Source organism: Eriocheir sinensis, chromosome 13 (assembly GCF_024679095.1).
Source record: "Eriocheir sinensis breed Jianghai 21 chromosome 13, ASM2467909v1, whole genome shotgun sequence".
Lineage (NCBI taxonomy): Eukaryota > Metazoa > Arthropoda > Malacostraca > Decapoda > Varunidae > Eriocheir > Eriocheir sinensis.
Window position 1 is genome coordinate 1,456,757 of NC_066521.1, and position 144,179 is coordinate 1,600,935.

Genomic DNA, 144,179 nt, shown 5'->3' on the forward strand with positions numbered 1-144,179 from the left:
TTGCATTTCTGGTTTTCACATTAACTCTTAATGGATGGACACAGGAGATTTTCCTATTAAATTCATGTTGTCGTGCATGCTTAAATCTTCATGGAACACCACTTCCTGCAGCTGTATTTTGCAAAACTTATTTTCTTGAAACATCAGAAAATTAATCTGAAGCAGCTGAGAGAGGAGGCTCATGGAAGTATCATGGGGTCGTGCCGCTGATCAGTCAGGGAGTATTTTGACGTCCTACCACTCAGGATGCTTGTAACCATGTAGGTCCACATGGACTTTGGCCGGGGTTTGCTTATCCCATCACTCTTTTGACCCCTCGTTATGTCTCCTTTTGTTGGAGCGGTGCCCAGCGGGCCTTTTGGTTCCTGGTTTTGATTCTTGCCCTTGAGCTGCCTCCCTTGTGGTGAAAAACTAAATAAATAAAGACTAGACATCATAAAAGCTGTCCTATAACATTTTGCATTATTGTTCAGGCAGTGCAGAAAATGTTTGAGAAAATGAACTAACTGAGGACCTTCCACTGTAGTGATGTTATGGTCTTGACCTTCAGTTTCATTACGTCTAATAACACAGATAATAAAGGTCTGTGTTTTGGTGCGATGTTCTTCAAGTGAAACAAACTGAATGAGATGGGTGGAAAGGATGGTGATTTCCTACCAACAGCTCACATAGTATTGTTTTGAGAGGAAGGGAATAATGATGCAAACCACTTATTGTAAAAAAAAAAATAAAAAAAAAAAGGATTGATACTTAACCCTTTCACGCACCACAATGGGACTCGCGTCAAACAACGGCATAAGAGAGTTAACGATTAGTTTATTTTGCAGGTCTAGCTTGGATCTTTGACGTAAAAAATTTTGACGCGATTCTGAAAGACACTTTATTTTGGGCAAATTTTTAAAGTTTTTTCATGCGATTCGAGTTAAAAGCTCAGATATAGATGATTCCATTTTGACGGTAATTGTCGCGTTGTGGTGCATGAAAGGGTTTAATACATGTTTCTGTTGCCTAATTATTCTCTCTATCAGAACCTTATCCCTTTCTTCCTTAACCCGGTAACGGTGGGGATCATGTTTCTTAATGGTTCCTCTAAGCAAGAAAAATGAGAAAAAATCACCCCTCACACAAACCATTTCATAATATATATCAAAGCATTTATGATCAGATTATGTATCATCTTTTTTGGGGGGTTTATAGCATGGCACAAATTTGGCCTGTTGCTGCTACACGGTAAAGCCACAAATTTGGCCCGTCGCTGCTACTGGGTTAACATCACAGCTTCAATCAACCATCCCTGTTACTTTTGTCATGCCCTTCACTCCTCCCTTGTGATGGTCCTCAGAACACCTGGGCATTCCTGGAGCGGCGGCTGTCAGACGTCCACAGCGTGAAACAGAGTGTGTGAGGGAGGTAGCCGGCCTTCTCCAGGGAGCAGGCAGTCTGGCCAAGGCAGGAATACTGACGGTGAGACAATTAAATGTGCTTCACCCATCATCCTCCTCATCCTCCTAACTCGCCTCTTCCTCCTTCGCCTCCTCCTCCTCCTCTATTGCCCCTTTCTACTTCAATGTTCCCCCCTTCCCTCCATTTCCATTAACATAGCCTACTGTCTCTCATCCTCCGCCACCTCTAAATCAGCATTGACAGTATCTAAATGTAGTTGGTCTTATTATCACTCTTCCTAATGGCAATTTATTACCCATACATAATAAAGGGACATCTTAGGATCAACAGTAGCAAGATAAAAGAAAAGAGAAGGCCTTAGGCCAATCTTTACGTCATGACTATGTAGCATCACTGCACACTGACTGTCAGGACTCTCTTTTAGAGAGAGAATCTAGAGTCCGGCTTGATAGGTGGTCTTCAGGACATGTCTTCGGTCACTCGGTAGTGACTGAAAAATCCCAGCTGTGGTGGCAGGCAGGACTCAAACCTGTGGCCAGGAGGATGCAGCCCCGGCATGCTAACCACTCAGCCACCGCCTCCCTTTACTTACTTACTTAGTGTTATTAAAAATGTCATTGAGATTTATCTTTAATAGTTTGAGATACACATTATGTACAGTAGAAATATCATTTTATTATTTTTGGTAGAAATACAAAGTCAATTTGCTGCATGTTAGAACAATTTAAGAATAGGCCAATGAGTGCAAGAGATCATCACCCAGACAATGATGCCAAGTCCGCAAGTCACTCCTTAAAACATTATACTCACCAGGTTACGTGATGCCGACTCTATAAACTCTGCTTCCTCTGTCCCGCAGACACCATTGCCCCTCCTCAAGGCTCCTTGAATCCAGCTTAAATGAATGGGCCATAGACTGCACTCATAAACTTTTTTCATCAATATTTTGAAGTTTCTTTAATTTTTTGAAAGCCAATTGTTACAGCACTGTATTCAGAGATATAGAATACAACACAGTGTCAATATTAACTTCATGTGAGATGACTGTGTTAATTTCACATCAGCTCACACTGGCCCTGTGTGTCAGGGCAACGTAAGCTCTTACCAGGCTCAAGGGCCAGCACCACGGGGATGAGCACTGAGGCCACACGCAGCTATAGCGCAGGCCCCAACTAATCCTTTACCTTTACTCTGCCCCCAGAGCCAGATGAATTTCTTGTCTTGAAGAAATACCTCCTACCCCACCACCACCTACCCATTATTGTTACAAGCATTAGAGATCTAGAATGATCTAAACAGCATGTTAGTCTAGGCTACAATGACTGAAACTTGTCAAACAGTGGCGGTCAGACATGAACTAGGTTGATTTCTGCCACCAAATTGCATATCTACAACCAAGAGTGCCAGGCTATTACCAGTGAAGGAGCGATACACACAGCATGAAGACCAAACAAACTTTACGCTACGTAAACAAGTAAATGCGCTTAAAACATGTGATGTAAATCTTTCTCGGTGTTCATTCTTAACTCATTCACCCTTGAAACTGTGGTGGCTACCTACATTGAATCCCAGGACAGATCCAGTTGTGAACATCCAGGACCACAGCTTGCAAGTTTACCTCTCCCACTCCACCACCTCTATCGACCCTCCCAAAAGGAAGATGAACAGCCAGTGAGCTGCATGCCGACTGCCCAGGGGGGGAATCAAACCTGACCTGCAGATTCGTAGGTAGTGGCACGCTAGCCACTGGCACCACGAATCGAGGCACTAGAGCTTCTCTCTCTCTCTTCCATATAGTGCGGTGTGAAGCATGACAGTGCAGTAGTTGTTATATAGTTAAATCGAGCTGGGCAGCCCGCCACTGAACAGAATATGCTAACACTCGTTGGTATTTCAACGAGGGATCGCACCCCATTGATTCCTATGAAGTTAAACTATTTAAAGTCATTGCACGCGTTCGATTTAAACATTCTTGGATCACCTACGGTGTTAATACCCAGTACCAACGTAGTTACTTCTGCTGCGGTTCGATGTTTCTGGTGACAGATGTTAGTAGAACTGCACGATTTTAATTGCGCCTCTTTGGCACACTGGGTGATCCGGCGCTTTAGATAATTCCCAGCCCCGTCGGATAATCGCGGGTTCGATCGACCCCGGCGCGCCGTATATATATATATATACATATATATATATATTTCGTGTCAGACACGCAGATAGTAGTGTGAAGATATATACTGTTAAACGGCGGATAGAAGGCGTGTTCTGTGAAACGAAATCAGCTTCATAGGTAGAAAATCGCCACCATCTGAGTTAAACCGTCACATGGTTCCCGCGGGCGGCGGCATTGGCACCTTGGCACCACTAGCTACCAGGGGTCGGGCACACTGCCAGAGTGGCACCACGGCATACTTGCACCACGGCACACTCCAAGGCCCTGGCACCTACTTGGCAACACAGCATCAGCTGGCAATCTCTCCTTGGCACCAGCTTGTGCACCCCGGCAGGCTCACTGGCACCACGACACACTGCTGTACCCTGGCACCACGTGCGAGTGGCACGCACTGGTAGCTTTCACGACAGCTCCTGGCACCATGTGTTTACCCCTGGCACCACTGGACTGGCCTGCCGCGGTCACGCTGACCCGACTCTTGCAACAATTACGAAGATACTCATGTCTGGAGCTTATGTGACAATTAAAGTTCATATAACCAATTCTGTTAAAAGTTAGTCACTTATTGGTAATTTTATTAATTTTCCTGAACCATATAACTGGAAAGCTATCTAGGCTACTGCACAGATGACAACCTAAGCACTTCATTTACAATGGGGAAGATTGTCAGCTATTCATCTGAGCTACAAAGGTTAAATAAATTGGTCAGTCATTAGGTCCATAATGTCCTGACCCTTCCTGAAGCACGCACATTCAGCCAGCCCGCCCCACTGTTCTGGGGAGCACTACCTGCCAGCCCCAGCGGCCTGTCGCCTGCAGAATCTTGAAACCAGCAGAGGTATACTGGCTGGCAGGGGAGGCCGTAATATATTGAATTTCACCTGACTGGTGACCCTGCTTTTGGCGGGCCTCTGTGCCCCTCCTCGCCTGCAGACCAAAGTCACCGATGTTGCCTAAAGTAATGCACGTGTGGCTGCATCGAGGAGAGCGGCGGTGGATAACGTTTAAAGCTACCTGGCTATCCCAGGCGGCGCCGGGACGAGGTGCTGGTGGTGACGAGGACAGGATGCAGGTGGTGATGAAATTTTCAGCTCTCTGGTGATGGTGTATTTTCAAAAGACGAGTGGACAAGATGGCAGGTGGTGATGAAGTAGTGGTGTGGTGGTGACAAATGAGTGACTAAGCAATAGACAGTGGGATGAAGGGTGGTGGGTAGGTGGACGTAGTGTTTAACCAGGAAAAACACTTTTGCAGGTAGGGGATGAACATGGTGGTGGTGGTGGGTCTGGTGATGAGTGACAAGATGCAGGTGGTTGGCATGAATGGTGGTGGTGGTGGTGGGAGGACGAGTGACAAGCCTATGCAGGTGGTATGAAATGGTGGCATCTGGTGGTATTATTACTCGAGGGGTGGTGGTGATTGAGGACAAGATGGTGGTGGTGATGAATTTCATGGTGGGTGGTGGTGGTGGTGGTGACAGAGACAAGATGCAGGTGGAGATGAATGGTGGTGGTGGTGGTGGTGGTGGTGACGAGGACCTCAAGATGCAGGTGGTGACCTGAAATGGTGGGTGGTGTAATGGTGGCCAGTGACAGTGATGTGTAGATGAAACTGGTGGTGGTGGTGGTGGTCTGATCTCTAGTGACAAGATGCTTCCTGGTTCATAAGATGAAATAGGTGGGTGGTGTGGCAGTGGTGGTGGCCTGGTGACGAGGACAACAGCTCCTTTGAAATGGTGGTGCAGGGTGGTGGTGATCTAAGATAGCTGTGGTGATGAAGCGGTGGTGGTGGTGGTGGTGACGATGTGACAAGATTGCAGTGGTATGAAGTGGTGGGTGGTGGTGGTGATTAGTGACAAGATGCAGGTGGTGGTGAAGTGGTGGTGGTGGTGGTGGTGAATCGGAAAAGTGATCAAGATGGTGGTGGCCAAGTTGCTGGTGTCTACCGGGTGGTGGTGACGAGCAAAACGGTGATGATGGTGGTGGTAGGTTCATCGCAGGTAAGATGAAGTGGTGGTGGTGGTGACAAGATGGTGGTGATGAAGTGGTGGTGGTGGTGGTGGTGACGAGGACAAGATGCAGGTAGATGAAGTGGTGGTGGTGGTGGTGATGAGTGACAAGATGAGGTGGTGGATGAAGTGGTGGTGGTGGTGGTGATGAGTGGACAAATATGCAGGTGGTGATGAAGGTGGTGGTAGGTGGTGGTGGTGACGAGTGGAGTGACAAGGACGAAGGGTGGTGATGAAGTGGTGGAGTGTGTAGACGAGGACAAGATGTGTGGTGATGATGGGTAGGTGATGAGTGACAGGACGGTGGTGATGGGCGGTGGTGGTGGTGGTGACGAGTGGACAAGATGCAGGTGGTGATGAAGTGGTGGTGGTGGTGGTGAAGGAGGATGAGTGGAGGATGGGGTGGTGGGTAAGGATGTAGTGATGAAGGAATGGAGTGACAAGATGCAGGTGGTGATGAAGTGGTGGTGGTGGTGGTGGTGATGAGTGACAAGTGATGAAGTGGTGGTGGTGGTGGTGATGGTGGTGACGATGACAAGATGGCAGATGAAGTGGTGGTGGTGGTGGTGGTGGGATTGAAAGTGACAAGATGCAGGTAGATGAAGTGGTGGTGGTGTGGTAGTGATGAGTGACAGGATGCAGGTGGTGATGAAGTGGTGGTGGTGGTGATGAGTGACAGTGCAGGTGGTGACAAAGTGTGGTGGTGGTGGATGAGCAGGATGACGCAGGTGGTGATGAAGGGTGGTGGGTGGATGATGAGGACAGGATGCAGGTGGTGATGAAGGTGGTGGTGATGGTAGAGTGACAGATGCAGGTGGTGATGAAGTGGTGGTGGTGGTGGTGGTGGAGGACAGGATGCAGGTGATGAAGTGGTGGTGGTGGTGGTGACGAGTGACAGGATGCAGGGGGTGGTGATGGTGGTGGGTGGTGATGATGCAGGTGGTGAATGAAGTTGGTGGTGGTGATGGTGGTGACAGTGACAAGATGGTGGTGATGAAGTGGTGGTGGTGGTAGGGTGACTACAGGATGCAGGTGAAGATGAAGTGGTGGTGGTGATGGTACGAGTGACAAGATGCAGGTGGTGATAAGTGGTAGGTGGGTGGTGGTGACGAGAAGACTTATGACAAGATGCAGGTGATGAAGTGGTGGGTGTGGTGGGTGACGAGTGACAAGATGCAGGTGGTGATGAAGTGGTGGTGGTGGTGGTGGTGGTGAGTGACAAGATGCAGGTGGTGATGAAGTGGTGGTGGTGGTGGTGATGAGTGACAAGATGCAGGTGGTGATGGTGGTGATGAAGTGGTGTTGGTGGTAGTGGTGATGAAGTGGTGTTGGTGGTAGTGGTGATGAAGTGGTGTTGGTGGTAGTGGTGATGAGGTGGTGTTGGTGGTAGTGGTGGTGGGAAGTGGTGATGAAGTGGTGGTGGTGGTGGTGGTGGTGAAAAGTGGTGATTAGCAGGATGATTGTAGTGATGATGTGATTCGGTGTTGCATAGCCTGTGTGTGTGTATTTATTTACCTTGTTGTAGTTTTACAGGGCCTGGGCTTACGCTCGTGTGGTCCCGTCTCCGTATCTGTATTTGTCCAGCTTTTCCTTAAAGTTTTGCACACTTCGCCGATACTACATCCTCACTTAGTCTGTTCCAAACCTCTATATTTCTTTGCGTGAAGCTATATTTCTTTATGTCTCAAGCATCTTCCCTTTCTTAATTTTTTACTGTGTCCTCTTGTGTTCCTGGTGTTTATTCCTTCTCTTAGTAGCAACTCCTCGTTATCTACTTCTTCCATGATGAACACCATAAACAGAGTAGGGGAAGGCATATAAAGATTTTTCCTTCGTGTTCCCTATGGTTCACATTGGTCTTTGTATAGCACTTGTGTAAAATACAGGTTGATTACCTTAGATTTGGCTTATGTTATGTGTGAAGGACAGTTTTATGTGGCAACATGTTGACAGAGCCATAGGATATTAAGGTGGTCATGAAGCTTCAGTATTGGACTTGTTTTTCACTGTGGAGGAGCAACTAGTGAAGTGTGGAACACATACCTCCTTTGTAACATAATGATCATGTCATGATGTTTGTAAACTTTAAGTGTGCACTGCATACTAAAGCAAATAAGAAACATTACAAGTATGATCAAGGGAATTATAAAACCTTCAACAATGATATTTTAGTTTGATTACATTAAACAGTTTCAAAAGAAAAGAGTCAATGAAATGTGAGGCTTTTCAAGCAATACTGCATGAAATGAAAATGTACTTATGATGAGATAACACACCAATCAATGAGAGATAGAAGACATGAATTATCACATGCCATACTGCTGATGAGGTTTCAGGCTCAGTCCGCGCTGTAGCAGCGCCTCCACAGGGGCAGTTAACATTATAACAGTAATATTAGCACCTAAAGTTGTCCTCAATCCTCATATTTGTTAAGTCAGGATTTAGTGAATAAGTGAGTCTTTAGTGCTTTCTGAAGATTGCCAGACTGTCACTGTTCTTAACATCCCTGGGTAATCCCATTATAGAGCCATGGGGCACTCTTCTCAAATGCTCTGAAACCCAGTTCCAGGTTGACCCTGGGCCATAGAGTCTATACTGCTCTGTACTGTGTCTCACTGACATGGTGGTGTCCAAATAAAATCCTGCAGTATATTTCTCAAATATCCAGGTTTACCAAGTCGTTGTTTGATAAGTTTACATATTTTGTAGACTTGGCTCTTTAATGGGTAGCCAATGCAAGTCTATAAGTGCAGGTGTTATTCTCTCATCGGGGCAGACCCTTTATTAGCCTTGCAGCTCTGTTCATACCAAGTTGTAGTTTCTTCAGCAGATATTTAGGAAGGCCATAATAAAGTGAATTACAATAATCCAGCGTACTAGTTACATGATTATATATAAGCATCTTCATAGTCTTATCATCCAGGTATTTCTTGACAAATGCAATATTTCTCAGATGGTAGCCTGCTGTTCTCACCACCTGATTGATCTGTTCTTTGAAAGATAGAGTGCAGTCATATCACAATTCCAAATCTTGACTGACTTTTTACAGTCATAGTGTCATCTTTTATCCGAAGAGTGGAAATATCTAGCCTCCTGAGATCCTTGTTCTTCCTCACAATCAAGCATTCAGTTTTATCCTCATTCATCTTCAGTTGCTTAGAATTCATCCATTTCCCAACATCATCCATAATTCTGCTCAGCTTATCTTCAGTGTTTTCCACATCACTCAGTGACAAATAGAACTGTGTATCATCAGCATACATTCATGGCTTCTTAGCAAATGTGAAAGACCAATAGTATAAACACAGAATAAAATTGGACCCAGTACACTTCCCTGGGGGACTCCTCTTTGCAAAAGTTTATGAGTAGAGAGCAATTTACCTATTTGCACACAGTAAGTTCTGTTCTCAAGGTAACTCCTCAGATAATCCAGCTACCACCTCAATTCCAATAATCTTACAATCTGGAAGCTAATAGACTGTGCTCCACCGTGTCAAACGCAGGCACTCAAGTCTAACAAAATCAGAACACCCGCTACCCTTCATCCATGAGTACAAGCAAATTGTTTACCACCGAACAGAGAGTAGTTTCAGTTGAGTAAACCCTCTTGTAGGCAGATTGATTATCCCGGTAAAGTTTGGCACCATTAGCAAATGCTCCATTAGTTGATTTAAGATCGATTTTCAAGCATCTTTAGATAGAAACGTCAAGTTGATACTGGTCTAAAGGAACTTAAACACTGTGGGTCCAGTCTACCTTTAATGATAGGTTTCACGATCGCCGCTTTCTCACTCTCAGGAAAAGTCTTGTTTTCGATACTAGTGTTAACCATCACAGTCATACTATTTAAGAAATCACTAAAGTTTTCACTCTTAATGATGTCACTTATTGGCAAGGATCGCTTTCAGCACGCCAGTTTCACCTTGTATACGATAGTTTTCACCACAGCCACATCCACTTGTTGAAAGCTTGTTAACTTATTTCAGGGACTGGAGTTTCCACAGCGGATCCATGGTAACCGTCAGCCTAAAGTTCATGAAATCTTCCTTTCAATTTTCTCTTGTCAAAAAGTCTAAAACTTATTTGCCAGCACTTCATCCGAGAAACCATCCGGAAGCTTGTTAGCCTTTCTGTTTCCAGTCAACCGTCAAGCACCTTATATAATTTATTGATGTTAGGCCCCGCCTCCACAACCTTATTCCGATAGTATTCTTCCGCTTTATCACGTTTCCATTTTCTCTGTTTCTGCCTCCTGGTATGCTCTCTTTCTTGACTCATCTGTTTTTTCCCACGCCACAGTCTTTCTTGTTTCTTCTTCTTTACCCACAGTATTTCCGGGATTAAACCAAGGTGCATGATCTCTCAACACTCTGCTTTTCAATCAGAGGACAGAGGCTGTTATACTCATCTCTAGCTAAACCATTATATAGCTTAACCAGGCAGGTAGCACAATTTCCACGTAACACCGAGCCATGTTCACAGATTTCACGACATTTAATAGTACTTTCCTGTATTACAGAGTTAATCAATATTTCTGCTTGAAAATTTTCCGCAATCTGAACGTTATTTTTTTCCCTGCACTGCTTCCTCAATGATGAAATTTCAAAGGTTACCAATTTATGCACCGATATACAAATATATTTCATCAACACACACCCGCCATGTCGACACAGCACTTTCGCAGCAAGGCGCAGCACATCCGATCAGAAGCGACTCACTACCACTGTTCATTGAGAAGCAATGGTCCTTTGAGAAAACAACGAGCTTGAAAGAGTCTAGAAGTAACAAATTAAAAGATAACAATGAAGAGAAATATCCTTGCACAACCAACAAGATATGATATCTAAGAAAAGACTTTAAAGGATATTTAAAAAAATCTGTAAACAAATTCTAAAGCTCTGGTAGATATGCATCAAACAAAGGCAAGTAAAAATAGGAGGATGACCTATACACTCTTCAGAGGGTGAGCTTTGTGGACTAATGATGAAAAACCCAATATGTTGAAAGACTTGTTTTGTCATGTGTTCACTCTTGGGATAGTAAATGCTGCTGAGATGCCCTAGCAACCCAATAATGTTAATAACAACCCAGCCTCAGCGCCCCTATCTGGCGAGGGAATGTCCCCAGGTCGGACTCCACTTTGATGACAGATTAGAAAGGCATGGCGGCCCTTCCAACTTTCTTCATCAACTTCAACATTTTACAGTCTTCACTCTAATATCCATTCTGTGAAACATCTCCTCTAAACCTCTCCTTTTCTCTTAATCAAAAACCCAGGTTTCTGAGGCAACTGACAGTAATCTCTACCCTCTACTCCGCTTCCTCTACTCTTCCATCCAAACTTTCAATCCAAAGCTGGCTGCATCAATGTACACAGTGACATCATTTGCTCCCATGACCTTAACCTTGATTCTTCTTAATTTTCCACCATCTGGCTAATACTTAATTGTCATTCTATTTTGAAATGCATCTGTGCTGTTTGTCTCTCTCCTAACTTTACTAACTATGTAAAATTCTTTGACTATTTGAACTCAAAAGTGGATCACATCTTGACCCACTCTCCCTTCACTGAAATCTCCTTCTTAGGAGATTTCATTGTTCACCACCAGCTTTGGCTTTCATCCTCTTTCACTGACCAGCCTGGTGAAATAAGCTCACAACTTTACTGTCCTCAATGATCTAGAGCTATTGGTTCAGCACCCTACACATATTTCTGATTGCCCTGGACACATGCCCAACAGTTTAGACCTCTTCCTAACCTCTAGTACTTCATCGTATTATGTTGAACTGTCTTAGAAATCTGTGACAGCTGTTCTGCCATCAGGACTAAGGAGAGGTGGGAAGGATGGAGAAGTAAGATTGTTAGAGATGTTTGTTACTTGGTACTAGAAAAAAATAGTAGAAATATCTGGAATAATTAGGAAAAGCAAGGTTTTTGCATTTACAGTTAATGAGGAGTTTGATGAGTTGAAAACGATTTGGCACAAACCTGGCCAGAAATGAAAAAGATGGTGATGTTACCTGCATAGTCCATCAATGCCAACTCTGGCTGTCCTGGTGTTTGGCTTGACACCTTGTAGTCGCAATTCGGTCATTGGGTTGTTTCTGTTTTCTAATTGGAGGAGGCCAAAGGACACACAGAGCTTGTGGATGGAGTAGGTTGATAGGTCCTGCCATAGGGTGCTTAGGAGAATGGGGCTTGCCTGGAAAACCCCTTGGGGTTGGCGTCATAGGGTGGGTGTGGCGATGTACCCCTGGTGTATGCCTCCACTGATTGGTTGATTGATTTCATCTAGCATGCATTTTCAAACAGAAATAAGATATTGGACACTGATATGTTAAACAAGCGCTGTACATCCTAGAAAAGTTCCAGGAGTGGCAGCTACTGGCTTGTGATTAATGCACTAGCAGCCATTCACAAAGATCAACAGCTGGCAAAAAGTTGAGGTCAAGATGATGAAACAGGTGACCCCAAAATGGAGAGTTGCATGTGAAGAGAGAGCAGCAGTAATAGTGATGCAACCCTCTGGTGGTGTGGTGTGGTCATGGACAGGCAAGCTATGCTTCTCACTGTCCCCACGGGCCACAGCTCACTCCCGCCAGCTGCTTGCAGCACTGCTATCATCAAATTTCATGACCCAGTTTTACTTTGGGAAATTTGAATCCATGAGCTGCATGCTTCCTGCCGTCTAGTATCAACCCGGTAGCAGCATGGATCGTGTGTCTTAATGGTCCCTCTAAGTGAGAAAAATTAAAAAAAATCATCACTCACAAACCATTTCATAATATATATTAAAGCATTTGTGATCAGATTATGTATCATCTATTTTTGGGGGGTTTATATCATGGCACAAATTTGGCCCGTCGCTGCTACACAGTAAAGCCACAAATTTGGCCCGTCGCTGCTACCGCGTTAATTATCTGTTTTTGCAGAAGTTATGGCCCCAACAGGTAGTTTATCGCCACCCAATAGTGAAGTACAACACATTCTTTGAGGAACCCGACTCGTGCAGATTCCTTGTTCCAGACTCACAGCCCCACATGAGTTCCAGTTTTGTTGGTCAACTTGTGTTTTGCTTAGTTTGTCAGGACATTACTGAATAGTAACTTCCATGATTGTGCTGAAGTTGAAAGCAGCAAATTTCATACAGGTGATATAGCCAGGCACAGTGATGGTCATGATTTTAGTGAAGGTACTACCGTATTTCCTGCCATATAAGATGCACCTATAATTTAACAAGATATATTTAGAATAAAATAAAAAAAAAATTTACATTTTCCCTGAACTTAATGTATTTGCAGTATTACATTTGGAACCTTACTTACAGTTATGACTATGGTACCGTGTGTTGATTTGTGCCCTTCTCTGTGTTCCAAGTGTTCTGCTCTTATCCCGAGCAGCTGTGACTTTGAAATGACAAACAAAAGGGTTGGTTGGTAGATTCACTCACTGCGCAGTGTGCAGGCGGTAACTTTCACCGAGCTGCTGGGGGAATTAATCAAACGGGGATTTTTTTTTATTTTATTTTATTTTTTTTTTTTACGTCGGTGCCTGTTGCGCCGGTAGGCATCTTCCTGGTGGGGCCTGATGGTCGGCCCAAGGCTTCTTCCAGGTGGGGCCTGATGGTCTGCCCAGCCCGTTCTGGCGCAGGCGCCATCTTGCATTGGCTCATGCTGCCCCCCGGAATTCGTTCTTGATTCGCTTGGACGGCTTCCTCTAGAGTCCGGGTTGATGGGTGGTCTTCAGGACAGCATGTGGGTAGTTTTAAGCCACTCGGCGGTGACTGAAAAATCTGAGTGGTAGCGTAGATTCGAATCGCCCGTCCATCACGGGATGCTACGCTTGATGGATAATCTTGGTCTTGATCTTGACTTTCAGGGACTGTATAGCTACTAAGTAGAAATTGATGTTGATTAATTTCTTTCAATCATATTATATTTTAATATAGTTACTTTTACAATGAGAAGCAAAATGCATTTACACTAAACACTTTAGTCATCCACGGATGTCTGTTCTTTCAACATGCATCACAGAAAACATCAGTTGACCGGAACGCTGCACAGCAGAAATACCTTCAGACTAATCTGCCCAAGTTTGCCCCACGATTGCCGAACAGTGACGTCAGGCAGCACCCTGCTCCACCAATACTGTTCCCACGTAATAGCCACTTTAACCATCAGCGCCAAGATACCCGACACACTGGTGACTGGTGTGCTGCGTCGGTGTTGTGGGTTGTGTCGTGGTCACGCCGCACCGCGGTTCCCATGTGTGGCACGTCTGCTTGTGCCCTGTCTGGTCATGTCCTCCTCCTCTCTCTTCAGCTTATTCACACTCTCCTTTTCTGTTGCATCACACTATTCATTATTTAAATCAATCAAAATTTGTACCTTCGGCATATACCACGCAAGGGTAACTTTCTGGCATTTTCTGAGTGAAAAAGTGTGCTATATGCCTCAAAAGGTGATTTATTTTGTTCTGGGGACATCTGAAACTATTATGTCAAACGGAGGTGATTTGGTGTTGGTTTTGTACCAGTAACAATAACCCCTAGGCCTACCAAAACCTAACTATTACTTATAAGACGCAGGGTGATTTTTTAAAATCTTTTTTGAAAAAATGTGCATCTTATATGGTGGGAAATATGGTACATATGTGTTTCTTGATGTGTGCTCACAGATATTTTATGATCATGATGGAAATTTATTATGCACATAATAATTCCATTCATTTTTTCAGGTTCATGGAACACAGTTTGAAAAACACAACATCCATCCGATAATTGTTCAAGCTAACACAGAATGAGTGAAAAGTGAAAAGAACGCTTGACTTCTTGAAAAGAGTGCAATGACAGTGTATGTTATGTGATAATAGAGGCAGAGTTCAGTGTGTCTCAAGGGCCCGTGTTACTCCATCAGCAGTACGCACAAAGAGAACCGTGTGAAGCGACCATGAATCCCATGCCCGGCTTGCCGCCACTGCCCAAGAGTCTCAGTGGCCTCTTAACCTTCGCCAGCCGACGGGAGAGTGGTGGTGGTGGCAGCGTTGAGCGGCATAGTCCTCCGGTGAAGGCTAACACAGAGCGCTACAGTCCACCAGTCAGGGCAGACTTCGCACAGAATCTCGATGGACTCCACCCAGAGTCGGCACGGTCACACTACTCCGGTGTTGGTTACGGAGCGAGTGCCTTCGAACCATATTACGCCAACGGCTCAATGCAGGGGTTCTCACCGCGCTCATCACCCCGCAGTCACTCCTCTTCCCCTCGTAATCAGAGTGGTGGTGGCGGAGGGGGCACCTCAGGAGGCAGCAAGAGCCACAGTCCACGAGGCAGCCCGCCGGTGCCTGGCTCCATCACGGGAAACAACCCTCGGTTGAGCCCAGCCCACGCGCCTCTCAGGCAGAGGCGCACTGCCTACTTTGGACTCTCAGCTGGCCGTACTCAGGAAGGAGATGGTAAGTGCATTACACATTCTTCCAGTTGTTAATTTTTTTATGTGACTTTAACTCCCTCTTAATTTAGTGCAAGGACTTTTCTCACAAATATAGGTACTTTAATGCATGAAGGGCTGCCACATTGTGACAAATTTCCATTGTCCTTGCCATTTTTGTAAGCCTGGGGTAGTTTTTAGTGGATTTTTCAACAGTAAGACATTTGTGTGGACTGAAGCTAAACTTATTCAATGGAAATCAATCCATTTTGATGCGAAAATAAATACACCTGTCCCCCTTATTTGTGTGGGTTAGTGGACACTTAGGAGTGTAGAGGAGGAGGAGGGGCAGTGGTCCCTGTGAGATGGAGGAAGCAGACTAGCTGTGCAGGGCGCACCGAGGTGGCAGCACCGCGTCTGAAGCGTGAGGAGGTTAAACTTGTTAAAAAGTTTAACTTCCCTATATACCATATGCTGCACATTAAATCAAATGCTATTTATAGTGAGAAGGATCCAAATGATTTTCATTTATGATAAAAGTCAATTATACCTATTAACAATAGTTTAACATGTTAAGGAAGATAGACAGGAAGAAGATTGGTAGATAATTCTGAGATGACAACTCCTCCTCCGTGTGGCTCACCAGCTGCTGCTGTCGCCGCCGCCGACAGTTCATTCATCAGAGCCACCTCAGCCAATTAGGGTCCAGGAGGAACTCAGTCAAAGAGACTCGTGCAGCCTGTCAGAGGCTATTGTACTCTCACCCTCAGTCAGTCAAGGCTGCGGTGCTCCTGCCTTCAGTCAGTCAAGGCTGCGGTGCTCCTGCCCTCAGTCAGTCAAGGCTGCGGTGCTCCTGCCCTCAGTCAGTCAAGGCTGTGGTGCTCCTGCCTTCAGTCAGTCAAGGCTGCGGTGCTCCTGCCTTCAGTCAGTCAAGGCTGTGGTGCTCCTGCCCTCAGTCAGTCAAGGCTGTGGTGCTCCTGCCCTCAGTCAGTCAAGGCTGCGGTGCTCCTGCCCTCAGTCAGTCAAGGCTGTGGTGCTCCTGCCCTCAGTCAGTCAAGGCTGTGGTGCTCCTGCCCTCAGTCAGTCAAGGCTGTGGTGCTCCTGCCTTCAGTCAGTCAAGGCTGTGGTGCTCCTGCCCTCAGTCAGTCAAGGCTGTGGTGCTCCTGCCTTCAGTCAGTCAAGGCTGTGGTGCTCCTGCCCTCAGTCAGTCAAGGCTGTGATGCTCCTGCCTTCAGTCAGTCAAGGCTGTGGTGCTCCTGCCTTCAGTCAGTCAAGGCTGTGGTGCTCCTGCCCTCAGTCAGTCAAGGCTGTGATGCTCCTGCCTTCAGTCAGTCAAGGCTGTGGTGCTCCTGCCTTCAGTCAGTCAAGGCTGTGGTGCTCCTGCCTTCAGTCAGTCAAGGCTGTGGTGCTCCTGCCCTCAGTCAGTCAAGGCTGTGATGCTCCTGCCTTCAGTCAGTCAAGGCTGTGATGCTCCTGCCTTCAGTCAGTCAAGGCTGTGGTGCTCCTGCCCTCAGTCAGTCAAGGCTGTGATGCTCCTGCCTTCAGTCAGTCAAGGCTGTGGTGCTCCTGCCTTCAGTCAGTCAAGGCTGTGGTGCTCCTGCCCTCAGTCAGTCAAGGCTGTGGTGCTCCTGCCCTCAGTCAGTCAAGGCTGCGGTGCTCCTGCCCTCAGTCAGTCATGGGCATGGACAAACTCAGTCCTCTGCCTGCCACACTTATGTTTTTTACAGAAGAGGGAGGCGGCTCAAGGGTGCAAAAAGATGGCAGAAAACAAAAAAGCCTGCAAGGGTGCTGCTCCTGCAAACAGTGTCAAGTTGAAGATGGCAAAAGAGAGGCCAGAGTCATTTGGGGAGGTGTGTTGCTGCTCTCCTCCTGAAAGAGTTCAAGTCGTAGGCAGGAAGCAAGACAGACGAAGGAAGGTTGCTCCAGAGTTTACCAGTCAAAGGGATGAAGGAATGGAGATGCTGGTTAACTTGTTAGGGCACTCATGTTATTATGATGATTTTTCTTCTTTCAGTGCCTGACTCCCTGAGGAAGTGGCTCATCATTATGTGGCAAATTGATTCGTTCTATATAAAAAAGGTTTTAGTAGATTTGATAACATGTCTCAAAATTAGGTTCTCGTGCAAAATAAGTACTTAAATAAAATTTGTGTTTAATCACCATTGTACTGTGTTAGTTTACCCCTTGCTTGTGCTGCAGGTTGGTCTCCGGCAGCTGGATATGTCACTATTGTGTCAGTTGTGGTCACTCAACGAATCAATCCAAGAGTTCAAGCAGCTGGTCAATGAGCGGGCAGCCACTGGAATAGACTGGGAGGGGAGACACTTCAGCTGAAGATACAGATGATTATTATGGCATCCCCAGCGGCGTAATTCCAACCCTTACCTCCACCCTGTGCCTGGAGCAGTACCCACAGTTGTCTCCTCCTTCTGAGTCCAGTTTAGAATATGGAAACATATAGGGCCATGCAACTGCCCTCTCACGACGGAACAGAGGGTCAAGCAGTCAGCTGCGTTCACTGCCTCATCACAAGCGATGATGCCTCTTTTCAGAAGTTACTGCTAGGGCACCGACATCATCATGAAAATTAATTGGTGTTGTTGATATTAGTCATCAGTAATGTTTTTTTTTTTTTTTTTTCAGCTGTGCATCATTTTTATACTCAGAAGAGAAGTTATGATCTTGATGAAGCTACATGCTGGAGTCAAGGGGTGAACAGAGCTTGCTGCCGTATGAGGTGACTCAAAACAAGTCTTGTCACTTGGTCGTAGAAAGTATTTCAGTGGATCTTTTTGCACAAAATGCCAAAAGCTAAAGATTAAATTTACAAAAAAGAAGATACTATCGGTGCTCTGATACTATTTGGAAAGTAAAAGCAGTTGTTTTGATCGTTGTGTAGCCTGTATTGCAGACAGTTATGTTGAGCCAAGTGCTCTCAATACTTTCATGGATTGGCTACATATTTTTTCAGTTTGCCTTTTTAAGACCTGAGAAAAACAAATGCTAGTGTTTGACATTTCCTGAAATTTATTGAATTTTCATAAAAAAACAAAGGTCAGTGAATTTGAACCATCCATATAGCCACCACTCATACTGCAGTGTTTGCAAGGATATCACAACCTAACTGTGTGAAATCATAATCCAGAGAGCTTTTTTATTTTTTTTTATTTATTTATTTTTTTTTTTACTGAAAACTTGCAGCAAAACTTTTATAGATGAAAAATACTGTAATAGAACTGTCTCTATGTGTGTATCCTTGCTGCACCCAAGAAGCTGACCCTTAAATGAAGTAGTGTTGGACAATCAGACTGAAGTCTTCAGTCTCTTGAGTCATCTCATAATGATGCAAAACACTCCAGCATGTTGGTTTCACTTTTTTATATATATATATATATATATATATATATATATATATATATATATATATATATATATATATATATATATATATATATATATATATATATATATATATATATATATATATATATAGATATATATATAAAAAATCATGGTGGTATATGCTAAGGTGCACGTGACCTTGGTGCTCATCTCTGTCACATAGCTCTTTGGAGCCTGTGGTGGTAAGAACTCCTCACCTTGAGTTACAGGGCCAGTGTGACGCCTGGGCCATCACAGTAAACCTTCCCAGGTGTTCCCAGGTAACCATTTATCATCCAGCCTGAATGGGAGGATGACAGCTGGGTGGGCTGCCTGCCAGCTGCCCAGGCTGGGGTAGAACCCGGGCCCAGAGATTCATAGCTAGGCGTGCTAAGTACTGAACCACAGAGGCGCTTCAGTTGGTTGAGTGTGTTTATATATATATATATATATATATATATATATATATATATATATATATATATATATATATATATATATATATATATATATATATATATATATATATATGCAGTGTTCTCTTTCTATTCATAGATTTTTTTTATTGTGAATTTTATCATTTGTAGGTTACTCTTGAAAATAGGTAAATCTGAAATATTCTTAAATGTGTGGCATAAACTAGAAATTCCCACCACGGGTGCGGCAACAGTGTGAACAAGTGCCCCAGGGGCCCACGCCGCCTCCGCCGCCTCACTCCTCAGTTGTGCGTCGTCCTAAACAGTCATCAGTGTTGTTATTTTCACTGCCCTCATCACATGCTGCTCACATGATTCCTGGATGTTGTTCAGCCATGTCAAAGATATACAAATAGAAAAGATTACAAAGTGTCGAAGAAAAGCAGAAAACTAATGATACTGTTATAAAATATAGTGATATTGGTCAAGCTTAGAAGTGGTGTTATAGTTGGTTGGCCCATGTCTGGGGTGTGCATTATCATACTCTGGCGGACTTGTCACACGGCGGGTCCAATCGCGTGGATGATGTAAGACGGCCTTCGCATTGGAAACAGTCGTCAGTGTCAGAATATGTGCAGACAACAGTGACAAAAACTGTCAGTTATAATCAATTTTGAGTCAGAAATTATTGGTACTTTTGCAAACGACTGTTTTGTTGATATAAAGCCTGCTAATTTTCTCGGTGGTGGACAGCGCCAAGTCTGTTTAATAATTATAATCAACGATTATACAAATTAACTAAACAGCTGTTTGCAACAGTACTTTTTAACTCAACATCAACTATAGTTGACAGTATTTGTTATTGTTGCCTGAAGATTATTGATTCTGACGACTTTTCCATGCGTAGGCTGTCATACATTATCCATGAAATCGGACACGCCGTGAGACAGCAAGTTTCCAGGGCACAATAATAAACTCCTCAAATTTGGGCAAATGGACAACAGTATTTGCAGTAATGTGAAGCACATAACCCCTGAAAAGAGTAAGGGAACACTGTACATAGTAGTCTCCATGTAACACGATGGCTACCAAAGTAACTCGACAGCCTCTGAAGGAACTTGTGCTAAATGGAGTGCTATTTCAGTGTGATTTATTGATTTAGGACTCAAGATAAACACTCATTACTAGTTATACATTTATTGACATGTAAAAATGATGAAAAATTGAGCAAAGACCAAAATAGCCATTGTGGGAATGTTGAAGCAGGGATTCTCCGAGGATGAGACGCTGCTACCTGTAGTCAGTTTCATTTCATCTGTCCATCAACAAAGCGGGTATTTTGATGGCTGTGGCACATGCACATTTCTAGTTTGTGAATGTGTGAAAATCAACTGTTGTGATTGATATTCAAGCTAAGGTTTATGTATACAAAAGAACCCTCAGTCCTTATAAATCCCAAAACATACAAATACCTAAAAGATTGTATATAGTCAGATCATACTCGAATGATCTTTGGCCTTGCAAATGCCTATATATAATTCATCTCATTTCAGGTACATTAAAAGACATCTGGCTCTGCAAGTACAAATAAAGGGTATTGTAACAGTTTACTGCATGTAAATAACGATTAATATTCGAAATAACATGAAATAGTAAATTATAACTGTTGAGTGTGATGCTTGGCTATTTCAAATATTACCCATGTTATTTACATGTAACAGATTATCAACATTCCTTACATATAGGCACTTAGAGCTAGATGTCATTTTGTGGGCCTGCAATGAGATGAATTATAGGTATTTGAAACACTGATCTCTAATATAATAGAGATCAGTGATTTGAAAGGCAATCCGTAGATCGTTCAAGTATGATCTAACTTTACTGTTTGATACAAGCTTGTCTTTTGTGTGCTTGTGTGGTGTATTATTGATGCAAATTGGTAGGTTTGTGGTTTACATAAAAGGGTTTGTGGGTTCTTTTTATGCACAAACATTCAAATTTATCACTGAATATAAAGAGTTGATCTTCACGCAATCATGAACTAACAATGCGCAGGTGCCACATTTACGTTCGTGAGTGGACAGACGGAATGAAAGAGACTATAGTACATACCAGTCTGTGTACACAGGCACAGCCCCACACAAGAGTTAGCAAGTGCTTTTTGCTGCTTCCATAGTCAGACCTTGCAGAGATGCTCATCCAAATGGAACAAAGTAATATATTGGTGATTTTGCTAACTGTAACACCCATAGTCTGCTGTAAAGTTATGGAACACACAATGGTCTGCTGACACTCAATCAGCTGACTTCTTGGTCTTGCAGCACGTCAAACACGACACTTGCTGGACAGACTACCAGGAGCTCCTGTACATTCCCTTGGTTGCCAATACATGCCTCACCTCTTCATGTACCAACACACACACACACACACACACACACACACACACACACACACACACACGTCTGTTGTTTGAAAAACTCTCAAATTTAAGTCTCATGCTATATAGAAATTCTTAAATAAAATCATGTCAAACAGAGTGGTCACTCTATATATATATATATATATATATATATATATATATATATATATATATATATATATATATATATATATATATATATATATATATATATATATATATATATATATATATATATATAGATAGATAGATAGATAGATAGATAGATAGATAGATAGATAGATAGATAATGTGTGTGTGTGTTCATGATGCAATTATCACAAGGTGCAATATTTTTGTATATTTAGTGTACAGTGTGTCTGACCTTAGGGCAGATGTCTGCATATTACTTTTACCAGACGCCTTGATGGTTGGTTAGCTCGTGAGCACACAGTATTGTCACCTTTCATGGAGTGTTAGTGAAGGGATAGGTTGTAATCTTTGTGTGTGGCAGCTGCCTGCCAGACTGCCTTATCTTTTGGGCTGCCACCATCCTGGAAACAAAGACCTAAAATTTCCTTGTTATGCAAATAGAATTTTGCTGTTGGAAATGTTTTGTGAAAATGATCTGACTGAGGACATTGAATGCATCACTGAATATGGGGAAAAATATTCCAGGTAAAGATTTTGTGAAACTTGTTGAGCAGCACTGTTGTGGCCAGGGCATGAGGCTGGTCTGGTGCCTGGACTCCACTTCCTTGTTCTGCGGGGCATCAGGCGGGGCAGAGGGGACACAGTGGCCTGGTGTGTGGGCTCAGGGCTCTGCCTCAGGTCATCAGGAGGGGCAGGTGGACCTAGGGAGGAGGTACAGTGGTCAGTGTTTAGCATTATTTTGTATCAATATTTAGAAAGTTTACAGATCAAAAGACGACTTGTAAAACTCTCACCACAGTTTACAAAAACAACAACAAAAAATAATTTCTGCTTACTGATGCGGTCATGTTAGCTTGACAGCTGGTACATTGTGAATTCATTTTGACGACAGGCATATCACAATATTTCTAAGCATAGACACGCACTCTATGAAGCATATCAAGTTTGTTTACATAGTTGATGATAACTGCATATTTAAAACTTTATAATTTGTAACAGATTTATTTTCTCCATATTATCTCGAATAGCAATATCCAGTTTTTAACTTTAATTTTTTCTTAAATTAATCTACTAGTATAGTTTCTTCAGCAATATTTTCAGTATGCAACAAAACCCTGACTATTTGGCCCCTGGGTGCCCGGAGACCCTAAACATCCAGCAAAAATTTAACTGGCCAAAAATAAAAATTATCTAAGAAAATTGATAGAAGATTACAAAATTTGATCATGAAGATTTAAAATACCTAAAGTGGGGGCTGTTGACGCACTTTTCCTCCACCACGCCGGGCAGCACTGCACCCCAACCCTCCGGAGGACAGAAACCACTAGAGTCCTTGCTTACCTGACAGGACCCCTTCCTCAAAATACCTCCCCTCTCAATCACCTGATTCGCTCATCCACCCCCCACCCCACTCCTCTCTCGCCTCTCCTCTCCTGAGAGGTATGTTAGAGTCTTTCTGTGGATGTCAAGGGCCATTTCATCATAAATGATCTCCAACCTGAGTACCTACTGAGAAGCTGAGGCTCCCCCTCAGGTGAGCGCCAATAGCAGCTTGTTGGGCCAGTTACTTTAAGCAGTTGTATATAGTGGACCCTCTTGAGTGAGCAGCTCCCATCTACTGGGTGTCAAATGGCAGATGCTGATTACCCATTCATGAAAGCCCACCCTCTCTTGATGGGGTTAGAGACGCTGTGGCAAGGATGAGGGGTGCAAAGACACCTGGTATTTGTAACATCAGTGTGGAGCTGCTCAAAGCTGGAGGTGAGGCCATGATCCATGAGTTACATGTGATCTTGACTGCCATATTGAAGTCTGGTACCATTCCTCCTGACTAGAAGAGGGTTGGTTGTCTCAATCTGAAAAGGGAAAGGGACCACCAGGACTGAAAAAACTACCATGGCATTACAGTACATTGTGTGCCAGGCAATGTGCTTGCCTATCTCTTGCTCATGTGGATTAGCAACCAGCTGATGAAGTTGCAGACTTGAGCGGTACAGGTTCATGCCTGGTAAGTCGATGACTGACAGTATCCTTGTGCTTTGTGTTCTGGTGGAGCACTGATTCGAGTTTTGACAGGGGATGCTTGCAGTCCATGTCCATCTAGGGAAGGTGTTTGTTTCATAGCCTCCCGAGGCACTCTGTGATCTCCTGCAAGTCCAGTGGGATTCCTGCAAGGACCGTTGGTCTATTGCCTGGCCTGTACTCAAGGGCTGAGTACTGTGAACACAGGCTTGCCCCATCACTTTTCCCATCATCCCATCCTTGCCCCATCACTTTTCCCATCATCCCATCCTTGCCCCATCACTTTTCCCATCATCCCATCCTTGGCCCATCACTTTTCCCATCATCCCATCCTTGCCCCATCACTTTTCCCATCATCCCATCCTTGGCCCATCACTTTTCCCATCATCCCATCCTTGGCCCATCACTTTTCCCATCATCCCATCCTTGCCCCATCACTTTTCCCATCATCCCATCCTTGGCCCATCACTTTTCAACACTACATGGACTGGGTATCAGGCAGAGTTGAGGATTAGAGTCATTATGGAGCATCTGTTGACATTACCAGGGTCACTGACCTTGTTTTTATTGATGATGCAGTAATCCCTGGAGAGTCACTGCACGTTCTGGTGATGCCTCTCAAAGCACTGCATGAGGCAAAGACTAGGATTAAAGGTCTCCTGGGCCAAGGCCAAGGTGCAGGCATTTGGAGGCTTGCTAGATGAAACAGTACAGTCTGTTCATGAGTGTGGTGAGGACGTTGAGATCTTGAAAAACTTTACATACCTGGTAGCGTAGTTCAGAACAATGGCGGGCCTCTTCAAGAAGTCTTACGGCAGATTGGCTTGGCTCACAGTGTTATGGACTCGCTCAACACGAGTACATGGTGTTGACACCTGTGTATCTGGATCTGGATCCGGATCCTCAAGTTGCTTTTGCTCTCTGTCTTACTCTATGACTGTGAGTCATGGACACTGAATAGTAACTTAAAGAAGAGGATTGATGCCTCTGGTACCTGCACCGAGTCATGGGATATTGCTACAATATCTTTATGTCGAACCAGTGACTACTCCGTGAAAATTAATCTAGGGCTATTACATACATGATGCAGGAACGGCAACTCCGGCCATACGGGCTTGTGGCACACTACCAAGAAGTCGACCCTGCTCACTGGGTTGTTTCTGTAAGAGGCAACCCTGAGTAGAGGAGGCCAAAGGAATCCCCATGGAGTTAATGGCTTCAGCAAGTTAGTAGATCCGGCCTAAGGTACTTATGAAGGGAAGGGGCTTGCATGGAGACCTGCTCAGAGGAAATTGCTTGTTTAGAGTCCTGGAGGGAGTGAGGCGATGCCCCTCCATGCATGTGCCCTTATTGCTTGATTGAGTAGCAAGGTATTGAGTGTGTAAGTATTCTTGTGTGTGTGAGCAGCTGTGTAATGTCTCAAGCTGAAAGTAGCATTTACTATTTTTTTGTCATTCACTTCCCCAACTTCATGGTCTTTGATGCCATTTAAGGGTCTGGAAGTGGAGACTGTAGCCTCCAACTCCCCGTCTTGCCTTAAACTTGAGCTTTCAGCTCAACTGATTTTATACTGTTCTTTTCTGTTAATTATGTAAATTTCACTTTCCAGGAATTTTTAAATCAAATTCCCTAACTTTTCCCTGATTCAAATATTTTTTTTTACAAATTCATAGACTTTTCTCTGACTGGAAAAGGAAAACAATTTTTCCAATTTCTCTCTGACATCCACAAAGAGTGGAAACCCTGATAAGTCAAGACATGTTAGGTAGAACAATAGTGCAATAATTTACCTGATATGTGCAGACATGTAGTGGTGGATCTTCACCAATATTCAAGTTTGAACACTGAGGGTGCTCGTTGAATCTCAGAGTACACTCACAGATCCAGGAAGCCAGCTTTCTGGAGGTAGGATTACTGGCTCCGCCCGTTCTGAAGGAACATAATAGAAAGATCAGAGGTTAAGTGTTCTCATCAGCATAACTGGTTAGTACAGTTTACTTTGCAAAGGTCATCAATGAATTACAGAAGAGTGGGTGATCGAACAGAACCCTGTGGAACACCAGTATGTAGGTATAGGAGTGGAACAATGACAGTCTATTACAGCAGAAATAGATAGCCAGAAAAGAAAGTGGAGATTAAAGTACAGAGAGAAGAATAGTCCACTGTGGGATAGTATAGAAAGCAAAGATTAATGCCAGCCTCTGTCAAAAGCTTTCAAGATGTCTGAAGCCACAGCAAAAATTTTACCAAAGACTTGAGAGAGTAAGGAAAGCAGGAAGGTCACCAGTACAACCCAATCCCTTGACCCCACTCTCCACTGACTTGATATATGCTTTTGACCATGGTAGAAAAGGCACTGTGCATCATACCACCAGCCCTTCCTTATAACCACTGCCCAACATGACCTGCCATTACATGACTGGCTGTTGTCCTGCAGCCGACACCCAACACCTACCTGTCCCTAGTGTTTAGTGTTCATGACAGAGGCTGCCTTACATGCCAATGGGAAGTAGAGGCAATGTGAGCTGTTTGCCAATTAGTACTGATTAGTACTTGGATCAGGAAAAAATAAGGAGCAAGATTATTCTGTGATGTGAAATGTCATCCCAATCAAGACTGACACTTTATTTTGACAGCAGCTGAGTTAAATTTTCTAGAAGTTTATTTTCTTTCTGATTTGAGCAGCATTTGGGAGTTTGCTTGCTAATTGGCAAACATGCATTACAGCTACCTTAGAATTTAGGCTTCAGTGAGGTAACCAACTGCTAGTTGTCTCATTCCTGTGTCATTTAGTGAGTCACCTCTCACTTTAGGATGTGTCATGCCTCAGGCCTAGTAATATAATACTCATTTACAATTAACAGAATTGTTAGGATGGGTTCTTCTCTTATTTAAATTATATTTCTGTTGCCCTCCTTATCTTCCTTCTTATTTATGCATATTCAGTCTTAGTCTCTGGGCCTCTGAATAGTTTTATTAAAGAAAATATAGTTATTTCACTAATAACTGCAGTGTTTCCTGAAGTGACACAGATTGTCCAGTTATACCTTGCAATGCCTCACCTGCCCGCTGACCAGCAACATCTATTGCAGGATCTTTGTAGTCCCTCACTGACACTTCGGGAAACAAAGTGAAATGGCATTTTCAGTTGGGAACTTTTAGTGAAGTTCCCAACAAGATGTTGGTGCTGTCAGCTACACTGTGGCCCCAGGGCTTGTGGAGGTAGCTGAGGCACTCCCTTGGGGAAGAGATTGTGTGAAAATTAGGACGAGGTCAGAAGCAGTGAGCTTTCAAACAAGTATGGCACAAAGTAAACTTAATCTCATTTTTGAAAATAATTGAGCTTGCATTATATTGATAAAGTCTGTCAGCAGCTATTGTATGAATTGCATTTTTTTGTGACCTTTTTATGTATATGTGTCTAGTAACTGCTATGTGTCGATATTTTATGAATTAGCAGTTGAGTGGGTCTTGCTCAACCTCTTTACCTTGTCATTTACACTTAAGGATTTCAGTGTTGAAACCAGATGTCTGTTGCATATTTTACATTAAACATTTGCAAAGAGTGTTTTCTTGAAGTTGTAGTGACATATATGAATATATCAGTAATATCATGAGTATGTTATTTTGACAATAATCTATCACTTGATTTTAGTTCTTTGCTGGCAACCAAGAGCATGCAGTGCAGTTGTGTGATGGTGGAGGCAGCAAGCCAACAGAATAGTTCAAAATATAGAAACTCATCAACTCTATTGTCTCCTCAGCTAAGGCAATGTCCAGCTATGTCATTTTATGGATTCCTGGTAATAATAATGGTGCAGTGTTTTGGGCAGGTCACAGTAATAGGTAGTGTTTACAGGATGACTCATTGACTTTGATACTGCTACTGTTTATACAGTCTTGGAGAGGAACATATAGGAATAAGAAGTCTTTAAAGCCAACACTTAGTGGTATAAAGCAATGAAGACCTTTTTATTTTATTTTTATAATGGTTTTGCCAGGTATGGAACTAGTTAGCGGATCACTCTTGGTATTATGTGTTCAAGTGCCCATCTCAGTGATCCAATGTACTGAGTACTTTCACATTTAACATTTGAAGGCAGCTCTGATATATATTTGTTATAGTTGCTTCAGCCCCAAAGTTCAGTCAACTAGACATAGAGAACCTGATTGAAGTTCCTCAGTATATCATTTGTGTTCCTCAAATACTTGGACGATAGAGTAACCTGAGGGGCAGGTAGGTAAAAACTGATGTGGTTTCAGTAGTTAGGATACATGTAAATGAATTCATTTGTCATTCAGTGTTACATTCCCAAGATGGACAGTTGTTTTATTAATGATATGCATGTTAAGTATTTTTATTAACCTCTACAAGGTATGTGCTGTCTCTTTTATACATTCCATTTTCAGACTTAGCATCTTGGTCATTAACACATGGCATTTATGGTGTTGAATAAGGTATGTTTACTGTACAGTTAATTCATGCATTCCCAGTGAATTGAACTTTTTCATGGATATTCCTCATTACTGTGTGATAGATGACATATTTATTATTGTGTGAATTATTAGAGATTTTTTCGCCTTGTCCACCCCACTGAGGAAAGTTCCCATGAGGGAACAGGGTGTTGGTGATATAGATAGATATGTATTGTTGATCTTTGTGCTATAGTTAAATATTTAGGTTATTATGAGAAAGCTGGACGAGTTACTGACAGGATGAACAGTATGTTGTTGTTTTGTAATATTTCTTGTAAACTTAAAAGCACGAATAAGACTTGATGGGGCTGGGACGGCTGCCCGTCCGGGCAAGCACCGGAGCGAGAGACTCAGTAGTGTCAAAGCTGTGGACGTCATGCGATTTATTTGTAAATGGAAGATGGAAAGAAAAACTTGTATTTCTTAACCTTCCATTTTAGTAGTAAACTTCACAAAAGAAATAAAAAGTACAGTATTGCAATCTTTGACCTTCGCGATGAAGTAACTTGAAAGAAATTATGGTAATAATAATAATGTCACTTCTTTCTCCAAAGCACCAATTAATCTCAAAAATTCATTATTGCCTTGAAAACTATCAGTAAGCATTACAATCTTTACTCAAACTTTCTCAAAAAATTCCACTCTGGATGATTCAGGCATATTCTCCAACTCATCCCCCCCCTCTGTCTCCATTATGCCTGTTATTAAAATTAAGAGAGATGTTTTTTATGCCCTCTCTGGTACCAACACTCAAAGGCTTATATAGACCTGATGAAGTGCCTCTTATTGTCTTTAAAAATTGTGCATCCATGCTGACACCCTGCCTGGTCAAACTCTTTCGTCTCTACCTTTCCTTCCTGCTGGAAGTACGCCTACATACAGCCTGTAATTTAGAGAAGTGATCTTTCCAATCCCTCAAACTACCGTTCCATAGCTTTACTTTCTTGTCTTTCTAAAGCTTTTGAATCTATCCTTAACCGGAAGGTTCTTAACCATCTATCAGCTTCTGACCTTTCCTCAGATTGCCAGTATGGGTTCCACAAGGGGTGTTGTAATGGTGATTTTCTTTCCTTCCTGACTGACTCCTGGTCATCCTCACTTAACTGTTTAAAAGTGAAACTTTTGCTGTTGCCTTAGATCTAAGGAGCTTTTGTCAGAGTCTGGCACAAACATTTTCTTTCTAAATTACCCTCCTACGGATTCTATCCCTCTCTCTGTACTTTTATCTCCGGTTTTCTTTCCGAATGATCTATCTTTGCTGTGGTAGATGGTCACTGTTCTTCCCCTAAACCTATCAACAGTGGTGTCCCACAGGGCTCTGTTCTATATCCCACTATTGTTCATTAATAATCATTCCATAAATAAACTGTTCTATCTACTTCTACACTGATGACTCAACTCTGCATTATTCAGCTTTTAAAAGATGACGCTCCCAACAGGACTAACAGGACTCAAGGTTAGATGCTACAGAACACTTAAACTCTGACCTTGCTATCATTTCTGCCTGGGGCAAGAGGAACTCGATGTTCTTAAAAAAATGTAGTTAATTGGCTCTGCCCCCTACTGCCTTGGAGACAACCAGTATTCGAGACCTCTTCCTAACTTTTAATCCTTCAGCTTATTCTGTCTTAACTGTTCTTTCCTTTGGACTTCTCAAATCTGAACCTTATTTCTTCCTTCTGTTTTGCCACTCCTGTACAGCCTCAGGACCCACCGAAGAGCGCTTCTGACATTTTGCTTCAGCCCGATGGGACAACCTGAGGATGGACTTTTCCGATTGCCAATGGAATGATTACTGCTTCCAGGAAAGAGACCCCTTTGTAAGTGCTCAGCGCATTACGGAGGTGATTGTCTTGGGAATGGAGGCACAAATTCCATGTGTACTTTCCCTAGAGATAGAGGGGTAGCTCACAAAAGGTGCCTGACCCTTCTAATTCTTGCCAATCATGACCTTTACATTTCTGCCAGAAAACTCACCAAAGCTATTCAACTCACAAAATTCATCTAAAGACAAAGCCAAAACCTTGCTTTCTCTCATTCTTTCAGAAACTTTTGCTATTGCCCTTGAAAGCCTAAAGCCTTTGACAGTTTGGCACAAATTTTTGCTTCCTGACTTACCCTCCTACTTTTATCTCCAGTTTCCTCTCTGGCTGTTCTGTCTCTGTTATGGTAGACAGTCACTCTTCCCATAAATCTATCAACAGGGGTGTCCTACATGGCTCTGTTCAATCTCCCACTCATTCTATTATTCATTAACTGATCTTTACATAAAAAACTGCTATCCACTCTTGTGCTGATGACTTCTCTGCATTACCCAACTTCTTTTTCGATGGTCGTAACGTACGCCTGGCAACGCGACATTTTTAACGTCGGGAGACAAGATCGTGATTGTGTGACAGCGGCCTTATGCAAGAGTTATAACCAGTATCTTCATTCCTCTCACTGGTAAACTCTGGAACAGCCTTCCTTCGTCTGTATTTATACCTGCTTACGACTTGAACTCCTTTAACAGGGAAGTCAAGACACCTCCCTCTGAACTTGACCTCTCTTCTGGCCATTCCTTGCTGCTTTTGAAGTAGCACCGATTGGCTGATCATCGGCAAGATTTATTTATTTATTTATTAACTATTATTATTATTTTTTATTTTTATTTTTTTGGTTTATTGCCCTTGAATTGTTTCCTTTACCGTAAAGAGTTGCTGACTTTTAGGAGCGCTTCAACTTGTTTTGTTTCAAAGGGAAACAGAGCTACACGCCAAACCTGCAAATGAAATGGTTAAAACGGCATTAACCCGAACCGATCAAGGGAGAATACAAAATAAGGTGGAAACGAAACATATCAAGGAAAGAAGATAATAATCAGTGAACCGGACACTATGGACCGGACACTCGCCCCAGCCCCTGTCATTGAAAAATTGGAAAATCAACCGCTTTGGTGCGAATCGCCATAACTCCCTTATTTCTGGGGCTACATAAATGTTTTTGGTATCAATCGACGGCAAAATGAAAGGGCTAAATTTTTTAATATGCGATCGTGCTAAAAAAAACCGAGTCGAAAGGGTAAAAAATCGAATAAATTAAAAAAAAACGACTGAAAAAAACTTTTTCAGTTCCCAACCTTGAAACCCACTCATTTTTTTTTGAGAATTTCAAAAAAACTTATTTGACAAATAGTTTAGCCCTACCAATGTGCTTTCCAATATGATGCATAACATTTCCCTACTCCCAGTAGTTTCGTCGCTAGAGCTCGAAACGTAAACCCTTTTGAGAGCGATTTTGACGAACTCCAGACACTTTGCCGTTTTTGTCTAGTGTGGCATTGCTATTGCCTCTAGAAGGCTGTAATTTGGCATGTAGCCCCTCTTGGCAATGTAGTTTGACCAGCTCGAAGGATTTTTTGATAGCTCGATTCCAAGTTTGTCGTCGAGCCGTCACAAAATAGCCTGTTTTTCGGCCCTTTTGCCGCGATTTGGACACGTCCTAGTTTTTTGCTTATAACTTTTTTTTATTTATTTAGTGCTTTCCATTTTTTTCTGATTATTAATCTGTATTAATAGAGCTTTCATTTGCCACCAAGCACGCCTTCCTAGCTTCAGTAGTTTTTGCTCGAGCTTGACCAGAATTCGCGACGAAAATTCGCCGAATCTGACTCATTTCACGCGCCGCGACGAAAAACCTTCCTGACGCCACAAAAATTAATATATCTGCATAAAAATTCATATATGAACACTTCAATATGTTGACTATCTTGTATTAAAATCATTTTAAGATATCTATATAAAAAGTTACTATTTTTATATAATCATTTCACTATATAAATCAACCTATATTAAGCGCCTTATTATACATGTTATTTTTTTTATTTAGTATTCAACCCTATTTCTTCCCATTTATGAATAATACATTTAATTTGCTTTCTTTTGATACCAAATATATATATATATATATATATATATATATATATATATATATATATATATATATATATATATATATATATATATTTATTTGGTATCAAAAGAAAGCAAATTTCTGTAGCCTCAGAAATATAGGAGTTATGGCGATTCGAACCAAAGCGGTTGATTTTCCAAAATTCGCGGCTTAATGACAAGGGCGCCGCAAAATCAAAAGAGTCTGCCGTCCATTACTTGAGATGTAATAATGAACCTGTTTTGAAAGAAAAAAAATATCACAGCCTAACAGTTCATCAAGAAGCAATAACGGACATCAAAGGTTATATTCTTAGAAGCTTTCGACTCGTACGTTAATTACTTCTAAAGGCCAAAAAGGAGATTTAATGCGTTCTCACGAGTGTTTTATTCACATTCATAGTAGAGAAGGCTTACCAAACTACCAACAGGGTATCGTTGCTATATTATCGTACTCAGAGCATCGTATTTACCTGTTTGTCCTATAACTATATGCCAAGAAACACCAGTAATTAACCATTTTAACGATAACTATATATGAAGTCAGTTATCGGGATGAAGGAGAGTTTTTGGTTCGGAAATTGGCACACATAAGAGGCTGAGTATGACAATCTGGCACCGTTGCAACAGGGTCTGAAAACTACCCATGGGAAGGCCCACAACTGCGAAAGCCTCACATTAACTATGTCCAGAGGCCGACGAGGTCAACCGGGTTCTATATAATGAGCGTTTCCTCCGGTTCATGGTACCGAAGAAAGGTCAAAATACCAGAAGAGCCATGAAGCTTCCCCTGGAAATACCCCAAACTACAAAAGCCTTTTCTTATGGGTGAGTTTGGGTCCCGAAATGTTTTTAACCCCTTGAATGCGGATTTCCTACAAGAAGACATCACCAAGCTACAGGAGTGGAACAAAAAGTGGCTGCTCCAATTAAGTGAAGAAAAATGTGAGGTCATGCATCTTGGGAGGGGAAATCCAGCATACCAATACCACATAGGAAACACTCCACTATCCACCACAGAGCCAGAGAAAGACCTGAGAGCATGTTACCAGGCTACCAGTGAAGGCGAAATCCGTGCCAATCGCAGCGGACGGGTTAAAAAAGATGACCCTTGTATACGTGGGGAAAGAATAGATGGAAATTAAATCTACACCAACTGTCGAGAGACGGAGACAAGCACCAGTCACACTAACAATAAACCTGCAGTCACCACCACGTATACCTTCCACTCTCCTCCACGCCCCACAGCTACACAGGATAATGGTTTGAGATGCATGGGCCCCGTTGTAGTAAGGGCTTGGGCCATACGAAGGTCAGTGTCGACGGCCCATAGGTATTAGGTTGATGAATGAGGCGGGAGAGTCTAAACGAGCAGAGGGCATAGTTTGGGTTAACGGAACTACTACTTTATAGGGGTCATATTCTTTACACATTTCGGCGCCCAAGCACACATATTTGGCAAAGTTTTCGGGGGAGGAATTTTAGGGTTTTCCAAGGGTAGTTTAATGACTCTTCTGACAGGTTGGCCATTCCTCTGTGCCATGAACCTAAAAAAACACTAACGGGAACCCGATTGATTTCCTTTTTTGTCTTTTTGAAATAGTTGATGCGAGAGGCGGAAGCGTCTGAATACGAAATTAATTAAACCCACCAACAGTTGCCCGGAGAAAGACTTGTTGCTCATAAGCTCTCACAAGGATACAAGGTGACTACACAAGGCAGCTCCTGAGAAAGACTTGCTCGTCGCCTCTTCTGCCCTTTCATGATTACATATCGCGTTAACCAAACAGCTGAAATAAGTGTTAGGTAATGAGTCTAATGACCCTAGCTCTCTGTGGAGTTCTCAAGATGTGCACTGCAGACCACCGGGCCCAGATAAGTATAGTTATCTTAAATTATCAGTTTATTAAAATAGAAAACAACTTACCATGTGTTGAAGCTAGAAATGTGGACACAGTGGAAGTCCAGGACACTCTCAACCACACGTGTCCGTCCGCCCAGAGACTCCGGAGTGGACTGACTCGAGGCTGGCCGGAGGGAGTCGCGTCCAGTTCCGAGCATGTGACTCAAAACCCCGAAACTCGACGATTCCATTTATTCTTCCCGGTTAGAAGTTTGTATAATACACAATGACGCAGTCTTGTCACTGTCGAATCTCAGACATCATGTAAGGAAAACTCAAGCAAGCTGTACATTGCCTCGACTCTGTGAGGAATCTTACTTAGTGCTTCGTCAGTCTGAGCACTGGTTGGGGCCTTAAAATACTCACACCTCCTGATGCAAGACGAGCGTGATAAAAGAACCAGTTATTCACCGTCATCTCAACACTTGTATATCGTTGAACCTGACAGAGTAATTCTTAACAGTACTATCATCGGTCTGAGTACTAGCAGAGTCTCAGCTGCTCACACTTCCAGGTACAAAACGAGAGTGAGAGGAATGAACGAATTATGTACTGTCAACACTTTATCAAGATGAGGTCACAGACAGACCCGCTCATTACCAGACTGTCCAGACTGCCTCTAGAATTGAAAATGCGATTTGTCCGCACCACCCTATGTGCAGGTGTCGCGTGACGTCATCGCGCTGACCACCTTCGAGAAGGTTAGATGTCTTGGTTCGGGATGCAGTCCATTGTAACTTAATTTTTATCTTGATGTTAGTGGTGGCCCATAACTTTTGCATCGGGTGTTCCTTTAGCGAAAACAACTCAAGGTGTTTCTGAAGTTTCAAACCAGACCCACAATCTACGAATTTGGCAAAACCATTAATAATTTCAGCATGTAGACAATTTTTTTTTTTTTTTTTAGTGCTTTTGACCTTCATAGCCGGAAAGAAATGTATCCCTCGTTTTCCCTTATTCACCATCCGAAGCGAGAGGGGGGGGGGGGGGGGGAAGACGAAGCATTAGCCGTGGAAAAGAAGCAGATTCGTTCACAACACGCCAGAAATCGGAAAACCCTTGCCTACATGATGAAACGCATGCTGGTCCCAAACTCCGGCCATATTACCCAACACACAGCGCTACATCCCAACATACAGAGCTACGTGCGTACGCTCTATACATGTAGGTACTTCACTTTCTCTCCAACAGCTCTTTCAACGCCCCAGCCATCCGTCAGCCGTACTATAAAAAAAAGCAGCAGCAGCTTCCATTCTCGTCCTGTTTTCTCATTCATTTCTCCGTCACTGTGTCTCCAAGCAAGGTGATCACTGCTTTCTTTTATTTATACAGGATATGGTTATTCATGGACACTAAAATACAAAACTGTGACACTATTTCCACTTTATTTCATCCACGATATTAGTTGTTTGAATACATAATGGACTCGGATCAAAATTTCTCGGATAATGGTAGCATATTCACTTCAAGGAGCTCAGGATAAAAAAAAAACAAGGCTACGTTCATTCCACTACCATATTTGAGGGATGGCTCACTAACCATAACACAGACGCCACGACCAGGACTTCTTTTTAAGCCCATAGTTGCCAGAGCTGCCTTTGTACTGTATGGCGTTGTTTTTTCCTCTCTTCCAAAGCAGACACCATTAGGGGGGGAGTATGAAGACGCCTTTTGTACTAGCGCCTCTGTGGTGCAGTGGTTAGAACAACTAGGTATGAATCCGCGGGTCTGGGTTCGAATCCCAGCATAGGCGGTCGGCGTGCAGCCCACCGAGCTGTTTATCCTCCCTCTCTGGCTCGCTGACAAGTGAGTACCTGGGAAACCTACAGAAGGTAAACTGTGGCAGCCTGTGATGGGTTCTTCCACGCCACAGGCTCAGGGGCCACTGGACGGAGAGGAGCGCCGAGGCCAATCGCAGTTTTATGCCCAACTTTAACTTTTTGTCTTGAACTAAACTGAACTCCGAACATTTGCAAAACTCTTTGTCCTTTTTTCGGGAGCAGTGCAATGCATGGCTTCCATTTCAACCCTCTGACTGTTCCTTTTCCCCTAATAACACTTGTTAAGTTGATCATTTTCTCTCCGATGAATTCACCCCAAAGCAACACACTGATATGGTGTCATAGAAAATATTTCCTATGGCAATTCACTCAACAAAGAATACACCTTCCTCACGACGAAGCCCTGTACTGCTGCATTTATGCCCTGCAAGGCTCTGCGCCACAACCACTTGTGCAACAAAAATGCGAATGTCTGCTCCGTTTCAATGAATTTTTCTCTCTTTATCTTAACCACTAGTAGCAGGTTTAGTTTGATCCTGTGCAAAGCTGAGGACATGCCTGCACGTCCCTCAAAGCCTACGCTGTTACAGGCTGCAGCCTGCCTGTGTACAGCCTGGTGCCTCACAGGCTGGGCGTATAGAAGGGTCACATATCAAGACTAACCCTAAGTTAAAATGGCAACTATCGCTTAATAAATGCAGTTATTTCTATTCAATATAATACATATACTACTCTAACTGCTGCTTATGCTCTGGCTGGAAGCCTGCTCGGTGACGTCTGAATATTCATATTCTTATTTATAGTTAACCTAAATGTTCATCTTTCACTGTGAGGAAGTATCCAGTGCATCTCAAGGCCAGGCTGAAGAATTTGGGCATTGAACAGTGGACACTCATGAAGTAAGAAATTGGCTCCAGTGTGATAATTAGCATGATAAATTTTCTGAAATGGACAAATTAAGAACTATGGTTTCATACAAATTAATCATTCACAATGCTAAATATAACTGTATTTGAGCTTATATACGAAGCAAGCTGCTAAATGCAAATGCTCTTACTTACTTTTGTATTATATACATATTTTAAAGTTATTATATCCATTACTTGTTTCCTAATATCAACACAAAGGAAGTGAAGTCAGTGAATGAGACGGCACAAACATCTTTTCTGAAGTTTGCATCCTCATGTGCACACCATTCACCTTTGCAGCGTGCAGGCCACTCACACGCTAATCCTTTTTATTGAGCCCCTGCAGTAGGTGTATTTACTCATTGGCGGCTGGCATATTATTCCACAATAAACTTATTAATCACGTCATTACAAAATTCCTAAATTATATTCTTCATCAGCAACAGCTCAATGGGTACCACAGCAGCAGACTTATTGTGTGTGTTTACCACTATGCTCCATGTGAGGCCCTCACAGCAACAGGAATGGCCTCACGCCTACTTGATGACAACACAGGGATGACACTGGCCAGGTTTTCTAGAAGTGGAACTCAGTGGTGGCATCGTGGGCACTTTGGGGTTCAGCCTCAGCCTCCTCCATCCTGCTGGGCTCTAATCGAGTGCAGGAATAGCATGGTCAAGGTGGCTGCCAGTGGTGGTCTTTGGTGGTGTCTGCTGACTCTGGTGTTTGTGTTGGGGACTGGTTCCTCCACATTGTTGTTCAGAGGGTACTTCTGACACAAGGAGTGAAACCTGCTGAAGGGATGAAGAAATCGCGATTGCCGTGAGAAGGTGGAGGGAAGGGGAGGCGCTGAGCCCCTGAATGAAAGTGTCCCTGGGAGATGTGCGTGTTATCAGTCTCTGAGGAATTTCAGGAGGGTGGGGAACCCTGCTTCATGCCTGTAATGGGAGTGAATGGGTGCGTGGAGGAGACAGAAAAGCTGAAAGAGGTTGTGGAACTGTTGTCTCTGATGGAGGCTGGGAGACGGAGGTTCGGTGTTTGGACTTTTTGACTGTTTGACAACTTCAAGTCCAAGGAATCACGGGAAGATGAATCTCTGAATGGCAGGAGAGTGAAACTCGATGCAAGGGGAAGAGGTGATGATGTAGTGTCTGAAGAGTTAGCATGGTCTATTAGCAACAAAGCGATGGAGCATTGCTCAGAATTCTATGAGTTTTGGGTGCGTGTGGCCGTACCAAAAGAGGTTGGAATACTATCCTTTGTAGTTCTTCAGGGGCAGATTGGCTCTTCCACCCTTATGACTGGTGAAAGAGAACCTGTTTCCAGGGCTGCGAGCCACACTGCTAGGCATCATGCTGAGACCTGTGCCTGGCTGCTCTGTCTCAAAGTGCTGTATCTCCTCTCCGAGCCACACGTGCCTTGGCAGAACTGGGTAGGGGTGGGGTTCTTTTGTGGTATTGAGAAAAAAGGAATTTCAGTTTGTGTGTGTGGATAATATGGATCCTCTTACATTACTGTCTTTGAATTTAGTTTTTAGGTGTGGTTATAAAGAGTGCAGGAGTGGTAGATATTTTTTCAGGAAGGACTGTAGCCCGGTGGTTAATTCCAAGGTTGCCTGAGTCACTGGCTGCCTTGATGGCTGACTGCTTGACTGTGTGACAGGTGAAGTGAACGGTTGCTTTGTGGGGTGAAATAAATGACTGTCTACTTTCTGGAATGAATGGTGCTTCTATGTGGGAGTGGTTGGTTGCCTTACTGGTTGTGTAATTGTTGTTCTGGTTGGACTGAAAGGGTGTCCTGGCAGGTGTGTTGGTTTCTTGTCTGGTCAGAGGTGTCGATGGTTGCTTAGTCGGAATAAAGCTGTGGTTTTATAGTTAATCTGGCTGACTGAGTGACTGGTTTTGGAGTTGGAGTGCTGGATGGTAATAGTCAAATGAGGTGACAAACTGTTTTCAAGTGATGAAGAGGTGGGATTAATGATTGACGGAGTAACTGCAGGCGTGATGGGAGTATCCAGCTTTTTGGGCGATTCATGAATCACTGTTGTTTTCTGGTTGTGCTCCAGGCTGCCCAAACTCAGACTGACTTGTTTTAGGGTCCTCTGACTGGCTGCCTGAAGGTCTGCAAAGCAGTTTCATGTCTTGAGAGAGAGCAGCGCTGAGTCTGAGAGTGTTGCGCGAGCGGGTGTCGCCTTGTTCTTCTTTTTGTTGAGATACCTTCCTCTGGCCTCACTGTGATGGCATTCTAGCTGCCTCTCTCTTCGCCCTTCTTCAGGCACTGCAGACACACCCACCCAAGAGAAAAAATGCTGAGGAGAGTAACAACTTTGCTATTTTGGTACCTATTAATTAGAGACATATAGGAAGCAGTTTAGCATTTCATTTAAAAGATATCACAGTTAAAAGGAGGTACTCTAGAGTTGTTAGCAACTGTGTTTTCCAAAATCCTGCTGGTGTGATCTGAGGCATACGTACCCTGCCTATGTAATGCCGTTGAGGTGGTAGAACGTGTGGGGAGGTGGCGCAGTCCACCATGTACCAGTGGGATCGCACACCATGAACTTTTGGTTGAAGAGGGTGTAGTTAGGGCACAGGTAGGAGTACTGCTGCCCAGCGTGTCACACATGTGGTAGACTCACAACGTGTTCTCAAGGTAGAGCTGAGTTTGGTTATTGTTATATCAGGTTGCATGCACTTTGTAAAATATAATTGTTGTTAACTTATACTACAAATATCATGCCTGTCTCCGTAAAAAAAAACAAAGGGAATCAATCTAAATGATAAAACAAACATTAATTCATTTGTTTTATGATGTAGCAAATTATCATTCCTGATGGCATTATGAACAAAAAATACTAGCGGGACAAAGTTGTCAGCAAAGTTCCTTCTGCAAATATGAATATTTTTCTGCAAGAAGCTTCTTCGAAAACTTATTTTTGTCAATTAAATTCACTGTTGATAAATATAAGTTGAAATTTTCGAACTGACTTGAATATGGCTGAATTGCATCATATTTAATGTACAGCGGCGGACGTGTGTGAAACCAACACTTAGCTCCCCTGCGCGGGGCAGTGGTGATGCTTCTGGTGGCGGTGGTGTGGCAGGTTGGTGAGTGGGGTAAGACTTTTTTTTATTTTTGCCGTCGTGGCCTATTGCGCCGGTAGGCTCTCTTCCCTGCTGGATCCTGGAATTCCTTGGTCGGTCCAAGGTTTTCCCTGTTGGGCCTGATGGCCGGCCCAACCCGTTCTGGCGCAGGCGAGTGTTTATAGTGGCGCCATCTTTTGCATTGGCTCATGCTGCCTCCCCGGAGCTCATCTTTGATCCAAGAATCTAGAGTCCGGGTTGATAGGTGGTCTTCCAGACAGCAGGGTAGTTTAAGCCACTCGACGGCAGCTGAAAATCCCAGCTTGGTGGCACCTGTCGGGGATTGAACTCGCGTCCTCCCGAACGCGGGGGCCGTCACGCTATCCATTCAGCCACCGCCTCCCCAAGTAGGGAGTAAGGTGATAGCCTGTGCAACGCTCCAAAGTCTGCATAACTTTTGACAAATTTAACGGCCTGAAGCTAATGACCGTATTATTAAGTTCTTTTGCCAAACGTTGAGTCTCATAACACACTCTTTCAATCCCATCGCCAGTTTCTCTGACATAATTCGCCGCCCAGTCACAAATCATCTGTCCTGATCCATCCTACCACAAGCTTGCACACAACAACTGCTCGGTTCTTCGCTCAACACCTCCGCACTGTTCCCCGAGGCCACTTTATGACATTGTCACTTGAAGAGTTCTACCATTTTCTGGTTCAAGCGTCAGGTAGAGTAGGGTGTGTCACAGTAATTCTGTGGTTATTAGCACAGTGATCATGTTGTAAAGGCTTGTATCCTGACCGTGGGTAAATATCAGTATGGTTCGTAGAGGTTTGTCGAGTCACGATTACGAAACGTGTTTCATGTGAATAAAGTGCGAGTATGGCAAAGGAAATCCTTTTATTGCCATACACAAAACGTTCCTACATTGCCAGGCGGGACATGGCTTACATGCCAGGCAACAACACAACAGAGGCAACAATAATCGCATTCCGGTTCGTCCTGGAAGGACCGATCGGAAGCCTCGGTGAAGCTCCACACTCATCCGTACGTGTTACCATGTCCAGAGAGAGAGAATTGCTACCTCCTGGCGGGTGGCTGAGGTGTTTGTGTCATATGTCCGCCATGCACTGTACTGAATTTAGCTACTCAATACCCTAAAGTCTAAGCCGTTCAATGCTACTGAAGGAGACCTTTCTGTTAGGCACTCAGTCAGTTACCATTATCTGACAGTCATGATATAGGGGGATGAGGATGCAAAAGTCTCCCTGAATTGGTGTTTCTCCCATCAAGGCTGCAGTAAAATAAAACATGATGCAAAACCCATTGCTTCCTTTTTAGATATATTTCCACTAAAATCTTCTGCTGCAATGGATATCCTATGACTTTGTAATTCAAGACTGATGTTTTGTTTCCTCACCCAACCGGCTAAATATTCATTCCCTCTTGTTGAAGCCAAAATTCAGTCTCTGGCTCCATTCCAATTGCTAATTCTGAAGCTAATTCTGTCAGTCATACCTGGCAGCCAGTGCCTGGGGGTTCATGTAGTAGCCGGTGCTAGTCCCAGGCACCGGAAGGCTGAGGTGTCGGAATGGCAGCAAGCAGGGCACGCTCGACCTTCTGTCAGGTTGGCAAGTTAAGAGGACAAGTCTGGTGTTATTAATAGATATATGTGCTAAAGTTTAATGCATCAATTATCTTAGGATTAAGTTTTCAAGATTTTTCTATTAGTATCTAATAATAACTCTAATAGACACATGAATAATATGAATAACTAATAATGATAATTATCTAATGACAACATGAACCTTATTAAAGATATTCAGGAAAGATGAGAAAATATACGAGGTGATGACTTGTTTCTCATTGTTCTTATTTTCGTGGAATATGGTATTAGTCACCTGCATGGCTCAATGTTGCCAATAAATTGGCAAGTTAGAACATTTGCTAAAAAAAAAAAAAATAGTGGAAGGATTTAAACATTATTTCACAACTTGACCCTGCTTGTCATAAAGGGAAACTACTGCAGGCTTCATTTATTCATATTTTGTCAAAAGCCTTTGCATGACACATCAGACACATTCTGAATGTACTCAAAGAGATGCAAAGTTGCCGCTGGCAAGAATCCAGGGTGATTGGTGTCTCAGAGAACGGCAGGCAGAAGTACTAAGCGACGGTGTACTAAAGAAGGTGATGTAGCCACGGCTGGACCTGGCGGGAACCAAGGCTCCTAGGAAACAAGTTGGCCCTCCATGGAGGCCCTCTCTCTAACTTAAATTTCAATTCAATGGGGAACATACAGCTAGGGGCGTGTTGTTTTACCACCCGCCGCCTCTCCACCCCGACGGTCTCCTCCCAGCGTAAGTGGGCCCCCAAGGCGCCTGACTGACACTGACTGATTGACTGATAGGAACTTTTTTTGCCTGCACGACAAGTTTCTTTCTTGAGGAGAAGACTTGATTTCACAATTGAATCGTGGAACCTTTAATGAGTTGCTTTTCACAAAAGTATATGAAGTTAATCTGTTGTCTAGACAACTGATTTTAAAAATTTTGCCGCTTCATTCATGTCGAAATCATTCATTGACTGCATGTCCACCACTATTTGAATGTTTTAAAACAAATAAATCCCCCTTTTAAAACTTGGTTCAGGAATTTTATCTTCCGTTCCCTTCGCTCGGGCTGCATTTCGGAGCGCGGCGAGGCGTCCAGGCGAGTCGGGGCATCAGGGCGGGGCAGGGCGCTGACAGTTTTCGTGGTTGGAACCTTGGAGCAATGCCGTGCCGTAAGTCCAGGATAAATTCTCATACCCTTATTTCGTATTTGTTTCCAAACTTGAAATAATAAATTATCTATTTTTTTGAGGTGTAATATAGGGGAGAGCGGTGATGATTCGGACAGTGGGATGGTCCGGCCATAGCACTTATTGTAAAGTGTATGGGACTGAGTGCCGCGAGATTTTGTGTGAATGTGCAAAACATTGTTGCCTTGGCCCACAAAGGGACAACTACGCCCTCAGAGCTGTTCTTTTCGATGCAAGTCCGATTTTATGTTTTTTTGCATCTCGTATGTAATATTTTCAGGGTGTATCGTAAGCTCTCACTTCAAAAACATGGCAATTAACGAAATGTGAATTATTTCGGTGACGCAGCGATGCACGGCGAAGGTATTGCCGTATTACACAATCACCCGTGAAGCCTCGTGCTGGAAAAGGAGTGTGACCACACATTTGCTTTTAATAGAGTCGTGATGATTCGGACGGTTGATTTTTTCATGATTTTTATTAAATTTAAATCAATTTAAACACTATAGGTGTTGCAACGGTTATAAAAGGGTTAATTTGGTAGATTTATGTTCAGATATTATGCTTGTGAGAAGAGAAGGAAGCCATAATACCAAATTTTTTTAGATATTTCTTGTAGTTCTCTTTTTATTTTTTGCCCCTATAAATAATGAGAGGATACTTTTGTCCTTATACGAATGTTTTATAGTAGATATAATCTTGTTTATTAGTCAATCAAACTTAAGTTATATAAATATTAAGCCGAGTAATATGAGTGTCCGTACCATCCCACCTCCCGGGCCGAACCATCACCACATGGCTAGATGGTCTCGACGATTTAGAAACTTGTCTTTCATCGTACCTAAGCATCTGGAAAAACTGGAAAATAGCTACGAGTGTCATATTAACAACCTAAAGAGCTAAAGGATGAAGGAACATTTGAGAGATCAACAAAATTACACAACACAGGAACTAAAGAATTTAAAATAAGAGATTTTAAAAAGACAACACTGACCTCCGACAACCTACTAGCCAACTTTATAAATATTTTCTCTTGACGTTCTGATAATCTAACTTATACTATAATTTCTTTTAGTATTTGCTGTGGAAATATTTTACTCAACCTCATTTAACTTAAGCCTCTTCACACAAGTCTTCACCTCGTTAAACTTCAACCTCTTCTCCTGATGACACATGTAGACTTTTGTGTGCTACTGCCTTGCATCTTGACTTTTCTACTCGATTACATGTTCTATTCCTCAAGCAATCCACAGTGGTACTAAATTTTCTAGTCTACATGCGCAACGTACATAATTGCTTTGAATTAAATCGTCCACTTAACAAAAATACTTATAGCAATGATTCACCATTATTAATACGAACTGCTACTTTTAACTTGGCTCTCTATTCGAAATGAAATATATACATATTATAATATATTCACATTCTCCCAACAAATAACTAAAATCTTTCATACATCAAAATATTATATAGTGGATATACGCTATATATTTAAATCATTCTATAATTTTCTATTGTTGAAAATAGGAAATAGCTATGAATATGCAGCTAGTATATATCATTACTGACCATCCTGGTGACATTTATATTATGTTTTCCCTCAGATTGGCTATAGTTCAGTTACAGTTATATGTATTTAGGTATTACGTTCAACATTAGGTTACTATTGGTTCTTAGGGTTATTCTTTCGCATTTGAGTTCAAGTGGTATCTGTATCAGGAGCTCTCTGTGAAATAAGAGATTAATATTTTGCGACTTCTTCACTCGCATATTGTCTGCTGGTGAAATAAAGTTCCTGTAAGTACTATCTACCTCAGATTATTCTGGGATACTCAGGCGGGCTTAGGGCATCCTTAACCTCAGGATTACCAGCAGTGTTTCGCCTGTTGTGGATTTCCTTCACTCATGTTTTCTATTGAGCCTCTTAGAATGAGCCAGACTCGTGGAGGCATCCATGGACCTTGTCTCAAGAGATTTACAGTTGCTGCACGGATTGTCTCAAAACAGAGATTTCTGTGGCTTGAGGCATTTCATTCAGGAATAGTTACAAGATATTCGTCTCATTTGATCAAGGTTATTATTTTGAGGCATCCTTGCATCAGAACACCAACTTGTAGTCATGCCTATGGAAGTTTTTCGTTTACAATCTAGGCTTAAACTTTCTCAGGATTGTGTTATATTCATCTCCTTCATTCATCACCCCACAATACTGAAATATTTTCAGAACTTCACCTTGATTTGAATCCTTCTATCTTGTAGAGACATAAACCCTAAGGGCGTCAGTTTACTAAAGCGGTCAGATCTTCCGCAATCGCTTTGACACTGACTTCCGTCCCCCACTCATCCCTTAACACTCTGAGATTTTTTCTCTGTAGCTAAGACATCGTGAGCCTTCACTCAGGATTGCTTTCATGTAGAGGAACCTCCCTTCTAATTGGATGACCTCTCTTCTCACCATAATGGTACGTATTCAGAGACTTCCGTGGCAGAGTAATCTGAAGCTTGACAAGTTCAGCACCCTCCAGAGGTACATTATAAAAGGCCTCACATGTCTCTCCTTATCCGGATCCTCTTGGCTGTTAGGTGGCAATATCTTTCCATACTGGGTCCTGGACCCTTTCTACGCCGGATTAACTCCACTATTTTATTCAAGTCCGCACAGATCTCCTGTTAAAAGGAAGACAGGAGGAGAGAGCTGAAAGCTGAATGTTGAAAGGGATACACCCTAGATGTGAAGTTAAACGTATTAGTAGAAAGTTATACAAGCTGTCTATTAATGGGTCAGGATACGGGCAGAAGCTATAACTCATTCCAGAACTGAGCCTCCAAAATGACTCTGTCCACTCCATCAACCTGAAGACCTTATAATATCCCTTTTCTATTTAAATATAAGCTGTAAAATGGCGCCTCTCTCCTCCTACATAACGTTTCTGTTCTACAAATCCCCACTTTTCCTGTTTGTTTTGTAAAAAGTTTATTTTTCATTTCTTGTCTCATATTTGAATGTACATCTTCACACATTCCAAACGCTCTTCCTGACAGGTTACGCGATTCAATTTTCGTCTTCAATTTGTTCCTTACTGGGCAGTCTGTCTCATTCTAAATTCCTCGCATGATTTTAGCCTCTTCTGTTCCTTCATGGATTTTCAACGCATAACTGCCACGAACTTGTTAATGTATGTCCCGTTTAAAGTTCATGACTAAAATGTCTACCCTGATCAGCATATTCCTGTTTTAAAGTGACACATTATGATAAGGGCTGTAATGTATTCTTTGAGATCCTGTGGGGAGATGTCTTCATTGATCTTTGTTGTCATGTGTATCTGTTGCTCCTATCTCACTTTTTCAGTGCGATCTCTGTGAAAGTTTGTTTATGAGTTTGTAAGATTCTTCTAGTGGCTTAACAGTGCTCATGATCTCCTTATATTAGGTTTCCTTTGAGCTTAGGACGAATAAAGAGGGAAACAACACGTAGCCTATACAAGTGACACGCACTACACCACCCAGTGTCTCAAGTTAACAAAATGAGCGGTGAGGAACTCTTTCCTTACTCAAAAACACCTCCCTAGAGATGTTAGGATTGATTTTATAACTGAATCTGTTGTTTCAAAATCTAGTTTTTATCTGAGTTTGACTGCTAGGTGGCTCTTCATGAATCTTCCACCTCTAATTTTCAGTCCAAACGAATTCTGGATGAGGGAATTGAGAGCAGGAGGTGATGAAGTGTGAAGATGATGAGTGAAGACGAGATGAGAGGAGGTTCATGAAAGAACTAAGAGGCGTTTTAACCAGGTGTTTCAGGGAGAGCGTCCAGCTGAGCTGATAAGGTTGGGTGGAGGCCGTGGAAGGAGGGCGCCTTTGGAAGGAGATGCCAAAGGTGTGACAAGGAGGACCTGGGTCCAGCCATGGAGACAGAGATTATAGTGTGTCTGCCATCTGCCATACAATTGCGTGCATAATTTTAAAAAAAGAGGCTGTTTAAAGGCTGTTTCTGACACTCTCTACCAGGAGTGGGACAAAGGTAGATGACGAAATTAAGCCTTTTGAGAGTTGAAGCCTCCTTCTCGCCCACCCCACACACACACACACACACACACGCTGGCAGGAAACATATGACCACACGAGAGGAGACAGAGAGAGAGAGAGAGAGGACTGAGAGAGAGCTACATTAGCAGTTTTCCAGATGTCCTGAATAAGGGCGCTTAGCTGGTCAGCTGAAAGAGCTCAGCAAAAGTGGCTAGAGGGTTGACCAGAGCACTTTCACTTGTAGGTTGATCTGTCACTCCTTCTAACGAATGACACCTTTAGCAGCGCTCATCAATTGCACACTTTTCATGGCTATCTCACATGTCTACACCTTGGCTCAGAATACCGCTGAAGTTTGAAGCTTCAAAGAAACTGAGAGTGTACAGAAGAGAAATTGCTGGTTTTCCCGTAGGAGAGATATGGACGCCAAGTAACTTCCCAAAATTGTCACCATGAACTGGAATCTTTACACTTTCATTAGGAAAGCCTCTATTGCTAAATTGTTTGAGATACAACAATCAAACCGAAGAAAAAAAGAACCCCAAAGAGGAAATATTTCCTGCCCAAAAAATCAAAGGTAACGTCTTATCCATTTAATCACCTTTTGTTACTTTCACTATTCGCTTTTCAAGCTTGTATAAAGGCAGAAAACAAAGTAAATGAAATACTTTCATTAATGGAAGGATAAGCCGCAAAGAATTATGAAGAAGAAATAAACACACCCGTATTTTGCACGTAAAAAGGAATTATTATATTTAACGTTCATAAATATTTACCAAACACACACACACACACACACAAAACTGAACAATGCCTAATATATATATATATATATATATATATATATATATATATATAAATATATATATATATATATATGATATATATGCTATATATATATATATATATATATATATATATATATATATATCATATAAGTGTATTCTCGGATGAATTAGTTTTGCAACAGGGTGTTATAGTTGCCTCTGCATTTACCAACGACTGACCCTTTCCATCCCAGACCTCTTAGCACTATCATCAGCTGTTGCTGTTAATTTATCCTGTCAGACGCACGTCATCAACGGCGCTGGGACTCCATCATGAAAACGCGTTCAAATGCAGCCTAAACGATGGTGCCAACTATCCTGCCTGCGCCAAATGACATCTGAGCCAGTTAGATGTAACACCATCAGCCCACTCATGGTCACACCTGCCAGGCCACACCAAATCCCACACAACTAATCACGTTATATATATATATATATATGCTATATATATATATATATATATATATATATATATATATATATATATATATATATACTATATCTCACTCATATATTATTATATGTTATTATTATTATTATTATGACATGCCCATGTATTAGTAAGTTTACTTCCAGCAATGTTATATCATTAATATCTTTATTTTTCGTTGTCAGGAATTATCAATATTTTGAATATTATCATCATATTGATAAAGTGAATTGCGACTTCCTACTGCCTCACATATGTTAAAAACACAGCATGTGTGATAAATATGTTACATAGCTCACGAATCCTTCCAGGCTGTTATTACGATTTACTGGAATAACGGTCACTGGACAAATGTATTTCTTCCACAGGACGATTTACCACCTTTTCCCATCGGGGCAGCCAGACTCGGAAGGTTCCTCAACGAAGCAGTGTGTGTCATCCGAGCAAAACGAGTCACGGCCACGTCCCTCCACCCCACCCGTGTAAATAGACGCCGTGCATCGCAACAAAACCCGTAACCGTGATCCCGCAAGTACCACCACCTCTGTTACTAAGCCTCTAGATAACTTAAAATCCTTAGTTTCAATGCGCGTAGCCTAAGAAACAAATTTGATGAACTGAGATGTCTTGCTTTAACAGAAAATTTTGACATAATTGCTATAACCGAAACATTTATCGACACCACAAATATTGATTTAAGTTCCGAATACAACATAGATGGCTACAGACTCTTCAACAAAGATCGTGTAAACCGTAGAGGCGGTGGCGTCGCCCTTTATGTCAAAAAGCTATTTGCAACCCACTGACAAAACACTGGAAACAGTAACGTTGAACATTTGTGCGTGCGAGTAAACATTGCAAAAGTCAACTTAAATATATCTGTCACCTACAGACCTCCCGGGCAATCACTGATGACGACCTTGAAATGTACAGCGTCTTAAGGCAGTCACTTAATAACAGCGACTCACTGATATTAGGAGACTTTAACCTCCCCATATCGACTGGGCGACACTGTCAGGTACAGAAGGCGAGTCACATAGAATGATCGAATTTCTAGAAGACAATTATCTACGCCAAATGGTTTCTGAGCCAACTCGACAAAATAATATACTCGACCTTGTTATAACGACCCAAGATACCCTAATCAGTAGTGTCACGGTAGGATAACACCTCGGTTCTTGCGATCATAAATTAGCGCGCGTCGACATTAAAGCTCAATCATCAGTGACTGAAAATAAAGTAAAGGTGCCCAATTTCAAAAGAGCTAACTTCGTAGAAACTGACAAAAACTAACAGAAATACAACTATCAGATGACGGCAACGTAGAGGAAGCCTGGCTAAGCCTTTAAAAATCACTTACTCACTCAGCAGAACACATTCGTCCCCTTGTGCGAGAAGCGAATTAACACTAATAAAGCCCACCGTGGTTTAATAGCGAAATTAAACAATCAGTCAATGAGAGAAAATTGTTTTACAGGTTAAAGAAAGAACAAAGCACGCCCGAAAACATTAGACTTTATAATGATGCCAGGCGACGAGTAAAAGACTAGTAGGTCAGGCAAAGCGTAGATACGAAGAAAATATTGTGCCAACTGTAAAAATAATCCGAAATCTTTCTTCAGTTACATAAACAACAGAAAGGCGATCAAAAGTGGTATTGGACCTTTAACAAACAGCGACGGTGCACTAGTGACTGACAGCCAACACATTGCAAACCTCTTAAACAATTACTTTTCCTCGGTGTTTAATACTAACAGTCTTCCTCTCGCTACCACCAACACCAGTACTATTGTAAATCTCGAGCATGCATTGCCTAATTTTGAAATAACAACCGATGAAGTCCTAAAAGCTTCCATTCACTTAAAACAAATAAAGTCCTGGACCTGACAAAGTATATCCAACTCTGCTGAAAGAAACAAAGAGCGAAATACTCTCCTCCTCACAACCGTATTCAATATGTCCTTGCGACAAGGCATCGTCCCTTCAGATTGGAAAAGGCTAACGTGACACCGATTTTCAAGAAAGGAGACAAAAAAGTACCAGGTAATTACAGGCCCATTAGTCTAACTTCGGTTGTAGGTAAGCTACTTGAGGGCATAATTAGAGACAAAATTGTGAGATACCTAGAAAGCCACTCATTGATTGGGGACTCACAACATGGCTTCCGAAACAAAAGATCCTGCCTATCAAACCTATTAACCTTTTATAACGACCTCTTCACTGTTTATGACGTAACCAAATCACTGGACGTAGTCTATCTTGATTTCCAGAAAGCGTTTGATAAAGTCCCGCATCATAAATTACTTTACAAATTAAAGCAAATAGGTATTGACGGTCAAGTAAACCAATGGATCGCGAGTTGGTTGAGCAACAGACAACAAAGAGTAGTGATTGACGGATTTAACTCAGAGTGGGCGCCTGTCACTAGTGGCGTCCTCAGGCTCGGTCCTGGCCCAGTGCTCTTCATTATTTACATCAACGACGTGGATGTTGGACTCACAACTGCATTAGTAAATTTGCAGACGACACAAAGATTGGCAACTCGGTTCTCACTGACGAAGACAGGCAAAGCCTCCAAGAGGATTTGCACAAAATTTCAGCTTGGTCGGATAGATGGGAGATGCCCTTTAACGTAGACAAGTGCCAGGTCCTTCAAGTTGGAACGAGAAATAAGAAGTTCGAATACGAAATGCGCGGCGTTAAACTCAAAAGCGTTCAATGCGTCAAAGGCTTGGGGGTCAAAATCGCGTCAAACCTCAAATTCTCACAGCAATGCATCGATGCAGCAAATAAAGCGAACAGAATGTTGGGCTTCATTAAAAGAAACTTTGTATTCAAGAATAAAGATGTAATACTCCCGCTCTACAACAGTTTAGTCAGGCCCCACTTGGAATATGCGGTACAGTTTTGGTCTCCCCACCATGCAAAGGATATTGCTAAATTAGAAGGTGTTCAGCGTCGGGCAACGAAAATGATCCCTTCCTTGCGCAACAAATCCTACGAAGAAAGACTTTCTACCCTTAACATGTTCTCTCTTGAGAACGTCGCCTCCGAGGAAAACTGATCGAATGTTTTAAAATACTTAATGGGTTCACGAATGTAGACAGAACAACATTGTTTATGATCGATGACACTTTGCGCACGAGGAACAATGGCGTAAAACTCAAATGTAGACAAGTAACTAGACTGCACCAAATTTTTCTTCACCAACGTTGTAGTGCGAGAATGGAATAAGCTTCCACCGTCAGTGGTCCAGTGTAACACGATTGACTCCTTCAAAAATAAGCTCGACCGTCACTTCCTTCAACTTAATATCAACTAGAGTAGAAATGCAACGTTTTGGAGTCTTCTGATTAATGTAAAATCACTTAGGTTTAAGGACAGACCACCAAGTCTGGACCATGGGGTCTGTGTGGTCTGATTTTCTATGTAAATCTATGTAAATCTCTCTCTCTCTCTCTCTCCACACCCACACCCACGCACACAGAGTTGTACCGGAGTGTGTGTGTGTGTGTGTGTGTGTGTGTGCCATGTCTGGGCACCGGACAGACACGCTGCCGTCATCCATCTTCCCGAATGAGCGGGTCACGGCAAGGCTCACGGGGAACGAATCGGGGAAAGCGACACAATATACCCAAGATTATTCACGGCTTGTTTAGAAGACTTACTCGAGAAATTAGAGTGGGAATTATAAGAACCAGGATAGCCAGTGAGTAACTTGGCAACCCTAAGTTTGTGTATAGCATCGAGACACCTCTCCTGAAACTGACGTCTCTTTTGGCCACTCTTCTGAACTCTTTTTAACAGGGGCAATGTTTAGTGGGCTTTTATTTATCTCATTAGTACCTTTTTTTTCCCTTGAACTGCTTCCTTTGCCTTAAAAAAATCTAGTGTATTGTGGAATATTCAGTAACAACCATTTGACAGAACAACAAACAGTGATGGCAAACTAATCACTCGTGAGCAGAAATACACACAGATCCAGGACACATTTAGCGCAAGCCCAGCACGCGAAAAAGAAATCAGAGAGAGAATAAAAATGGAACGGATTGCCTTAGATTATAATTATTACGAACTGCATCCTGCCACTGGCCCCGGGGTGCATCCTGCCACTCGCAACATACGGCTCAGAAAGGCGACGCTACTTACAGATCTTGAGAAAAAGCTCTTGCATAACACTCAGCAAATATTGTTATGGAACAGAAAACGGGCCAAGGGCGAAACTAATCTGTAGAAGAGTTCCCGCAATGCACTGATTCATAAAAAACAAATGAGATGAAGACGGCGAAAGGCTTATATCACACCTAATTCCGAAGGTGTTTTTATGCTTCCTCTTGAAAGAGTCCACGTCGAAGGAGGGAGGAAATATTATAGCCCGCATTACGAGTATACATTTCGGCGCCCAATTACGCATATTTGACAAGGCTTTCGTGGGAGCTGTGATTTCCAGGGGTACTGTATTGATGACTCAGGTGGTAGTTCGACCCTTCATCTGTACCATGAACCTACAAAAACACTCATTAGAACCCGACTGGTCACCTTTTCGTCCTTTGGAAATAGTTGATGTGAGAGGCGGAAGCGTCTAAGATTACGAGCCACCGAGGGAATCCTGCTCCAAAGTTTACCAGCGGAAGGAGGCGAAGAGGCTGGCCACCGCTTGCCTTATTAAGTTTAGGAAGCTGGACGGCATAGGGATGAGGCTGAAGAAGGTTGTTTAATGTTTGTGTTGTTCATTTCCTTGCAGGTGTAGTAGTAGTAGTAGTAGTAGTGGTGCCTGGTGGTGGTTCCTCGTGGTGGTTCCTCGTGGTGGTGCCTCGTGGTGGTGCCTGTCGGTGGTGCCTCGTGGTGGTGCCTCGTGGTGGTGCCTCGTGGTGGTGCCTCGTGGTGGTTCCTCGTGGTGGTGCCTGGTGGTGGTGCCTGGTGGTGGTGCCTCGTGGTGGTGCCTCGTGGTGGTGCCTGTCGGTGGTGCCTGGTGGTGGTGCCTGGTGGTGGTGCCTCGTGGTGGTGCCTCGTGGTGGTGCCTGTCGGTGGTGCCTCGTGGTGGTGCCCGGCAGTGGTGAACCCTCCGCCTCTGACGTGCGCACCCGCCGCATATTAAGACAAGTATGGGAGCCTCCGTGACATACTTCCTCGCGCCATATATGAAGGAGCACCCAATCTAGGCCGAAGGAATGCCGGCGCCGCGATCTTCAACATTAGCGCGTCACTTAGCGCTTCCTTTGGCGCTAAAATTGGCACTTACCTTTGACCCGAGCGAGGGGCGGCCTTCCCGTGCTGTCTCTTACGCGGCAGGAAGCTGTAGTGAGCGTTGTTAAGCGTTGCTGCATCCTCTAGTGTTGCGCCTGATGAATAGCAGTTATCATTTCAAGGGCGGGTCAGGAAAGCTCAAATGATGGGGTCGTCGCGGCGCCGGCGGTGTGTTATGTAAGGTCAAGTGTGCACCGAAGACTCGTATACAGCAGTGTGTGTCGGGCCGTCCTCACCGCTGGGTACTGCCTCTGGAAGGTGAATACGGGCACAAAAGGAGGAATAGTGTTGTCAGTATATGAAAAGATAAGCCATGTGTGTGTGTGTGTGTGTGTGTGTGTGTGTGTGTGTGTGTGTGTGTGTGTGTGTGTGTGTGTGTGTGTGTGTGTGTGTGTGTGTGTGTGTGTGTGTGTGTGTGTGTGTGTGTGTGTGTGTGTGTGTGTGTGTGTGTGTGTGTGTGTGTGTGTGTGTGTGTGTGTGTGTGTGTGTGTGTGTGTGTGTGTGTGTGTGTGTGTGTGTGTGTGTGTGTCTGTTTCTGTCTGTGTGTGTGTGTGGGGTGGGGGGGGAGTGTGTGTCTGTGTGTGTGTGTGTGTGTGTCTGTGTGTGTGTGGGGTTGGGGGGGAGTGTGTGTCTGTGAGTGTGTGGGTGTGTGTGTGTGTGTGTGTGTCCACTCATGAGGGAATAGTAATCACGGTCTATCGCTATCGCTGTGTCGCCTCGTGCACTGTGACCCATCGTAAGAACTTCACCTACTGAGCAACTTATTCTCAGCCATTGATCAACTGTAGTCTGTTCAAAGTGTTCTTGTGGCGCCTAAACAGCCTTTGTAACGCCGCACCGGACTGGCTGGCCTCCCTTCCCGTCTCTCGTGGAGGCGACAGTCACTCACACAGTCATGCTCTTGGTGCTAAATGTTTTCATGCTTTATGCCCTAGCTCACATCTTATACAAGACAGACACTTTCACTTAACACCATTAAACGCAGCAGTGATTGTAGACTTTAAATATGCTCGTCACAACTCGGTACCGCAAAAAGTAATGAAAAAATGACGAGTATAAGTGAAAGAACGAGTCGGAAATGTTTATACCACTTTTACAAATATATAACTGATACTTGCAGAAATTATTGAGTCATTGCTGAGGCACTGCACTTGTATTTGACGTTACATAACACATTATTTATAAGACAGTTTCTGGTCAGACTTGACATCGCAGCAGCGTTTACCGAATCCCTGACCTCACCTCTTGGAGTCCCCAGTGGCCACTTCCCGCTCCTGTGATACAACTACCGACAGGAATTTCGGCCCACATGAAGTAGCTTGGTTGCAAGTGTATACTTGCTATGCTTATAGTGTTTACCGTGCTTTGTACCAAGCCTGTGCGTGCCATTGTCCAATGCCTAAAATCAATTGCCTTCACATTCGGACACTCAGCTTGTTCGCGATCACCTTGGACCGTCACAGTGTCCTCTTCGTGGGCTGGTTTGGATCGCTTCATAGAATCATCCATCATTTTTAATTTGTTTCTGTTGTTCTGGTTTGAACTTTATTTGTTCATTTTGAAAGCTACGATTACGAAAGCAAACTGACCAACGAGGTTACTGAGCATTTTGTAAAAAGATCAGAACTGTAGGCTTTTTGTAGAATTGCCCTAATATTTTAGGTCATTCCGCAAACTGACAACGGATTGGGTCTCTGCATAATGACCGACAATTTTGCAAAAGGACCAACTTCGTAAAATGATCGTAACACACACACACACACACACACACACACACACACACACACACACACACACACACACGCACACACGCGCGCGCACTAAGCGCCTCCGTGGTGTAGTGGTTATCATGCCTAGATACGAATCCGCGGACCCGGGTTTGAGTCTCGGCCTAGGCAGTCGTGTCCAGCCCACCCAGTTGTTCATTCTCCTATTCGAGCTGGTCTCTCTCTCTCTCTCTCTCTCACACACACACACACACACACACACACACACACTGTTCGGGAATCAAGCCAGCTTTACAGTTTGCTACACTGGAAGAAGCTTGGAAAGCCAATATTCTATGGAGTCACCTTTGAACAGCTTTGGGGCGCGTCTTGACTGTGACACAGTTATACACCCGCTGCATTTTTTCACAGTGAACGTGGGAAGGATCTACATGGAGCTGCCGGCGAGGACGAGGCTGCAGTGCTGCCAGAGTGTGCGTGGGGCGCCCCTGTGCTGCGGCTCCCTCCAGCACCCACTGCGCCGCCTGTCGCACCTGCTCTTCCTCCTCCTCCTCTACTCCCTCACCTCCTGCAGCAACGGCATCACGGCCCAGACAAAGGTGACGTGTGTGTGTGTGTGTGTGTGTGTGTGTGTGTGCGCTTTGCCTATTTGTTTCTTTTTTTCAGTTCAGTTTACGGCAAGGGACGCGCCTCTGTAATGGTTCCGTGCGTTTTTTCTTAAACTTTCAGAAGTCCAACCAACTCTCATCCTTGGGTCCAACCAGGTGTCCATCGTGGGAGATGCAGCTAGAAATGTAACCAGGATATTATTATTTTCTTGGGTGCAAAGTCAGAACGGGGAGGAATGGTGAGCGCAGCAGTCCGACACATATGAAGTCCTCTTGGGTGGGGCTCGAGTCTCTCCACGGCCCTGCGGCACCACCCACAACACATCTCTCTCTCTCTCTCTCTCTCTCTCTCTCTCTCTCTCTCTCTCTCTCTCTCTCATTAAATAAGGTTGTACAGCGCTAAGAATGTGTCGCTTTTTACAATAATAGCAGTGGATTGTATAAATTCCATAACAAGTGACAACGCTGCTCTCCGACGTTGTCCGCGATCAAAGGCATTATGTCACTTCCTCCCTCACCTCCACCCACGATGGCAGCTTCTCCGACTCCCTCTCGTGCACTCCACCCCACAGACGAGAGAAAGAACTTATTTATTCTCCACCCCACAGACGAGAGAAAGAGCTTATTTATACTCCACCCCACAGACGAGAGAAAGAACTTATTTATACTCCACCCCACAGACGAGAGAAAGAACTTATTTATACTCCACCCCACAGACGAGAGAAAGAACTTATTTATACTCCACCACACAGACGAGAGAAAGAACTTATTTATTCTCCACCACACAGACGAGAGAAAGAACTTATTTATACTCCACCACACAGACGAGAGAAAGAACTTATTTATACTCCACCACACAGACGAGAGAAAGAACTTATTTATTCTCCACCCCACAGACGAGAGAAGGAACTTATTTATTCTCCACCCCACAGACGAGAGAAATAACTTATTTATACTCCACCCCACAGACGAGAGAAAGAACTTATTATTTTATTCTCCACCCCACAGACGAGAGAAAGAACTTATTTATTCTCCACCCCACAGACGAGAGAAAGAACTTATTTATACTCCACTACACAGACGAGAGAAAGAACTTATTTATCCTCCACCCCACAGACGAGAGAAAGAACTTATTTATACTCCACCCCACAGACGAGAGAAAGAACTTATTTATACTCCACCCCACAGACGAGAGAAAGAACTTATTTATTCTCCACCCCACAGACGAGAGAAAGAACTTATTTATACTCCACTACACAGACGAGAGAAAGAACTTATCTATTCTCCACCCCACAGACGAGAGAAAGAACTTATTTATTCTCCACCCCACAGACAAGAGAAAGAACTTATTTATACTCCACCACACAGACGAGAGAAAGAACTTATTTATACTCCACCCCACAGTCGAGAGAAATAACTTATTTATTCTCCACCCCACAGACGAGAGAAAGAACTTATTTATACTCCACCCCACAGACGAGAGAAAGAACTTATTTATTCTCCACCACACAGACGAGAGAAAGAACTTATTTATTCTCCACCCCACAGACGAGAGAAAAAACTTATTTATACTCATCCCCACAGACGAGAGAAAGAACTTATTTATTCTCCACCCCACAGACGAGAGAAAGAACTTATTTGTACTCCACCCCATAGACGAGAGAAGGAACTTATTTATTCTCCACCCCACAGACGAGAGAAAGAACTTATTTATTCTCCACCCCACAGACGAGAAAAGGAACTTATTTATACTCCACCCCACAGACGAGAGAAAGAACTTAATTATAATGTAACGGAGGAGGAGGCGACGGCTGTTCTTATTCCGATAATTAGGGGTAGGTTTGGCAGCGCTGCGGCCAGTAGATTCCCCGAGCTGGCTCCGCCCAAACGGACTTCATAGCCAAGTCGATAATAGTTAATGCAGCGCGAGAATTCAGAGATAAGTCCCCGTAAGAATAACTATACGTGCATGACCAAGCCAGGGACTACTTGATGCCATATGAACCGGGTGTGAGGATATACTCCTATCCAATACCTTACCTCATGACACAGTTGTCCATCATTGTGGGGCCAACGCTGCTGAGCCGGGGTTTTTTTTTTTTTTTTTTTCACGTTCGGCGTTTCGTACAGGAAGGCTTTCTTTATCATCATCATCATCATCATCATCATTATTATTATTATTATTATTATTATTATTATTATTATTATTATTATTATTATTATTAGTAGTAGTAGTAGTAGTAGTAGTAGTAGTAGTAGTAGTAGTACAGTAGTAGTAGTAGTAGTAGTAGTAGTAGTAGTAGTAGTAGTAGTAGTAGTAGTAGTAGTAGTAGTAGTAGTAGTTGTAGTAGCAGCACAGTAGTAGTAGTAGTAGTAGTAGTAGTAGTAGTAGTGCTATTATTATTATTATTGTTATTATTATCATCATCATCATTATTATTATTATTATTATTATTATTATTATTATTATTAAAGTAATTTCCAGCAGTAGTAGGCAAATCTTAAGTGGCGGCTCTGACGTAGACAGCCCGCTAGACCCTGATGCCACGTCTCCAACTGACCTCGCACACCGTACCTCTCTCTCTCTCTCTCTCTCTCTTAGTGTGTGTGTGTGTGTGTGTGTGTGTGAAAGAGAGAAAAGTGGGGGTTTACTTTCATTCGGGGAGTATGGTGCACAACAATGCATAATAATACTAATAATAAACCTCTTTAAAAAATCGCACCAAGACTCTACCCCTTGGGTGGTGTGGAAATAAGGTCATAGTGTAATATTTTAATGTTAGCGACCACTCCATCCCCACTCCCTGACCATCCCCAGCGGAACCTCACCATTCACCAGAATGCTTGACGGTCCTGGCATTCCATATATAGGTACAGTCTCCATATTTTATCATAATTATGCCATAAGTCCGACACTGTATGGCAGATGGCAGACACACACCAAAAAATGGCAGAAATGCGATAATTAAAGCAGGCAGAGCAACTGGCAACTGCGGTGTGTTGGGTTGAGAAGAGCATGACAACGCCGCGGTGGCAACGCTGCCAAGTGTTATACAAATTTATTTGTATTCATTCACAGATAGAGAATCAATCATACAAACCATATTTGTTTTTATACTAGAGTGAGAGAGAAAGAGAGAGACACGGGGAGAGAGAGAGAGAAGGGTGTGAGAGGCACGGTGTGCGAGGTCAGTTGGAGACATAGCACCAGTGTCTAGCGGGCTGTCTACGTCAGAGCCGCCACTTAAGATTTGCCGGATTATAGTAGCAGTAGTAGTAGTAGTAGCAATAGTAGTAGTAGTAGTGGAAGTAGAAGTAATAGTAGGGGAGAGCGGTGATGATTCGGCCACTTTTTAGAAAAATATTTATAAAAAAAAAAAAAGTTTAAGAAGTGGTGTAATTTTGTTGATCTCAAAATGTTCCTTCATCCTTTGGCTCTTTAGGTTGTTAATATGACACCCGTAGCTATTTCCAGTTTTCAGATGTAGGTGATGAAAGACAAGTTTCTAAATCGTCCGAACCATCCCCAGCCGTGGTGATGGTTCGGCCCGGGAGGTGGGATGGTACGGACACTCATATTACTCGGCTTAATATTTATATAACTTAAGTTTGATTGACTAATAAACAAGATTATATCTACTATAAAACATTTATATAAGGACAAAAGCATCCTCTCATTATTTATAGGGGAAAAAAATAAAAAGAGAACTTACAAGAAATATCTAAAAAAAATTGGTATTATGGCTTCCTTCTCTTCTCACAAGCATAATATCTGAACATAAATCAACCAAATTAACATTTTTATAACCGTTGCAACACCTATAGTGTTTAAATTGATATAAATTTAATAAAAATCATGAAAAAATCAACCGTCCGAATCATCACGACTCTATAAAAAGCAAATGTGTGGCCACACTCCTTTTCCAGCACGAGGCTTCACGGGTGATCGTGTTATACGGCAACACCTTCGCCGGGCATCGCTGCGTCACCGAAATAATTTACATTTCGTTAATTGCCATGTTTTTGAAGTGAGACCTTACGATACACCCTGAAAATATTACATAAGAGATGCAAAAAAACATAAAATCGGACTTGCATCGAAAAGAACAGCTCTGAGGGCGTGGTTGTCCCTTTGTGGGCTAAGGCAACAAAGTTTTGCACATTCACACAAAATCTCGCGGCACTCAGTCCCATACACTTTACAATAAGTGCTATGGCCGGACCATCCCACTGTCCGAATCATCACTGCTCTCCCCTATATTACACCTTAAAAAAATAGATAATTTATTATTTCAAGTTTGGAAACAAATACGAAATCAGGGTATGAGAATTTACCCTGGACTTACGGCACGGCATTGCTCCAAGGTTCCAACCACGAAATCTGTCATCGCCCTGCCCCGCCCGGACGCCCCGCCGCGCCCCGAAATGCAGCCCGAGCGAAGGGAACGGAAGATAAAATTCCTGAACCAAGTTTTAAAAGGGGGATTTATTTGTTTTAAATCATTCAAATAGTGGTGGACATGCAGTCAATGAATGATTTCGACATGAATGAAGCGGCAAAATTTTTAAAATCAGTTGTCTAGACAACAGAATAACTTTATATACTTTTGTGAAAAGCGACTCATTAAAAGTTCCACGATTCAATTGTGAAATCAAGTCTTCTCCTCAAGAAAGAAACTTGTGCAGGCAAAAAAAAGTTCCTATCAGTCAATCAGTCAGTGTCAGTCAGGCAGCAGCAGAGGCCCACGCTGGGAGGGACCGTCGAGGGTGGAGGCGGCGGGTGAGTAAAGCAACACGCCCCCTAACGTATGTTCCCCGTTAGTTAGTTAGTTAGTTAGAGAGGGCCCATGGAGGGGCCAACGTTTCTACAGGGGGCCTTGGTTCCCGCCAGGCCCGGCCGTGGCTACATCACCTTCTTTAGTACACGTCCATTAATTACTTCTGCCTGCCGTTCTCTGAGACACCATCACCTAGTTCTTGCCAGCGGCAACTTTGTCTCTTTGAGTACATTCCAGAATGTGTCACAGTGTGTCATGCAAAGGCTTTTGACAAAATATGAAAGTAAACCTGCAGTAGTTTCCCTTTATGAGTCAAGTTGTAAATAATGTTTAAAATCCTTCCACTATTGTTTTTTTTTTTTTTTTGTAAATGTTCTAACTTGTAATTTATTGGCAGCATTGAGCCATGCAGGTGACCCAATACCATATTCCATGAAAATAAGAACAGTAAGAAACAAGTCATCCTCGTGTATATTTTCTCATCTTTCCCTGGATATCTTTACAATAAGGTTCATATTGTCATTAGATAATTATGTTATTAGTTATTCATATTATTCATGTGTCCTTAGAGTTATTATTAGATACTAATAGAAAAATCTTAGAAAACTTAATCCTAAGATAATTGATGCATTAGGGGCACACAGCATATCTATTAATAACACCAGACTTGTCCTCTTGCTTGCCAACCTGACAGAAGGAGTCGAGCGTGCCCCTGCTTGCTGCCATTCCCGACACCTCCTTCCGGTGCCTGGGACACAGCGCCGGCTACTACGCAGACCCCGACACTGGCTGCCAGGTATGACTGACAGAATTGCTTCAAATTAGCAATTGGATGGCGGGACTGAATTTTGGCTTCAACAAAGAGGGGGAATGAATATTTGTGGTTGGGTAGGAAACAAAACATCAGTCTTGAATTACATAGTCATAGGATATCCATTGCAGCAGAAGATTTAGTGGAAATATATCTAAAAGGAAGCAATGGGTTTTGCATCATGTTTTATTTTACTGCAGCCTTGATGGGAGAAACACCAATTCAGGGGACTTTTGCATCCTCTATCCCCCTATATCATGACTGTCAGATAATGGTAACTGACTGAGTGCCTAACAGAAAGGTCTCCCTTCAGTAGCGTTGAACGGCTTAGACTTTAGGGTATTAGTGAAAAGCTAAATTCAAGTACAGTGCATGGCGGACATATGACACAAACACCTCAGCCACCCGCCAGGAGGTGTGATTCTCTCTGGACATGGTAACACATACAGATGAGTGTGGAGCTTCACCAGGCTTCGATCGGTCGCCAGGACGAACCGAATGCGATTATTATTCCCTCTGTTGTGTAGTTACTGGCATGTAAGCCATGTCCCGCCTGGCAATGTAGGAACGTTTTGTGAATATGGCAATAAAAGGATTTCATGCCACATACTCGCACTTTATTCACATGAAACACGTTTCGTAATCGTGACTCGACAAACCTCACGAACCATACAATATTTACCCACGGTCAGGATACAAGCCTTTACAACATGATCACTGTGCTAATAACCACAGAATTACTGTGACCACCTCCTACCTGACCTTGAACCAGAAAATGGTAGAACTCTTCAAGTGACAATGTCATAAGAAGTGGCCTCGGGGGAACAGGCGGAGGGTGTTGAGCGAAGAACCGAGCAGTTGTTGTGTAGCTTGTGGTAGGATGGATCGGGACAGATGATTTGTGACTGGGCGGCGAATTATGTCAGAGAGCAACGATGGGATTGAAAATTAATGTTATGAGACTCCAACGTTGCTTAAAGAACTTAATAGCCACGGTCATTAGCCCAGGCCGTTAAATTTGTCAAAAGTTATGCAGACTTTGGAGCGTTGCACAGGCTATCACCATACTCCTACTTGGGGAGGCGGTGGCTGAATGGATAGCGTGACGGCCCCGCGTTCAGGAGGACGCGAGTTCAATCCCCGACCGGTGCCACCAAGCTGGGATTTTTCAGCCGCCGCTGAGTGGCTTAAAACTACCCACATGCTGTCCAGAAGACCACCTATCAACCCGGACTCTAGATTCTAGGATTAAAGATGAGCTCCGGGAGGGCAGCATGAGCCAGTGCAAGATGGCGCCACTATAAACACTCGCCTGCGCCAGAACGGGCTGGGCCGACCATCAGGCCCAACCGGGAAGAAGCCTTGGACCGACCATCAGGAATTCAGGATCCAGCGGGAAGAAGCCTACCGGCGCAATAGGCCACGACGTAAAAATAAAAAAAAAGTCCTACCCCACACTCACCAACCTGCCACACCCACCGCCACCCAGAGAGCATCACCACGCCAGCCCGCGGGGCCTTAGGTGTTGGTTTCACACGTCCGCCGCTGTACATTAAATATGATGCAATTCAGCCATATTCGAGTCAGTTCGAAAATTTCAACATATTTATCAACAGTGAATTTAATTGACAAAAAATAAGTTTTGAAGAAGCTTCTTGCAGAAAAATATTCATATTTGCCAGAAGGAACTTTGCTGACAACTTTGTCCCGCTAGTATTTTTTGTTCGTAATGCGCCATCAAGGAATGAATTTGCTACATCATAAAACAAATGAATTAATGTTTGTTTTATCATTTAGATTTGATTCCCTTTGTTTTTTACGGAGACAGGCATGATATTTGTAGTATAAGTTAACAACAATTATTTTACAAAGTGCATGCAACCTGATACTTAACAATAACCAAACTTGACTCTACCACTTGAACACGTTGGCAGGTCTACCACATGTGTGACACGCTGGAGCGGCAGTACTCCTACCTGTGCCCTAACTACACCCTCTTCAACCAAAAGTTCATGGTGTGCGATCACTGGTACATGGTGGACTGCGCCACCTCCCACACGTTCTACCACCTCAACGGCCACATAGGCGAGGGTACGTATGCCTCAGATCACACCAGCAGGATTTTTAGGCTTACAGTTGCTAACTTAACTCTGAAGAGCCTCCTTGCAACTGTGATATCTTTTAAATGAAATGCTAAACTGCTTCCTATATGTCTCTAATTAATGAGTACCGAATAGCAAAGTTGTTACTCATCAGCATTTTTTCTCTTGGGTGGGTGTGTCTGCAGTGCCTGAGAAGGGCGAAGGAGAGGAGCAGCAGAATGCCATCACAGTGAGGCCGGAGGAAGGTATCTCAACAAAGAAGAACAAGGCGACACCCGCTCGCGCAACACTCTCAGGCTCAGCGCCGCTCTCCTCAAGACATGGCTTTAACAGACCTTCAGGCAGCCAGTCGGAGGACCCTAAAAACCGTCAGTCTGAGTTTGGGCAGCCTGGAGCACAACCCAGAAACACAACAGTTCATGAATCGCCCAAAAAGCTGGATACTCCCATCACGCCTGCAGTTACTCCGTCAATCATTAATCCCACCTCTTCATCGCGAAAACAGTTTGTCACCTCATTGACTGTACCATCCAGCACTCCAACTCCAAAACCAGTCACTCAGTCAACCAGATTAACTATAAAACCACAAGCTTTTATTCCGACTAAACAACCATCGACACCTCTGACCAGACAAGAAACCAACACACCAGCCAGGACACCTTTCAGTCCAACCAGAACAACAGTTACACAACCAGTAAGGCAACCAACCACTCCCCATAGAGCACCATTCATTCCAGAAAGTAGACAGTCATTTATTTCACCCACAAAGCAGCCGTTCACTTCACCTGTCACACAGTCAAGCAGTCAGCCATCAAGGCAGCCAGTGACTCAGGCAACCTTGGAATTAACCACCGAGGCTACAGTCCTTCCTGAAGAAATATCTACCACTCCTGCCTCTTTTATAACCACACCTAAAACTAAATTCAAAGACAGTAATGTAGAGGATCATATTATCCACACACAAACTGAAATTCCCTTTTTCTCAGTCACAAAGAACCCCACCCTACCCAGTTCTACCAAGGCACGTGTGGCTCCGGAGGGAGAGATCCCAGCACAGACAGAGCAGCCAGGCACAGGCCTCAACATGATGCCTAGCAGTGTGGCTCGCAGCCCTGGAAACAGGTTCTCTTTCACCAGTCATAAAGTGGAAGAGCCAATCTTAACCCCTGAAGAACTGCAAAGGATAGTATTCCAACCTCTTTTGGTACGGCCACGCACCAAAACTCGTAGGATTCTGAGCAATGCTCCATCGCTGTTGCTAATAGACCCTGCTAACTCTTCAGACGCACATCATCACCTCTTCCCCTTGCGCATCGAGTTTCACTCTCCTGCCATTCCAGAGGATTCATCTTCCCGTGATTCCTTGGACTTGAAGTTGTCAAACAGTCAAAGAGTCCAAACACCGAACCTCCGTCTCCAGCCTCCATCAGAGACAACAGTTTCACAACCTCTTTCAGCTTTTCTGTCTCCTCCCACGCACCCATTCACTCCCATTACAGGCATGAAGCAGGAGTTCCCCACCCTCCTGGAAATTCCTCCAGAGACTGATAACTTGCGCACATCTCCCAGGGACACTTTCCTTCCCGGGGCTCGGCGCCTCCCCTTCCCTCCACCTTCTCACGGCAATCGCGATTTCTTCATCCCTTCAGCAGAGTTTTCACTCCTTGTGTCAGAAGTACCTCTGAACAATGTGGAGGAGCGAGTCCCCAACACAAACACCAGAGTCAGCAGACACCACCAAGACCACCATGGCAGCCACATGACCATGCTATTCCCTGCACCGATTGAGCCCAGCAGGATGGAGGAGCTTAGGCTGAACCCCGAGTGCCCACGATGCCACCCTGAGTTCCTTAAACCTGGCCAGTGTCATCCCTGTGTTGTCATCAAGTAGGCGTGAGGCCATTCCTGTTGCTGTGAGGGCCTCACATGGAGCATAGTGGTAAACACACACAATAAGTCTGCTGCTGGTACCATTGAGCTGTTGCTGATGAAGAATATATAATTTAGAATTTTGTAATGACTGATAATAGTTTATTGTGGAATAATATGTAGCCGCCAATGAGTAAATACACCTACTGCAGGGCTCAATAAAAAGTTAGGTGAGTGGCCTGCACGCTGCAAGGAGTGAATGGTGTGCACATGAGATGCAAACTTCAGAAAAGATGTTTGTGCCGTCTCATTCACTGACTTCCTTCCTTTGTGTGATATTAGGAAACAAGTAATGGATATAATAACTTTAAAAATATGTATATAATACAAAAGTAAGTAAGAGCATTTGCATTGCTTGCTTCTTCGTATAGTACAGTTATATTTAGATTGTGAATGATTAATTTGTATGAAACAGGTTCTTAATTTGTCCATTTCAGAAAATTTATCATGCTAATTATCGCACTGGAGCCAATTTCTTACTTCCTTGAAGTGTCCACTGTTCAATGCCCAAGTGCTTCGGCCTGGCCCTTGAGATGCACTGGATACTTCCTCACAGTGAAAGATGAACATTTAGGTTAACTATAAATAAGAATATGAATATTCCAGACGTCCACCCGAGCACAGCCAGAGCATAAGCAGCAGTTAGGGTGTATTATATGTATTATATTGAATAGAAATAACTGCATTTATTAGCTTGATAGTTGCCATTTTAACTTAGGGTTAGTCTTGATATGCTTGACCCCTTCTATACGCCCAGCCTGTGAGGCACCAGGCTGTACACGGGCGGGCTGCGGCCTGTAGCAGCGTAGGCTTTGAGGGACGTGCAGGCCATGTCCTCAGCTTTAGCACAGGATCAAAACTAAACCTGCTACTAGTGGTTAAGATAAAGAGAGAAAAAATTCATTGAAACGGAGCAGACATTCGCATTTTTGTTGCACAAGTAGTTGTGGCGCAGAGCCTTGCAGGGCGCCGTGTGCAGCAGTGCAGGGCATCGTCGTGAGGAAGGTGTATTCTTTGTTGAGTGAATTGCCATAGGAAATATTTTCTATGACACCATATCAGTGTGTTGCTTTGGGGTGAATTCATCGGAGAGAAAATGATCAACTTAACAAGTGTTATTAGGGGAAAAGGAACAGTCAGAGGGTTGAAATGGAAGCCATGCATTGCACTGCTCCCGAAAAAAGGACAAAGAGTTTTGCAAACGTTCGGAGTTCAGTTTAGTTCAAGACAAAAAGTTAAAGTTGGGCATAAAACTGCGATTGGCCTCGGCGCTCCTCTCCGTCCTGTGGCCCCTGAGCCTGTGGCGAGGAAGAACCCATCACAGGCTGCCACAGTTTACCTTCTGTAGGTTTTCCAGGTACTCACTTGTCAGCGAGCCAGAGAGGGAGGATAAACAGCTGGGTGGGCTGCACGCCGACCGCCTATGCTGGGATTCGAACCCAGACCCGCGGATTCATACCTAGTTGTTCTAACCACTGGACCACAGAGGCGCTAGTACAAAAGGCGTCTTCATACTCCCCCCCTAATGATGTCTGCTTTGGAAGAGAGGAAAAAACAACGCCATACAGTACAAAGGCAGCTCTGGCAACTGTGGGCTTAAAAAGAAGTCCTTGCACCTGGTCGTGGCGTCTGTGTTATGGTTAGTGAGCCATCCCTGAAATATGGAAGTAGTGGAATGAACGTAGCCTTGTTTTTTTTTATCCTGAGCTCCTTGAAGTGAATGTGCTTCCATTATCCGAGAAATTTTGATCCGAGTCCATTATGTATTCAAACAACTAATATCGTGGATGAAATAAAGTGGAAATAGTGTCACAGTTTTGTATTTTAGTGTCCATGAATAACCATATCCTGTATAAATAAAAGAAAGCAGTGATCACCTTGCTTGGAGACACAGTGCCGGAGAAATGAATGAGAAAACAGGACGAGAATGGAAGCTGCTGCTGCTTTTTTTTATAGTACGGCTGACGGATGGTTGGGGCGTTGAAAGAGCTGTTGGAGAGGAAGTGAAGTACCTACATGTATAGAGCGTACGCACGTAGCTTTGTATGTTGGGATGTAGCGCTGTATGTTGGGTAATATGGCCGGAGTTTGGGACCAGCATGCGTTTCATCATGTAGGTAAGGGTGTTCCGATTTCTGGCGTGTTGTGAACGAATCTGCTTCTTTTCCACGGCTAATGCTTCGTCTCCCCCCCCCCCCACCCTCCCCTCTCGCTTCGGATGGTGAATAAGGGAAAACGAGGGATACATTCCTTTCCGGCTATGAAGGTCAAAAGCACTAAAAAAAAAAAAAAAAAAACTTGTCTACATGCTGAAATTATTAATGGTTTTGCCAAATTCGTAGATTGTGGGTCTGGTTTGAAACTTCAGAAACACCTTGAGTTGTTTTCGCTAAAGGAACACCCGATGCAAGAGTTATGGGCCACCACTAACATCAAGATAAAAATTAAGTTACAATGGACTGCATCCCGAACCAAGACATCTAACCTTCTCGAAGGTGGTCAGCACGATGACGTCACGCGACACCTGCACATAGGGTGGTGCGGAGTCTGCGGACAAATCGCATTTTCAATTCTAGAGGCAGTCTGGACAGTCTGGTAATGAGCGGGTCTGTCTGTGACCTCATCTTGATAAAGTATTGACAGCACATAATTCGTTCATTCCTCTCACTCTCGTTTTGTACCTGGAAGTGTGAGCAGCTGAAAGACTCTGCCAGTACTCGGACCGATGATAGTACTGTTAAGAATTACTCTGTCAGGTTCAACGATATACAAGTGTTGAGATGACGGTGAATAACTGGTTCTTATATCACGCTCGTCTTGCATCAGGAGGTGTGAGTATTTTAAGGCCCCAACCAGTGCTCAGACTGACGAAGCACTTAAGTAAGATTCCTCACAGAGTCGAGGCAATGTACAGCTTGCTAGAGTTTTCCTTCTATGATTTCTGAGATTCGACAGTGACGAGAATGCGTCATTGTGTATTATACAAACTTCTAACCGGGAAGAATAAATGGAATCGTCGAGTTTCGGGGTTTTGAGTCACATGCTCGGAACTGGACGCGACTCCCTCCGGCCAGCCTTGAGTCAGTCCACTTCGGAGTCTCTGGGCGGACGGACACGTGTGGTTGAGTGTCCTGGACTTCCACTGTGTCCACATTTCCAGCTTCAACACATGGTAAGTTGTTTTCTATTTTAATAAACTGATAATTTAAGATAACTATACTTATCTGGGCCCGGTGGTCTGCAGTGCACATCTTGAGAACTCCACAGAGAGCTAGGGGTCATTAGACTCATTACCTAACACTTATTTCAGCTGTTTGGTTAACGCGATATGTAATCATGAAAGGGCAGAAGAGGCGACGAGCAAGTCTTTCTCAGGAGCTGCCTTATGTAGTCTCCTTGTATCCTTGTGAGAGCTTATGAGCAACAAGTCTTTCTCCGGGCAACTGTTGGTGGGTTTAATTAATTTCGTATTTAGACGCTTCCGCCTCTCGCATCAACTATTTCAAAAAGACAGAAAAGGAAATCAATCGGGTTCCCGTTAGTGTTTTTTTAGGTTCATGGCACAGAGGAATGGCCAACCTGTCAGAAGAGTCATTAAACTACCCTTGGAAAACCCTAAAATTCCTCCCCCGAAAACCTTGCCAAATATGTGTGCTTGGGCGCCGAAATGTGTAAAGAATATGACCCCTATAAAGTAGTAGTTCCGTTAACCCAAACTATGCCCTCTGCTCGTTTAGACTCTCCCGCCTCATTCATCAACCTAACACCTATGGGCCGTCGACAGTGACCTTCGTATGGCCCAAGCCCTTACTACAACGGGGCCATGCATCTCAAACCATTATCCTGTGTAGCTGTGGGGCGTGGAGGAGAGTGGAAGGTATACGTGGTGGTGACTGCAGGTTTATTGTTAGTGTGACTGGTGCTTGTCTCCGTCTCTCGACAGTTGGTGTAGATTTAATTTCCATCTATTCTTTCCCCACGTATACAAGGGTCATCTTTTTTAACCCGTCCGCTGCGATTGGCACGGATTTCGCCTTCACTGGTAGCCTGGTAACATATGCTCTCAGGTCTTTCTCTGCCTCTGTGGTGGATAGTGGAGTGTTTCCTATGTGGTATTGGTATGCTGGATTTCCCCTCCCAAGATGCATGACCTCACATTTTTCTTCACTTAATTGGAGCAGCCACTTTTTGTTCCACTCCTGTAGCTTGGTGATGTCTTCGTGTAGGAAATCCGCATTCAAGGGGTTAAAAACATTTCGGGACCCAAACTCACCCATAAGAAAAGGCTTTTGTAGTTTGGGGCATTTCCAGGGGAAGCTTCATGGCTCTTCTGGTATTTTGACCTTTCTTCGGTACCATGAACCGGAGGAAACGCTCATTATATAGAACCCGGTTGACCTCGTCGGCCTCTGGACATAGTTAATGTGAGGCTTTCGCAGTTGTGGGCCTTCCCATGGGTAGTTTTCAGACCCTGTTGCAACGGTGCCAGATTGTCATACTCAGCCTCTTATGTTTGCCAATTTCCGACCCCAAAACTCTCCTTCATCCCGATAACTGACTTCATATATAGTTATCGTTAAAATGGTTAATTACTGGTGTTTCTTGGCATATAGTTATAGGACAAACAGGTAAATACGATGCTCTGAGTATGATAATATAGCAACGGTACCCTGTTGGTAGTTTGGTAAGCCTTCTCTACTATGAATGTGAATAAAACACTCGTGAGAACGCATTAAATCTCCTTTTTGGCCTTTAGAAGTAATTAACGTACGAGTCGAAAGCTTCTAAGAATATAACCTTTGATGTCCGTTGCTTCTTGATGAACTGTTAGGCTGTGATATTTTTTTTCTTTCAAAACAGGTTCATTACTACATCTCAAGTAATGGACGGCAGACTCTTTTGATTTTGCGGCGCCCTTGTCATTAAGCCGCGAATTTTGGAAAATCAACCGCTTTGGTTCGAATCGCCATAACTCCTATATTTCTGAGGCTACAGAAATTTGCTTTCTTTTGATACCAAATAAATATATATATATATATATATATATATATATATATATATATATATATATATATATATATATATATATATATATATATATATTTGGTATCAAAAGAAAGCAGATTATTATTCATAAATGGGAAGAAACAGGGTTGAATACGAGATAATAATTATAAGAAATAATATGTGTAATAAGGCGCTTAATATAGGTTGATTTATATAGTGAAATTATTATATAAAAATAGTAACTTTTTATATAGATATCTTAAAATGGTTTTAATACAAGATAGTCAACATATTGAAGTGTTCATATATGAATTTTTATGCAGATATATTAATTTTTGTGGCGTCAGGAAGGTTTTTCGTCGCGGCGCGTGAAATGAGTCAGATTCGGCGAATTTTCGTCGCGACTTCTGGTCAAGCTCGAGCAAAAACTACTGAAGCTAGGAAGGCGTGCTTGGTGGCAAATGAAAGCTCTATTAATACAGATTAATAATCAGAAAAAAATTGGAAAGCACTAAATAAATAAATAAAAAGTTATAAGCAAAAAACTAGGACGTGTCCAAATCGCGGCAAAAGGGCCGAAAAACAGGCTATTTTGTGACGGCTCGACGACAAACTTGGAATCGAGCTATCAAAAAATCCTTCGAGCTGGTCAAACTACATTGCCAAGAGGGACTACATGCCAAATTACAGCCTTCTAGAGGCAATAGCAAGACCACACTAGACAAAAACGTTAAAGTGTCTGGAGTTCGTCAAAATCGCTCTCAAAAGGGTTTACGTTTCGAGCTCGGGCAACGAAACTACTGGGAGTAGGGAAATGTTATGCATCATATTGGAAAGCACATTGGTAGGGCTAAACTATTTGTCAAATATGTTTTTTTGAAATTCTCAAAAAAAAAAATGAGTGGGTTTCAAGGTTGGGAACTGAAAAAGTTTTTTTCAGTCGTTCTTTTTTTATTTATTCGATTTTTTACCCTTTTGACTCTGTTTTTTTTTTAGCACGATCGCATATTAAAAAATATAGCCCTTTCATTTTGCCGTCGATTGATACCAAAAACATTTATGTAGCCCCAGAAATAAGGGAGTTATGGCGATTCGCACCAAAGCGGTTGATTTTCCAATTTTTCAATGACAGGGGCGGGGGCAAGTGTCTGGTCCATAGTGTCCGGTTCACTGATTATTATCTTCTTTCCTTGATATGTTTCGTTTCCACCTTATTTTGTATTCTCCCTTGATCGGTTCGGGTTAATGCCGTTTTAACCATTTCATTTGCAGGTTTGGCGTGTAGCTTTGTTTCCCTTTGAAACAAAACAAGTTGAAGCACTCCTTAAAGTCAGCAACTCTTTACGGTAAAGGAAACAATTCAAGGGCAATAAACCAAAAAAAAAAAAATAATAATAATAATAATAATAATAATAATAGTAAATAAATAAATAAATAAATCTTGCCGATGATCAGCCAATCGGTGCTACTTCAAAAGCAGCAAGGAATGGCCAGAAGAGAGATCAAGTTCAGAGGGAGGTGTCTTGACTTCCCTGTTAAAGGAGTTCAAGTCGTAAGCAGGTATAAATACAGACGAAGGAAGGCTGTTCCAGAGTTAACCAGTGAGAGGAATGAAGATACTGGTTATAACTCTTGCATAAGGCCGCTGTCACACAATCACGATCTTGTCTCCCGACGTTAAAAATGTCGCGTTGCCAGGCGTACGTTACGACCATCGAAAAAGAAGTTGGGTAATGTAGAGAAGTCATCAGCACAAGAGTGGATAGCAGTTTTTTATGTAAAGATCAGTTAATGAATAATAGAATGAGTGGGAGATTGAACAGAGCCATGTAGGACACCCCTGTTGATAGATTTATGGGAAGAAGAGTGACTGTCAACCATAACAGAGACAGATCAGCCAGAGAGGAAACTGGAGATAAAGGTAGGAGGGTAAGTCAGGAAGCAAAGATTTGTGCCAAACTGTCAAAGGTTTTAGGCTTTCAAGGGCAATAGCAAAAGTTTCTGAAAGAATGAGAGAAAGCAAGGTTTTGGCTTTGTCTTTAGATGAATTTTGTGAGTTGAAGAATAGATTTGGTGAGTTTTCTGGCAGAAATGTAAAGGTCATGATTGGCAAGAATTAGAAGGGTCAGGCACCTTTTGTGAGCTACCCCTCTATCTCTAGGGAAAGTACACATGGAATTTGTGCCTCCATTCCCTAGACAATCACCTCCGTAATGCGCTGAGCACTTACAAAGGGGTCTCTTTCCTGGAAGCAGTAATCATTCCATTGGCAATCGGAAAAGTCCATCCTCAGGTCGTCCCATCAGGCTGAAGCAAAATGTCAGAAGCACCGCCTCTTCGGTGGGTCCTGAGGCTGTACAGGAGTGGCAAAACAGAAGGAAGAAATAAGATTCAGATTTGAGAAGTCCAAAGGAAAGAACAGTTAAGACAGAATAAGCTGAAGGATTAAAAGTTAGGAAGAGGTCTCGAATACTGGTTGTCTCCAAGGCAGTAGGGGGCAGAGCCAATTAACTACATTTTTTTAAGAACATCGAGTTCCTCTTGCCCCAGTCAGAAATGATAGCAAGGTCAGAGTTTAAGTGTTCTGTAGCATCTAACCTTGAATCCTGTTTGTCCTGTTGGGAGCGTCATCTTTTAAAAGCTGAATAATGCAGAGTTGAGTCATCAGTGTAGAAGTAGATAGAACAGTTTATTTATGGAAAGATCATTAATGAACAATAGTGGGATATAGAACAGAGCCCTGTGGGACACCACTGTTGACAGGTTTAGGGGAAGAACAGTGACCGTCTACCACAGCAAAGATAGATCATTCGGAAAGAAAACCGGAGATAAAAGTACAGAGAGAGGGATAGAATCCGTAGGAGGGTAATTTAGAAAGAAAATGTTTGTGCCAGACTCTGACAAAAGCTCCTTAGATCTAAGGCAACAGCAAAAGTTTCACTTTTAAACAGTTAAGTGAGGATGACCAGGAGTCAGTCAGGAAGGAAAGAAAATCACCATTACAACACCCCTTGTGGAACCCATACTGGCAATCTGAGGAAAGGTCAGAAGCTGATAGATGGTTAAGAACCTTCCGGTTAAGGATAGATTCAAAAGCTTTAGAAAGACAAGAAAGTAAAGCTATGGAACGGTAGTTTGAGGGATTGGAAAGATCACTTCTCTAAATTACAGGCTGTATGTAGGCGTACTTCCAGCAGGAAGGAAAGGTAGAGACGAAAGAGTTTGACCAGGCAGGGTGTCAGCATGGATGCACAATTTTTAAAGACAATAAGAGGCACTTCATCAGGTCTATATAAGCCTTTGAGTGTTGGTACCAGAGAGGGCATAAAAAACATCTCTCTTAATTTTAATAACAGGCATAATGGAGTCAGAGGGGGGGGATGAGTTGGAGGAATATGCCCTGAATCATCCAGAGTGGAATTTTTTGAGAAAGTTTGAGTAAAGATTGTAATGCTTACTGATAGTTTTCAAGGCAATAATGAATTTTTGAGATTAATTGGTGCTTTGGAGAAAGAAGTGACATTATTATTATTACCATAATTTCTTTCAAGTTACTTCATCGCGAAGGTCAAAGATTGCAATACTGTACTTTTTTATTTCTTTTGTGAAGTTTACTACTAAAAATGGAAGGTTAAGAAATACAAGTTTTTTCTTTCCATTTTCCATTTTACAAATAAGTCGCATGACACGTCCACAGCTTTGACACTACTGAGTCTCTCGCTCCGGTGCTTGCCCGGACGGGCAGCCGTCCCAGCCCCATCAAGTCTTATTCGTGCTTTTAAGTTTACAAGAAATATTACAAAACAACAACATACTGTTCATCCTGTCAGTAACTCGTCCAACGCTTTCTCATAATAACCTAAATATTTAACTATAGCACAAAAGATCAACAATACATATCTATCTATATCACCAACACCCTGTTCCCTCATGGGAACTTTCCTCAGTGGGGTGGACAAGGCGAAAAAATCTCTAATAATTCACACAATAATAAATATGTCATCTATCACACAGTAATGAGGAATATCCATGAAAAAGTTCAATTCACTGGGAATGCATGAATTAACTGTACAGTAAACATACCTTATTCAACACCATAAATGCCATGTGTTAATGACCAAGATGCTAAGTCACAGAAAATGGAATGTATAAAAGAGACAGCACATACCTTGTAGAGGTTAATAAAAATACTTAACATGCATATCATTAATAAAACAACTGTCCATCTTGGGAATGTAACACTGAATGACAAATGAATTCATTTACATGTATCCTAACTACTGAAACCACATCAGTTTTTACCTACCTGCCCCTCAGGTTACTCTATCGTCCAAGTATTTGAGGAACACAAATGATATACTGAGGAACTTCAATCAGGTTCTCTATGTCTAGTTGACTGAACTTTGGGGCTGAAGCAACTATAACAAATATATATCAGAGCTGCCTTCAAATGTTAAATGTGAAAGTACTCAGTACATTGGATCACTGAGATGGGCACTTGAACACATAATGCCAAGAGTGATTCGCTAACTAGTTCCATACCTGGCAAAACCATTATAAAAATAAAATAAAAAGGTCTTCATTGCTTTATACCACTCGTGTTGGCTTTAAAAAGACTTCTTATTCCTATATGTTCCTCTCCAAGACTGTATAAACAGTAACGGTATCAAAGTCAATGAGTCATCCTGTAAACACTACCTATTACTGTGACCTGCCCCAAAACACTGCACCATTATTATTACCAGGAATCCATAAAATGACGACATAGCTGGACATTGCCTTAGCTGAGGAGACAATAGAGTTGATGAGTTTCTATATTTTGAACTATTCTGTTGGCTTGCTGCCTCCACCATCACACAACTGCACTGCATGCTCTTGGCTGCCAGCAAAGAACTAAAATCAAGTGATAGATTATTGTCAAAATAACATACTCATGATATTACTGATATATTCATATATGTCACAACAACTTCAAGAAAACACTCTTTGCAAATGTTTAATGTAAAATATGCAACAGACATCTGGTTTCAACACTGAAATCCTTAAGTGTAAATGACAAGGTAAAGAGGTTGAGCAAGACCCACTCAACTGCTAATTCATAAAAATATCGACACATAGCAGGTACTAGACACATATACATAAAAAGGTCACAAAAAAATGCAATTCATACAATAGCTGCTGACAGACTGTATCACTATAATGCAAGCTCAATTATTTTCAAACATGAGATTAAGTTTACTTTGTGCCATACTTGTGTTTGAAAGCTCACTGCTTCCTGACCCTCGTCCTAATTTTCACACAATCTCTTCCCCCAAGGGAGTGCCTCAGCTACCTCCACAAGCCCTGGGGGCCACAGTGTAGCTGACAGCACCAACATCTTGTTGGGAACTTCACTAAAAGTTCCCAACTGAAAATGTGCCATTTCCACTTTGTTTCCCGAAGTGTCAGTGAGGGACTACAAAGATCCTGCAATAGATGTTGCTGGTCAACGGGCAGGTGAGGCATTGCAAGGGTATAACTGGACAATCTGTGTCACTTCAGGGAAACACTGCAGTTATTAGTGAAATAACTATATTTTCTTTAATAAAACTATTCAGAGGCCCAAGAGACTAAGACTGAATATGCATAAATAAGAAGGGAAGATGACGGAGGGCAACAGAAATATAATTTAAATAAGAGAAGAACCCATCCTAACAATTCTGTTAATTGTAAATGAGTATTATATTACTAGGCCTGAGGGCATGACACATCCTAAGGTGAGAGGAGTGACTCACTAAATGACACAGGAATGAGACAACTAGCAGATGGTTACCTCACTGAAGCCTAAATTCTAAGGTAGCTGTAATGCATGTTTGCCAATTAGCAAGCAAACTCCCAAATGCTGCTCAAATCAAGAAAGAAAATAAACTTCTAGAAAATTTAACTCAGCTGCTGTCAAAATAAAGTGTCCAGTCTTGATTGGGACGACATTTTCACATCACAGAATAATCTTGCTCCTTATTTTTTTCCTGATCCAAGTACTAATCAGTACTAATTGGCAAACAGCTCACATTGCCTCTGCTTCCCATTGGCATGTAAGGCAGCCTCTGTCATGAACACTAAACACTAGGGACAGGTAGGTGTTGGGTGTACGGCTGCAGGACAACAGCCAGTCATGTAATGGCAGGTCATGTTGGGCAGTGGTTATAAGGAAGGGCTGGTGGTATGATGCACAGTGCCTTTTCTACCATGGTCAAAAGCATATATCAAGTCCGTGGAGAGTGGGGTCAAGGGATTGGGTTGTACTGGTGACCTTCCTGCTTTCCTTACTCTCTCAAGTCTTTGGTAAAATTTTTGCTGTGGCTTCAGACATCTTGAAAGCTTTTGACAGAGGCTGGCATTAATCTTTGCTTTCTATACTATCCCACAGTGGACTATTCTTCTCTCTGTACTTTAATCTCCACTTTCTTTTCTGGCTATCTATTTCTGCTGTAATAGACTATCATTGTTCCACTCCTATACCTACATACTGGTGTTCCACAGGGTTCTGTTCGATCACCCACTCTTCTGTAATTCATTGATGACCTTTGCAAAGTAAACTGTACTAACCAGTTATGCTGATGAGAACACTTAACCTCTGATCTTTCTATTATGTTCCTTCAGAACGGGCTGAGCCAGTAATCCTACCTCCAGAAAGCTGGCTTCCTGGATCTGTGAGTGTACTCTGAGATTCAACGAGCACCCTCAGTGTTCAAACTTGAATATTGGTGAAGATCCACCACTACATGTCTGCACATATCAGGTAAATTATTGCACTATTGTTCTACCTAACATGTCTTGACTTATCAGGGTTTCCACTCTTTGTGGATGTCAGAGAGAAATTGGAAAAATTGTTTTCCTTTTCCAGTCAGAGAAAAGTCTATGAATTTGTAAAAAAAAATATTTGAATCAGGGAAAAGTTAGGGAATTTGATTTAAAAATTCCTGGAAAGTGAAATTTACATAATTAACAGAAAAGAACAGTATAAAATCAGTTGAGCTGAAAGCTCAAGTTGGAGGCTACAGTCTCCACTTCCAGACCCTTAAATGGCATCAAAGACCATGAAGTTGGGGAAGTGAATGACAAAAAAATAGTAAATGCTACTTTCAGCTTGAGACATTACACAGCTGCTCACACACACAAGAATACTTACACACTCGATACCTTGCTACTCAATCAAGCAATGAGGGCACATGCATGGAGGGGCATCGCCTCACTCCCTCCAGGACTCTAAACAAGCAATTTCCTCTGAGCAGGTCTCCATGCAAGCCCCTTCCCTTCATAAGTACCTTAGGCCGGATCTACTAACTTGCTGAAGCCATTAACTCCATGGGGATTCCTTTGGCCTCCTCTACTCAGGGTTGCCTCTTACAGAAACAACCCAGTGAGCAGGGTCGACTTCTTGGTAGTGTGCCACAAGCCCGTATGGCCGGAGTTGCCGTTCCTGCATCATGTATGTAATAGCCCTAGATTAATTTTCACGGAGTAGTCACTGGTTCGACATAAAGATATTGTAGCAATATCCCATGACTCGGTGCAGGTACCAGAGGCATCAATCCTCTTCTTTAAGTTACTATTCAGTGTCCATGACTCACAGTCATAGAGTAAGACAGAGAGCAAAAGCAACTTGAGGATCCGGATCCAGATCCAGATACACAGGTGTCAACACCATGTACTCGTGTTGAGCGAGTCCATAACACTGTGAGCCAAGCCAATCTGCCGTAAGACTTCTTGAAGAGGCCCGCCATTGTTCTGAACTACGCTACCAGGTATGTAAAGTTTTTCAAGATCTCAACGTCCTCACCACACACATGAACAGACTGTACTGTTTCATCTAGCAAGCCTCCAAATGCCTGCACCTTGGCCTTGGCCCAGGAGACCTTTAATCCTAGTCTTTGCCTCATGCAGTGCTTTGAGAGGCATCACCAGAATGTGCAGTGACTCTCCAGGGATTACTGCATCATCAATAAAAACAAGGTCAGTGATCCAAGGATGGATGATGAGTGATGGCAAGGATGGGATGATGGGAAAAGTGATGGGCCAAGGATGGATGATGGGAAAAGTGATCAAGGATGGATGTTGAAAAGTGATGGGCCAAGGATGGGATGATGGGAAAAGTGATGGGGCAAGCCTGTGTTCACAGTACTCAGCCCTTGAGTACAGGCCAGGCAATAGACCAACGGTCCTTGCAGGAATCCCACTGGACTTGCAGGAGATCACAGAGTGCCTCGGGAGGCTATGAAACAAACACCTTCCCTAGATGGACATGGACTGCAAGCATCCCCTGTCGAAACTCGAATCAGTGCTCCACCAGAACACAAAGCACAAGGATACTGTCAGTCATCGACTTACCAGGCATGAACCTGTACCGCTCAAGTCTGCAACTTCATCAGCTGGTTGCTAATCCACATGAGCAAGAGATAGGCAAGCACACTGCCTGGCACACAATGTACTGTAATGCCATGGTAGTTTTTTCAGTCCTGGTGGTCCCTTTCCCTTTTCAGATTGAGACAACCAACTCTCTTCTAGTCAGGAGGAATGGTACCAGACTGCAATATGGCAGTTAAGATCACATGTAACTCATGGATCATGGCCTCACCTCCAGCTTTGAGCAGCTCCACACTGATGTTACAAATACCAGGTGTCTTTGCACCCCTCATCCTTGCCACAGCGTCTCTAACCCCATCAAGAGAGGGTGGGCTTTCATGAATGGGTAATCAGCATCTGCCATTTGACACCCAGTAGATGGGAGCTGCTCACTCAAGAGGGTCCACTATATACAACTGCTTAAAGTAACTGGCCCAACAAGCTGCTATTGAGCGCTCACCTGAGGGGGGAGCCTCAGCTTCTCGGTAGGTACTCAGGTTGGAGATCATTTATGATGAAATGGCCCTTGACATCCACAGAAAGACTCCTAACATACCTCTCAGGAGAGGAGAGGAGAGAGAGGAGTGGGGTGGGGGGTGTATGAGCGAATCAGGTGATTGAGAGTGGAGTTATTTTGAGGAAGGGGTACTGTCAGGTAAGCAAGGACTCTAGTGTTTTCTGTACTCCTGAGGGTTGGGGTGCAGTGCTGCCGGCGTGGTGGAGGAAAATTAACGTCAACAGCCCCGCACCGCAGGTATTTTAAATCTTACGCCAGTCAAATTTTGTAATCTTCTATCAATTTTCTTAGATAATTTTTATTTTTGGCCAGTTAAATTTTTGCTGGATGTTTAGGGTCTCCGGGCACCCAGGGGCCAAATAGTCAGGGTTTTGTTGCATACTGAAAATATTGCTGAAGAAACTATACTAGTAGATTAATTTAAGAAAAAATTAAAGTTAAAAACTGGATATTGCTATTCGAGATAATATGGAGAAAATAAATCTGTTACAAATTATAAAGTTTTAAATATGCAGTTATCATCAACTATGTAAACAAACTTGATATGCTTCATAGAGTGCGTGTCTATGCTTAGAAATATTGTGATATGCCTGTCGTCAAAATGAATTCACAATGTACCAGCTGTCAAGCTAACATGACCGCATCAGTAAGCAGAAATTATTTTTTGTTGTTGTTTTTGTAAACTGTGGTGAGAGTTTTACAAGTCGTCTTTTGATCTGTAAACTTTCTAAATATTGATACAAAATAATGCTAAACACTGACCACTGTACCTCCTCCCTAGGTCCACCTGCCCCTCCTGATGACCTGAGGCAGAGCCCTGAGCCCACACACCAGGCCACTGTGTCCCCTCTGCCCCGCCTGATGCCCCGCAGAACAAGGAAGTGGAGTCCAGGCACCAGACCAGCCTCATGCCCTGGCCACAACAGTGCTGCTCAACAAGTTTCACAAAATCTTTACCTGGAATATTTTTCCCCATATTCAGTGATGCATTCAATGTCCTCAGTCAGATCATTTTCACAAAACATTTCCAACAGCAAAATTCTATTTGCATAACAAGGAAATTTTAGGTCTTAGTTTCCAGGATGGTGGCAGCCCAAAAGATAAGGCAGTCTGGCAGGCAGCTGCCACACACAAAGATTACAACCTATCCCTTCACTAACACTCCATGAAAGGTGACAATACTGTGTGCTCACGAGCTAACCAACCATCAAGACGTCTGGTAAAGAGTAATATGCAGACATCTGCGCCCTAAGGTCAGACACACTGTACACTAAATATACAAAAAAATATTGCACCTTGTGATAATTGCATCATGAACACACACACACACATTATCTATCTATCTATCTATCTATCTATCTATCTATCTATCTATCTATCTATCTATCTATCTATATATATATATCTATATCTATATCTATATATATATATATATATATATATATATATATATATATATATATATATATATATATATATATATATATAGATATATATATATATATATATATATATACACATACAGTGAACCCTCTGTTTGACATGATTTTATTTAAGAATTTCTATAAAGCATGAGACTTAAATTTGAGTTTTTCAAACAACAGACGTGTGTGTGTGTGTGTGTGTGTGTGTGTGTGTGTGTGTGTGTTGGTAAATGTAGAGGTGAGGCATGTATTGGCAACCAAGGAATGTACAGGAGCTCCTGGTAGTCTGTCCAGCAAGTGTCGTGTTTGACGTGCTGCAAGACCAAGAAGTCAGCTGATTGAGTGTCAGCAGACCATTGTGTGTTCCATAACTTTACAGCAGACTATGGGTGTTAGAGTTAGCAAAATCACCAATATATTACTTTGTTCCATTTGGATGAGCATCTCTGCAAGGTCTGACTATGGAAGCAGCAAAAAGCACTTGCTAACTCTTGTGTGGGGCTGTGCCTGTGTACACAGACTGGTATGTACTATAGTCTGTTTCATTCCGTCTGTCCACTCACGAACGTAAATGTGGCACCTGCGCATTGTTAGTTCGTGATTGCGTGAAGATCAACTCTTTATATTCAGTGATAAATTTGAATGTTTGTGCATAAAAAGAACCCACAAACCCTTTTATGTAAACCACAAACCTACCAATTTGCATCAATAATACACCACACAAGCACACAAAACACAAGCTTGTATCAAACAGTAAAGTTAGATCATACTTGAACGATCTACGGATTGCCTTTCAAATCACCGATCTCTATTATATTAGAGATCAGTGTTTCAAATACCTATAATTCATCTCATTGCAGGCCCACAAAATGACATCTAGCTCTAAGTGCCTATATGTAAGGAATGTTGATAATCTGTTACATGTAAATAACATGGGTAATATTTGAAATAGCCAAGCATCACACTCAACAGTTATTATTTACTATTTCATGTTATTTCGAATATTAATCGTTATTTACATGCAGTAAACTATTACAATACCCTTTATTTGCACTTGCAGAGCCAGATGTCTTTTAATGTACCTGAAATGAGATGAATTATATATAGGCATTTGCAAGGCCAAAGATCATTCGAGTATGATCTGACTATATACAATCTTTTCGTGTGCTTGTAAGTTTGGGATTTATAAGGACTGAGGGTTCTTTTGTATACATAAACCTTAGCTTGAATATCAATCACAACAGTTGATTTTCACACATTCACAAACTAGAAATGTGCATGTGCCACAGCCATCAAAATACCCGCTTTGTTGATGGACAGATGAAATGAAACTGACTACAGGTAGCAGCGTCTCATCCTCAGAGAATCCCTGCTTCAACATTCCCACAATGGCTATTTTGGTCTTTGCTCAATTTTTCACCATTTTTACATGTCAATAAATGTATAACTAGTAATGAGTGTTTATCTTGAGTCCTAAATCAATAAATCACACTGAAATAGCACTCCATTTAGCACAAGTTCCTTCAGAGGCTGTCGAGTTACTTTGGTAGCCATCGTGTTACATGGAGACTACTATGTACAGTGTTCCCTTACTCTTTTCAGGGGTTATGTGCTTCACATTACTGCAAATACTGTTGTCCATTTGCCCAAATTTGAGGAGTTTATTATTGTGCCCTGGAAACTTGCTGTCTCACGGCGTGTCCGATTTCATGGATAATGTATGACAGCCTACGCATGGAAAAGTCGTCAGAATCAATAATCTTCAGGCAACAATAACAAATACTGTCAACTATAGTTGATGTTGAGTTAAAAAGTACTGTTGCAAACAGCTGTTTAGTTAATTTGTATAATCGTTGGTTATAATTATTAAACAGACTTGGCGCTGTCCACCACCGAGAAAATTAGCAGGCTTTATATCAACAAAACAGTCGTTTGCAAAAGTACCAATAATTTCTGACTCAAAATTGATTATAACTGACAGTTTTTGTTACTGTTGTCTGCACATTTCTGACACTGACGACTGTTTCCAATGCGAAGGCTGTCGTACATCATCCACGCGATTGGACCCGCCGTGTGACAAGTCTGCCAGAGTATGATAATGCACACCCCAGACATGGGCCAAGCAACTATAACACCACTTCTAAGCTTGACCAACATCACTATATTTTATAACAGTATCATTAGTTTTCTGATTTTCTTCGACACTTTGTAATCTTTTCTATTTGTATATCTTTGACATGGCTGAACAACATCCAGGAGCCATGTGAGCAGCATGTGATGAGGGCAGTGAAAGTAACAACACTGATGACTGTTTAGGACGACGCACAACTGAGGAGTGAGGCGGCGGAGGCAGCGTGGGCCCCTGGGGCACTTGTTCACACTGTTGCCGCACCCGTGGTGGGAATTTCTAGTTTATGCCACACATTTAAGAATATTTCAGATTTACCTATTTTCAAGAGTAACCTACAAATGATAAAATTCACAATAAAAAAAATCTATGAATAGAAAGAGAACATATATATATATATATATATATATATATATATATATATATATATATATATATATATATATATATATATATATATATATATATATATATATATATATATATATATATATATATATATATATATATATATATATATATATATATATATATATATATATAAAAAACACCAGACACACTCAACCAACTGAAGCGCCTCTGTGGTTCAGTACTTAGCACGCCTAGCTATGAATCTCTGGGCCCGGGTTCTACCCCAGCCTGGGCAGCTGGCAGGCAGCCCACCCAGCTGTCATCCTCCCATTCAGGCTGGATGATAAATGGTTACCTGGGAACACCTGGGGAAGGTTCGCTGTGATGGCCCAGACGTCACACTGGCCCTGTAACTCAAGGTGAGGAGTTCTTACCCACCACAGGCTCCAAAGAGCTATGTGACAGAGATGAGCACCAAGGTCACGTGCACCTTAGCATATACCACCATGATTTTTTATATATATATATATATATATATATATATATATATATATATATATATATATATATATATATATATATATATATATATATATATATATATATATATATATATATATATATATATATATATATATATATATATATATATATATATATATATATATATATATATATATATAAAGTGAAGCCAACATGCTGGGTGTTTTGCATCATTATGAGATGACTCAAGAGACTGAAGACTTCAGTCTGATTGTCCAAGCACTGCTTCATTTAAGGGTCAGCTTCTTGGGTGCAGCAAGGATACACACATAGAGACAGTTCTATTACAGTATTTTTCATCTATAAAAGTTTTGCTGCAAGTTTTCAGTAAAAAAAATAAATAAATAAATAAAAATAAATAAAAAAGCTCTCTGGATTATGATTTCACACAGTTAGGTTGTGATATCCTTGCAAACACTGCAGTATGAGTGGTGGCTATATGGATGGTTCAAATTCACTGACCTTTGTTTTTTTATGAAAATTTAATAAATTTCAGGAAATGTCAAACACTAGCATTTGTTTTTCTCAGGTCTTAAAAAGGCAAACTGAAAAAATATGTAGCCAATCCATGAAAGTATTGAGAGCACTTGGCTCAACATAACTGTCTGCAATACAGGCTACACAACAATCAAAACAACTGCTTTCACTTTCCAAATAGTATCAGAGCACCGATAGTATCTTCTTTTTTATAAATTTAATCTTTAGATTTTGGCATTTTGTGCAAAAAGATCCACTGAAATACTTTCTACGACCAAGTGACAAGACTTGTTTTGAGTCACCTCATACGGCAGCAAGCTCTGTTTACCCCTTGACTCCAGCATGTAGCTTCATCAAGATCATAACTTCTCTTCTGAGTATAAAAATGATGCACAGCTGAAAAAAACAAACAAAAAAAACAAAACATTACTGATGACTAATATCAACAACACCAATTAATTTTCATGATGATGTCGGTGCCCTAGCAGTAACTTCTGAAAAGAGGCATCATCGCTTGTGATGAGGCAGTGAACGCAGCTGACTGCTTGACCCTCTGTTCCGTCGTGAGAGGGCAGTTGCATGGCCCTATATGTTTCCATATTCTAAACTGGACTCAGAAGAGGAGGGAGACAACTGTGGGTACTGCTCAGGCACAGGGTGGAGGTAAGGGTTGGGTCGCCGCACAGGGATGCCATAATAATCATCTGTATCTTCAGCTGAAGTGTCTCCCCCTCCCCAGTCTATTCCAGTGGCTGCCCGCTCATTGACCAGCTGCTTGAACTCTTGGATTGATTCGTTGAGTGACCACAACTGACACAATAGTGACATATCCAGCTGCCGGAGACCAACCTGCAGCACAAACAAGGGGTAAACTAACACAGTACAATGGTGATTAAACACAAATTTTATTTAAGTACTTATTTTGCACGAGAACCTAATTTTGAGACATGTTATCAAATCTACTAAAACCTTTTTTATATAGAACAAATCAATTTGCCACATAATGATGAGCCACTTCCTCAGGGAGTCAGGCACTGAAAGAAGAAAAATCATCATAATAACATGAGTGCCCTAACAAGTTAACCAGCATCTCCATTCCTTCATCCCTTTGACTGGTAAACTCTGGAGCAACCTTCCTTCGTCTGTCTTGTTTCCTGCCTACGACTTGAACTCTTTCAGGAGGAGAGCAGCAACACACCTCCCCAAATGACTCTGGCCCCTCTTTTGCCATCTTCAACTTAACACTGTTTGCAGGAGCAGCACCCTTGCAGGCTTTTTTGTTTTCTGCCATCTTTTTGCACCCTTGAGCCGCCTCCCTCTTCTGTAAAAAACATACCTAAGTGTGGCAGGCAGAGGACTGAGTTTGTCCATGCCCATGACTGACTGAGGGCAGGAGCACCGCAGCCTTGACTGACTGAAGGCAGGAGCACCACAGCCTTGACTGACTGAAGGCAGGAGCACCACAGCCTTGACTGACTGAGGGCAGGAGCACCACAGCCTTGACTGACTGAAGGCAGGAGCACCACAGCCTTGACTGACTGAGGGCAGGAGCACCACAGCCTTGACTGACTGATGGCAGGAGCATCACAGCCTTGACTGACTGAGGGCAGGAGCATCACAGCCTTGACTGACTGAGGGCAGGAGCACCACAGCCTTGACTGACTGAAGGCAGGAGCACCACAGCCTTGACTGACTGAGGGCAGGAGCACCGCAGCCTTGACTGACTGAGGGCAGGAGCACCACAGCCTTGACTGACTGAAGGCAGGAGCACCACAGCCTTGACTGACTGAGGGCAGGAGCACCGCAGCCTTGACTGACTGAGGGCAGGAGCATCACAGCCTTGACTGACTGAGGGCAGGAGCATCACAGCCTTGACTGACTGAGGGCAGGAGCATCACAGCCTTGACTGACTGAGGGCAGGAGCATCACAGCCTTGACTGACTGAGGGCAGGAGCATCACAGCCTTGACTGACTGAAGGCAGGAGCACCACAGCCTTGACTGACTGAGGGCAGGAGCACCACAGCCTTGACTGACTGAGGGCAGGAGCACCGCAGCCTTGACTGACAGAAGGCAGGAGCACCACAGCCTTGACTGACTGAAGGCAGGAGCACCACAGCCTTGACTGACAGAAGGCAGGAGCACCACAGCCTTGACTGACAGAAGGCAGGAGCACCACAGCCTTGACTGACAGAAGGCAGGAGCACCACAGCCTTGACTGACAGAAGGCAGGAGCACCGCAGCCTTGACTGACTGAGGGTGAGAGTACAATAGCCTCTGACAGGCTGCACGAGTCTCTTTGACTGAGTTCCTCCTGGACCCTAATTGGCTGAGGTGGCTCTGATGAATGAACTGTCGGCGGCGGCGGCAGCGGCAGCTGGTGTGCCACACGGAGGAGGAGTTGTCATCTCAGAATTATCTACCAATCTTCTTTCTATCTATCTTCCTTAACATGTTAAACTATTGGTAATAGGTATAATTGACTTTTATCATAAATGAAAATCATTTGGATCCTTCTCACTATAAATAGCATTTGATTCAATGTGCAGCATATGGTATATAGGGAAGCTAAACTTTTTAACAAGTTTAACCTCCTCACGCTTCAGACGCGGTGCTGCCACCTCGGTGCGCCCTGCACAGCTAGTCTGCTTCCTCCATCTCACAGGTACCACTGCCCCTCCTCCTCCTCTACACTCCTAAGTGTCCACTAACCCACACAAATAAGGGGGACAGGTGTATTTATTTTTGCATCAAAATGGATTGATTTCCATTGAATAAGTTTAGCTTCAGTCCACACAAATGTCTTACTGTTGAAAAATCCACTAAAAACTACCCCAGGCTTACAAAAATGGCAAGGACAATGGAAATTTGTCACAATGTGGCAGCCCTTCATGCATTAAAGTACCTACCTATATTTGTGAGAAAAGTCCCTGCACTAAATTAAGAGGGAGTTAAAGTCACATAAAAAAATTAACAACTGGAAGAATGTGTAATGCACTTACCATCTCCTTCCTGAGTACGGCCAGCTGAGAGTCCAAAGTAGACGGTCGCCTCTGCCTGAGAGGCGCGTGGGCTGGGCTCAACCGAGGGTTGTTTCCCGTGATGGAGCCAGGCACCGGCGGGCTGCCTCGTGGACTGTGGCTCTTGCTGCCTCCTGAGGTGCCCCCTCCGCCACCACCACTCTGATTACGAGGGGAAGAGGAGTGACTGCGGGGTGATGAGCGCGGTGAGAACCCCTGCATTGAGCCGTTGGCGTAATATGGTTCGAAGGCACTCGCTCCGTAACCAACACCGGAGTAGTGTGACCGTGCAGACTCTGGGCGGGAGTCCATGCGAGATTCTGTGCGGGAGTCTGCCCTGACTGGTGGACTGTAGCGCTCTGTGTTAGCCTTCACCGGAGGACTATGCCGCTCAACGCTGCCACCACCACCACTCTCCCGTCGGCTGGCGAAGGTTAAGAGGCCACTGAGACTCTTGGGCAGTGGCGGCAAGCCGGGCATGGGATTCATGGTCGCTTCACACGGTTCTCTTTGTGCGTACTGCTGATGGAGTAACACGGGCCCTTGAGACACACTGAACTCTGCCTCTATTATCACATAACATACACTGTCACTGCACTCTTTTTAAGAAGTCAAGCGTTCTTTTCACTTTTCACTCATTCTATGTTAGCTTGAACAATTATCGGATGGATGTTGTGTTTTCCAAACTGTGTTCCATGAACCTGAAAAAATGAATGGAATTATTATGTGCATAATAAATTTCCATCATGATCATAAAATATCTGTGAGCACACATCAAGAAACACATATGTACCATATTTCCCACCATATAAGATGCACATTTTTTCAAAAAAGATTTTAAAAAATCACCCTGCGTCTTATATGCCAATAGTTAGGTTTTGGTAGGCCTAGGGGTTATTGTTACTGGTACAAAACCAACACCCAAATCACCTCCGTTTGACATAACAGTTTCCAGATGTCCCCAGAACAAAATAAATCACCTTTTGAGGCATGTAACGCACACTTTTTTTCACTCAGAAAATGCCAGAAAGTTACCCTTGCGTGGTATATGCCGAAGGTACAAATTTTGATTGATTTAAATAATGAATAGTGTGATGCAACAGAAAAGGAAAGTGTGAATAAGCTGAAGAGAGGAGGAGGACATGACCATACAGGTCACAAGAAGACGTGCCACACATGGGAACCGAGGTGCGGCGTGAACACGAAACAACACACAACACCGACGCAGCACACCAGTCACCAGTGTGTCGGGTATCTTGGCGCTGATGATTAAAGTGGCTATTACGTGGGAACAGTATTGGTGGAGCAGGGTGCTGCCTGACGTGACTGTTCGGCAATCGTGGGGCAGACTTGGGCAGATTAGTCTGAAGGTATTTCTGCTGTGCAGCGTTCCGGTCAGCTGATGTTTTCTGTGATGCATGTTCGAAAGAACAGACATCCGTGGATGACTAAAGTGTTTAGTGTAAATGCATTTTTGCTTCTCATTGTAAAAGTAACTATATTAAAATATAATATGATTGAAAGAAATTAATCAACATCAATTTCTACTTGAAAGTAGCTATACAGTCCCTGAAAGTCAAGATCAAGACCAAGATTATCCATCAAACGTAGCATCCCCGCGTGATGGACGACGCGGGTTCGAATCCCCACGCTACCACTCAGATTTTTCAGTCACCGCCGAGTGGCTTAAAACTACCCACATGCTGTCCTGAAGACCACCCATCAACCCGGACTCTAGAGGAAGCCGTCCAAGCGAATCAAGAACGAATTCCGGGGGGCAGCATGAGCCAATGCAAGATGGCGCCTGCGCCAGAACGGGGTGGGCAGACCATCAGGCCCCACCTGGAAGAAGCCTTGGGCCGACCATCAGGCCCCACCAGGAAGATGCCTACCGGCGCAACAGGCACCGACGTAAAAAAAAAAATAAATAAATAAAAAAAAATCCCCGTTTGATTAATTCCCCCAGCAGCTCGGTGAAAGTTACCGCCTGCACACTGCACAGTGAGTGAATCTACCAACCAACCCTTTTGTTTGTCATTTCAAAGTCACAGCTGCTCGGGATAAGAGCAGAACACTTGGAACACAGAGAAGGGCACAAATCAACACACGGTACCATAGTCATAACTGTAAGGTGCCAAATGTAATACTGCAAATACATTAAGTTCAGGGAAAATGTAAATTTTTTTTTTTTTATTTTATTCTAAATATATCTTGTTAAATTATAGGTGCATCTTATATGGCAGGAAATACGGTAGTACCTTCACTAAAATCATGACCATCACTGTGCCTGGCTATATCACCTGTATGAAATTTGCTGCTTTCAACTTCAGCACAATCATGGAAGTTACTATTCAGTAATGTCCTGACAAACTAAGTCAAACACAAGTTGACCAACAAAACTGGAACTCATGTGGGGCTGTGAGTCTGGAGCAAGGAATCTGCACGAGTCGGGTTCCTCAAAGAATGTGTTGTACTTCACTATTGGGTGGCGATAAACTACCTGTTGGGGCCATAACTTCTGCAAAAACAGATAATTAATGTGGTAGCAGTGACGGGCCAAATTTGTGGCTTTACTGTGTAGCAGCGACGGGCCAAATTTGTGCCATGATATAAACCCCCAAAAATAGATGATACATAATCTGATCACAAATGCTTTAATATATATTATGAAATGGTTTGTGAGTGATGATTTTTTTTCATTTTTCTCGCTTAGAGGGACCATTAAGACACACGATCCATGCTGCTACCAGGTTGATACTAGACGGCAGGAAGCATGCAGCTCATGGATTCAAATTTCCCAAAGTAAAACTGGGTCATGAAATTTGATGATAGCACCGCTGTCACTACTCTTGGTGGACTCCCTGGTGCAGTGCTGCAAGCAGCTGGCGGGAGTGAGCTGTGGCCCGTGGGGACAGTGAGCAGCATAGCTTGCCTGTCCATGACCACACCACACCACCAGAGGGTTGCATCACTATTACTGCTGCTCTCTCTTCACATGCAACTCTCCATTTTGGGGTCACCTGTTTCATCATCTTGACCTCAACTTTTTGCCAGCTGTTGATCTTTGTGAATGGCTGCTAGTGCATTAATCACAAGCCAGTAGCTGCCACTCCTGGAACTTTTCTAGGATGTACAGCGCTTGTTTAACATATCAGTGTCCAATATCTTATTTCTGTTTGAAAATGCATGCTAGATGAATTCAATCAGCCAATCAGTGGAGGCATACACCAGGGGTACATCGCCACACCCACCCTATGACGCCAACCCCAAGGGGTTTTCCAGGCAAGCCCCATTCTCCTAAGCACCCTATGGCAGGACCTATCAACCTACTCCATCCACAAGCTCTGTGTGTCCCTTTGGCCTCCTCCAATTAGAAAACAGAAACAACCCAATGACCCGGGTCGGCTTCTAGGTGTCAAGCCAAACACCAGGACAGCCAGAGTTGGCATTGATGGACTATGCAGGTAACATCACCATCTTTTCATTTCTGGCCAGGTTTGTGCCAAATCGTTTTTTCAACTCATCCAAAACTCCCTCATTAACTGTAAATGCAAAAACCTTGCTTTTCCTAATTATTCCAGATATTTCTACTATTTTTTTCTAGTACCTAGTAACAAACATCTCTAACAATCTTACTTCTCCATCCTCCCCACCTCTCCTTAGTCCTGATGGCAGAACAGCTGTCACAGGTTTCTAAGACAGTTCAACATAATACGATGAAGTACTAGAGGTTAGGAAGAGGTCTAAACTGTTGGGCATGTGTCCAGGGCAGTCAGAAATATGTGTAGGGTGCTGAACCAATAGCTCTAGATCATTGAGGACAGTAAAGTTGTAGGCTTGTTCACCAGGCTGGTCAGTGAAAGAGGATGAAAGCCAAAGCTGGTGGTGAACAATGAAATCTCCTAAGAGGGAGATTTCAGTGAAGGGAGAGTGGGTCAAGATGTGATCCACTTTTGAGTTCAAATAGTCAAAGAATTTTACATAGTTAGTAAAGTTAGGAGAGAGATAAACAGCACAGATGCATTTCAAAATAGAATGACAATTAAGTATTAGCCAGATGGTGGAAAATTAAGAAGAATCAAGGTTAAGGTCATGGGAGCAAATGATGTCACTGTGTATATTGATGCAGCACTCAGCGTTGGATTGAAAGTTTGGATGGAAAGAGTAGAGAGGAACGGAGTAGAGGGGTAGAGATTACTGTCAGTTGCCTCAGAAACCTGGGTTTTGATTAAGAAGAAAAGGAGAGGTTTAGAGGAGAGATGTTCCACATAATGGATATTAGAGTGAAGACTGTAAATGTTGCAGAAGTTGATGAAGAGAAAGTTGGAAGGGCCATCGCCACCTTTCTAATCTGTCATCAAAAGTGGAGTCCGACCTGGGGACATTCCCTCGCCAGATGGGGACGCTGAGGCTGGGTTGTTATTAACATTATTGGGTTGCTGGGGCATCTCCAGCAGCACATTTACTATCCCCAAGAGTGAACACATGACAAAACAAGTCTTTCAACATATTGGGTTTTTCATCATTAGTTACAAAGCTCACCCTCTGAAGAGTGTATAGGTCATCCACTCCTATTTTTACTTGCCTTTGTTTGATGCATATCTGCAGAGCTTTAGAATTTGTTTTACAGATTTTTTTTAAATATCCTTTAAAAGTCTTTTCTTAGATATCATATCTTGTTGGTTGTGCAAGGATATTTCTCTTCATTGTTATCTTTTAATTTGTTACTTCTAGACTCTTTCAAGCTCGTTGTTTTCTCAAAAGGACCATTGCTTCTCAATGAACAGTGAGTAGTGAGTCGCCGCGCTGGTCGGATGTGGTGCGCCTTGCTCGCGAAAGTGCTGTGTCGACATGGCGGGTGTGTGTCGATGAAATATGTTGTATATCCCCGGTGCATAAATTGGTAACCTTTGAAATTTCATACGTGAGGGAAGCAGTGCAGAGAAAAAAAATTACGCTCAGATTGCGGAAAAATTTTCAACCAGAAATATTGATTAACTCTGTAATACAGGAAATTACTATTAAATGTCGTGAAATCTGTGAACATGGCTTGGTGTTACGTGGAAATTGTGCTACCTGCCTGGTTAAGCTATATAATGGTTTAGCTAGAGATGAGTATAACAGCCTCTGTCCTCTGATTGAAAAGCAGAGTGTTGAGAGATCATGCACCTTGGTTTAATGCGGAAATACTGTGGGCAAAAAGAGAGAAGAAGAAACAAGAAAGACTGTGGCGTAGGCAAAAAACAGATGAGGCAAGAAGAGCATACCAGGAGGCAAGAAGAGCATACCAGGAGGCAAGAAACAGAGAAAATCGGCTTGTGATAAAACGGAAAAGAGAATACTATCAGAATAAGGTTGTGGAGGCAGGGCCTAACATCAATAAATTATATAAGGTGCTTGACAGTTTGACTGGAAACAGAAAGGCTAACAAGCTTCCGGATGGTTTCTCGGATGAAGTGCTGGCAAATAAGTTTTTAGACTTTTTTGACAAGAAAATTGAGAGTGTTTTCATGAACTTTAGAGGCGACGGTTACCATGGATCCGCTGTGGAAACTCCAATCCCTGAAATAAAGTTAACAAGCTTTCAACAAGTGGATGTGGCTGTGGTGAAAACTATCATATACAAGGTGAAACTGACGTACTGTGAAAACGATCCCTTGCCGATAAGTGACATCATTAAGAGTGAAAACTTTAGTGATTTCTTAAATATTATGACTGTGATGGTTAACACTAGTATCGAAAACAAGACTTTTCCTGAGAGTGAGAAAGCGGCGATCGTGAAACCTATCATTAAAGGTAGACTGGACCCACAGTGTTTAAGTTCCTTTAGACCAGTATCCAACTTGACGTTTCTATCTAAGATACTTGAAAATGTGATCTTAAATCAACTAATGGAGCATTTGCTAGTGGTGCAGGCTTTACCGGATAATCAATCTGCCTACAAGAGGCTTTACTCAACTGAAACTACTCTCTGTTCGGTGGTAAACAATTTGCTTGTACTCATGGATGAAGGGAAGTGTGGTGTTCTGATTTTGTTAGACTTGAGTGCTGCGTTTGACACGGTGGAGCACAGTCTATTGCTTCAGGATTGTAAGAATATTGGAATTGAGGGTGGCGCGCTGGATTATCTGAGGAGTTACCTTGAGAACAGAACTTACTGTGTGCAAATAGGTAAATTGTTCTCTACTCATAAACTTTTGCAAAGAGGAGTCCCCCAGGGAAGTGTACTGGGTCCAATTTTATTCTGTGTTTATACTATTGGTCTTTCACATTTGCTAAGAAGCCATGAAGTTGACTTTAAACTGTATGCTGATGATACACAGTTCTATTTGTCGCTGAGTGATGTGGAAAACACTGAAGATAAGCTGAGCAGAATTATGGATGATGTCGGGAAATGGATGAATTCTAAGCAACTGAAGATGAATGAGGATAAAACTGAATGCTTGATTGTGAGGAAGAACAAGGATCTCAGGAGGCTAGATATTTCCACTCTTCGGATAAAAGATGACACTATGACTGTAAAAAAGTCAGTCAAAGATTTAGGTGTGATACTTGACTGCACTCTATCTTTCAAAGAACAGATCAATCAGGTGGTGAGAACAGCAGGCTACCATCTCAGAAATATTGCATTTGTCAAGAAAACCTGGATGATAAGACTATGAAGATGCTTATATATAATCATGTAACTAGTAAGCTGGATTATTGTAATTCACTTTATTATGGCCTTCCTAAATATCTGCTGAAGAAACTACAACTTGTTATGAACAGAGCTGCAAGGCTAATAAAGGGTCTGCCCCCCCGTGAGAGAATAACACCTGCACTTATAGACTTGCATTGGCTACCCATTAAGGCACGAATAGTCTACAAAATATGTGTCGACTTATCAAGCAACGCGACTTGGTAAACCTGGATATTTGAGAAATATACTGCAGGATTTTTATTTGGACACCACCATGTCAGTGAGACACAGTACAGAACGGTATAGACTCTATGAGCCCAGGGTCAACCTGGAACTGGGTTTCAGAGCATTTGAGAAGAGTGCCCCATGGCTCTATAATGAGTTACCCAGGGATGTTAAGAACAGTGACAGTCTGGCAATCTTCAAGAAAGCACTAAAGACTCACTTATTCACTAAATCCTACGACTTAACAAATATGAGGATTGAGGACAACTTTAGGTGCTAATATTACTGTTATAATGTTAACTGCCCTGTAGAGCGCTGCTACGGCGGCGGACTGAGGCCTGAAACCTCATCAACAGTAAACAGTAAACGGTAATTCATGTACAACTTCTATCTCTCATTCGTTGGTATGTTATCTCATCATAAGTACATTTTCATTTACGCCATGCAGTACATTGCTTGAGAAAGCCTCCCACATTTCATTGACTCTTTTCTTTTGAAACTGTTTAATGTAATCAAACTAAAATATCATTGTTGAAGGTTTTAGAATTCCTTTGATCATACTTGTAATGTTTCTTATTTGCTTTAGTATGCAGTGCACACATAAAGTTTACAAACATCATGACATGATCATTATGTTACAAAGGAGGTATGTATTCTGCACTTCACTAGTTGCTCCTCCACAGTGAAAAACAAGTCCAATACTGAAGCTTCATGACCACCTTAATATCCTATGGCTCTGTCAACATGTTGCCACATAAAACTGTCCTTCACACATAACATGAGCCAAATCTAAGGTAATCAACCTGTATTTTACACAAGTGCTATACAAAGACCAATGTGAACCATAGGGAACACGAAGGAAAAATCTTTATATGCCTTCCCCTACTCTGTTTATGGTGTTCGTCATGGAAGAAGTAGATAACGAAGAGTTGCTACTAAGAAAAGGAATAAACACCAGGAACACACGAGGACACAGTAAAAAATTAAGAAAGGGAAGATGCTTGAGAGACATAAAGAAATATAGCTTCACACAAAGAAATATAGAGGTTTGGAACAGACTAAGTGAGGATGTAGTATCGGCGAAGTGTGCAAAACTTTAAGGAAAAGCTGGACAAATACAGATACGGAGACGGGACCACATGAGCGTAAGCCCAGGCCCTGTAAAACTACAACTAGGTAAATACACACACACACACACACACACACACACACACACACACACACTATGCAACACCAAATCACATCATCACTACAATCATCCTGCTAATCACCACTTTTCACCACCACCACCACCACCGCCACTTCATCACCACTTCCCACCACCACTACCACCAACACCACTTCATCACCACTACCACCAACACCACTTCATCACCACTACCACCAACACCACTTCATCACCACCACCACCACCTGCATCTTGTCACTCGTCACCACCACCACCACCACCACCACCACTTCATCACCACCTGCATCCTGTCACTCGTCACCACCACCACCACCACTTCATCACCACCTGCATCTTGTCACTCGTCACCACCACTTCATCACCACCTTCATCTTGTCACTCGTCACCACCACCACTTCATCACCACCTTCATCTTGTCACTCGTCACCACCACCACTTCATCACCACCTTCATCTTGTCACTCGTCACCACCACCACCACCACCACCACTTCATCACCACCTGCATCTTGTCACTCGTCACCACCACCACCACCACCACTTCATCACCACCTGCATCTTGTCACTCGTCACCACCACCACCACCACCACTTCATCACCACCTGCATCCTGTCACTCATCACCACCACCACCACCACCACCACCACTTCATCACCACCTGCATCCTGTCACTCATCACCACCACCACCACCACTTCATCACCACCTGCATCCTGTCACTCATCACCACCACCACCACCACCACCACCACTTCATCACCACCTGCATCCTGTCACTCATCACCACCACCACCACCACTTCATCACCACCTGCATCCTGTCACTCATCACCACCACTTCATCACCACCTGCATCCTGTCACTCATCACCACCACCACCACCACCACCACCACTTCATCACCACCTGCATCTTGTCACTCGTCACCACCACCACCACCACTTCATCACCACCTGCATCTTGTCACCACCACCACCACCACCACCACTTCATCACCACCTGCATCTTGTCACTCGTCACCACCACCACTTCATCACCACCTGCATCTTGTCACCACCACCACCACCACCACTTCATCACCACCTGCATCTTGTCACCACCACCACCACCACCACCACTTCATCACCACCTGCATCTTGTCACCACCACCACCACTTCATCACCACCTGCATCTTGTCACCACCACCACCACTTCATCACCACCTGCATCTTGTCACCACCACCACCACTTCATCACCACCTGCATCTTGTCACTCGTCACCACCACCACCACCACAACTTCATCACCACCTGCATCTTGTCACTCGTCACCACCACCACCACCACCACTTCACCACCACCTGCATCTTGTCACTCGTCACCACCACCACCACCACCACTTCATCACCACCTGCATCCTGTCACTCGTCACCACCACCACCACCACCACTTCATCACCACCTGCATCTTGTCACTCGTCACCACCACCACCACCACCACCATTTCATCACCACCTGCATCTTGTCACTCGTCACCACCACCACCACCCCCACCACCACCACCAATTCAACACCACCAGCCTCTTGTCACACGTCACCACCACCACCACCACCACCATTTCATCACCACCTGCATCTTGTCACTCGTCACCACCACCACCACCACCACTTCATCACCACCTGCATCTTGTCACTCGTCACCACCACCACCACCACCACCACCACCACCATTTCATCACCACCTGCATCTTGTCACTCGTCACCACCACCACCACCACCACCATTTCATCACCACCTGCATCTTGTCACTCGTCACCACCACCACCACCACCACCACCATTTCATCACCACCTGCATCTTGTCACTCGTCACCACCACCACCACCACCACCACTTCATCACCACCTGCATCTTGTCACTCATCACCACCACCACCACCACCACTTCATCACCACCTGCATCTTGTCACTCATCACCACCACCACCACCACTTCATCACCACCTGCATCTTGTCACTCGTCACCACCACCACCACCACCACCACTTCATCACCACCTGCATCTTGTCACTCGTCACCACCACCATCACCACCACCATTTCATCACCACCTGCATCTTGTCACCACCACCACCTCGTCCCCACACGGCGCCGCCAAACAGGACGGCCAAGGTAGCTTTAAACGTTACACCGCCGCCGCTACCTCGATGCAGCCACACGTGCGTACATACAGCAGCAGGGCGGTGACACAGTGCAGGCGAGGAGGACACGGGGGCCGCCGAGGCAGGGTCACCAGTCAGGTCACGGGTCAAGCAGCGAGCCACGGCCTCCCTGCCAGCCAGTGTTTACCTCTGCCAGGCTGCCGCAGCGCTGCCAGGCGACGGCCGCTGCAGGGGCTGGCGGGTAGTGAAGTAGGGCGGGCTGGCTGTGGCCGTGAATTAGGAGGGTTTGACATTGGACCTAATGACTGACCAATTTGTTAACCTTTTAAGCCGGAAAGTAAACAATCTTCCCCATTGAGGCAAATGATTCTCATCTGTACGAGTAGCCTAGATAGCTTTAGTTTTGGTTAAGAAATTAATAAGAATAAATAAGTGATAACTTTTAACAGGAATTAGTTATATGAACTTTAAATTGTCAATAAAAACATGTATCTTAATTGTTGCAAGAGTCGAGGTCAGCGTGCCGCGGCGGGCCAGTCCGTGGTGCCAGGGTGCCGTGGTGCCAGGGTGTCGTGGTACCAGTGGTGCCAGGGTGCCGTGGTGCCAGGGTGCCAGTGTGTCGTGGTGCCAGTGGTGCCAGGGTGCCGTGGTGCCAGTGGTGCCAGGGTGCCAGTGTGCCGTGGTGCCAGTGGTGCCAGTGGTGCCAGGGTGCCAGTGTGCCGTGGTGCCAGTGGTGCCAGGGTGCCAGCGCCGCCGCCCCGCGGGACGCTTGACGGTGCGCCGCGGATGTCTGGCGATTTTCTACCTTGGCGATTTCGTTTCACAGAAACACTGATGTGTATCGCCCGAATTTCATTTCAGTTATATCTTCACACTACTTCTGCGTGTCACGAAACACGAGAAATTAATCCTGACCAGTTTTACGGCGCGCCGGGGGTCGATCGAACCCGCGACCGACGAGATGGGAATTATAAAGGCACTCCTCACCCAGTGTGCCAAAGAGGCACAAAATCGTGCAGTTCACAACATCTATCACCAGAAAAACATGAACCACAGCAGAAAATCGTTGGTTGGGTAAAACCGTAAATTGTCCAAGACATGTTTATCGAACGCGTGCATGACTTTAAAATTAATTTCATGAATAATGGGAACGCGATTCCTCGTTGATACCAACAAGGTGTTAACATATTCTGTTCAGTGGCGGGCTGCCCACTCGTTGCTATATAGTGGAGATTGCCTGTCTGTGACTATGTAGGCTATTCGTGCCTCGATTCGTGGTGCAGTGGCTAGCGTGCCTACCTACGAATCTGCAGGTCCGGGTTTGATTCCCCCCCTGGGCAGTCGGCATGCAGCTCACCCAGCTGTTCATCTTCCTTTTGGGAGGGTCGATAAGTGGGTAGGTGGGGAAGGTAAACTAGCTGTGGTCACCTGGATGTTACACTGGATCTGTCCTGGGACAATGGTAGCCACCACAGTTTCAAGGGTGAATGAGACAGAGATGAGCACCGAGGCTTGGCACAGCCATAGTTTATGCTCCTAACTTTACTATGTATAACCTTATCCACTCACCTGGTAATCAAGCCTGGCACCTCTTGGTTGTGAGATGAATGTACAATTGGGGAGGTGGTGGCAGAGTGGTCAACCTGGGTTCATGTCCTGACCGCCACTACAAGTTTGACAAGTTTCAGTCATTGGCGAGTGGCCTAGACTACCCACATGCTGTCCTAGATCACCCATAAACCAGTCTATAGATTCTCTCCCTATAAGAGGATCAAAGATGAGCTCCAGGCAACAGCATGAGCCAAGCAAGATGGCACCACTATAAGCACTTGACTGTGCCATAACAGACTGGAGCTGACCACCAGGCCCTACCAGGAAAGCCTATACTGACCTCATAGGCGAAACATAAAAAAAAAAGAGGGGGGGGGACAAAATACCGGACCAGCTGCCAACACCAGAATATGAGCTATCTTAAGGGGACCATACGCAAGGAGGCACGTAACTTCACTCACTCGATCACCGCCTCCACTCCCGACAGTCCTCCTGGGCAAGCTCCCACCAAGGATTCTAGAGTATTCTTCTCTACTCTTTCATTGACTCCCACGCAGCTGTCCTATCCATCCCAAGTTTTTCTGGCATGATCGGTCGGCTTGTCCCATCCATGAGTTACCTGGGCGTCCCCTTGGTCTCCTTCATTCAGGGTTGTCTCGTAGAGAAACAATCCTGTGAAGAGGATCGACGTCTGGGAGGCGCACCACATGCCCATATAGCCGGAGGTGGTGTTCACAGACTAAGCAGGTAACGGCAAGAGGCCTTGATTCAGTTTCATCACACATGGCTCGACATGAAGTTGTATCCCAGCGAGCACCTCATGTGATCCTGCGAGGGCACTTGGTAACAAAGGCACCGACACACCTCTCCAAGTCACTATTAAGTGTTCATGTTTCACAGCACAGCCAGGATACCCCAGTTCCAATTCCAGACAAATTTTAAATTGGAACACTGAAGAATAAGAGTTGCCTGGTCTCAGCTACTGGAGGCCTGTCTCAACTCTACAAAGTGTAAATGTAATAGGTGTGTGTGTGTTTGTGTGTGTGTGTGTTTACCTAGTTCAGTGGTTCTCAAATTTTTCTGGTTGTGACCCAAAATAGTCTTGACCTGGCCTGACGACCCTAAATGTGTGAATATGTAGTATTTATTTCCAGTAATTTTTATTATTTATTTCCATTAATTTTTTGTGTATATATTTTCAGATATTTATGATTGTTTCCTCCGCCTCCTCACTGTCTGCTCGGCGGACGAGGATTATACGTGAATGCTACTCATGTGACGTGCCGTACTGTATGTGTGTGGGTGCTTTACTACAACGCTACTTTTGTTAATATGTCTTACCCAGGAGGAGAATCTTCATGCTGTGTGTCCACCGTCGCTGCCTGCCCTGTGGCCTGCCTAAAGTCTTGGACACTGCTGAGTGTGTAAGGGGAAAGCTTTTGACTTGATGAGTGACTTTGCGGCTTCTCACTATCACTATACTATTCTCTCTCTCTCTCTCTCTCTCTCTCTCTCTCTCTCTTCTCTCTTCTCTCTCTCTCTCTCTCTCTCTCTCTCTCTCTCTCTCTCTCTCTCTCTCTCTCTCTTAAATGATTCCATGAGGCTTTGTGAAATGTGGTTTATTGGGAATATTTACATAGTTTTCACTTATTATTAGAAACGAGATTTTTTGTTCATCCCTGCGACATTTAGAGCCTGAAAGGGAGAAAAAAAATATAATGCTTGTAACAATAATGGGTAGGTGGTGGTGGGGTAGGAGGTATTTCTTCAAGACAAGAAATTCATCTGGCTCTGGGGGCAGAGTAAAGGTAAAGGATTAGTTGGGGCCTGCGCTATAGCTGCGTGTGGCCTCAGTGCTCATCCCCGTGGTGCTGGCCCTTGAGCCTGGTAAGAGCCTATTGCCCTGACACACAGGGCCAGTGTGAGCTGATGTGGAAATTAACACAGTCATCTCACATGAAGTTAATATTGACACTATGTGTTGTATTCTATATCTCTGAATACAGTGCTGTAACAATTGGCTTTCAAAAAATTAAAGAAACTTCAAAATATTGATGAAAAAAGTTTATGAGTGCAGTCTATGGCCCATTCATTTAAGCTGGATTCAAGGAGCCTTGAGGAGGGGCAATGGTGTCTGCGGGACAGAGGAAGCAGAGTTTATAGAGTCGGCATCACGTAACCTGGTGAGTATAATGTTTTAAGGAGTGACTTGCGGACTTGGCATCATTGTCTGGGTGATGATCTCTTGCACTCATTGGCCTATTCTTAAATTGTTCTAACATGCAGCAAATTGACTTTGTATTTCTACCAAAAATAATAATATGATATTTCTACTGTACATTATGTGTATCTCAAACTATTAAAGATAAATCTCAATGACATTTTTAATAACACTAAGTAAGTAAGTAAAGGGAGGCGGTGGCTGAGTGGTTAGCATGCCGGGGCTGCATCCTCCTGGCCACAGGTTTGAGTCCTGCCTGCCACCACAGCTGGGATTTTTCAGTCACTACCGAGTGACCGAAGACTACCCACATGATGTCCTGAAGGCCACCTATCAAGCCGGACTCTAGATTCTCTCTCTAAAAGAGAGTCCTGACAGTCAGTGTGCAGTGATGCTACATAGTCATGACGTAAAGATTGGCCTAAGGCCTTCTCTTTTCTTTTATCTTGCTACTGTTGATCCTAAGATGTCCCTTTATTATGTATGGGTAATAAATTGCCATGAGGAAGAGTGATAATAAGACCAACTACATTTAGATACTGTCAGTGCTGATTTAGAGGTGGCGGAGGATGAGAGACAGTAGGCTATGTTAATGGAAATGGAGGGAAGGGGGGAACATTGAAGTAGAAAGGGGCAATAGAGGAGGAGGGGGAGGCAAAGGATGAATAGGCGAGTTAGGAGGATGAGGAGGATGATGGGTGAAGCACATTTAATTGTCTCACCGTCAGTATTCCTGCCTTGGCCAGACTGCCAGCTCCCTGGAGAAGGCCGGCTCCCTCCCTCACACACTTGCCTACGCTGTGGACGTCTGACAGCCGCCGCTCCAGGAATGCCCAGGTGTTCTGAGGACCATCACAAGGGAGGAGTGAAGGGCATGACAAAAGTAACAGGGATGGTTGATTGAAGCTGTGATGTTAACCCAGTAGCAGTGACAGGCCAAATTTGTGGCTTTACCGTGTAGCAGCAACGGGCCAAATTTGTGCCACGATATAAACCCCCTCAAAAAGATGATACATAATCTGATCATAAATGCTTTGATATATATTATGAAATGGTTTGTGTGAGGGGTGATTTTTTCTCATTTTTCTTGCTTAGAGGGACCATTAAGAAACATGATCCCCACCGTTACCGGGTTAAGGAAGAAAGGGATAAGGTTCTGATAGAGAGAATAATTAGGCAACAGAAACATGTATTAAACCCTTTCATGCACCACAACGCGACAATTACCGTCAAAATGGAATCATCTACATCTGAGCTTTTAACTCGAATCGCATAAAAAAACTTTAAAAATTTGCCCAAAATAAAGTATCTTTCAGAATCGCGTCAAAATTTTTTGCGTCAAAGATCCAAGCTAGACCTGCAAAATAAACTAATCGTCAACTCTCTTATGCCGTTGTGATGCGAGTCCCATTGTGGTGCGTGAAAGGGTTAAGTATCAATCCTTTTTTTTTTTTTTTTTTTTTTTCTTTTTTTTTTTACAATAAGTGGTTTGCATCATTATTCCCTTCCTCTCAAAAAGATACTATGTGAGCTGTTGCTAGGAAATCACCATCCTTTCCACCCATCTCATTCAGTTTGTTTCACTTGAAGAACATCGCACCAAAATACAGACCTTGATTATCTGTGTTATTAGACGTAATGAAACTGAAGGTCAAGACCATAACATCACTACAGTGGAAGGTCCTCAGTTAGTTCATTTTCTCAAACATTTTCTGCACTGCCTGAACAATAATGCAAAATGTTATAGGACAGCTTTTATGATGTCTAGTCTTTATTTATTTAGTTTTTCACCACAAGGGAGGCAGCTCAAGGGCAAGAATCAAAACCAGGAACCAAAAGGCCCGCTGGGCACCGCTCCAACAAAAGGAGACATAACGAGGGGTCAAAAGAGTGATGGGATAAGCAAACCCCGGCCAAAGTCCATGTGGACCTACATGGTTACAAGCATCCTGAGTGGTAGGACGTCAAAATACTCCCTGACTGATCAGCGGCACGACCCCATGATACTTCCATGAGCCTCCTCTCTCAGCTGCTTCAGATTAATTTTCTGATGTTTCAAGAAAATAAGTTTTGCAAAATACAGCTGCAGGAAGTGGTGTTCCATGAAGATTTAAGCACGCACGACAACATGAATTTAATAGGAAAATCTCCTGTGTCCATCCATTAAGAGTTAATGTGAAAACCAGAAATGCAAGAAGAAAAAATGTGGATCATAGAAATAAACAACAGAAACTGAACAAATCCATCCATTAGAGCAAAACAGCAATAGTGGAGAAGTTGTTTTCACTGTTCACGGGGAGAGCTTGCTGCCGCTGCCACACGTCAGTAATTACTGAATACGTCCCTCACCCATTTCAAATGATTTTTTTATTTTTTATAATTATATCATGTATTTATTCCTACTTTTGTTTAGTAAAGCAGCAGATAATACTGTATAGGAAGAGGAGAACTATCTGAAGTAACCTAACCCAACTAAAATGACTTCATCAAACAATGCTACATGCTGCAGTATGAAAGAATTGTGCCAGCAAGAAAGATCAACCAGTGTCATGACATATTAAAATATTTTCTTCTTTTCTCTTGACACTTTCACATTTCTTTGAATTTGCGCCTCAACTCCTCGGAAAACCTTGGCATTCAAGAAACGGTGTTTACAAGTGTGGGGATTTGCCTTCCCCTTACCTCCAATTTGTTGTTCAGCGCCACTTCAAGGAACCTTCATCTGTATTTCCTCCTGCCTACGACTTGAACTCTTTCAAGAGGAGGGTATCAGGACACCTCTCCTCCCAAAATTGACCTCTTTTTCGGCCACTCGTCTTGACTCTTTTGTAAGAACAGTGAGTAGCGGGCTTTTTTTCATTACTGTTTCCTTTTTTTTTTTTTGCCCTTAAGCTGTTTACTCTAATGTAAAAAAAAAAATATTACATATATATATATATATAGATATATATATATATATATATATATATATATATATATATATATATATATATATATATATATATATATATATATATATATATACGGTAAACCCTCGATTTAACGGACTAATTGGGGGGACCTTAGTCTGTTAATGCCGAAAGTCCGTTATAAGTGGCGAAAAGAAACGTAAAATAATACCGACGAACCTATAAACGTAGGTATATATATATTTTTTTTATTGTGTGTGTGTGTGTTACTGCACGCTGTCTGTATAGCCGCATGGAACAGTTGGCGATAGACTGCGAGGCACTGAGGCTGCCAAGTTGGCAGTTGGGCCATGCGAGGGGGCCATACTGTTACGGGTATGGGTAAGATTTTACAAATGCGCCAATCCCACACTGGCAGACAAAACTTTTTTTTGGGGTAGTTTTCAGTGTGTTATGAAATATTCTGTTAACTGTTTCTGTCACAAATCATTAAATCATTAAATCATTAAATGATTGACTTTTTAATACCTGTTTTACACCCACCGCAGCCTGCAGCTGCAGCCGCAAAATAACTCGCAAAGAGAAATGTTTAACTAGCTTACAGTTTCTGCATTTCACTCACCGCTCACAAAGGTCACAAGTGGACAAACTAGAATAAAATCAGGCAAACTAATGTTTTTCCTGCCGCGTATTCCCACAGTGCGCATGAGTGATGGACAGCAGAGTGACTTATTTCTGCAAGGAGGTATTTCTCGCAACGCCGGCCTGCGAACTGGACCAAGCACGCCGCCGCCATGTCCTGTTCCGCTCTGCGTATTTCCTCGCCCCACACCACGTGCTGAATAAATATACTAACTAAACTTAACCTAACCTACCGAAGTTGGGGCTTAGCCCCCCTCGACCCACTTAATTTGTGTCAGTACCGACACTCACAAACACCTGGCTATTTTCCATTACACTTACATCCTGGATTGATGCATAAGACTTTCTTGTGGTATAAATACGTTCTTCATTGGAATGGAGACCACAAGGAGGAAAGTATTTCATCAGGTGGGCTGAAAAAGACTACAGTAACTGAAGGATGGGGCAGCAGATAAAGGGAGGAGGGTCAAGTGGCCAGCAGAAGCTATTGTAGTTACCTGAGGCGGGTGGTTCAAAAACTAATCTTGGTTGGTCCCCGTGGATTTTTGACCATCTGACCTTGTCCGTTACGTCCGAAATCCATTATAAGCGGGTCCATTACATCGAGGGTTTACTGTATATATATAATGCTTAGAGTAAAGGAGGGAAAATTTGTGTGAAAAGTTTAGTGGCAGGACAAAGGGCCATTATGGACCAGGCCGAGCCAGTAGTACCTGGAAGTCTTGAGACTTGTCCTGAAGCATACACAGCTCGGTGCTCTTATACACAGCAGCCAGGATTCCTCTCTTGGTGTACCAGTTGAACTGCGGGACACAATTGTGTAAATATTAGGTAGTCTCTGCATATTTATGAATTAAAGACATACACTGTTACTCTTAAAACACTATGGGAGATTAAAATTACTTTCATGTGACAGTCAGATTTAAGGACAAGGAATTGGCAGGGTAAAAGGTAGATTGGAGAACACATGCAATGTATCAGTGATCTTCCTTTTTGGCCTTTGGTGGGAAGAAAAACATTACCCCGGGACACAAGGCCGGCGTGACATCCAGGTTACCACAGTTTACTTTCCCCTGAAAGGGAGGATGACCAGCTGGGTGGGCTGTGCACTGACTGCCCTGGGTGGGATTGAACCCAAGCCTCTTGTGGATTTGTAACTAGGTGTGCTAACCAGAGACATATGCATTGTACACATTCTTGTCAAATGATGAACACTGAAAATATTCTAAAGCAACAAAACAAAACAATATGTAACCCTTCTATATGTTGCCCTTTACCAGTTAATGAAGGGCCAACAACTTACATCATGGGATCTATCGCCAGCATGGTACCAAATGGTGTCCACAAGAGTGCCAATGTTGTGCAGGGCTGTGGGAATGTTGGAGGGTGAAGAGTGGAGTGCCAAGGCCCAGTGCCAAGAATCATGATACTCCACATTCATCCTAAGTCTCTCTTCCACTGCAGCAGCAATGAAAGCAGTTGTCTTCTTGTGGCTGGAGTAAGGATGCCACAGTCAAACAAGGGATTACAACAACAACAACGTCTTATCACAAAAACTAAGTAAATACACTTTTCCACCTCTTTTCCAGCAGCTAACCAAGAATGTAACTATTTGATGAACAGCTTCACAATAGTTTGAAAGTGAAGAACTGAACCTTAAGATACATATTCTATTACTAAATCTCCAATGTTAGGGTCTCTCTTTCTATGGTTTCATTGGAAGAGATGGTGGTCTTTGTGGAGAGGAATGAGGAGGTCAAGAAGGTTTGAAAGGATTTTTGATCAGTGGCGAAAGAGAGTGTGAGAGGGAGAGCAGAAGTGACCACCAGTACAGGAGTGACAACTAATGAAGGGAAGCATATCCAGAGGGAGAAGCAGAGAAGGCAACAAAGGTAGTGAGAAGTTAGAAAGGCCCGTGGTGTTGATGGCATAACAGCAGGGACGATGAAACAGGAGGCGGTGTAGTTACTGAGTGGCTGTGTAGTCTAGCCTGGGAGCAGGGAGGGGTGCCAAAAGAAAGGTGAAAGGTGAAAGGCTGGACAAAGGGAAGGGAAGTAGGAAAGCCATAAATATGCTGCTGGACAGAGGGAAAGAAATAGGAGAGCCATAACAAACAAAGAGAAAGGAGCGACTGGACAAAGAGAAAGGAGCTACTGGACAAAGAGAAAGGAGCTACTGGACAAAGAGAAAGGAGCTACTGGACAAAGAGAAAGGAGCTACTGGACAAAGAGAAAGGAGCTACTGGACAAAGAGAAAGGAGCTACTGGACAAAGAGAAAGGAACGAGGAAAGCCATAACTCTACTACTGGATAAACGGAGAAGAAGTAGGAGTACCTGTAACAAGTCTTGGGGTATGAACTGACTCAGTGTGCCAGAATAAATATATGGAAGGGATTTAAGTTCAAGGATAATGAAACTTGCTGATAAAAGTGTAGGCAATGAACAAGGGTTTTGAGAAAGGATTGGGATACATGAAATGACATTTTCAGACATAAGATGTATTTTTTTACTTACCTGTTTCTTATATTAGCATTGTAAATGTTAATATAAAAAGCAGGTTGTATGTGAAACAAACAAACTTTTGCACTGAAAATGATAGCTACAAAGTGCCGAGAGAGGGATAAGGTGTTTGCTGCTTCCATGGACCTGAGAAAGCCTTTGACAGAGTGGTCAGGGAGGGTTTATGGGATGTCCTCAGGCTAATAATAATAAAGGGATCAGGAGTGGAGTGAGGTAAAGCAGGAAAAATAAGAAGTATATGATCATTCAAGATGGTTTAAGCCTGGGGTTGGATCTCAGGGTTACCAGCTAAGGTTACTGAGATCACATCCCTTGCAGCCATCGCCTCCAAAACTCCCCCAATAAGGTCAACAGGCATGGGGTTGGGGGGAGGGGTGGGCGATGGATGAAGGAGGAGAATATCGTCACCCGCATAAAATATTTGCTTATGTCATCGATTTCCAGGTTTTTGTTTACATCAATTTTTCAACACATGACGCCCATTTTTGTATAGTTGCCTTCATTATTCAGGGTTTGAGTGTTCTAGAATTGGCCTTTTCATTCCTGCCTAAATCTTAAGCCAAGTGAGATAATGACAGTTCTTTTCTGTTTTCCCGAAAAGTAGAAAATAATGACGAAGGCGGTTTCTTTTAGAAAGTGACGATATTTTACGCAACTTATGTATAAAGAAGGGACAGGATGGAAAGCACTTATGATATCTTAGGGAATGGCAACCCGAGGGAGACGTCCACAGAGGCGGTGATACAGAGAGGGAGGAGAGATGAAAAGGTCACCAGGGAGGAGAGATGAAAAGGTCAGTGCTGAAGTTGACTTTGGGCAAAATTTTCAAATAAAGGTTGAATTTGCAGGCTTTTTTTTTAATTTGCGGGCCTTTTTTATTATTTGCATTTTTTTTTTCAATATTGTTCTCTTTTTTTTTTTTACCTTGAGCTGTTTCCTTTAGTGTAAAAAAATAAATATATAATAAAAACTAAATAAGTCAAGATGGTGAAACATGGGCTGCTGACAGGCTGCGCTGGATGCTGAGGTTATGTGGACTATACTCAGTTTCATTTCATCTGTCCATCCACAAGCGTGAATTCTCATAGATGTAGCACAAGCGCATTGCTGGCGTGTGATTGGGTAAAAGTCAGTGTCCAATGCCGTTTGTTACTAGCGATAAATATTCAAACTATTTATACAATAATATATTTGACTGTTCATGTATGCAAAGAACCCTCACATCTAATATAAATCCCAAACCTGCTACTCTGCATTGATAACCTACCACACAAGCACACAAAGCAAGCTTGTATCACAGTCTAGTGGGATCAAACACAAATGAACTTATAAAGATCAGTATCCCAAATACTTCCTTACATGATACAAGTTCCTTAACCCGGTAGCAGCGACAGGCCAAATTTGTGGCTTTACCTTGTAGCAGCGACGGGCCAAATTTGTGCCATGATTTTAACCCCAAAAATAGCTGATATATAAACTGATCACAAATGCTTTGATATATATTATGAAATGGTTTGTGTGAGGGGTGATTTTTTCTCATTTTTCTCGCTTGGAGGGACCATTAAGAATCATGATCCCCGCTGCTACTGGACTAAGGCAAAGGGATGAAGATGTAGAAAAAAATTAGTTTGTTGCAATGTAAACATCTCTGAAATTTGTTCACTTACAGTTCAGGGTTCTTCTGAGCTTCCTCGACGGCTGCTTTGAGCACCTCATCCAGCTTACTGTTGGACTGTCCGTAGAAGTAGTTGACCAGCTCCACGCCGCCTCCTGGGAACATGCCGTGAACCATGCTGGAGTAACCTAACGTCTCTGCCCCTGAAACGTGACGAGGTATTTGATTAGAGGACACTCACGTGATAAAGAGATGACTTCAACGGACTGCAGTCTAGCGAATCTAACTTGAGCCTTTAGGCGCGGCTCCCCTGAGCCGTGCTATTGCCACATCACCCCATCACTCTCCTCAGAGGAGCTCGCTACCCCCTCCCCCCCATGTTTTCTTTCTCTCAAATTTCAAGCCATTCATAACATCATGCAGTCGTATTATGAATATATATATATATATATATATATATATATATATATATATATATATATATATATATATATATATATATATATATATATATATATATATATATATATATATATATATATATATATATATATATATATATATATATATATATATATATATATATATATATATATATATATATATATATATATATATATTCTATAAATAGATAACGTACAGATTAACAGTGAGAAAGATCGCCATGCGGTCATCGCTAGATGTGTAAACAATGGAGGGTTCCCTGGGCCAAGCCACAGGGCTCAAGTTAGATTTGATGGACTATAGTGCGGGGAGGCGGTGGCTGAACAGATAGCGAGACGGCCCCGCGTTCAGGTTGGATTTTTCAGCCGTCACCGAGTGGCTTAAAACTACCCACATGCTGTCCAGAAGACCACCTATCAACCCAGACTCTAGATTCTATGATTAAAGATGAGCTCCGGGAGGGCAGCATGAGCCAATACAGGATGGCGCCACTATAAACACTCGCCTGCTCCAGAACAGGCTGGGCCGACCATTAGGCCCCACCGGGAAGAAGCCTTGGACCGACCATCTGGATCCACCAGGAAGAAGCCTACCGGCGCAATAGGCCAAGACGTAAAAAAAAAAAAATAAAAAAAAAAAAAAATAAAAAAAATAAAAAAAAGTGCTTCTTAACCTTGTGTGCTGCAGTGGGGTTTCGAGCAGTGGTTCTCAACTTGTTTCAGGCCATGAACCACCATCCCAATAAAAGAGTCATGGACCATTTCATTTTTGAGTAGGGATAAAATAAGCATACGCAACAAGCATTTTGTTTTGAAATATATATGGCCACAGCGCTGTACGACAGTGTTATATGTAGCCGCAGCCAGCTTAAAAGAATCAACTGGATGGCTCGTCACTTTGACTCGTATAGTTAATCTTGGATATCCATTTTATAATAGATTAAATTTAGAAACTGCAAGTGACTCGAAGTGCCAATATTGTTCTTAAATAGGAATAATATGATAAGATGAAATGAAAGACCAGTTTTTTTTCAAGTGTTCGTCCTGAATTTTCAATCAATTTAAAATTATGTACTTTCATTTTCCAGTTTATTGCCAAAAACAGTGGACATCATGTAGCCCACTCACAAAGTCACCATGGACCACCATGGACACCAACTGAGAACCACTGGTTTAGAGACTGCTGGCATGGGCTTCAGTCAAGTGCAGGGCAGTGTTTGGGGACAGCCATGCTACAAGTCTGTCAGCCCTGCAAGAAGGGCTTTCTGCAGCAAACACTCAATGTGTTACAACTTTTCCTGATTGGTTGGTTTAAAATCAAATTCACATCTTTGATCCCACATTTTTAGGGAAAAAACAAAATGCAAAGGAACCAAAAATTCAAGAAAATGTTTATAATTTTTTTCACAAATCTAAAGTCAATTCCCCTTTGGTTCCCTCCAGAACACTCCCCATGAGGCGGCGTAAACTTCTCCCAACACTTTCATAAGTTTTTGGTAGCACTTCTTGTGACACCTTCAGTCACCTTGTCACACTGTCAGAGAGAGATTAAGAAGATAAATGCAGGAGACTTTCCTGTCAAGGACTGTTTCAAAAGCTTCAGAAAGACAGGAAAGTAAAGTTATAGGGCAGTAGTTTACAGGATTGTAGCAGTCACCCTTCTTAGGCACAGGCTGTATGTAGGCATGCTTCCAGCAGGAAGGAAAAGTAGATGTTGAAAGGCAGAGACAAAAGATTTTGACCAGGCAGGGTGTCAGCATGGAAGCACAGTTTTTAAGGACAAGGCCCATAAGCCTTCTGAGGGTAGAGGCTAGAAAGATCATAGAAAACAAAATTGAGATTTTCAACATGAGGTATAGTAGTAATGTTGTAGGGGATGCATAGTAGGATTAAGACCTGAATTATCCAGAGTGGAACCTTCAGAGAAAGTGTGCGCAAAATATTCAGCTTCAGAGACAGATGTGACAGCTGTGGAGCCATCGGGATTAAGGAGGGGAGGCAGGATGAAGTAAATTTGTTGATGAAGTAGAATATGCAGTCATCATTAGGAAAACTAGGATTATTCTCGCAATCATGGTAAGGTATGCAAATTGAAGTTAGAAAAGAGGAATGTATTAGTATGTGCAGCTATATGCATACCCTGAGCAATGGCATCTTCAGACCATCCAAGAGAATGTACAAATGGGAGGGAGGCCTCCAGTATCTCTTCCTTGAGCTGCTGTTCTCCGTCTGGCCCCGGCTCACCCCCCTCGGCACTCTTTGGGCCTGGCTCATCAGCCCCTGCTGCTGCTTCCTCTGCATGGCTCTGGAAGGCTGAGGAGGTCTGCAAGCCTCGGCGGTACCCTGAAATGTAAAGGTAATGCTCAGTTATACAGATCACAATACATTAGTTAATTTTATTTTGTATGTGAGATTATTTCCAACAATCACAGTTTGTGTTTACAAAAAATATTTCAGGGCACATCAGGTAATGCTGTGGAGCGCTACGTTTCACATCTCGTTTCATGGGCAACCCATAAACCCATAAACATTCCAGTCAGACTTTTCCAGGAAAACAATTCCATTGTGCAAAGAGATCAGAAGCTGACCATCACTTTGAGGCTGTTTTCTATGATGTCAAAACCCCAAGCTAATCTATTTTTCAACTAACCAATCCTGCCTCATTGAGCATAAATGGTTCTCTCATAACAGGCGACAAAGCAACACAGCAGCGAACCACTAGCCCCTCCAAGGTCAGCCTCGCTCTGCTGTGTCAGGCACACACGCCTGCCTCTATCCTTTGGTCAACATTATTCCCACCCGCATGGTGGACAGCAGGTGGTGCCGTCTGCTGGGTAGTGCAGGCCAGGTAATGCCGGTGCGATCTGTTGGGTGCCTTCTGAACTTTGCCCCGTCAGCCTATCCTTACCTTCCTACAGAGAGTAACTTATCTCCTCTAAACAGGTAACAGAGAAACGCCATTTCCCATCAGGCCAGCAGTGCCCAGCACCACGGCCCAGACCATGCTAGGCACACACAGGTGAGACAACCATTACAGAGGAATGCCAGTGTGATACAAATCAACTTGAGCTTCACAGTTTTACAAAATATGCAACACAATAATGAGACACTGGTGACAGTAATGCAAGTCAGGCAAACAAAACCTGAAGAGCAATACTATAAAGTAGTAAAATAAACACAACAGCCCTTGGACTGGCATATAAAAAAGTGCAACAGGCAAGAACCTGAGTCCCTTCTGGCTCCTGGCTGGCTGCGGGCAAGAGGATCACAGCTGCTGACTGGGTGTGTGAGGCCTCTCAATGACTGAGTCCCTCACAGCCTTTCAGCTGAGGCAGGGCTATGCAACCACTGACTGGTGTGTGTAATTCACCACCACCACCACCACAGCCTGATCACGACTTGGGCTCACAATCACCAGCAAGTACCCTCCTGACAAGGGAAAGTGCCCATTATAGTTGATCTGTGTATTTACCTAGTTGTAGTTTTACAGGGCCTGGGCTTACACTCGTGTGGTCCCGTCTCCATATCTGTATTTGTCCAACTTTTCCTTAAAGTTTTGCACACTTTGCTGATACTACATCCTCACTTAGTCTGTTCCAAACCTCTATGTTTCTTTGCGGGAAGCTGTATTTCTTTGTCTCTCAAGCATCTTCCTTTCCTCAATTTTTTACTGTGTCCTCGTGTGTTGCTGGTGTTTCTTCCTTCTCGTAGTAGTAACTCCTCATTGTTTACTTCTTCCATTTTATTCAATAGTTTATAAATTTGTATTAGGTCTCCCCTTTCTCTTCCTTGTTCCAGTGTTGGCAGGTCCATTTCCTTTAACCTTTCTTCATATGACAATCCCTCCAGTTCTGGAACCATTTTTGTTGCCATCCTTTGTATTCTGTCTAGTTTTTTTATATGTTTCTTCTTATGGGGAGACAACACAGTTTCCTCATATTCCAGTTGTGGTCTAATCATATTGGTTATTATCTTTTTCATGATATCCTAATCCATGTATTGGAATGCTATTCCTATATTTCTTACCATTCTATACATATCACCAAATATCCTATTAACATGACTCTCAGACTGTTGATTATCTTGTATTGTCACTCCCAGATCTCTCTTCTTGAATTTTTCATATTTCTCCATCTCCCATTCTATATGTTCATTTTGGTCTCCATTCACTCTTTTCCATTTCAATTACATAACATTTCTTCACATTGAACCCCATCTCCCATTTCATACTACAGTCCCAAATCTTATTTAGGTCCTCTTCCAGAATTTCAATCTTTACTGTTTCTTATATGTCTCAGCAATTTCACTTCATCTGCAAACAGGCTCATGTAACTGCTCACTTTCTCCAACATATCATTTATATATACTAGGAAAAGTATTGGTGCAAATACTGATCCTTGGGGCACTCCACTATCTACAATTCTCCATTCTGATTTCATGTCCTTTACCACTGTTCTCATCTCTCTTCCCCTCAAGTAGCTTTCCATCCAGTTTTTCATTTTCCCTTTCAGTCAAGACTGCAGGAATAAAAGGATCTTGGAGTCACTATCAGCAGTGACCTGAAACATGCAAATCACTGTAAAAAAGCCTACAACAAAGCCAACACTATGCTCGGGTTCATAGCGAGGAACTTCGAGTGTAAAACGCCAGATGTGATGCTATCCTTGTATAATTCCATGGTAAGACCGCACCTCGAGTATGCAGTACAGTTCTGGTCTCCTAATTACAGAAAGGACATTGATTTACTGGAAAGGATTCAACGACGCACCACGAAGATGATAACAACCTTAAGGGCTCAACCGTACGAGGAACGACTCAAGTGACTCAATCTCTTTACATTGGAGAAAAGACGCCTATGAGGGGATATGATTCAAGTCTGAAAAAATTCAATAACGTCGATTACTCCAAATTCTTTGAACTGCAAACCAACCTAAGAACTAGAAATAACGGTTTACCCATTCAGTCTAGTTGATGTAACACAGACATCGGAAGGAGTTTCTTTTCAAACCGAGTCATCCGTCACTGGAACAATCTTCCTTCAGAAGTAGTAAATGCGAATACTATCAACTTCTTAAAATATAGAATCGACCGTCACTTCGCTGCGTTGGGAGTAAACTGAATATTGAGGTGCTTTCATCTGCTCCTCAATATCGAGGTGCTTTCATCTGCTCCTCAATGTCGAGGTGCTTTCATCTGCTCCTCAATATCGAGGTGCTTTCATCTGCTCCTCAATATCAAGGTACTTTCATCTGCTCCTCAATATCGAGGTGCTTTCATCTGCTCCTCAATGTCGAGGTGCTTTCATGTGCTCCCCAGGTCTCAAGTGGCTGTCGAGCAGATTAAATCACCAAAGCGGGCAGCCTCGTAATGAGCCAATAGGCTTTCTGTTGCCTGCATTTCCATGTTTCCATGTTTCCTCCTTTATTTTCCAGTTTCCATAGCAGTCTTGTGTGTGGAACTTTGTCAAAAGCCTTTTTCAGGTCCAAGTAGACGCAATCTACCCATCCGTCCCTCTCCTGTGGTATGTCCGTCACTCTTGAGTAAAAGCTCAGTAAGTTTGTTACACATGAGCGCCCTTTTCTAAAGCCATACTGTTTTTCTGTAATTATATTGTGTTCTAGAAATTTTGTCCATTGTTTCTTTATCACTTTCTCGCATATTTTACAAACTACACTGGTCAATGATACTGGTCTGTAGTTCAGAGGTTCTTCCCTTTTCCCACTTTTATATATAGGGACCACCTCAGCCCTCTGCCACTCCTTTGGTACTTTACCAGCTGATATTGAGCACTTGATAATATCATATACTGGTCCAGCCAGCTGATTTCTGCATTCTTTCAGTATAAAACCTGAGACTCCATCTGGTCCTGTTGCTTTCCTCTCTTCCAGCTCCCCCATTATTTTATATATCTCCTCTTTAGTTACTATGACTTCTTCCATTTGAACATTTATCTTGTCATTTTGTGGTTCATTGAATTGATTCTTTTGTGAAATCTTTCTGGAACCTTTTGTTTAGCAGCTCAGTCATGTCTTAGGATCTTCAGTTATCTTATTTCCATCTCTCAGTCTTTCTATTTTTTCCCTTGGTTTGATTTGTGTGTGTGTGTGTGTGTGTGTGTGTGTGTGTGTGTGTGTGTGTTTACCTTGTTTACTTAGTTGTAGTCTCCAGGCCCTGAGCTACACTGGTGTGGTCCTGTCCCTGTGCCTGTCTTTCCTCAACACTCCGTACAGTCCTTGCCTCCACCACCCTCTCAAGTCACTCCAGGCATTTGTATTCCTACAGGGAAAACTATAATTCTGTGTGTTATTAAGACATGTTTCCTTTCTCTTTTTTTTTTTTTTTTCCCCTTAGCTCTGTTGTTTCTTTCCATTCTCAGGAGGAGTTCTTTACTGTCAGATTCTTCTTTGCTATTTATGAGTCTGTGTACAGTGTAATTAAATTGCTTTGCTCTTTTTTCTTCCAGTGTGAACAGCTGTGTATGTGTGAATGTGTGTGTGTGTGTGTGTGTGTGTGTGTGTATTTCACCACCACGGCCTGATCACTAGTTGTACTCACAATCACCAGCAAGTACCCTCCTGATTAGAGCAAGGCTCATTAGGCGATCTCTGGATATTGCCAGGACCTTACACACCACACACCCCATCCCCCTTGCTCAAGGGGGGACAGTAACCACTCCTACTCAATGGAAAAAATCTGGGCTGAGTGGGGCTCAAACCTCTGCCTGCCATGCTGCGAAGCCTGGCAGAGCAACACTTTAACCGACTAAGCTATTGGAGTTGTGTGTGTGTGTGTGTGTGTGTGTGTGTGTGTATTTACCTAGTTGTAGTTTTACAGGGCCTGGGCTTTACGCTCGTGTGGTCCCATCTCCATATCTACATTTATCCAACTTTTCCTTAAAGCTTCGCACACTCCTCGCCGATACTACATCCTCACTTAGTCTGTTCCAAACCTCTAAATTTCTTTGCGGGGAGCTATATTTCTTTATGTCTCTTAAGCATCTTCCCTTCCTCAGTTTTTTACTATGTCCTCTTGTGTTCCTGGAGGTAATTTCATCTTTTAGTAGTAACTCCTTATTATCTACTTTTTCCATTTTGTGTGTGTGTGTGTGTGTGTGTGTGTGTGTGTGTTTGCTTCCCTAGTTATAGTAGTATACAGGAGTACATAGTTCTTCCCCCTTGCTGTGGTGTTCCTCCTTCCCAACAATGTCTCTTTTACTCTCAGCTCTTTCACACCTTTTATTGAACCAATCATTTTTCCAGGTTTCCTTTCCAGTCATCTTTGGCACATTTTGTTCCACTTGTTCTTTGTATGTTTTAAGGAAGCAGCCGCATCTTTCTGGTACACTGCTGCCCCATCAAGTATTCTTCAGTCTGCTTCCTCATTTAATTTCCTTGAACCCCCAAATTAGCTTTCTGGTAGCTGAATCTTTCTCTTTTGCAAGGTTCATTTCCCAGTTCTTTACTTTTTCCTAGTACTTTGAATTCAACCATCACATGATCCTGCTTCCATAGGGGACACTTGCATAATATTTCTTCAATTATATCTGGCTTTTGGGTTAGTACTCAATCCAGCCTCACGGGTGCTGTCTCCCCTAAATCTTGTGTCTTCTTCTTGTGCTGAGCGGGGTTGTTTTTTCTTTTGTTTTTTGCCCCTAAGCTGTTTCCTCTACTGTAAAATAAATAGATAAATAAATACAGTAACACCTTGGTTTATGAGTGCCTTGCTATACAAGTGTTTTGATTTACGAACAAAAAAACATTCACTAAAAATGCCTTGGTTTACGAGGAGTGACTTGGTGTACAAGCATCCCGTTTGTACAAGTCGAAGATGTGAGCACAAGTTCCCTTTGTTCACCACGAGACGAGTGCTCAGAGCGGACAACAATGGGAATGGATTGTCAGTCCGTGTTGTACACTCACAGAGATACCACCTGCGCTCTCGAGTCCACTTACGTTTGTGCTCGTGTGTGTGTTCTTTGTGTTTTTAGCCCTACCGTGTGCATTCGTTTTGATATACGAATTTTTTTTGGTTTGCGTGTAAAATTCTAGAATGAATTAACCCGGTAGCAGCGGGGATCATGTTTCTTAATGGTCCCTCCAAGCAAGAAAAATGAGAAAAAATCACCTCTCACACAAACCCTTTCATAATATATATCAAAGCATTTGTGATCAGATTATGTATCATCCATTTAGGGGGGTTTATATCAAGGCACAAATTTGGCCCGTCGCTGCTACCGGGTTAAGCTCATAAACCGAGGTATGACTGTAATAATAATAATAATCCAATGTGTCATAAAGCTTCCCATTGCAGTGTTTAATGGTCGGCTACCCCATGATTTTTCCCCTCCCTCCATGCTCCAGTCTCCCCAATGAACATTTTTACGGCTGAAGTCCCCGCCAGTATTGTGTCACTTACATGGATCAGACATAGGGCCGCTTTCCCAGTCGTTTTGTTTGTTATGATCGTTACCAATGGCTGTTATCGCCACTATAGTATTTCCACGTAAAACTGGCCGATGGGGTAGTGGCGGCTGCAGGGTTAGCCTCGCCCCGCACCTTGCCATACACTCTCTACACCTCTCGCTTCCTCTGCAGCCGCCACTACCCCATAGGCCAGTTTCACGTGGAAAACTAAAGCATCGATCGCCGCCATTGGTAACGATCAAAACAAATGAAGTGACTGCAAAAGTGGGCCTTACTTCCTGAATACTTGTTGCTATCATTCACCATATTTTAGTGGTCCATATAATTCCACGATCTTGTCTTTGGCAGGACACGCCTCTGAAATGTCTCTCTTTTCTTTTCCACGTCACTGATGCTCAACACTTCTGCCGTGCCCTCACCCATTCCAACTTAACCCACCATCACATTTTTCATCACTATAATCATGTCTCCTCATCATTTCATATTTATCTCTTCCCTGTACTCTAAACGTATTTTTACCCCATATCTAAACGTTGTACATCTTTGTTCAGTTCTATTTCCGCTCAGCATAACATATCTGGCTCCATCACTGTTAGATAATCATTTATATCCAGTTATGTTTTTCTCTTCTCCTTTCAGTGGTCTTGTTTTCTGCTCATGTTCTCATATCTTTTTATTTCCTTAGCTTCTTTAATTATCTCCTTTCTTTTTCCTCATTCCTCTCCATTTAGGCCGGTAGCAGCGACGGGCCAAATTTGTGGCTTTACCGTGTAGCAGCGACGGGCCAAATTTGTGGCTTTACTGTGTAGCAGCGACGGGCCAAATTTGTGGTTTTAGCGTGTAGCAGCGACGGGCCAAATTTGTGGCTTTACCGTGTAGCAGCGATGGGCCAAATTTGTGGCTTTACCGTGTAGCAGCAACGGGCCAAATTTGTGGCTTTACTGTGTAGCAGCGATAATAAATTTGTGGCTTTACCGTAGCAGCGATGGGCCAAATTTGTGGCTTTACCGTGTAACAGCGATGATAATAATTTGTGGCTTTACCATGTAGCAACGACGGGCCAAATTTGTGGCTTTACCGTGTAGCAGCGACGGGCCAAATTTGTGGCTTTACCGTGTAGCACAACGGGCCAAATTTGTGGCTTTACCATGTAGCAGCGACGGGCCAAATTTGTGCCATGATTTAAACCCCCCAAAATAGATTATACATAAACTGATCACAAATGCTTTAATATATATTATGAAATGGTTTGTGTGAGTGATGATTTTTTCTCATTTTTCTCGCTTAGAGGGACCATTAAGAAACATGATCCCCGCTGCATATTTTCTTGATGCATATTTTTTTGATGGTCTGTGCCTTCATAGTGCCGGTGTGGTGTCATGAAACATCCCAAGATCGTGAGACATCCCATCCTGAATACATACATGGATTTCAACATGGTATCGTGTCTTTTGTTGACTGCTTGTCGGAATCTGTCCCACCCAAGTTTATTTATATTATTATGAAAGCAAATGATGACGCATGTATGCATATAACTGGGATATCAACAAAATACACTTAAAATAACGTAAATTTGAATGAAATTATATAAAGCAGATACACTTAAATGAAGTTAATTTGTATAAAATATATATAAAATACACATTAAATAATGAAAATATGTATAAAAAAATATATACAAAACACAAATAGTATAATATAAAATCGTATCAAAATATATACACAGAATATTAATAAATAATGTCCATTTGTATGAAAACTAAGATAAAATACCTATAAAATAACGCATTTTTATAAAATTATATATACCAAAATACACATAAAATATTTGAATTTGTATTAAAATAAATATACAAAATGCACATACAATAAAATAAATTTGTATTGAAATAGATATGCAAAACATATAAAACAATGTAAATTTGTTTCAAAATATATATACGAATACACATAAAATAACGTAGGAATTCTATAAATATATATATACAAAATACAAATAAAATTAAGTAAATACGAATCAAAAATGTATACAAAATACACATAAAATAATGTAAATTCGTATAAATATAAATAAACAAAATACCAATAAGAGAATGTGTATTTGTATAAATATAAATATACAAAATGCACATAAAATAACGTAAATTTGTATAAAACTATATACAAAATACAGAAGTAATTAAATTTGCATGAAAATAGATATACAAAATACACAAAATAAGCTAAATTTGAATTGAAATATATATACAAAATACATAAAATAAAGTAAACTCGTTTCAAAATATTTTTAACAAATACACATATAATAACGTAAATTTATAAAAAAATATATAAACAAAATACACATTAAGTAATGTAAATACGTATAATTTTTTTTTTACAAAATACACCAATAATCAAGTCATTCGTATCAAAATAAATAAACAAAAAACTAATTAAATAATGTAAATTTGTATGAGAAAACATATTCAAAATACACATAAAATAACGTATTAAGTTTCTATAAAAATATATGTACAAAAATGCACATAAAATTAGTTTGCATAAAAAAATATGTACAAAACACACATTAGATAATGTAAATGAGTATAAAAATATGTATACAAAATACCTATGAAATAATCTAAATTCGTATCGAGTTAAATTAAGAAAATAACAATAAAATAATGTAATTTTTGATGAAAATATATATAGAAAACACACATAAAATAACCTAAATACAAATACAAATATACATATTAAATAATTTAAAATTGAATGAAATAAATATACAAAATAAACATAAAATTAGGTAAATTTGTAATAAAATATATGTAAGAATACACATAAAATAATATAAATTTGTAGGAAAATATATATACAAATACACATAAAATAACATGAATTTGTATAAAATGTTTCAAAATATATACGAATACACACAATAAAATAACGTAAATTTTTATGAAAATGTATATATAAAATACACATAAAATAGTTTAAATACGTAAAAAAATATATATACAAAATACACATAAAATAATGTAAATTCGTAAAAAATTAAATACACAAAATTCCAATAAAAGAATGTATATTTGTAGGAAAATATATACAAAAAACAAATAAAATAACTAGAATTTGTATAAAAATATATACAAAAATACACAAAAATAATTTAAATTTGTTTGAAAATAGATATGCAAAATACACATAAAGTTAGGGAAATTTGTATTGAAATACATATACAAAACTCACATAAAATAATGTAAATTTGTATGAAAATATATAAACAAATACATATAAAATCACGTAAATTTGGATAAAATATATATATACAAAATATACATTAAATATTTCAAATATGTATAAAAATATATTATATTATATATATTTTTATTGATATTTGCGTTATTTATGTGTATTTTGTATATGTTTTCTCATAGAAATTTACATTATTTTATTGGTATTTTGTCTATTTATTTTGATACGAACTACATGATTATTTGTGTATTTTTTACATTTTTTTATACGTATTTACATTATTTAATGTGTATTTTGTTTATATAATTTTATACAAATTTACGTTATTATATGTGTATTTGTATAGGTATTTTGATACAAATTTACATTATTTTATGTATTTTGTATATATATTTCAATTCAAATTTAGCTTATTTTATGTGTATTTTGTATATCTATTTATTTTAATACAAAAATCTAATATTTTTTGTTTTTTCGTACATATATTTAAAAAAAAAATGCGTTATTTTATAGGTATTTTGCATCTTAATTTTCATACAAATTTACATTATTTTATTAATATTTTCTGTATTTATTTAGATACGATTTTACATTATTTTATTTGTGTTTTGTATATATTTTTTTATACATATTTACATTATTTAATGTGTTTTTTGTATATATATTTGATACAAATTTACGTTATATTAAGTCTATATGTTTATATATTTTCATTCAAATTTACATTATTTTATGTGTATTTTGTATATGTATTTCAATACAAATTTACCTAATTTTATATGTTTTTTGTATATTTATTTTCATACAAGTTTAAATTATTTTTGTGTATTTTTGTTTATAGTTTTATACAAATTTAGGTTATTTTATGTGTATTTTGTATATCTATTTTCATACAAATACACATTCTTTTCATGATATTTTGTTTATTTATTTTGACACGAATTAACATTATTTAATGTGTATTTTGTATATATATTTTATACGTATTTACATTATTTCAAGTGTATTTTGTATATATATTTCTATAGAAATCTGCGTTATTTTATGTGTATTCGTATATATATTTTGAAACAAATTTACATTGTTTTATGTGTATTTTGCATATTTTTTCAATACAAATTTACTTTATTGTAGGTGTATTTTGTATATTAATTTTAATACAAATATGATTAATCTATGTGTATTTTTGTATATGTATTTTTATAAAAATATATAATTAGTTAAATTTGTATTTAAATACATGTACAAAATACACATAAAATAATATAAATTTGTATGAAATGAAAACAAATTCACATAAAATAACGTACATTTGTATAAAATAGATATACAAAATAATTTTGTGTATTTTGTATATTTATTTTCATACAAATTTAAATTATTTTTGTGTATTTTTGTATATAGTTTTATACAAACTTAGGTTATTTTATGAGTATTTTGTATATCTATTTTCATACAAATACACATTCTTTTATTGATATTTTGTTTATTTATTTTGACGAGAATTTAAATTATTTAATGTGTATTTTGTATATATATTTTTATACGTATTTACATCATTTCATGTGTATTTTGTATATATCTTTCTATAGAAATCTACGTTATATTATGTGTATTCGTATATCGATTTTTAAACAAATTTACACTTTTATGTGTATTTTGCATATTTTTTCAATACAAATTTACCTTATTGTATATGCATTTTGTATATTAATTTTAGTACAAATTTAATTATTCTATGTGTATTTATATAAAAATATGCTTTATTTTATGGGTATTTTGCATCTTTATTTTCATACAAATTTACGTTATTTTATTGATATTCTGCTCATTCATTTTGATACGATTTGACATTATTCTATGTGTATTTTGTATATATTTTTCAAACAAATTTATGTTATTTTATGTGTATTTGTTTATATATTCTGACACAAATTTACAATATTTAATGGGTATTTTGTATATATATTTCAAAAGAAATTTACCTATTTTTATGTGTATTTTGAATATCTATTTTCATACAAACTCAAATTATTTTTATGTATTTTTGTATATATTTCAATACAAATTTTAGTTATGTTATGTGTATTTTGTAAATCTGTTTTCAATCAAATATATATTATTTTATTGGTATTTTGTTGATTTATATTGACAAGAATTTACATTATTTTATATGTACTTTTTATATATATTTTTATACGCATTTACATTATTTAATATTTATTTTGCATATATAATTTTATACAAATTCATGGTATTTTATGTGTATTTGTATATATATTTTCACATAAATTTACATTATTTTATGTGTATTTTGTACATATATTTCATTACAAATTTACCTTATTTTATGTTTATTTTGTATGTGTATTTTTTACATTTATATTTATACAAATACACATTCTTTTATTGGTATTTTGTTTATTTATTTTGTTTCGAATTTATATTATTTTATGTGTATTTTGTTTAAATTTTCTTATACGTATTTACCTAATTTTATGTGTATTTTGTATATATATTTTTATAGAGATCTACGTTATTTTATGTGTATTCGTATATATATTTTGAAACAAATTTACTTTGTTTTATATGTATTTTTGCATATCTCTTTCAATAGAAGTTTACCTTATTGTATGTGCATTTTGTACATTTATTTCAATACAAATTTAAATATTTTATGTGTATTTTGGTATATATATTTTTATAAGAAATGCGCTATTTGATGGGAATTTTGCATCTTTATTTTCATACAAATTTACATTATTTTATTAATATTCGGTGTATTTATTTTGATACGATCTTACATTATTCTATTTGTTTTTTGTATATATTTTTTTATACATATTTACATTATTTAATGTATATCTTGCATATATATTTCATACAAATTTATTATCTATTATTTATTTTCATACAAATACACATTCTTTTCATGATATTTTGTTTATTTATTTTATTTATTTGTATTTTATATATATATTTTGTATTTTTATAGAAATCTACCTTATTTCATGTGTATTCGTATATATATTTTGAAATAAATTTACATTGTTTATATGTATTTTGGATATCTATTTTTGTGTATGTATTTATTTTTGTTATACATAGAATAATGTAAAATCGTATTTACATAATTTCATGTGTATTTTGTATATATATTTCTATAGAAATCTACGTTATTTTATATGTATTCGTATATATATTTTGAAACAAATTTACACTGTTTTATTTGTATTTTGCGTTTTTTTTCAATACAAATTTACCTTATTGTATGTGTGCATTTTGTATATTAATTTTAATACAAATTTAATTATTCTATGTGTATTTTTGTATATGTATTAAAAAAAAAAATGCTTTATCTTATGGGTATTTTGCATCTTTGTTTTCATAGAAATTTAAATTATTTTATTGATATTCTGTGTACTTATTTTGATACGATTTTACATTATTATATGTATAACAAAAATAAATACAGAATTCACAAAAATAGATATGCAAAATACATATAAACAATGTAAATTTGTTTCAAAATATATATACGAATACACATGACATGGTGTATTTATTTTGATACGATCTTACATTATTCTATTTGTTTTTTGTATATATTTTTTTATACATATTTACATTATTTAATGTATATCTTGCATATATATTTCATACAAATTTATTATCTATTATTTATTTTCATACAAATACACATTCTTTTCATGATATTTTGTTTATTTATTTTGACACGAATTTACATCATTATTCTATGTATAACAAAAATAAATACAGAATACACAAAAATAGATATGCAAAATACATATAAACAATGTAAATTTGTTTCAAAATATATTTACGAATACACATGACATGGGTATTTTGAATCTTAATTTTCATACAAATTTACATTATTTTATTAATATTTTCTGTATTCATTTTGATAAGATTTTACATTATTTTATTTGTGTTTTGTATATATTTTTTTATACATATTTACATTATTTAAAGTGTTTTTTGTATATATATTTAATACAAATTTACGTTATTTTTAGTCTATATGTTTATATATTTTCATTCAAATTTACATTATTTTATGTGTATTTTGTATATGTATTTCAATACAAATTTACCTATTTTTATATGTTTTTTGTATATTTATTTTCATACAAGTTTAAATTATTTTTGTTTATTTTTGTATATAGTTTTATACAAATTTAGGTTATTTTATGTGTATTTTGTATATCTATTTTCATACAAATACACATTCTTTTCATGATATTTTTTTTATTTATTTTGACACGAATTAACATTATTTAATGTGTATTTTGTATATATATTTTTATACGTATTTACATTATTTCAAGTGTATTTTGTATATATATTTCTATAGAAATCTGCGTTATTTTATGTGTATTCGTATATATATTTTGAAACAAATTTACATTATTTTATGTGTATTTTGCATATTTTTTCAATACAAATTTACATTATTGTATGTGCATTTTGTATATTAATTTTAATACAAATTTGATTAATCTATGTGTATTTTTGTATATGTATTTTTATAAAAATATGCTTTATTTTATGTGTATTTTGCATCTTTATTTTCATACAAATTTACATTATCTTATTGATATTCTGTGTATTTATTTTGATATGATTTTACATTATTCTATGTGTATTTTGTATATATATTTTATATAAAATGTATTTGTTTTCATTTCATACAAATCTACATTATTTTATGTGTTTTTTGTACATGTATTTAAATACAAATTTAACTAGTTATGTGTATTTTGCATATCTATTTCAATACAAATTTACTTTATTGTACGTGCATTTTGTATATTTATTTTAATACAAATTTAATTATTTTATATGTATTTTTGTATATATATTATTATGCAAATATGCGTTATTATATGGATATTTTGCATCTTTATTTTCATACAAATTTACATTATTTTATTGATATTCTCTTTATTTATTTTGATACGATTTAACATTATTCTATGTGTTTTTTGTATATATTTTTTTATATATATATTTACATTAGTTAATGTTAATTTTGTATATATTTTTTATCCAAATTTACATTATTTTATGTGTATTTGTTTATATATTTTCATACATATTTACACTATTTTATGTGTTTTTTGTATATATATTTTTCTACGTATTTAAATTATTTTATGTGTATTTTGTATATACATTTTCATAAAAAATTACGTTATTTTATTGTGTGTATAAGTATATATTTTGATACAAATTTTATACAAATTCATGTTATTTAATGTGTATTTGTATATATATTTTCATACAAATTTATATTATTTTATGTGTATTTTTTCATATATTTCATTACAAATTTACCTTATTTTATGTTTATTTTGTATATTTATTTCATTCAATTTTAAATTATTTTATGAGTATATTTGTATTTGTATTTAGGTTATTTTATGTGTATTTTGTATATATATTTTCATCCAAAATTACATTATTTTATTAGTATTTCTTAATTTAATTCGATACGAATTTAGATTATTTCATAGGTATTTTAAATACATATTTTTTACTCATTTACATTATCTAATGTGTGTTTTGTATATATATTTTTATGGAAATTTATCTAATGTTCATTTTGTACATATATTTTATAGAAATTTGCGTTATTTATGTATTTATTTTATATAAATTTACGTTATTTTATGTGCATTTTGTATATTTATATTTATACAAATACACATTCTTTTATTGGTATATTGTTTATTTACATTTATACGAATTTACATTATTTTATGTGTATTTTGTATACATTTTTTATACGTATTTTTAATTTTATGTGTATTTTGTATATGTATTTTTATAGAAATCTACGTTATTTTATGTGTATTCGTATATATATTTTGAAACAAATTTACATTATTTTATATGTATTTTCCATATCTATTTCAATACAAATTTACCTTATTGTATGTGCATTTTGTATATTTATTTTAATACAAGTTCAAGTATTTTATGTGTATTTTGGTATCAATAATTTTATAAAAAATACGTTATTTTATAGGTATTTTGCATCTTAATTTTCATTTCATATATGCTTTGTATATATATTTTTATACACTTTTACATTATTTAATATTTATTTCGAATATAATTTTTTATACAAATTCATTGTATTTTATGTGTATTTGTATATATATTTTCATATAAATTTACATTATTGTATGTGTATTTTGTACATATATTTTATTACAAATCTACCTTATTTTATGTTTATTTTATATGTGTATTTTGTATATTTATATTTATCCAAATACACATTCTTTTATTGGTATTTTGTTTATTTAATGAGTATTTTTTATATATATTTTATACAAATTTATGTTAATTTAAGTGTATTTGTTTATATATTTTCATTCAAATTTAAATTATTTTATGTGTATTTTGTATATGTATTTCTTTACAAATTTACCTATTTTTATGTGTATTTTGTATATATATTTTCATACAAATTTAACTTATTTTTGTGTATTTTTATATATAGTTTTATACAAATTTACGTTATTTTATGTGTATTTTGTATATGTATTTTCATACAAATACACATTCTTTTATTGATATTTTAATTATTTATTTTGACACGAATTTACATTATTTAATGTGTATTTTGTATATATATTTTTATACGTATTTACAACATTTCATGTATATTTTGTATATATATTTCTTTAGAAATCTACGTTATTTTATGTGTATTCGTATATATATTTTGAAACAAATCTACATTATTTTATGTGTATTTTGTATATATATTTCATTATAAATTTGCCTTATTTTAAGTTTATTTTTATATCTATTTTCATTCAAATTCAAATCATTTTATGTGTATATATTTATTTGTATTTACGTTATTTTATGTGTATTTTCTATATATATTTTCATTCAAAATTACATTATTTTATCGGTATTTTGTTCATTTATTTCGATACGAATTTAGATTATTTCATGTGTATTTTCTATACATATACATATAGAGTAGATTTCTATGAAAATATATATTCAAAATACATATAAAATTATGTAAATAAGTATAAAAATATATATATCATATACACCTAAGAAGAAAAAAAATTCGTATCAAAATAAATAAATAAAATTCCGATAAAAGAACGTATATTTGTAGGAAAATAAATATACAAAAAACACATAAAATTACGAAAATTTGAAAAAAAATATATACAAAAATACACAAAATTAATTTCAATTTGTATGAAAATAGATATACAAAATACACATATAATTAGTTAAATTTGTATTTAAATACATGTACAAAATTCACATAAAATAATGTAAATTTGTATGAAATGAAAACAAATTCACATAAAATAACGTACATTGGTATAAAATAGATATACAAAATATACATAAAATAATGTAAAATCGTATCAAAATAAATACAGAGAATATCAATAAAATAATGTAATTTTGTATGAAAATAAAGATGCAAAATACCCATAAAATAAAGCATATTTTTATAAAATACATATACAAAAATACATATAGAATAGCTAAATTTGTATTAAAATTAATATACAAAATGCACGTACAATAAGGTAAATTTGTATTGAAAAAATATGCAAAATGCACATAAAACAATGTATATTTGTTTCAAAATACATATACGAATACATATAAAATAACGTATATTTGTATAGAAATATATTTACAAAAAACACATGAAATGACGTAAATACGTATAAAAATATTTATACACAATACTCATTAAATAATGCAAATTCGCATCAAAATAAATAAACAAAATATCAATCAAAGAATGTGTATTTTATGAAAATAGATATACAAAATACACATAAAATATTGTAAATTTGAATAAAACTCTATACAAAAATACACAAAAAATAATTTAAATTTGTATAAAATATATATACAAAATACACATGAAATTAGGTAAATTTCTATTGAAATACATATACAAAATACACATAAAATAATGTAAATTTGATAAAAAATATATAAACAAATACACTTAAAATAACGAAAATTTGTATGAAATATATATAGAAAATACACATTAAATAATGTAAATATGTATAAAAAAATATATACAAACACAAATAGAATAATGTAAAATAGTATCAATATAAATACACAATATTAATAAAATAATGTAAATTTGTATGAAAATAAAGATGCAAAATACCCATAAAACAACGCATTTTTATGAAAATATATATACAAAATGCACATAAAATATTTAAATTTGTATTACAATAAATATACAAAATGCACATACAATAAGGTAAATTTGTATTGAAATAGATATGCAAAATACATATAAAACAATGTAAATTTGTTTCAAAATATACATACGAATACTCATAAAATAACGTAGATTTCTATAAAATATATATACAAAATACACATAAAATGAAGTAAATACGTATAAGAAAATGTATACAAAATACACATAAAATAATGTAAATTCGTATCAAAATAAATAAACTAAATGCCAATAAAAGAATGTTTACTTGTATAAATATAAATATACAAAATACACATAAAATAACGTAAAATTGTATAAAACTATATACAAAAATAAACAAAAATAATTAAATTTGTATGAAAATAGATATACAAAATACATAAAATAAGCTAAATTTGAATTGAAATAAATATAGAAAATACATAAAATAATGTAAATTTGTATCAAAATATATATTCAAATACACATATAATAACGTAAATTTGTATAAAAATATATAAACAAAATACACATTAAATAATGTAAATACGTATAAAAGATATGAACGTAATGTAAAAATTTATATAATTAAAGATGCAAATTACCCATAAAATATCTTATATTTAAAAAAAATATATATACAAAAATACACATAAAATAATTAAATTTGTATTAAAATAAATATACAAAATACATACACTATAAGGATTTTTTTTATTGAAATAGATATGCAAAATACATAAAATAATAATTTTTTTTATCAAAATATATACGAATACACAATAAAATTACGTAATTTTTTATGAAAATATATATACAAAATACACATAAAATAATGCAAATACATAGAAAAATATATATACAAAATACACATAAAATAATATAAATTCGTCTCAAAATAAATAAACAAAATTTCCTCTAAAAGAATGTATATGTGTAGGAAAATATATTTACAAAATACAAATAAAAAAAAAAATGTATAAAAATAGTAAAAAAATACACAAAAATAATTTAAATTTGTTTGAAAATAGATATGCAAAATACAAATGAAATTAGGCAAATTTTTATTGAAATACATATACAAAATACACATAAAATAATGTAAATTTGTATGAAAATATATAAACAAATACACATAAGATAATGTAAATTTCCATAAAATATATGTACAAAATATACATTAAATAATGTAAATATGTCTAAAATTATATATACAAAATACACAGAATAACGTAAAATCGTATCAAAATAAATAAACAGACAATCAATAAAATAATGTAAATTTGTATGAAAATAAAGATGCAAAATACCCATATAATAACGCATATTTGTTTAAAAATATATATACAAAAATACACATAAAATCATTAAATTTCCATCAAAATAAATATACAAAAGGCACATACAATAAAGAAAATTTGTATTGAAATAGATATGCGAAATACACATAAATAATGTAAATTTGTATCAAAATATATATACGAATACACATAAAATAACATATATTTCTATAGAAATATATATACAAAATACACATGAAATGACGTAAATACGTATAAAAATATATATACACAATACACATTAAATAATGTGAATTCGCGTCAAAATAAATAAACAAAATATCAATAAAAATGTGTATTTGTATGAAAATAGATATACAAAATACACATAAAATATTTTAAATTTATATAAAACCCTTTTTATAAAAATATATATACCAAAATAATAAAATTTTAAAATTTGTATTACAATAAATATACAAAATGCACATACAATAAGGTAGATTTATATTGAAATAGATATGCTAAATACATATAAAACAATATAAATTTGCTTCAAAATATATATACCAATACACATAAAATAACGTAGATTACTATAAAAATATATATACAAAATACACATTAAATGAAGTAAATACGTATAAGAAAATGTATACAAAGTACACATAAAATAATTAAATTTGTATTAAAATAAATATACAAAATACACATACAATAAGGTAAATCTATATTGAAAAAGATATGCAAAATAAACATAAAATAATGTAAATTTGTATCAAATCATATACAAATACACACAATAAAATAACGTAAATTTTTATGAAAATGTATATAAAAAATACACATAAAATAATGTAAATACGTAGAAAAATATATATACAAAATACACATAAAATTATGTAAATTCTTATGAAAATAAATGAACAAAATTCCACTAAAAGAATGTATATTTGTACAAAATACAAATAAAATAACTAAAATTTGTATAAAAATATATAAAAAATACATAAAAATAATTTAAATTTGTTTGAAAATAGATATGCAAAATACACATAAAATTAGGCAAATCTGTATTGAAATACATATACAAATTACACATAAAATATTGTAAATTTGTATGAAAATATATAAACAAATACACATAAAATAGCGTAAATTTATATAAAATATATATACAAAATATACATTAAATAATGTAAATGTGTATAAAAATATATATACAAAATACACATAGAATAATGTAAAATCGTATCAAAATAAATAAACAGAATATCAATAAAATAATGTAAATTTGTATGAAAATAAAGATGCAAAATACCCAAATAATAACGCATATTTTTACAAAAATACACATAAAATAATTAAATTTGTATTAAAATAAATATACAAAATACACATACAATATGGTAAATTTGTATTGAAATAGATATGCAAAATAAACATAAATAATTTAGATTTGTATCAAAATATATATACGAATACCCATAAAATAGAGTAAATTTCTATGAAAATATATATTCAAAACACAAATAAAATGATATAAATAAGTATAAAAATATACATATCAAATACACCTAAAATAATGTAAATTCGTATAAAAATAAATAAACAAAATTACGATAAAAGATGCAAGATACACATTAAATAATGTAAATATTAAAAAAATATATATATACAAAAAAAAATTGAATAATGTGAAATCGTATCAAAATAAATACACCGAATATTAATAAAATAATGTAAATTTGTATGAAAATAAAGATGCAAAATTCCCATCAAATAGCGCATTTCTTATAAAAATATATATACCAAAATACACATAAAATATTTAAATTTGTATTGAAATAAATATACAAAATGCACATACAATAAGGTAAATTTGTATTGAAAGAGATATGCAAAATACATATAAAACAATGTAAATTGTTTCAAAATATATATACGAATACACATAAAATCACCTGGATTTCTCTTAACATATATATACAAAATAAACATAAAATTAAGTACATACGTATAAAAATAGATATACAAAATACACATGGAATAATGTAAAATTGTTTAAAAAAACAACAATATAAATAAAATAATGTAAATTTGTATGAAAAAAAATGCAAAATACCTATAAAATAAAGCATATTTTTATAAAAATACATATACAAAAATACACATAGCATAATTAAATTTGTATTAAAATTAATATACAAAATGCATATACAATAAGGTAAATTTGTATTGAAAAATATGCAAAATACACATAAAACAGTGTAAATTTATTTCAAAATCTATATACGAATACTCAAAAATCAACGTAGTTTTCTATAGAAATATATATACAAAATACACATCAAATGATGTAAACACGAATAAAAAAAATATATATATATATATATATATATATATATATATATATATATATATATATATATATATATATATATATATATATATATATATATATATATATATATATATATATATATATATTTAAATCAAACTAAATAATGTAAACTCGCGCGAGAGTAAATATTCAAACTATCAATAAAGGAATGTGTATTTGTATGAAAATAGATATACAATAAAATCACCTAAATTTGTATAAAACTATATACAAAAATACACAAAAATAATTTTAATTTGTATGAAAATAAATATACAAAATACACATAAAATTAGGTAAATTTGTATTGAAATACATTTACAAAATACACATAAAATAATGTAAATTTGAATGAAAATATATAAACAAATACATTTAAAATAACGTAAATTTGTATAAAATATATATAAAAAATACACATTAAATAATGTAAATATGTATAAAAGAATATATACAAAACACAAATAGAATAATATAAAATCGTATCAAAATAAATACACAGAATATTAATAAAATAATGTAAATTTGTATGAAAATTAAGATGCAAAATACCCATAAAATAACGCATTTTTTCTAAAAATATTTATACCAAGACACACATAAAATATTTGAATTTGTATTAAAATAAATATACAAAATGCACATACAATAAGGTAAATTTGTATTGAAATAGATATGCAAAATACATATAAAACCATGTAAATTTTTTAAAAATATATATACGAATACACATAAAATAACGTAGATTTCTATATAAATAAATATACAAAATACGCATCAAATGAAGTAAATACGTATAAAAAAAGGTATACAAAATACACATAAAATAATGTAAACTTGTATCAAAATAAATAAACAAAATACTAATAAAAGAAAGTGTATATATATATAAATTTACAAAATACACATAAAATAACGACAATTGATATAAAACTATATGCAAAACTACACAAAATTCATTAAATTTGTGTGAAAATAGATATACAAAAGACATGTGTATTTTGTATATTTATTTCATACACATTGAAAATATTTTTGTTTATTTTTATATTTTCATACAAATTTTCGTTATTTAATGTATTTTGTATATATATTTTACAAATATACGTTCTTTTATCTGAATTTTGTTTATTGAATTTAATGAATTTACCTTATTTTGTATATCTATTTTCATACAAATTAAATACTTCTGTATTTTTGTATATAGTTTTATATAAATTTACGTTATTTTATGTATTTTGTATATTTATATTTATACAAATACATTCTTTTATTGGTATTTTGTATATTTATTTTGATACGAATTTACATTATTTTATGTGTATTTGTATACATTTTTATACGTATTTACTTCATTTATATGTATTTTGTATATATATTTTTAGAAATCTACGTTATTTTATGTGTATTCGTATATATATTTGAAACAAATTTACATTGTTTTATATGTATTTTGCATATCTATTTCAATACAAATTTACCTTATTGAATGTGTTTTTGTATATTTATTTTAATACAAATTTAATTTTTTGATGTGTATTTTGGTATATATATTTTATAAATAAAAAATGCGTTATTTTATGGGTATTTTATAAATATTTTATACAAATTTACGTTATTTTATGTGTATTTTGTATATTTATATTTATACAAATACATTCTTTTATTGGTATTTTGTTTATTTATTTTGATACAATTTACATTATTTTATGTATTTGTATACATATCTTATACGTATTTACTTCATTTTATGTATTTTGTATATATATTTTTATACAAATCTACGTTATTCTATGTGTATTCGTATATATATTTTGAAACAAATTTACATTGTTTTATATGTATTTGCAGATCTATTTCAATACAGATTTACCTTATTGTATGTGTATTTTGTATATTTATTTTAATAAAAATTAATTTTTCATGTGTATTTTGGTATATATATTTAAAAAAAATGCGTTATTTAATGGGTATTTTGCATCTTTATTTTAATAAAATTTACATTGGTTATTAATATTCTGTGTATTTATTTTGATACGATTCTACATTACTCTATTTGTGTTTTGTATATATTATTTTATACATATTTACATTATTTAATGTGTATTTTGTATATTTTAAAAAGAAATTTACGTTATTTTATGCGCATCTGTTAAAATATTTTGATACAAATTTACATTATTTTATGTATTTTGTATATATATTTCAATACAAATTTAGTTTATTTTATGAATATTTTGTATATCTATTTTCATTTGTATCAAAATAAATAAACAAAATAGCAATAAAATAATGTAAATCTGTATGAGAAAACATATACAAATGCACATAAAATAAAGTAAATTTGCAAATTTGTATTGAAATAGATATGCAAAATAAATATAAAACAATGTAAATTTGTTTCAAAATATATATACGAATACACATAAAATAACGTAGATTTCTATAAAAATATGTACAAAATACACATAAAATGAAGTAAATACGTATAAAAAAATGAATACAAAAAATACATAAAAATCGTATCAAAATAAATAAACAAAATACCAGTAAAAGAATGTGTATTTGTGTGAAAATAAATATACAAAATACAAATTAAATATCGTTAATTTGTATAAAACTATATACAAAAATACACAGAAGTAATTAAATTTGTATGAAAATATATATACAAAATACAGCTAAATTAAGCTAAATTTGAATTGAAATGTACATACAAAATACATAAAATAATGTAAATCTGTATCAAAATATTTATAGAAATACATATAATAACGTAGATTTGTTTAAAAATATATAAACAAAATACACATTAAGTTATGTAAATACGTATAAAAATATGTACAAAATACACTTATAATCATGTAATTCGTATCAAAATAAATTAACAAAATAGCAATAAAATAATGTAAATTTGTAGAGAAAACATATACAAATAACGCAAATTTCTATAAAAATATATGTACAAAAATGCACATAAAATAAGGTAAATCTGCAAAAAAATATATATACAAAACACACACTAAATAATGTAAATGCGTACATAAAATAACCTAAATTTGTATAAAACAATATACAAAAATACACAAAAATAATTTAAATTTGTTTGAAAAGAAATATACAAAATACACATAAAATTAGGTAAATTTGTATTGAAATACATATACAAAATACACATCAAATAATGTAAATTTGATTGAAAATATATAAACAAATACACTTAAAATAACGTAAATTTGTATAAAATATATATGCAAGATACACATTAAATAATGTAAATGTGTATAAAAAAATATATACAAAAAACAAATAGAATAATGTAAAATCGTATCAAAATAAATACACAGAATATCAATAAAATAATGTAAATTTGTATGAAAATAAAGATACAAAAATCCCAAAAATTATCGCATTTTTTATAAAAATATATTTACCAAAATACACATAAAATATTTAAATTTGTATTGAAATAAATATACAAAATGCATATACAGTAAGGTAAATTTGTATTGAAAGAGATATTCAAAAATACATATAAAACAATGTAAATTTGTTTCAAAATATATATACGAATACACATAAAATAAAGTAGATTTCTATAGAAATATATATACAAAATACATATGAAATTATGTAAATACGTATAAAAATATATATACAAAATACATATCAAATAATGTAAATTCGTGTCAAAATAAATAAACAAAATATCATGAAAAGAATGTGTATTTATGAAAAGAGATAATAGATAATAAATTTGTGTAAAATATATATACAAGATACACATTAAATAATGTAAATATGTATAAAAAAGGATGTACAAAAAACAAATAGAATAATGTAACATCGTATCAAAATAGATACACCGAATATTAATAAAATAATGTAAATTTGTATGAAAATAAAGATGCAAAATTCCCATAAAATAGCGCATTTCTTATAAAAATATATACCAAAATACACATAAAATATTTAAATTTGCATTGAAATAAATATACAAAATGCACATACAATAAGGTAAATTTGTATTGAAAGAGATATGCAAAAATACATATAAAACAATGTAAATTTGTTTCAAAATATATATACGAATACAAATAAAAAAAACGTAGATTTCTATAAAAATATATACAAAATACATAAAATTAAGTAAATACGTATAAAAAATGTATACAAAATACACATAAAATAATGTAAATTCGATTTAAAATAAATAAACAAAATACCAATAAAAGAATGTGTATTTGGATAAATATAAATATACAAAATACATATACAAAATAAACATAAAATAAGGTAGATTTGTAATAAAATATATGTACAAAATACACATAAAATAATGTAAATTTATATGAAATATATATACAAATACACATAAAATACCATGAATTTTTATAAATATATATATTCAAAATAAATATTAAATAATGTACAAGCGCATAAAAATATATTTACAAAGTACATATAAATAATGTAAATTCGTATCAATATAAATCAACAAAACACCAATAAAATAATATATATTTGAATGAAAATAAATTTACAAAATACACATAACATAACTAAAATTTGTATTAAAATATATACAAAATACATAGAAATAATTTGAGTTTGTATGAAAATAGATATACAAAATCTGATAATCTGATTTTATATTATTTTTATAAAATCTGAATTTTGTTTATTGAATTTGAAACGAATTTACCTTATTTTGTATATCTATTTTCATACAAAATAAAATACTTCTGTGTATTTTGTATATAGTTTTATATAAATTTACGTTATTTTGTATTTTGTATATTTATATTTATACAAATACACATTCTTTTTGGTATTTTGTATATTTATTTTGATGCAATTACATTATTTTATGTGTATTTTGTATACATTTTATACGTTTTTACTTCATTTTATGTGTATTTTGTATATATATATTTATAGAAATCTACGTTATTTTGTGTATTCGTATATATTTTGAAACAAATTTACATTGTTTTATATGTATTTTGCATATCTAGTTCAATACAAAGTTACCTTATTCTATGTGTTATTTAAATATTGAATTTAATACAAATTTAATTTTTTTATGTGTATTTTGGTATATATGGAGAGGTAAATTTGTATTGAAAGATATATTCAAAAATACATATAAAACAATGTAAATTTGTTTCAAAATATATATACGAATACACAAAATAACGTAGATTTCAATAAAAATATATACAAAATACACATAAAATGAAGTAAATACGTTTAAAAAAATGAATACAAAATACACATAAAAATCGTATCAAAATAAATAAACAAAATACCAGTAAAGAATGTGTATTTGTATAAATATAAATATACAAAATACACAAAAAATATCGTAAATTTGTATAAAACTATATACAAAAATACACAGAAGTAATTAAATTTGTATGAAAATATATATACAAAATACAGCTAAAATAAGCTAAATTTGAATTGAAATGTACATACAAAATACATAAAATAATGTAAATCTGTATCAAAATATTTATACAAATACATATAATAACGTAGATTTGTTTAAAAATATATAAACAAAATACACATTAAGTATTGTAATTACGTATAAAAAATATGTACAAAATACACATATAATCATGTAACTCGTATCAAAATAAATAAACAAAATAGCAATAAAATAATAAAAATTTGTATGAGAAAACATATACAAATAACGCAAATTTCTATAAAAATATGTACAAAAATGCACATAAAATAAAGTAAATTTGCATAAATATATATATACAAAACACACACTAAATAATGTAAATGCGTACATAAAATAACCTAAATTTGTATAAAACTATATACAAAAATACACAAAAATAATTTAAATTCGTTTGAAAAGAAATATACAAAATACACATAAAATTAGGTAAATTTGTATTGAAATACATATACAAAATACACATCAAATAATGTAAATTTGAATGAAAATATATAAACAAATACACTTAAAATAACGTAAATTTGTATAAAATATATATGCAAGATACACATTAAATAATGTAAATGTGTATAAAAAAATATATACAAAAACAAATAGAATAATGTAAAATCGTATCAAAATAAATACACAGAATATCAATAAAATAATGTAAATTTGTATGAAAATAAAGATGCAAAATTCCCCAAAACTATCGCATTTTTATAAAAATATATTTACCAAAATACACATAAAATATTTAAATTTGTATTGAAATAAATATACAAAATGCATATACAGTAAGGTAAATTTGTATTGAAAGAGATATTCAAAAATACATATAAAACAATGTAAATCTGTTTCAAAATATATATACGAATACACATAAAATAAAGTAGATTTCTATAGAAAAATATATACAAAATACATATGAGATTATGTAAATACGTATAAAAATATATATACAAAATACATATCAAATAATGTAAATTCGTGTCAAAATAAATAAACAAAATATCATGAAAAGAATGTGTATTTGTATGAAAATAGATAATAGATAATAAATTTGTATAAAATATATATGCAAGATACACATTAAATAATGTAAATATGTATAAAAAAGTATATACAAAAAACAAAAAGAATAATGTAACATCGTATCAAAATAAATACACCGAATATTAATAAAATAATGTAAATTTGTATGAAAATAAAGATGCAAAATTCCCATAAAATAGCGCATTTCTTATAAAAATACATATACCAAAATACACATAAAATATTTAAATTTGCATTGAAATAAATATACAAAATGCACATACAATAAGGTAAATTTGTATTGAGAGAGAGATGCAAAAATACATATAAAACAATGTAAATTTGTTTCAAAATATATATACGAATTCAAATCAAAAAACGTAGATTTCTATAAAAATATATATACAAAATACACATAAAATTAAGTAAATACGTATAAAAAAATGTATACAAAATACACATAAAATAATGTAATTTCGAATTAAAATAAATGTAAATTTGAATGAAAATATAAAAACAAATACACTTAAAATAACGTAAATTTGTATAAAATATATATGCAAGATACACATTAAATAATGTAAATGTGTATAAAAAAATATATACAAAAAACAAATAGAATAAAGTAAAATCGTATCAAAATAAATACATAGAATATAAATAAAATAATGTAAATTTGTATGAAAATAAAGATGCAAAAATCCCAAAAATTATCGCATTTTTTATAAAAATATATATACCAAAATACACATAAAATATTTAAATTTGTATTGATATAAATATACAAAATGCATATACAGTAAGGTAAATTTGTATTAAAAGAGATATTCAAAAATACATATAAAAAAATGTAAATTTGTTTCAAAATATATATACGAATACATATAAAATAAAGTAGATTTCTATAGAAATATATATACAAAATACATATGAAATTATGTAAATACGTATAAAAATATATATACAAAATACATATCAAATGATGTAAATTCGTGTCAAAATAAATAAACAAAATATCATGAAAAGAATGTGTATTTGTATTAAAATAGATAATAGATAATAAATTTGTATAAAATATATATGCAAGATACTCATTAAATAATGTAAATATGTATAAAAAAGTGTATACAAAAAACAAATAGAATAATATAAATTCGTATCAAAATAAATACACCGAATATTAATAAAATAATGTAAATTTGTATGAAAATAAAGATGCAAAATGCCCATAAAATAGCGCATTTCTTATAAAAATATATATACCAAAATACACATAAAATATTTAAATTTGTATTGAAATAAATATACAAAATGCACATACAATAAGGTAAATTTGTATTGAAAGAGATATGCAAAAATACATATAAAACAATGTAAATTTGTTTCAAAATATATATACGAATACAAATAAAAAAACGTAGATTTCTATAAAAATATATATACAAAATACACATAAAATTAAGTAAATACGTATAAAAAATGTATACAAAATACACATAAAATAATGTAAATTCGATTTAAAATAAATAAACAAAATACCAATAAAAGAATGTGTATTTGGATAAATATAAATATACAAAATACATATACAAAATAAACATAAAATAAGGTAGATTTGTAATAAAATATATGTACAAAATACACATAAAATAATGTAAATTTATATGAAAATATATATACAAATACACATAAAATACCATGAATTTGTATAAAAATATATATTCAAAATAAATATTAAATAATGTAAAAGCGTATAAAAATATATATACAAAGTACATATAAAATAATGTATATTCGTATCAATATAAATCAACAAAACACCAATAAAATAATATATATATATGAATGAAAATAAATTTACAAAATACACATAACATAACTAAAATATGTATTAAAATATATACAAAAATACATAGAAATAATTTGAGTTTGTATGAAAATAGATATTCAAAATACACATAAAACTAGGTAAATTTCTTTTGAAATGTATATACAAAATAGCCATAAAATATTGTAAATTTGTGTCAAAATATATAAACAAATACACATAAAATAACGTAAATTTGTATGAAAAATATATACAAAATACACATAGAATAATGTCAATTCGTATCAAAATGAATGAGCAGAATATCAATAAAATAATGTATATTTGTATGAAAATAAAGATGCAAAATACCCAAAAAATAAAGCATATGTTTATAAAAATACAGATACAAAAATACACATCGAATAATTAAATTTGTATTAAAATTAATATACAAAATGCGTATATAATAAGGTAAATTTGTATTGAAAAAATATGCAACATACACGTTTACTCATACAAATTTATATTATTTTATTGGTATTTTGTTTATTTATTTTGATACGAATTACATGATTATATGTGTATTTTGTACACATTTTGATACGTATTTACATTATTTAATGTGTATTTTGTTTATATATTTTCATACAAATTTACGTTATTATATGTTTATTTGTATAAATATTTTGATACAAATTTACATTATTTCATGTATTTTGTATATATATTTCAATTCAAATTTATTTAATTTGTATTATTTTTATATATTTTCATACAAATTTAATTACTTCTGTATTTATGTATATAGTTTTATATAAATTTACGTTATTTTATGTGTATTTTGTATATTTATATTTATACAAATACACATTCTTTTATTGGCATTTTGTTTATTTATTTTGATACGAATTTACATTATTTATGTGTATTTTGTATACAATTTTATACGTATTTACTTAATTTTATGTATTTTATATATATATATATATATATATATATATATATATATATATATATATATATATATATATATATATATATATATATATATATATATATATATATATATATATATATATATATATATATATTTATAGAAATCTACGTTATTTTATGTGTATTCGCATACATATTTTGAAACAAATTTACATTTCTTTATATGTATTTTGCGTATCTATTTCAATAAAAATTTACCTTATTGTAAGTGTTTTTTATATATTTATTTTAATACAAATCTTATTTTTTTAAGTGTATTTTGGTATATATATTTTTATAAATAAAAAAATGGGTTATTTTACGGGTATTTTGCCTCTTTATTTTCATACAAATTTACATTATTTTATTAATATTCTGTGTATTTATTTTGATACGATTTTACATTATTCTATTTGTGTTTTGTATATTTTATGTATTTTCATTCAAATTTACATTATTTTATGTGTATTTTGTATATGTATTTCCATACAAATTTACCTAATTTTATGTGTATTTTGTATATTTATTTTCATACAAATTTAAAATATTTTTGTGTATTTTTGTATATAGTTTGATACAAATTTAGGTTATTCTATGTGTTTTTTGAATATCTATAAATATATATACAAAATACATATGAAATTATGTAAATACGTATAAAAATATATATACAAAATACATATCAAATAATGTAAATTCGTGTCAAAATAAATAAACAAAATATCATGAAAAGAATGTGTATTTGCATGAAAATAGATAATAGATAATAAATTTGTATAAAATATATATGCAAGGTACACATTAAATAATGTAAATATGTATAAAAAAGTATATACAAAAAACAAATAGAATAATGTAAAATCGTATCAAAATAAATACACCGAATATTAATAAAACAATGTAAATTTGTATGAAAATAAAGATGCAAAATTCCCATAAAATAGCGCATTTCTTATAAAAATATATATACCAAAATACACATAAAATTTTTAAATTTGTATTGAAATAAATATACAAAATGCATATACAATAAGGTAAATTTGTATTGAAAGAGATTTGCAAAAATACATATAAAACAATGTAAATTTTTTTTCAAAATATATATACGAATACAAATAAAAAAACGTAGATTTCTATAAAAATATATATACAAAATACACATAAAATTAAGTAAATACGTATAAAAAAATGTATTCAAAATACACATAAAATAATGTAAATTCGAATTAAAATAAATAAACAAAATACCAATAAAAGAATGTGTATTTGGATAAATAAAAATATACAAAATACACATACAAAATAAACATAAAATAAGGTAGATTTGTAATAAAATATATGCACAAAATACACATACAATAATGTAAATTTATATGAAAATATATATACAAATACACATAAAATACCATGAATTTGTATAAAAAATTATATTCAAAATAAATATTAAATAATGTAAGAGCGTATAAAAATATATATACAAAGTACATATAAAATGAAAATTAAGATGCAAAATACCTATAAAATAACGCATTTTTTTATAAAATTATTGATACCAAAATACACATAAAATATTTGAACTTGTATTAAAATAAATATACAAAATGCACATACAATAAGGTAAATTTGTATTGAAATAGATATGGAAAATACATATAAAATAATGTAAATTTGTCTCAAAATATATATACGAATACATATAAAATAACGTAGATTTCTATAAAAATACATATACAAAATACACATAAAATTAAGTAAATACGTATAAAAAAATGTAAACAAAATACACATAAAATAATGTAAATTTGTATAAATGTAAATAAACAATATACCAATAAAAGAATGTGTATTTGTATAAATATAAATATACAAAATGCACATAAAATAACGTAAATTTATATAAAACTATATACATAAAATAACGCAAATTTCTATAAAAATATATGTACAAATATGAACATTAGATAAATTTGCATAAAAATATATATACAAAACACACATTAGATAATGTAAATGAGTATAAAAATATGTATACAAAATACCTATAAAATAATCTAAATTCGTATCGAATTAAATTAAGAAATATCAATAAAATAATGTAATTTTGGATGAAAATATATATACAAAATACACATAAAATAACCTAAATACAAATACAAATATACACATAAAATAATTTAAAATTGAATGAAATAAATATACAAAATAAACATAAAATAAGGTAAATTTGTAATGAAATATATGAAAAAATACACATAAAATAATATAAATTTGTATGAAAATATATATACACATACACATTAAATAACATGAATTTGTATAAAATTTGTATCAAAATATATATTTATACACACAATAAAATAACGTATTTTTTTTATGAAAATGTATATACAAAATACACATAAAATAATTTAAATACGTAGAAAAATATATATACAAAAAGCACATAAAATAGTGTAAATATGTATGAAAATATATAAACAAATACACATAAAATAATGTAAATTTGGATAAAAAATATATACAAAATTAACATAAAATAATGTAAATATAAATATAAAAAAATATATACAAAAAACACATAGAATAATGTTAAATCGT

At 38.3% G+C, this 144,179-nt stretch overlaps 4 protein-coding genes, 2 long non-coding RNA genes and 1 pseudogene across 13 annotated transcripts in view; 4 read left to right on the forward strand and 3 right to left on the reverse strand.

The window, feature by feature from the left end:
* LOC126997866 (ubiquinone biosynthesis protein COQ9, mitochondrial-like) overlaps window positions 1-1,465 on the forward strand; it is a 41,336-nt gene extending 39,871 nt beyond the window's left edge. Inside the window, exon 6 of one of the 2 annotated variants that reach the window (XM_050859080.1) lies at window positions 1,343-1,447. In XM_050859080.1, the coding sequence (XP_050715037.1) occupies window positions 1,343-1,405 (63 nt within the window). In that variant the 3' untranslated portion in view covers window positions 1,406-1,447. Of the gene's footprint in view, window positions 1-1,342 lie in introns of both variants that reach the window. The other variant, XM_050859079.1, reaches the window with a different exon arrangement.
* Window positions 1,466-14,257: 12,792 nt separating this feature from the next.
* LOC126998256 (protein FAM89A-like) lies at window positions 14,258-18,300 on the forward strand (annotated as a pseudogene).
* Window positions 18,301-21,628: 3,328 nt separating this feature from the next.
* LOC126997867 (uncharacterized) lies at window positions 21,629-34,507 on the reverse strand. Of its 2 annotated transcripts, none has more exons than XR_007752421.1 (3): window positions 33,714-34,507; window positions 25,172-25,310; window positions 21,629-22,060 (listed from the first exon to the last, which is right to left on the reverse strand). It is a non-coding gene; the product is annotated as an uncharacterized LOC126997867 (long non-coding RNA). The 2 variants fall into 2 exon arrangements; XR_007752422.1 differs by lacking the exon at window positions 33,714-34,507 and adding an exon at window positions 26,444-26,517.
* A 20,427-nt stretch (window positions 34,508-54,934) lies between these two features.
* Window positions 54,935-66,563, forward strand: LOC126997868 (uncharacterized). The gene is made up of 4 exons (XM_050859081.1): window positions 54,935-55,120; window positions 60,602-60,703; window positions 62,653-62,809; window positions 63,006-66,563. Exons 1-4 carry the CDS (start codon window positions 54,953-54,955, stop codon window positions 64,709-64,711), a joined length of 2,133 nt encoding a protein of 710 aa, XP_050715038.1. The 5' UTR covers window positions 54,935-54,952; the 3' UTR covers window positions 64,712-66,563.
* Window positions 66,564-67,791: 1,228 nt separating this feature from the next.
* On the forward strand, window positions 67,792-80,014 carry LOC126997871 (uncharacterized). Of its 4 annotated transcripts, none has more exons than XR_007752425.1 (3): window positions 67,792-67,921; window positions 75,073-76,537; window positions 79,440-80,014. It is a non-coding gene; the product is annotated as an uncharacterized LOC126997871 (long non-coding RNA). The 4 variants fall into 4 exon arrangements; XR_007752426.1 differs by lacking the exon at window positions 67,792-67,921 and adding an exon at window positions 68,050-68,198; XR_007752424.1 differs by lacking the exon at window positions 67,792-67,921 and having other exon boundaries at window positions 73,279-75,252; window positions 76,399-76,537.
* Window positions 80,015-83,235: 3,221 nt separating this feature from the next.
* Window positions 83,236-97,083, reverse strand: LOC126997870 (protein FAM89A-like). Of its 3 annotated transcripts, none has more exons than XM_050859082.1 (3): window positions 96,892-97,083; window positions 86,582-87,300; window positions 83,236-84,430 (listed from the first exon to the last, which is right to left on the reverse strand). In XM_050859082.1, exons 2-3 carry the CDS (start codon window positions 87,086-87,088, stop codon window positions 84,167-84,169), a joined length of 771 nt encoding a protein of 256 aa, XP_050715039.1. In that variant the 5' UTR covers window positions 87,089-87,300; window positions 96,892-97,083; the 3' UTR covers window positions 83,236-84,166. The 3 variants fall into 3 exon arrangements, with proteins under 3 accessions (XP_050715039.1, XP_050715040.1, XP_050715041.1); XM_050859083.1 differs by having other exon boundaries at window positions 96,888-97,083; XM_050859084.1 differs by having other exon boundaries at window positions 96,864-97,083.
* Window positions 97,084-99,976: 2,893 nt separating this feature from the next.
* Window positions 99,977-111,106, reverse strand: LOC126997786 (ubiquinone biosynthesis protein COQ9, mitochondrial-like; the record flags this gene model as incomplete). Its single annotated transcript, XM_050859003.1, has 6 exons — window positions 99,977-100,068; window positions 101,317-101,436; window positions 104,859-104,948; window positions 105,449-105,638; window positions 108,333-108,483; window positions 110,863-111,106. Coding segments are annotated over 6 exons (837 nt in total), but the record flags the coding sequence as incomplete, so codon positions are not given.
* Between the last annotated feature and the right edge of the window lie 33,073 nt (window positions 111,107-144,179).

What these genes read in the sequence shown, in the direction of transcription:
- LOC126997868 (XM_050859081.1), top strand. Translation starts at nt 54,953, where the DNA reads ATGGAGCTGCCGGCGAGGACGAGGCTGCAGTGCTGCCAGAGTGTGCGT. An exon ending in GCATCACGGCCCAGACAAAG is followed by an intron (nt 55,121 to 60,601) that starts GTGACGTGTGTG and finishes CCAACCTGACAG; the next exon opens with AAGGAGTCGAGCGTGCCCCT. An exon ending in CAACGGCCACATAGGCGAGG is followed by an intron (nt 62,810 to 63,005) that starts GTACGTATGCCT and finishes GTGTGTCTGCAG; the next exon opens with TGCCTGAGAAGGGCGAAGGA.
- LOC126997870 (XM_050859082.1), bottom strand. Translation starts at nt 87,088, where the DNA reads ATGAATCCCATGCCCGGCTTGCCGCCACTGCCCAAGAGTCTCAGTGGC. An exon ending in CCGTACTCAGGAAGGAGATG is followed by an intron (nt 84,431 to 86,581) that starts GTAAGTGCATTA and finishes TTTGTGCTGCAG; the next exon opens with GTTGGTCTCCGGCAGCTGGA.